This window comes from Sarcophilus harrisii, chromosome 3, assembly GCF_902635505.1.
Source record: "Sarcophilus harrisii chromosome 3, mSarHar1.11, whole genome shotgun sequence".
NCBI lineage: Eukaryota > Metazoa > Chordata > Mammalia > Dasyuromorphia > Dasyuridae > Sarcophilus > Sarcophilus harrisii.
Window position 1 is genome coordinate 54,619,572 of NC_045428.1, and position 144,179 is coordinate 54,763,750.

Genomic DNA, 144,179 nt, shown 5'->3' on the forward strand with positions numbered 1-144,179 from the left:
GGGCTGAATTCTTCCTTTTGGCTATTCATTAACTGGACTATACACCGGGATTGAACCTTTCATGTTGGCCTAATTAAGTCTATGCTGTAGCTAACTGGCAGCCTCTTTATTTGCCTAAAAAAAAACAAAAAAACAGAAAAACAAAACAAGAGACCTTCTCAGTGTAGTATGACTAGTGAATGACACATCAAACTTTCTTTGGAGACCCTCACCATCTGTGTCTGCCTATCATTTTGACTGGGAGGAGGCGAGAGAGAGAAATTGTATAAGACCCAAGGGAGGAGAGCAACTAATTGTTATCCTCACCTGTTCCCCATACTTAAATCACAGGATCACAGATTAAGCTGGAAGGAACCTTAGAGATCATTTATTCTAGCGGTTCCTAAGCTGGGGTCTGTAAATTTGATTTACAATTTATTTTTGACAACCGTGTTTTGAATAATTGGTTTCCTTTGTTAATTCCCCTGTATTTTTTTTCCCACTTAAAAACATTGCTCTGAGACTTAACCAGTGAACCAAGGGGGTTCATGTTATCCGAATTCACATTCGGTGCCCTTCCCACACCTACAAACCCACTGTGAATTGGCTGATCTTACTGCGCTACTGTTATTCATCTTTGTTATGCCCTTCCTCCCTCCTCATTCTCGATCTTGAGAGAGACTGAGCTTCCTTTTAAAGAGTCACCGCCAAAGTCCCCCCTCTTTGGTACTGCACCATACATACCCTTTCGCATCCGCCCAGGACCTGCATACAGAATAGACTGCAGTATGTCTCCTCCAAACCTTGCCATTTTCAAAAATTTAAAGAAACCCTTCCCTGCCACACACAACACACACACACACACACACACACACAGAAAAAAAAGAAAAAGAGGCTTCCTTTGAACAATCTATGACAATTTCTCTGAAATCAAAGCCCGATTTTTAATACACCAAGAGTTTGTGAAGATCTGCATAGATAATAATAGCTCACATTCATATAGAGCTTAGTATGGGCCGGGCACTGTGATAAATGTTTTACAATTATTATCTCATTTGAGATATGTAGGTAAGAGATTAATCTGTTAGTCACTCAATAAACATTAATGAATACCTACTAGGTGCCAAACGTGTTTACTGCTTTCCAGGCATTTCTTTTGAGATGAGATTGAACTGTCAGACACTCAATCAACATTACTAAAACACTTATTACTGTCCAGGCGCTGCTAGGTGCTTTACAGTTGTTATCTCGTTGGAATTGAGGCTGGACTGTTAGACACTTAATAAATATGTATGAAACACCTACTATGTGCCAGACACTGTGCTTAAGTGTTTTATAGGTTATCTCCTTTGGGATGAGACTGAACTGTCAGTCACTCAATAAACAGTAATGAAGCCCCTACTATGTGCCAGACACTGGGCTTAGAGTTTTTCAGATATCTCCTTTGTGGTGAGACTGAACTGTCAGTCACTCAATCAACATTAATAAAGCGCTTATTATAAGCTAGGCACGGCGCTAAGTGCTTTACAGTTATTATCTCATTGAAGATAAGACTGGGTTGTCAGCCACTTAATAAACACTTGTGAAGCACCTACTACGTGCTAACCACGACAGGCTACCTAGTTCTTGGTGGGGTCTTGTCCGTGTCCCCACCCTTTTACCCCCGGTTTTTCAGCCCCAGTTTCCCCGAGCAGCAGGGGGCGGGAGGTGGCTGTCAGTTGGTGCACCTACGCCCCAAGGCTGGACCACTCCCCTCCTCGGTGCCTCCTTCTAGGTCAAAGCTGAAATAAACAAACAAGGCCGGCCGGGGCCGGGCATGCTCAGTTGGACCGGGGCAGGTTTGGGTCGGGGAAGTCGGAGGCTTTATTTTGTGTGTGCGTGTATGTGTGTGTTCGCGCGCGTGTGAGGGTGAGTGTGCACTCCCGGGCCCAGCCGCCGCTCCGGGGCGCTGCCTGAGCGCAGCGCGGGGCGGGGGGAGGAGGAGGAGGAGGAGGAGGAGGAGGGCGGGCGCGGGTCGGATCGGAATGTAGCAACCTCGGCTGGAGCCTCTCGGCGGCGGCGGCGGCGGTGGCAGCTCCCTCCGTCACGTGTCGCGGTCCTGGGAGGGAGACGCGGCGGCGGCACAGGCAGGGGGGCCCCGGCGCAGGCGGGCCCCGACGCTTGTTTGGGTTCTGCAACTCTCCGAGGAGGAGGAGGAAGGAGGAGGGAGGAGGGAGGAGGGAGGAGGGACTGCCCCGGCTCCTCCCTCCCAGGGAGAAGGCGACTCTGCCTGGGACTCCTCTCCCCAACCCCCCCCCCCCCCCCCACCCGCCCCAGCTCCCCGCCAGCCCTCGGGGGCCGCCCCGGCGGCAGATTGCAGCGAGGGTGCCGCGGGAACCCCTACCTCCCGCCCGACCCGGCTGCATTTCGCGTGGAAATGGCTCTTTCTCCTCGAGTGGATGGGGCTAGCCTCGGGATCCGTGGCGGGCGGCGGCAGCAGCGCGAGCGGCGGCGGCAACAGCCCCGCGGCCGGCTCTGAGATCCGATCCCGGTATTTCTGGGCAGAGGAGGAGGAGTGGGGGGTGGGGCCGCTAGTGCTAAGGCTCAGGCTGCTGCTGGTGGCGGCGGTGGGAGGGTGAGGGTGGGAGGAGAGGGAGGAGAAGAAGGAAGAGGAGGGGGAAAGGGGGGAGGAGGAGGGAGAGCCCTGTGCAACGTTGGGACTTGGCAACACGCCTCCCCCGGCCCAAGGATATTTAATTTGCCTCGGGAATCGCGGCTTCCAGTGGAGGACTCAGAAACCGGAGGAGAGTGTGTGTGTGCGTGTGTGTGTGTGTGTGTGTGTGCGCGCGCGCGTGTGTGTGTGTGTGTGTGTGCAGGAGAGGGAGAGACAGAGGAGAAAGGGGAAAAGCAGGGACCCCCCCCCCCCCCTTTCCAGCCCCCCAGCTCCTCCTCCCTGTGCAGGAATCCAGCCCATGCAATGAAAGATGCATCTTTGCTTCTTCCCAGCGGTGGCTGAGAGGAGACTTTGCTCTCTATGGATTGGGACTGGCCTCGTCCTGGACTGATTTTCACCCCCAAGGGCATGAAACACCCATAAACTCTCTCGCTGGGGATCCTGACTTCTCGAGCAGCTGCTTTTCTTCTGAGCGCCGGCGGGGGAGAAGAATCACGAGAGATTTGGATCAAGGACAAGGGGGAGGTTGTATTTTTTTTTTTTAAGCCGTTTCCCCCCCTCTCTCCTCGGGCTGACTTGTTTGCATGTGCTGTGTTTGGGGGAGGTGCCCGCTCTCCCACCCACCCGCTTGTATTTTCCTGGCTCGGCGGCCGGGGCTACGGCAGCAGCGGCAGCATGGCGAGCCCACCGGAGGGGGACGGCTGCTTCTCCGACGTGCGGAAGGTGGGCTACCTCCGCAAACCCAAGAGCATGCACAAACGCTTCTTCGTCCTGCGGGCGGCCAGTGAGGCCGGGGGGCCGGCCCGCCTGGAGTACTATGAGAACGAGAAGAAGTGGAGGCACAAATCCGGTGCCCCCAAGCGCTCTATCCCGCTGGAGAGCTGTTTCAACATCAACAAGCGGGCTGACTCCAAAAACAAACACCTGGTAGCCCTCTACACCCGGGACGAGCATTTCGCCATTGCCGCGGATAGCGAGTCGGAGCAGGAGAGCTGGTACCAGGCGCTCCTGCAGCTCCACAACCGGGCCAAGGGACATCACTTGCACCATTCCCACCACGAGGCTGCAGCTTTTGGAGTGGGAGGGGGAGGAGGCGGAGGGGGGAGCTGCAGCGGCAGCTCTGGCCTGGGAGAAGCCGGGGAGGACAGTAGCTATGGGGAAATGGCCCCAGGACCAGCATTCAAGGAGGTTTGGCAAGTGATCCTGAAGCCTAAGGGCTTGGGGCAGACAAAGAACCTGATTGGCATCTACCGGCTCTGCCTGACCAGTAAGACCATCAGCTTTGTGAAGCTGAACTCGGAGGCTGCCGCAGTGGTCCTCCAACTGATGAACATTCGCAGGTGTGGTCACTCCGAAAACTTCTTTTTTATTGAGGTGGGGCGCTCTGCGGTGACTGGACCTGGGGAGTTCTGGATGCAAGTGGATGATTCCGTGGTTGCCCAGAATATGCACGAGACCATCCTGGAAGCTATGCGGGCCATGAGTGAGGAATTCCGGCCTCGGAGCAAGAGCCAGTCGTCCTCCAACTGCTCCAACCCCATCAGCGTACCCTTACGCAGGCATCACCTCAATAATCCACCCCCCAGCCAGGTGGGGCTCACCCGCAGATCCCGGACTGAGAGCGTCACCGCCACATCACCCGCTAGTGTCGTGGGTGGGAAGCCCTGCTCTTTCCGAGTCCGGGCATCCAGTGATGGAGAAGGCACCATGTCCCGACCGGCCTCGGTGGATGGGAGTCCCGTAAGCCCCAGTACCAACCGGACTCATTCACACCGGCATCGGGGCAGCTCCCGCTTGCACCCGCCCCTCAACCACAGCCGCTCCATCCCGATGCCTTCCTCCCGATGTTCCCCTTCGGCCACGAGTCCGGTCAGCTTATCGTCCAGCAGCACCAGTGGCCACGGGTCGACCTCTGACTGTCTCTTCCCAAGGAGGTCCAGTGCTTCCGTGTCCGGCTCACCCAGCGATGGGGGTTTCATCTCTTCCGATGAATACGGCTCTAGCCCGTGTGACTTCCGAAGTTCCTTCCGCAGCGTCACTCCGGATTCCCTGGGTCACACCCCACCGGCCAGGGGGGAAGAAGATCTGAGCAACTATATCTGCATGGGAGGCAAAAACCCGCCTAACTTGACTGCCCCCAATGGCCACTATAACCTATCCAGAAGTGGCATCGTGCACCGCTATACCCCGGGAGCTGGCCCGAGTCCTGCCACTGTGGGAGATGAGGTAGCCACTGCTGCAGAGCTGGAGAAGAGTTTCCGCAAGAGAACACACTCAGCAGGTACTTCTCCTACTATTTCCCACCAGAAGACACCTTCTCAGTCCTCCGTAGCATCCATTGAAGAGTACACAGAGATGATGCCTTCCTACCCGCCCTGTTCAGCGGCTGGCAGTGGGAACCGGGGCCAAGCCTACCGCCACTCAGCCTTTGTGCCCACCCACTCCTATCCTGAGGAGTGTCTGGAGATCCATCCCTTGGAGGATCGGGGAGGCCACCACCATCACCGGGTGGATACTCCGGTGCTACATACAGACGACGGCTACATGCCCATGTCTCCTGGGGTGGCTCCGGTGCCCAGTGGCCGAAAGAGCGGTGGAGATTACATGCCCATGAGCCCCAAGAGCGTATCTGCTCCCCAGCAGATCATTAACCCCAGCAGGCGCCATTCGCAGAGGGTAGACCCCAATGGCTACATGATGATGTCTCCCAGTGGCAGCTGTTCCCCAGACAGTGCAGGTGGCTCTGGCAGCAGCAACACGGTCACTTCTGGGAACAGTTACGGCAAGTTATGGACAAACGGGGTGGGTGGCCACCACCACCACCACGTTCACCCGAAGTTCTCTGTGGAGAGCAGTGACGGCAAGCTACCTTGCAGCAGCGATTACATCAACATGTCCCCTGCTGGGGACTCTGTGACCAGCAGCCCCTCAGACGGTTACTATGGCCCAGATGATCCACAAAACAAGGCCATCTACTCTTACTACTCATTGCCAAGATCCTTCAAACACACTCAGCAGCAGCAGCAGCAACAGCAGCAGCAACAGCAGCAGCAGCAGCAGCAGCAGCAGCAGCAGCAACAGCAACAGCAGCAGCAGCAGCAGCAGCAGCAGCAGCAACAGCAGCAGCAGCAGCAGCGCAGGGGAGAGCCTGAAGATGGTGGCCGGCTCCCTCACCTGCGCCTCTCGGTCAGCTCCGGTCGCCTCCTGTACGCCACTGCAGCCGAGGACTCTTCCTCTTCTGCCAGCAGTGATAGCCTGGGAGGAGGTGGAGGCACACAGGAGGGGGCCCATGGCCATCTCCATCATCAGGCCCTGCCACAGCACCTGCCCCGGAAAGCAGACATGGTTGCCCAGACCAAGAATCGCCTAACCCGGCCCACCAGGCTGTCTCTGGATGGCCCCAAGGCCAGCACCTTGCCTAGGGCTAGGGAGCAGCCACAGCAGCCTCTTCTGCCCCCAGAGCCCAAGAGCCCCGGAGAATATGTGAACATTGAGTTTGTAGGGGACCAGCCGGGCTACTCCCACGGCTCGGCCATCTCCCTCTGCTCGCCCACAGTCAGGTGCCCATCCCAGCGACAGCCGGCCCCCAGAGAAGATGAGGCTGGCTCAGAGGAATACATGAACATGGACTTGAGGCCTCCTCGGAGGCCTGTCTGTCAGGAAAGCTTTGTGGCAAAGGCTGGCAGAGCATGCCCCCTGCCCACCGGGGCGGGTGGGGTGTGTAGGCCCAGTCGCGTGGTGCCAAACAGCCAGGATTACGTGACCATGCAGGTGGGTGGGCCCTGTCCTGGCTGTGCAGATGCCTCCCTCAGCTATGTGGTCATGCAGGCAAGCAAGGCTTCGGAGGAGCCCAGTGTCCCAGCTGCTGCGGCTCCTGCCCCTTCCCTTCCTTTTACCGCAGCGCCCCCCTCTCTCCCCCAGCACCAAGGACAGGCAGAGCTGGCTAGCCGCCCATCCCTGTTAGGAGGTCCGAAGGGACCCGGAGGGATTAGCGCCTTTACCAGAGTGAACCTCAGTCCCAGCCGCAACCAGAGTGCCAAAGTGATCCGGGCTGACCCCCAAGGGTGCCGGAGGCGGCACAGCTCGGAGACCTTTTCCTCCACCCCTAGTGCTTCTCGAGGCAGTAACGTCGCGGTGCCCTTTGGGGCCGCTGCCGCAGGTGGCTCTGGGGCCACTGGCAGCAGCGAAGATGTTAAACGCCACAGTTCTGCCTCCTTTGAAAATGTCTGGCTAAAGCCTGGGGATGTCGGGGGCCCACCCAGCAGGAAGGAGACATCCCAGATGAGCGGGGCTGCAGCGGGTTTAGAAAATGGACTCAACTACATTGACCTGGATTTGGTCAAGGATTTTAATCACCGGCCCCAGGAGTGTCCCCCTCTGCTGCAGCCTCCTCATCAGCCCTGTGGCAGCGGCGGAGCCAGTGGGAACGGCTGCTCCAGTGAGGATCTAAGCGCCTATGCGAGCATTAGCTTTCAGAAGCAGCCCGAGGACCTTCCATAGCTCCTCCTGAAAAATCACAGCAGGTGAGTTTCCCAGTGATTTAGGCCGGCTGCAGAAGCTTGTCCCAGATTGCTACCTCCTTCCCTCTCTTCCTCTCCCTCCCTCTCTCCCTCCCTCCCTCATGTCTTCATCCCCTACCTTGCCAGGCCTGCAAGGATCCGAGGGACACACACTCAATTCTCACCCAGTGATTTAGGGGCAAAGCTTGGTACCTTGTGCAGTCCAAACTGCATTGGAAAAACAATTTGTCATTGTTTATAGGAGGATAAGTAAGAGAAACGTATATAAGTATTACCGTACACTGTGTCAGAGGTATCTGGGTCTGTAGATCTCCATAGTGCAAATATATAGCATATGTGTGAAAATGTGTGTACATGTGTATTTATACACATGGATGTTTGCACATACCATTTCTAGGGCTTGTATAAGAGAAAGAAGCCTAGTCTGTTCTTTTAGTAAATTGCAACAGTATTTAAGAAGAAAAACAAAACAAAAAATCAACAGACTGGCCCCCTGGATTGGAGTGGGGAGGGGGAGGAGGGTGGAAATCTTGCTACAAAATAATCTTTACTTGAATTTTTAAAGAAGTGGCTAATCACCCCATCTGAGGCTGGTTTAACTTAAAATCAAGGGCGCCTTGTCTAACTTGGGACTTTGGGTCTGTTATTTCAGAATGCTAAGACATCCTAAAACACACATAGGAAGCCATATTCAAAATGCCCTGAAAAGCTTTTATCACTAATCTAGTTAAAAAAAAAATATTGAGAATGAAGTCAAAATGGGTAAAGAAATAAGATCTCTCTTTGTTCCTGAATCAATATTCCAACAATATTATTCACACGTAGACACATCATCTCTAAGGCATGACTGTTTTTCAGACAGGATATGCAGTAATCCTCTGCATGCAACTGGGACCCATTATTAGTGAAGAGTTATGGAGGTTCATTACAGTGTGTCTGTATTACAGTAGTCTGCTTTTGGAAATGTCTGCTCTGAGACTGAAATATCTGTTGGGGGCTACTGTCCGGTTTATTTAAAATTATTTAAGCTGTTTCTGTTTGTGGAAAGAAGAAGTAAGTCAGGAAACATGGGGGATCTTTTAAAAAATTTTTTTTATTTTACATAGCGCATAAATGAACTATATTAAATGTCATCTTCTGTAGATATCATTTGTTGTCCATCTCTAAGCTTGAGAATAGACATTTCAATAGTAATTGTTGAAAGTTGACTTTGGAAAAACTATGGCTAAGGTGTGTTGAGGATGAACATAGCTGCTGTTTACCCACACTTTTCTTCCATTGAACATCTTGCCTGACTGGTGATCATAGCCATGGATTGAGCTGTGGAGTACTTTTGCACATAATGTGATGAGTTGTCTACTAGGAAGTTTCTACCATTTGGAAACAATTTATTCTAGTGAACTTGTTATTTTGTGACCCTTGTTTCTGTATCAAGGATGAGGGTTTTTTTTATTAAAGTGTTTCTTTAAGTATATGTGTTCATTCATAAAATATTGATTTTTTACTGACCTTTCAGGAAGCCAGTTAATTTCTACAGAGACAGTTTCCTTGATTCTAGTAACTTTGACCCACATCAACCATTGTTTTGTCTTAAGTGTATGAAAACACAGTGACAGAAGGGCAATGACATCAAATCAAGAGTTTAGATTCTAGGATGTGTCAGCAGCATGATGCTTACTTGTTTATCTTAAGTGTGCTTGTTTGACCCAGATGGGCTATGGTGTGTTGGGTGTAAATATTTGTAATTAAATTTATCAATGAAGAACTGTCTTGTTTCTTTGAAATTATATTCCTTGGAGTATGAATCATTGGTAGAGTAGTCAGAAGTAAAAAAAAAAAAAATGTTGTTTCATCATATTTATTCATAGCTGCTCTATAATTAAGCCAAAAAAAGTGAGCAAGAAAAGTAGATCTTTAATAATATTCTTCCCAAAGAGAAATGTATTCACCTTATGTGGGAAGGATTACCCCAAGTATATTCATTCATAAAATAATGCTTTTTTTTTTTTTTTTTTTTTGCCTTAAGCTTCCAGTTCTAGGCAAGTGTGTTAATTTCCACTGTGACCCTTTCTTTGCTTCCCAATAGAAGAGATATTCTTCTTAAAATTGGTATTTGTGTCCTTTCAGGAAAAATAATACTTTGGGATAATCAAATTCTCATAATCACAAAATAAGGAGTTGGGGGGGGGGCAATCCCTTAATATTTATTAGTCAGATGGAAATGTGGAGCAGGTATCTCTGTGTGAATTGGGTATTGTAGGAGCTGATTTGGGTTATCAAAACAAAATTGGGATATATTGTTCAGTAATACCCACCACCTTAGGCCTGTTTTCAGTTGTTCAGTTAAGAGATATTTTGCTTATCTTGATAGAGATATGAATCATCTCATTCACTAGCCAGACTGAAGCTCCTAGAGCTAAGTTTTGCATTTGTGAAAAAACCTTGTAACTTCCTGGGCTTTTATTTTTCCTTCCATTCAGGTGGGCTTGGATCTTTAGGTAGAAGAAAGGGGACTATGGAGCTATGAGAAGCTTAAAGTGCTAGTTAAGTGTTTACTTCTGTTTTTTTCCCCCCCTTTCATTCTGCACATTTTGGATTCCTGTTTCCTTGTCTGTTTATCCATGCTAAGTTTGCCCTTTCTAGACCCCTAGTTTCTTCTTTTCAGTTCAGCAAATAAGATTAAGTCCTTGCACTAGGGGGAGGGAAGGGTGCGAAAACAAAAAAAAGAAAAATGTTTCCTGCCCTTGGAGAGTTTATAATCAACCTAGTAGAGGGCTAGAGATCACTCAGATTAATACAAATTAGAATATGAGGTATGTTTCACACTGGTCTGGTAGGACTAGAGATTAGAGGGGGAGGATCACTACTAGTTTAGGGAAGGCGGAGGGTTTATATTCTGGTCCCCCGAAGTTGATTAATGTTGACCCTCACCTCATCCTCCACCCCCTCCCCACCCCCCACTCCACCCTTCAGATTTCCTTGGCAGGGTTTGTCCAAGCTGATCACCTTCTGCAGGAGGAGGAGTTGAGAGCTGGGCTAGGGCGGGGAAAGAGAGATGGGCGTGGATTGGAGTGGAGGAAAACAGAAAATCTGGGGAGCCGGGAAATCTGGGTTTGAGGGGTAGACCTGGGCTTTCCCCATAGCCTTTGCGTTTAGTTGCCTGTGGCTAGGCGGCTGGCGTTGGGTTTAGGCTATTTTATTTTGGAAAAAGTGGCTAGCCTGTAGTGGGAATCCCAGTGCCCACCCCGACTCCCAATCTCCATTCCCATTCCACCCTCCACCTCCATTTTCGGGAAAGCCACGTGGATTCTTGTTTTGTCCTCTACAGCTCCTTTTTGTCCTTTGTTTTGGCTAAGGGCGCTACCTTTTTTTTTCTTTGTGATTTTAAGGTGCCGTTCTGCATCCCAGCGACTTTTCCTGAGTGATCTTTCCCTTCTCCCACACCCCAACTTCTTACTTTGCTCCCTTTCTTTTGATCCCCTGCTTTTCTGTTCACCCCTGTCCTCAGGGGACCTTCCCCCCCCCCCCCCCCCTTTTTAGCGCCCCCTGCCGGGTCTTGTATCTAGCTTGGCATTTCTGCCTGGGCGCTCAGCTGCCTATTTGGACGTGGTGGGTGTGGCCGAGACCCCCGGGGTCTGGAGGAGCGGGGAGGTGGGGGTGACAGCGGAGCCCAGAGCCTGGCTGCGGCTGTGGTTTGGCTCGGCCGGGCACAGTGGTCCTGACGCCTGGCAAGGGCCAAGCTAGGAAGGACTGGGGTGGGAAGGGGCGGAGGCGGGGCTGCAGCTGGGGCTCTGCCGCAGCTTTGGCCAGCACGGACTCCTTCTCCAGGCCCCCCCATTCCCAGCCCCTAGTGGCCTCGGTGGCCAGCCAGGCGGTGCCAGCCTGCAGCCAGTTAGCATGCTGATTGAAATATTACACTCGCCCTTAGACCCCCAACCCAAGTTTTGCATGGCCTGGCTTATTTTTGTCATCGACATCAGATTGTGAACTTGGGAAGGAAAATAGATCAGACCATCCTGATGGGCCACTTTTATTTTAAAAAATAAAGACCACAGATGATTGTCATCGTTTCCCCCCCCCCCCCCCCCCCCCCGCCCTCTTTTTGGGCACTCCCAGCGTGGTTTCCCACGTGTAGTAGTCATTTAATAAATACTTTTTATTTCAAGTAGGCACTTAATAAATGCTTGTTGTTATTGTTGCTAATGATAATGAACCTTCTGGTTTTGTTTGTTCTTTTTTTTTTTTTTTGGCAGTCCCATCTTTTCCTCTGGATGATGACTTCGTCCTTTTCCCTTGCTTGGAGGTCTCCTAACTCCATGTGCTGGGGAGGTTTCATCCAGTGCTGGGGCTGGGCTGGCAGTTTCCAAGGGAATCTTGGGTTTAAAATCTTTCTAATGAAAAGAAAGAGATTAAATTAAGAGAAATGCAGATACAGTAATTCAGGCCTTTTGTAACATTCTTCTCCAATGACTCATCTTTCAGAAAGCCAACATCTAATTCCAAAAGTTAAAAAAAAAAATTCTAACCAGTAAACTGCTTGAATTTAGAAAACTTAAAGAGTAATAAATAGGAGCACTTAAATTTACTAGATACCCCCGGAAGTAGGAAATTAAGCTTTATTTAGTATTTTAGGTCATTATAAAATTTAAATCAGTCTAGCACAATTTTAAGCAAATAATATAGGACAAAAGAATCCAGTTTTGAAAGTTGGTTACATTTTGTTTCACATCCATCTCAATTGCATTTGTAATGTGAAATACAGACATAAGTTATATATGTATATAAATTATATATCCAACGTGAAACTTGCCATCTTCATATATATTCAACTCTATTTTGTTCCGATTTTCTTCTCTCTAAAAAAAAGAAAAAGGAAAGATGAAAGAGAGAGATGGTAGGAAGAAGCACCTTTCCTCTGGATTGACTCGTATGGCCTTTGTTCTCTTACTGCCTTCAACCAGCTCAGCCCAAAGTTCCCTTCCCTCATTGAATCGTATGTGCTGAAGGCAGTGCTTTTCCTTAGGTGCTGATTGAAATATCACAAGGGAAAAGTGTGTGATTTGGCATGCTATGTAAAAAAATGTCCTAGAGCAACTTCCAAGCAGAATGTGAAGTTCTTTGACTTCAATATAACTTTAATAACAGAGTTCAAATCACACGAAAAATACTGCTCCAACCTGTTTAGACTAATTCTTAAGGTTTAAAAACAAAATCGATAAACTGACAATTTTTTAAATTTTTACCCTCCTTTTCCCCTAAACCAGTTTTTAAGTTTACATACTACTTTTGAATGATTAATTTGGAACTCCTGTCACTATTATTATCCAAAAAATAAATAAATGCTGTCCATGGTATTGACTTTAAAAGCCTGGATTTAGAATGATCCAGGTCGTTTTTTCTCTTTATAGATCACCCCTTTTGGGTAACTCCTAAAATAAGATCCCTGTCCTCAGGAAGCAACTGCTAGCACTCTTTATTGGGTCAGATTTAAAGACATTCATGGTTAAAAGGTATTGCATGTTCACAGATGGGGTTAGCTTAGAAGACATCAGGAAACCTTGGTACAGCTAGTTGCAGGTTTTTGAGGTACAGATACTTTATTGTCCAGCTATAGACCCTGAAGGAAGATCTTCAGCTTGATTCCAGCTTGATCCCAATTGGCTAGGGAATATTTGAGTACCTTTCATGTTTGGAAATAAATTGTCCAGATTCTAGCAGGTAAATCTTAGGACTGAGTGACTGTCAATAACCTTGAGGACTAGATTGAATTGCTTGAGAACTCTCCAAAGTGAATTGGATTATCTTATTCTGACCACCTGAAAAGAAGTCTAGTTTGCCAGTCATGAGGCTCTTGGTGGCATCTTGGATCCTACCACATAGAATGTGCCTTGCTTCAACCATTTTATGCAACCATGAATACACCCTATCATGAATCATACTTGTTCATTTCATTTTTGTACTAAGTATCCATAAGAATTTAACTAGACATTCTGGCAAATAGAAAACATCTGAAAAGCTTGTATAAAAGGTGGAGAAGAGCTTTGCTTTTACATTTACTTTGTTGTTCAGAGATGTCCAACTTTCCACGACCTCATTTGCAGTTTTCTTGGCAAAGATACTGGAGTGGTTTGCCATTTTCCTTTTCCAGCTCATTTGACAGATGAGGAAACTGAGGTAAACAGAGTTAAGTGACTTTGCCAGGGTCATGTAGCTGGTAAGTGTCTGAGGTTTTATGACACCCTATCCAGCACACCATCCAGCTGCCTTCACTATGTCTTTGTACTTTCATGTCTACATGATTTGGGAAATTGAAAGGCAGCCTTAGAGCCCAAAAGAACTGGAATCCAGTCCTGCCTTTGATACATGCTTGCTATGTGACCCTGGATCAGTATCCTGGTGGTTGTTTTTTGTGCTTGAAGAGGACCCAATTGTGCTCACTATGTTAGTCTTAGTGTGTCCAATTGTGGCTGATCAGACCGTTGAGCTTGGAAGGCTCTGTCACATGTTGGACACAAGTAGTCCATGTGTCTAAGTTACAGAAAAAGTGATATATTAGTAGAAGGGATTTTCTAATTCAGAAATTCCCTATATCATTTAATTCACAGGTCTAGTCCTTATCTCTGTTGTGAAATCCTGTGGTCTAGTTTTTCTGTTTAGGCAAATGTAAAAGATTTAAATATTTGTTGTGGTGATTAAATTAGTTTGGTTTTAAATTTTCTTCTTTAGATTTTTGAGCACTTTGCATTGGATTATGCATGGTGTTTACAATTTTCTTCTGAGGATTGAGTTTTTGCTGTATTCTGGAACTCTAAGCTTTCTATACTTACTCCCTTGCAGATTTCATAAATCATTAGAATAATCCATTGACTTTTTTCATTCATTGCTTCACTGATTTAGCCTTTTCCAATCCTTTTCTAACTGTGGTAACAATCAGATAAATTTCTTAGCTCTATAATATATAAATGTTACCTTTTCAGCTTTAATGGTTATTCAGTATAATAGTACTCTTAACAATCTGAAAAAGTGTCACTTTCTTCCTCACTCTCTTTGTCTCCCTTTCCGGAAGTGAAATATTGCTTGAGGTAGCGGTTTACTTTATAGGGGTTTTGGTAATTGCATTCAAAAAGAGTCATTCTCTTATAATAAGCTACTAGAGGTCAATTATTTCTATAAGTGGTTTCATAAAGAAGTAAGAGTATTGTAGATTCTTTTTTGATGAAGATATTTTATCTTTTAAAATACTATAGGTCTTATTCTTCATCTAGTTATATAAGCTATGGTTTCAGTATCTTTTGATTCCTAGGTATGCCCAATTTTAAGAAACAATCGTAATAATTTTATTTTTTTCATTTTGTATTCATATAAACTCTGAATCAGAAAGCACTTTTATTTGTTTCTATTGTGTTTTGTTTTAATATTGGGCAGTGGATAGAACATCAGACCTGGGGCTATCATGTGAATAATGTGAAATATAGACACAAATTACACACACACACACACACACACACACATACACACACACACACTTCTGTACAAAGTCAACTTCAGATATTGACTAGCTGTGTGACCCTGAATAGTTCACTTAACTTTGTCTTAATTTCTTCATCTGTCAAATAAACTGGAGAAGGAAATGGCAAAACACTCCGTTATCTTTGCCAAGAAAACCCCAAATGGGGTCACAAAGAGTTGGATGTGACTGAATAATAACAACAACAATTTTAATATTAGTAAAATCTCTACTAAAAAGGCAGAAGAGCTGACTATAGAGCCCCAGAGGTCTACCTAGAATATATATTAACCTTAAGGCCTTGCCAAGACATTTAACTTCTTAGACCTAGAACTAGACTATAGTTTACAGATGAATTGTCAGTCTGTATTGATGGGTATACTTAATATATCATGGGTTCCCTAAATAAATGAAATCATAGTTTGGAATCTACCCTCTCCAAAAAAAGCAGCCTTTTTGAAAATGATACGGAATTGTTTTTGCAGATCAAAGAAAAGTAAGCTTGTAATAGTTGTTATTTCTTGACTTTTCCTTTCTCCTATAGAAAGGAAACCACTTGAGGGCAGACACTTTCATTTATGACTTCCTACCTCCAGTGATTAGCATAGTGCCTGGCAAACTGTAAGCAATGAATAAATGGTTTTTTGATTGATTATTCACATAGAAATGATTACATTTGTCCTCAACTCAATTGACAATGATAGGAAGACTTTTTATGAAGTTTGCTAAGGTAATTTAAAATTCCTCAGAAAAAGGTAGCTTTGGTAGAGTTGTATCATGATCTCTCTTAAAAGATATATTTTTTGTTTGATAAATATATTATGTGCTTGTTAGTGATTCAGTCATTTAAAAATAACATAATTTGATGCTGCCTTTGGAGTTTCAAAGGTGTGTCTACTCACCTAGGCACTCATTCTTACAAGAATATAAAAATAAATCTTTCTTGTATTCAAATTTAAAAAAATATAATTTGAAATAGTTAAGTTAAATGTATCTATAAAGGGTTATTTTATGTGTGGGTTTTACATCTCATTTTCTGTTTTTAATTTAAGATGATATTTGTAATACCAAAGTCTTGTCCCTGTATCCATGGATGCATCTAAAACAGTCATAACTCAGTGGATGAGTCTCATCATTTACTCTCTTATCTTCAGTGCCTTATTGCATTGGACCAAACTGTTTCATTAGTGTTTTAGTATGTGCTGAGATGCCCTAGTAAATAATAAATTGTTTAGATCTGTTTATTGTTAGCATGGGAAGTGAACCTAAAATCTTATAAGTTGTGGTGAGTAAAAGAGTCTTTCATCAACTCTCCATTTGTTTTGTTTTGTTAACTCAAAGGCAGTGATGGCCATCCTCTGATCTTCTTTGACACATCTGGGTCACACCATTGAAGCATCACTTAATCCTAAGTAGCTGCTAGTTGTGTTGTCTGGGTTGGAGTGATCAAAGAGGTGCTTGCTGTTCATCATTGCTCCTCATTGTTTTCACTTAAATATTTTTAAACACATCTTTTGTAGCTGGCATTTTCTGCATTGCACCAGAATTTGGACTTCTTGCTTTCATGTAATGGAAAACATTAGACTGCCTTTAAGCGATCATAGATTCACTCAGAACTGGAAGGAACCATAAAGGTATAACTCAGATAGAATAGGGTTGTATATTGACTCAGAAAACTACAAATTAACATTATCTATGATATATTGTATTTTTAATTATTTTATTAAATATTTCCAAATTATATTTTAATCTGGTCCTACCCTCACTGGCAAGTCTGGTAGTTGTGTTTGATGTCTCTGATATAGTCCAGCTCTTTAATTTTACACATGAAAAAACAGAGACCCAGGGAGATTATAATTTGCTACAAGTCACAGAGATAGTGTGTGTGTGTGTGTGTGTGTGTGTGAGAGAGAGAGAGAGAGAGAGAGAGAGAGAGAGAGAGAGAGAGAGAGAGAGAAAGAGCGCCAGCGAGTGCTGAGGTACTCAGATTTTTCCCATTGATATACAAAAAGAGAAAGATTTTCACATAAAGCTGGGTCCCCCTCAGGTGGCAGAGTGGATAAAGTATCTGAATTGGAATCAAGAGATAAGCTCTGAGTTTGAATCCTGCTTCATACACTTAATTGTTGTGTGCTCCTGGCAAATCACTTAACTTTCCTTAACTTCCACATCTGTGTAAGGAGGATAATAAAAGAGCTTATCTCAGGGACTACCTGGGAGGATACATACAAGTAGAGAGAAGGAGAGAGAATCAGAGACAGAGACAGACAGAGAGACACACAGTCTGAGACAGAAAGACAGACACATACATATATATATGTATTATATATACACACACATATATAGACATACAGAGATAGCTAAATAGCTAACTAGCTGGAGATGATAGATGTTAAATATAAAGATAGGTAAGATGTTAGATGTAGGTAAAAAATAAGAGAGCCAGATGGAAGATAAGAGAGAAGATAGAAGACAGGTAGATAGTTGATAGGTACATGGTAGATAAAATGATTGATGATAGATTGACATTAAATACTTTGCAAGTCTTAAAATTCATAAAGGTTAGCTATTATTAGAATTTATTTTATATAGACTTTGGCATATATGTACACATTGGCTCTTTGAGGGCAGGAACTATTTAATTTTTACCTTCTTGTCCCCAGTGCGCCAAGCACACTGCCCCACATGAGGAATGGTGCTTGGATGCTGTTGATTGATTGAATTGGAGCAACTGGTGTGCCTTATTTACTGTTCACCTTCCACTTCTTAATCACTTCTCTCTCCATTATAAAATTCCCTGTTCTTCTTTGGAGGAGAAAACCAAAGTTTTATTTTTTTAGTGGAGAAAGTGTTAATGATAATCAGATAAATAAAAGCCTTTTATTTGGTGCCTGCTGGTTGGTGATCACTATCTGGGTTTCTGTAAAATCACCAAAAGGATGAAAATGACATGATAACTTGCTTCTTACTTTTTGAAAAAAACTCAGTAGTTTTTCAGGTGTGTGTGTGTGTGTGTGTGTGTGTGTGTGTGTGTGTGTGTGTGTGAAGGGTAAGAGGCACTGGACTTCAGATCACAATGATAAGTTCTGTCATACCACCTGCAGACTAGGTGACTTTGGACAAATACCTGAATCTCATTTTCTTTATTTATGCTACCAATCTCACGGACTAGTTGTGACAGCCAAATGAGAGAATGCTGTTTAAAGTGTTTTTTAAACCATCAATGCATATACATATGAATTACTGCTTTATTTATTTATTTATAATTTTTTTTTTTTTTTTTTTTTTTTTAATCTTCCTTATCCCTACTTGACACTGTGATTGGATCACCTGGAAATGTTATAAAGTCAGAGATGTGAATTTGCTCAAATGTTTGAATTGTTGCTCATTCTTTTTGTTTGTTTGTTTGTTTGGTGAATTTTCTCATGCTCAAATGAAGCCCTTGAATCTAAAGTTAGCATATTCAAGAGCTTTTTTGTCTGTAGGTGGCTGATTTTTATTTTAAGTAGAAAAAGATACTAATACCATGAACTCTAGCTCTTGCCCTAGAACCCTGCAAGTCTAGCTATCTCTAAAGTCTGTGTTGCTGCTCTCTCTCCCTCTTTCTCTCTTCCTCCCTTCCTCCCTCCCTTCTTCCTTCCCCCTTCTCCTCCTCCTTCTTCTTCTCCTTCTCTCTCTCTCTCTCTCTCCCTCTCTCTCTCTCTCTCTCTCTCGCTCTCGCTCTCTTTCTCTCTCTCCCTCTCTCTTTTTCTCCCTTTCCTCCTCTTTGTCTCTCCCCTTTTCTCTCTTCTTTCTCTGTCTTTCTCTCTGTGTCTGTCTCTCTTCTTTTTCTCTCCCTTTCTCCCTTCATGCCTTCCTTCTCTGTCTCTTCCTCCCTCCCTCTCTCTTTCTGTCGCTATCTTCATCTCTCTTTTTCTCTCTTCCCTCTCTTTCTCCCTCCCCCTTACTCTCTTTCTCTCCCCTTTTTTCTCTCCCTCTTTTTCTCTTTCTCTCTGTCTCCCTTTCTTTCTCTTTCTTTCTGTCTCATTTGTGAATGGGTAGACAACATGCAGGAGATCTTGTATTTTGACAAAAAATACAGCATACCTTCTCAAGAAATTACTAGCAGCCTTTCACAGAGTTATAAATAGGAGTCTTTCTTGCCTTCAGTAAGGTTTATGTCGCACTATTATTTTTCAGACTTTGAAGCTTAATAAACAAATACAGCAAATGTAGTTAAATATTCAACTGTTCAGTAATTCTGAAAACTCATGGAGATTCTCCTCATCTCAGTTTTCCCACCCTTGTTTGTACTTAGGAAAGCAGCCAACAGCATACTTTCTTGATAATGTCGATGATTTCATTTTTTTTAAAATCTTTTTATTTTACTTCCTTGCCCTGATAGCAAGAACTTAATTGACATTGACACAGGAACCTGCAGCTAGTACAATTGACAAAGAAAGGTTTCTCTCCATCACAGGGGACCAGATTTCCAACAAAGCAAAGATGAGATTAAATGGCTGATGAGATTAAATGGCTGAGCTCAACACCTCTTTCCCTTCTCTCCCTCTCTCCACCTTCCCAAATAGAAAATAGTATTCAAAACTAATAAAATAGATCAGGACCCAGAACTTTCTAACAAGCAGCTTTGATAAATGAATACAGAACCAGGGAGTTGAATTTATCACTTATGTTGTTGAATAATAATACACTTATGTATGCATGGAAGCAAGAATGCTAGATAGGAGCTTATTTTTCTCTTTGCCCCCCTATTTTTCCTCTAGCACTCAGAATGGTAGGGTTTAGGAGTGATAGGGAAGGTTCCGACCTATAATTAGATTTTTGAAGGTTCCTTAAATCCAGGACAGATACATCTTCTTGTAATGTATTTAAAAGTACCCAGAGAGAAAGAGGCCCCATAAATTAGTTTAGTGATAAAGCCTGCCTACCCTCCTTTCCACAGAATTCAGAACCACATTCAGTTGCTAATTTCACAGTCCCTGGGACATTTTTTGAGACAATAGAATGAAAGTTAGACAGGAAAGTATAGAAAGGAGGGGTTATATTTTAATGTCCTGAAGCCTAACAAGTTTCTGCTTTGATCCCCTGGCCTGGCCCTTAATTTAGAAGAACAAGAAGGGAATTTCAAGTGAAATAGAGATACAAGATCCTGGCCCAACACCCGTAGAGAAAACACATAGAGGAGGAGCCAATCCTTTCCCTTTATCCTCCATACTTCATGTCTTTCTGTAAAGCCTAATGAGGCTGACACTCCTGGTTCTAGTTCTAGGGCCATATTTCCCTCAGAGAATGAATGATATGTAGGGATATCAGGGGAAGATAAAATTCACGGTTATCCTATTGGAGAGATATCACTAAAGAGGGATGATAAAAACAAGTTTGGTCAAATACTGGGATAGTCACAGAGTGTTCCCCCCCCACTCACATCACTGAAGACCATATAGCGAAAATTATCTTCCTCATGGTCAGTCTCAAATTGTTGTTCAATATAGCAGTACCAATTCCACAGTGCATTAAGAGTTCCTGTTTTCCCACAGCCCCTCCAGCATTTGTCATTTTCCCTTTATTGTTCACTTTTGCCATGCTGTTGAGTTTGAGATGATATAATTTCCATTTCTCTATTAGTAATTTGAATCACTTTTTCATATGATAGTTATAGCATGGATTTCTTACCTTGAAAAATTACCCATTAATATTTTTTGATCAATTGTTGAATGTTTCTTGAGGCTTCAAAATATATATTTTTCCTTTTTGCAGTTAGAAAGGACATTAGACATCATTTAGCTCATAACACTTACATAATAGATAAGCTGCCTATAACGGAGAGGAGTTAAATTCCCATAAATAAGGAATAACAACTCCAGATTTCAAATTCAGAACCTCTGACTAAAAGAGCATTGTTGGTGTCACACAGTCTTCCCAAATGGCTGTAATGGAAAGAAAAATGGGGTACCAAGAGGAGACTATTTTCTGTTCTTGCGCTCTTTTTTTCTTTCCATTTCCCCTTACTCAATTTTTATATCCATGAGTAACATAACTTAATTCCCCTAGGTCTTAGTTACTACCAGAACTGTCTGGAGGTAGAAAGAATACTGAATTTAGATCAACAAGCCCTGAAGTTCAAGTCTTTCACTTAATCTCTACTTGGGCTAATCACTTAACCTTGTTTGGATTTCAGTTTCTCCATCTGTAAAATGAAAGGGGTTGAATTAGATCATAGCATCTTAGCTTTAGAAGCTGGAAGGATTGAATAAACCTTACAAGGCTTGAATTAGTTGGGAGGTTCCTTTCAGCTTTAAGTTAATGAATGATTCTGTGATCTCTTAAGATTGTTTCCCAGCTCTGAGATTTGAGATTCTAAGTATAGTGAAAGAAGGTACAAGTAGCAAGGTCATTTGAGTTAGAGACCTTTGTAAGGTTTGAAGGAGGTGATTTCTTTTTTCAGTGGAAGTCCAGATTTTGATAAGACATATTTATTTTTTTAAAAACAAATAGGTGTGTGTGTGTATGTATGTGTGTGTGGGGGGGGTGTATTGCTTTTAATCTCTGATCTAGTTAACATTCACATTTTTCTCTTATCACTGTCACATACCTTGAATGTTTCTATCAACTAATTTCAAGGAAGAGACTTTCTGGTTAAAGGAAAGCATGAATCTTTAGGTTTCTTGTGACAAAATTGGAGGGCTTCTACTTGAAGTCCTCTCCCTCCCAACCAACACAAGGTATTCACCTTTACTTTATCCAGAGCATCCTTTTATAGTCAGCCCATTCTCTCTTGCTAGATTTTTGCCGCGAAAATATCGTGCCTTTAAACATAGATAACAACTGTTGCTTTTTGACAATATTTCATTCCCATTTTACAATAACCTAGAAATTGTTGGAAATGGATTTAAATATTGTTCATTCATTGATGAACCACAATTTTACAGAGCTATGTATGAAAGAATTATACTCAGAAATATGGGAAATAATTTCCTTTTGGGAATTTAGCATTCCTATAGCCCTACCTTTACTTCCCCCCCCCCCCCCAACATAAGCCTTTGTCCCCCATAGGTTAGTACAAGGGAAGATCTTCGGAAGGTGTGCAGACTTGCAATTAGTTCTTTGAATAGTAGGAATTTGTCTCTAGATGGAAAAATGAATGGTTTTTTGGGGCTGTTTAGCTTCTGGGATACAAGCTCACTGGAGGAATGTTATTGTGTCTTCCAAGCCTGTCTCACATAGGCTTTGTTGGACAATATCTCATGTCTTTGCATTACCAAATACACAACAAAAACACTGAGTCACTCAGTCTGATCTAATTGAATGGGACAGCTTAGATATCCTTGAGCCTGCAAAGTAGTATGTTTTCAGATCACTTGCTTTCAATAAATTAACTTTTTTCTCCTATTAATAGAAAAACTACTGAGAGCCCTATTTGTCTTGTTGACTATTTTTGTGATAGGTCCATAGTGTTGGCAATTTAAAGCCACTTTTTTTAGGGGGATGAGTGGTATAGTAAGGAGGTGATAAACTTAATAATTAACATCTATAGAATGTTTCTGTTTGTCTGTCTGTCTGTCTGTCTACCTGTTAATCAAACACTGTACTAAGATCTCTGCCATCTCATTTGATCCTCACAACAACCCTGGAAGGTAGGTGCTATCATTATCTCCATTTTACAGATGAAAAAACTCAGATAGAGATTTAAGTGAACTGCCTAAGGTCACACAGCTTGTAAGTATCTTAGGTCATATTTGAATTCAAGTTTTCATTGTACCATTTTGCTGACAAATTGGAAGTATTAAAGATGCAAAATATTTCTTAATTCTGGCCCTCTGATGGAGCCATTATTTCATCACTGTGAGTACTTCTTTTCCCAATGCAAGGTCATCATCCCTCTCTGCCTCCTTCTGCTGATTTTGTTTATGTTTAATCCTCCCTGAGAGGTTCTACTTTAAAATAACAACTTGTGTTTATGTAATACTTCAAGGTTCACAAAGAAAGTTCTTTCCTCACAATAGCCCTATGAGGTAAAAAGTAATCTCTGAATCTTTGAGATATTAAGTGACTGACCCATGATCTCACATTTATTAAATGTCTGCAGTGGGATTTAAACTCAGGTTTGGAGACCTTTCTCTATTACTTTCAATATGATTCTGAAGTTCTGTTCCACCTGTGGTCTTTCAGTTGGTGTCTGGCTCATTTCTTTTTCTGTTCAACAATAACAAAAAATGACATGTTTCAAGATCATGGTCAGAGGAAGGCAAGAAGATTATAGCACATGATTCAAGAGGATCAGTTCAGAGAATTAAAGATTTTGGTCTGAAGAAAAGAAGAGAGAAATGTGTTGATTATCTTAAGATATTTAAAGAATTTCTTCATGGGACCAAGTTCTTCATTTATTCATTAAAGGACCAGTGGGTTTACAGAGAGGCAGATTTGGGCCCACTACAAGGAAAACCTAACCTTTATGGATATTTACTGCTATCCATAAATAGAACTGATTATCTTAGAGGAAATTATAGTAAAGTGTTCCATTACTTGAGATTTTCATGAAAGTTGGATAATAGGGCATTGGAAATATCATAGAGGCATTTAGACTAGGGAGTCTTTGAGATCCTTGTCACATTAATGAATTTTGATTCTGTGAAAATGAATATGATTATTGAACTGTCCAATTAAAATCCATCTCTGCATTAGAGGTATTAAAACTTTTCCTGATGGTTTTCAAAACTTAATGGAAAAACTTTATTTTTTTTTGAAATCAGGAAATATATAGGAAAAAAAAATCATGGCTATAAAAATAACCACAACTAAGAAAAAGGTTATTTTCCATTGTCATTTCTGAGTACCTTAATCGGATCCCTTTTCCCTATGCAATATTTTTATTTTACTCGTTTGGAATTAGTGATTTGGGGAGTGACAGTGAGCTACCTGTTGAGTCCTTATAATCTTCAACCAAATGTGAAATCTTGGTTAAAATTAATTAGAACTTAATTATTTGTGGACCTGAATAAATGATCAATTATTCTGTGTCTGGTTTATCTCAAAGCCTTTCTCCTTCTTATTTTCCACAAAGAAACTGTCTCTTGAAGATGGACACATCTTTTGCTTTGTTTTGATGGAGTTTGCTTATTTCTCTGCTTGAAATAGCACCTCATCAGCTTTTATTCTGCTAGCATTATTCTTATGATGTTAATTGCATTTTACAGATTCAGGTCACAGTTTAGCATTTGCATTTGGGTTTAAGAAAATCAGAAATCGAAAGCAGTAAGAAAATTACTAAAAATAATTGTTTTACTCTAGTGATCTCAGTTATTCAGAAGCTAGTTATTAAGCTCCTGGATAGTGTGGACCCCTTGGGTCCCCATTTTCTTACTCTGGTTCTCTTGTCTTCCTCTTGGGCATTTCACTGCTCATTAGCACCTCTGCCACCAGCATGGGTAGGTCTGGAGAGAGGAGGTAAAATTCAAATCAGTCAATTTTGTTAACAACTCTTCTAAAAAATGAACTGAGCAAGAGAAGTTAAAAGTGAATTGTTAAACTCAGATTTGGGGATTACAGCATATATTTAGGCTTTCCCCCCATCCCTCATTTCCATAGATAATTGAGAAGGTGGACTTTAGTCTTAAGACAAAAGTCATGGAATTCCTATTGTTAGAATTCACTACACTAGCTGCAGTCAAAATCCATTTGAATATGACTTGTTATGAGAAGGATAGGCTATACCCTGAGTCTGGTTGTATTCTGGGAAATATAACTGCATTCAGTCAAATATCTTTAACCTTTAGCACATATCCCCTAAGACTACTGTATTTTAATTCAGAAATTTATCACTTTACTGAACTACTCTTTGGACTTTATTCTATTCCTCAAAACTTTAGAATGTCTACAGTTTGGTGGGCAGTAGAAGCATCAGGTGATAGAGCCTTCTTGGACTTGTAATAATGAAGAAATGCCTCACATATAAACTGGGTGATTTTTCAATCTCTTTCTGTTTTGTTGCCTTCTCCCTCACAGGATTGTTGTGAACTGTGAAATAAATGTATGTCAAGCAACTTAGAGATGGAAAAGACTGTCTGAATGTGAGTCATTATTAATTAGAATCAACTCCAGCTTTTAGAGAAATTAATAAATTAATTCAATTTTAAAAATTAATAATTGGCTACCATATACCAGACATCCGAGGATAAGTTAAGGGACAATTTACTCCTTTTTACTATTTATTTATTTTTGTGAGGCAGTTGGCGTTAAGGGTCACATGGCTAGAAAGTATTAAGTATCTAAGGTCTAATTTGGGTCCTCCTCACTTCAGGACTGGTGCTGTATCCACTGCTCCATCTAACTGCCCTGACAATTTAGTTTTTATACATTTTATACGATTTAGTTTTATACACTTGTACACATACAAGTATACATTTTATACATTTACCCTCATCTGCCCCTTATTCTTCTAAAGATAGTACTACATCACTGATTTGTATTTTACTTGGGGTCCACTGGGATCCCTGAATTGTTCTAAGTTGTGGTTGGTTAATTATTCAATCATTCAATTTTATACAATTTAGTATTTTATACAATTAGTTTTATACATTTTATACATGAGGATTTATTTCCTCAATACTTGGCACATGATAGTTAATTAATAAAATTTGAAATTGTTAATCCACTAACATTATATGTGTAACAATGTATATGCCATATGTAAATTACATTTATGCAATAAATAAATATACACATGCAATATGTAGAAGATAATATATTCAAATACCACATTTGAATGATTACCTAGTATATTTATATGTGTATGTGTGACTATATATACATATATAAATTAATGCATATATGTATATGTAAATGTATACATATATACACATATGTGTACACATTTAATAGATAGCACAGTGGACAGAGCACTGGCCTTGGAATGTGGAAGTTTCATCTTCTGGAGTTCAAATCTGGTTTCAGATATTTACTAGCTGTGTGACTCTGGGCAAGTCTCTTAATCAGCATTTGCCTCAGTTCCTCATTTGTAAAATGAGGAGGAGAAGGAAATAGCAAACAACTCCAGTATTTTTACCAATAAAATCCCAAATGATATCACAAGTAAAAATGACTCAACTAGATAGATAGACACACACACACATGTGAACATATATGTATGTTTCTCAATCTCTGTATCTGCAACAACCTTTATGAATGACTAGATATCTTTTTAAGTTTTCAAGTAAAATTTTTATGCAATTGTTTTTAAGAAAATAGGTTAATGAAACTTAAAAATAGGACTTTCCTCCCCTAATTAAGAGAGGAAATCAAAACTTAATACAAATAAGGAAATTTCTCTGAAATTGTGACTTTAATTCAGCAAATAGTCAAAATCTATTGTAATATCCTTTGTGTTTTTTTATTCTTTATTTTTTTTTGTAAAGATTGGGCTAATGATATGGCTCGTATCATTTTGTGAAGCTAAAAACAGCAGTCTTTATTCTTCGATCTCAGGGCCCATTTTCTTTGTATTGTAGTATTTGAAAGAATTCAGATAATTGTATCATTATTAATGGCTTTAGAGGAATATTTTACAGAACCCTATGTGACCCTTTTTTGACACTAAATTTCAAATCGTTGTCTAAACTATTTCTTAAATGAGTGAAGGAAGTTACATTTCAGTAGCTACACTTTAAGCACTTCTTGGAGCAGTAACATAATAGGGATTTGTTGGTTGATCAGTTGATTGATTAAAGGTAAAATATTTACAAAATATTTATGATAGTATGAATGTACCTCCTTATACCAACCAGCTGCAAATGAACAAAAAGAGGTTGACATGAGTGACTCTTTTCAAGAAAATGAGGAAGGGGGCCTCCTTTAGGATCAATACCCATTCATCCCTTTTTTTGTTTTGTTTTGTGTCATCCCTTCTTCACAGGTGTGGCTACTATTGCTGCTCTAGTAACATCCCAGTACAATAACTTAAGTTTATAGTAAGGAATATGAGTCATGAGTAAGTAAGCTGCTGGCCCCTGCAATATTTGAAGATAAGCCCTAAACTTTCTCTTAATAATAATAAGTTCTGTGGCTTCTACTTATAGGCTTTATTTCCATACCCTTTAATCAATTTTGTGGCTTTCTGCAGAGCCTTCATAAAGTTTTCCACGTTTTCTTCCAGCTGTGGAGTTCATAATTGAACATGACTCTAGTAGAAGAATATCCAAAAAGTACTGATTGTATAATAGAAAATGGGCCTGATGGTCTCTATACATGATGCTCATTTTTTTTTACCCTCATCTGCCCCTTATTCTTCTAAAGATAGTACTACATCACTGATTTGTATTTTACTTGGGGTCCACTGGGATCCCTGAATTGTTCTAAGTTGTGGTTGGTTAATTATTCAATCAGTACATACCTGTTAAGTACCTACTATGTGGAGCATTGTAAAGGCAAAAGACAAGCTTTATTCTCAAGGAGTTTACAGTCTATTTCCTAGCTTCTAATCGTATAATATGTGTTTTTCTCCCTCTCAACTGTGTTTTTGTTTGTGTTAGGTGCATTTAAAAATTTTTTTTATTTCTCCAATTTATCAAAGGCTATCATCCAAGTTGATCATGTCTTTCTTTAGAACTATGGATATTATTTAAGTCTCCAGTCAAACAAAATAACACTATTGGAAACATCCTCATTTATTTACTTTTTTCAACTTGTAAAGTTGCTTCAGTCGTCATAGCATTTATTAAAAACTATAGAAAATAGGACACATTTGATCTTTCATTGTCATTATTAGTTTTTTCTTCTGTTTTAGGAGGAAACAGAGCTGTTATTTATAAAAAGGACCTTATAGATTAAGGTTTTTTAATTTTATTTTTGTGTGTGTGTGCATATTAGATCCCTTTGGCAGCCTATAGCATCACTCAGAATAATGTTTTTAAATGTACAAACCAAAATACATAGGCTACATAGGAAATCATTCATATTGAAATAGAGTGATCAAGAGATTAGAAAATTAAGAAGCCTTCCAAAGACCATTTAGTCCAATGCCTTTATATCACAGGTAAGGAAACTGAGTTTCAGTGAGATGAGGACTTTACCAAAGGTCAAATGGCAAAACCAGGATTGGAAGCATGGTCTCTTGAGTGCTCTTTGCAGAGCATCATCACTTCCTTAGATTGCCTGACCTGTATATAGATTGTGCATGGCTCTCTGGGGACTGACTTGGTCCATGTTTGCATGCCCCGAACAGATTCTAGTTTTGAAAATGTGGCTTGTGGGGAATTTCTATCCTTAGGGCATGGTGAATAAACCCCTCCCCTCAATGGCATGGATACTTGTCTGTACTATGGAGAGGTAACTGTCCACTGGGGAGGAAAAAGAAAAAAAGAAAGGAAAAGAAAGTATTCAACATTCATGTACCCAACATTTAAGGTGCCCTTAAACACATACCATGTATATTGATGACATCCTGCCTCTATCCACCAGAGTAAAACCCTCCTGGGGCTACATATTGCTCTTTTGTTACTCATTTTCTTCTTCAAGGCTAGCATGTGCATTTATTTTTAATCATATTTTGTCTGTGTGAAGATTAAGGGGGATGCCGTTTGATTCTTTCCCCCTTTTTCCTTCTGGGACAGCCCTTGCTCACCTCTATAACTTGCATGTCCCAATTCTCATTAATCATACGGAACATGTGAGTGTTAGAAATGGAAGATCTCTCTCTTTCATTTTACAGATGAGGACATTGCGTTCATAGAGCTTAAATAACTTGTCTCAGGTCACATAGCTACTTAATGAGAGCTATAGCCTTGCACCAGAAGCCCTGTCTCCTAAGGCTTGGGGCCCCCAGGGCTCTTTTTTTTTTTTTTTTTTTTTTTTTTTTTTTTTTTTTTTTTTTTTTTAACACCAGCTGTCTCCTTTGCCCTTTTCCTGGACTTATAAAAATGAAGCTGTTTTTTGGGGTGGTGATGATGGGGATAAAGAGGAAGGGAGCTCATTCTATATCATCAAAGTGTCTGGGTAGAAAACAAAGCTACACAGCATCCTAAGGTTTCAAAAACTGTATACATCCCATGTCATTTCCCTTCCCTTCAAAAGAGCCAGACGCTCATTTTAAAAAAAATACATTTTTTTTTGTCTCTCTTAGAACTGTCTCAGCTTGTCCTGTAGAACTGGCAGTAAGATTCTTTACAGCCTAGATCATAAAAGATTACAACCAGGGATGGGTTTTACCTCCGTGTGCTTTCTCTATATATTTAACTTTGGATTACATCGGTAATTTTTCAAGCACATTCCCTTATAATCTCTCTTGTTGTCTGTACTTGTTGATTGAGAAGGCTACTGGGAAATAAGCTCAGAATAGAAAACCCAAGACGAGTTGTTGTGCATTATTTTCACCAAAATGAGTCTCTAGGTAAAAATGTTATTATTATTCATAGGTCACAGTTTTTAGCTCTGAAAACATAGATTCAAAATATTTCTTTATAACAACCTTTTGAAGTAGGTTAGGAATAGGAGCTGGACCTGTATTTGCATTAGTTTAGGGAACTCTATGGTGAGGAAAGTCCCTTCTGCCTCTGTAAGTTGGTACCTTCTCTCCAAACTCAGCTCTTAGGTTCCCAGCATGCTGAGAAATTGTGACCTACCAAAGGCCCTTAATAGGCAGTAAATATTTACTAAGTACCTTTTGTGTGCAATGCATTCTACTAAGCTGTGGAGATATTAATGCAAAAGAAAAGAAGGAAAAAAGGAGGGAGGAGACAAGGAAGAAAGGCAGGAAAGAGAGAGGGAAAGAAGGAGGGAGAAAGGAAGGAAGGAAAGGAAAAAGGAAGGAAAGCAGGGAGTAAGAAAGGAAGGAAGGAGGGAGGGAGGGAACGAGAAAGATAGGAAGGAAAAGAGAGGAGAAAAGGGAGGGAGGGAGTAGGAAAAGAAGAAATTGAGGAAGGGAGGAAGGAGGGGAGGAAGAAAGGAATGGAAAAAGGAAGGAAAGGAATGGAGGAAAGAAGGCCATAGGGAGAAGGGAGAAAAAAAGGGAGGAGGGAGGGAGGAGGAAAGGAAGAAATGGAGGGAAAGAGAAAGGAAGGGAAGAAGAAGGGACTGGAGAAAGGAAAAAAGGAATGGAGGAAAGACGGGAGAGAAGAAAAGAGGGAAGTATGAGGGAGAAGGGAGGGAGGGAATAGGGGAAAATTGAGGGAGAGAGGAAGGAAGGAAAGAAGGGAGGAAGAAGGAATGGAGAAAGGAAAAAAAGGAAGAAAGGAAGGTGCACAGGAGGGACGGAGGGAAAGAGGGAGGTAGGAGGGAGAAGGGAGAAAAAAGGGAAGGAGAGAGGAAGGGATAAATGGAGGGAGAGAGGAAGGAGGGAAGGATGGGAGGAAGAAAGTAATGGAGAAAGGAAGGAAGAAGGGAATGAAGGAAGAAAAAAGAAGGTAGGGAGGTAGTAGGGAAGGAAGAAATGGAGGGAGAGAAAAAGGAGAGAAAGAAGGGAGAAAGGAAAGAAGAAGGGAATGGAAGAAGGAAGGGAAAGAAGAAAGGAAGGAGAAGAGAGGAAAAAGAAGGGAGGTAGGGGGTAAAAAAGGAAAAAGGGAGGGAGGGAGGAAGGAGGGAAGAAGGACATTTGTCCCTTCCTTCAAAGAGTTTGCAATCTAAGAGGAAAAGACATTATACAAAAAACAAAGCTAAAAATGAAGAGATTGTCCTACAGCTAGTCAGTCAGTAATGTAGCTAGACTTCCTTTGCCCTTTCCACTACATTATGGCATCTCCTGGTATCCTCGGGAACTTACAAAATGTCTAATAGCTTGTAATACTTCATGTCTCGTGTTCATTTGCAAACCACACGCCATTGTGGGATTCATTGAGTGCAGACGTGGATGGTATCCTCTGTAGACATTGTGTGATGTTTTAATTAGGTACTATCTGTTCTCCAGTCATTGACATCCAAGGGGAATTGACAGTTGGACTATATTTGCATTAAGAGTGTTGGCAGCCCCCTGGAGTACATATATTTGGCTATTTATGAAACAGTCTTGTCTGAGAACTAAAGACCTGAAAGCTTTTATTTTGGAAATCCCTCACGCGTCAGGTTAGGTGGGCAGTGATGGCTTTTAGCCTTTCTGAGGAGACCCCATTCATAGGAAGTTGAGGGTTAATATTCCTCTTCAGTTTGATAAATGCTAGATTATATTTTAAGTAGCCTGATCGTCTTATGAGCTTATGCACGTACACTCACATACACACACACACCTTTTTATTTAGAATCAGCCTTACTGAGTGTTTCCAAAAAATCTTTGAGTCTGCAAAATATTTTCATTGGCACCTTGGTGCCATCTTTTCCTTCTCCTACCAAGATTTCCTCCCTCCCACTGCTCTCAGCTTGGTTAGACTTTGGAGCAGAAGTGTCTGCAGCTGATACATTCCTACTCCCAATTCCCCCACCTCCCGTAAGCATAGTTTAATCTCTATGTAATGCAGCATAAACCTAAGGAAATTTAAGAATTTGGAGGTTCATAGTTGTTTGAATTCTTCATCTTCTTCTCCCACACCCGCCGGGATGTAAAAATACATTTGATTGGACTTTTTTTTGCATCTGATTGAAAATCTTTTTCAGCTAGTTCTTCTCTCCTTAAATTTCTAATTTTTGTTGTAACTGTAATGTGAAAAGATGCATGAAGTTCACTATTGGAGGGAGACATTCTTGTCATGAAGAATGAATAGGTTTTACTATCAAAGCCTGGAGATCTGGGTTGCATTTATAGCCTTGGCAAGGGAATCTCCCTCTACCCCCAAAGCATTTCACTTGGATCGAATGATTTTTTAAGCAGAAAGCACAAATTAGACATATACCGTTTAAAGCATATTTATATTTTGTTATGTTTTGATGGGGTATGTGAGTAGTTTTCTGCATTTAATTATCTTTGAAATATGGAAAATAAAAGTATCCTTCATTTGTCAGTTGGCATTTGCTGGGATATTTTCTGCTAGCATAGGTCTTACTGTTTAAGCCCTTCTAAAATTTAAGTCCAGACATTAATAGTGGCCGGTGGTCTTTGTGCTAGCCTGTGCCAGGGTCCTGATGTGGACTTGTGCCACTGCAGGAAATAGGTGAAAAGCAGATCACATTCCAGAGCAATGCTGATTTCCTCTGGCTAGCTGGGTCAGCTGTTTGAATTTGGTCATAGAAATCTGAGCTGCACAGCTGACCGGCCCCACAGAGAAAGGAAGGGTGTGAGAAGAGAACGGAGAGAGGGGAGAAGTTGGCCAGATATTGTTTCTTCTTGCATGTTCACTGTAATTAGAGTAACTTTGATAGTGTTGGCTGCTGTTTGTGTTTTCGTGTTTGTTCATATGTTTCTATCCTGAGGAAAGGAAAAAAAAAATCCTTAAATATGGGCTGCTGTTGGTTGTTCCTGATTTAAATTTGTCAATGTCAAAACAGAGAGGCTGCCATTCAGGGATGGTACAACGTGGCTGCCCCCAAAATTTAGAGCTGGATCTAGAGTTCATTGAGTTAGCTCTCCAAAATTGTGACTCCTGTGGCTTAATCGGTTCGTGTTTATGTCAAAATTTACCCAAAATGCTTGATTACAGAACCAGAAGGAAGGACAGAGTTGGGTAAAGTTAAAGGAAACAAGGGAGGTGGGGAAAGGGCCATTTCCAGATGGGCAGCTATTCAAGATCATTGATCTAGTGGCAAAGGATAAGTAATTATATAGTTATTTTTGATTTTGATGTAGGATAGACCTGTTGGATTGACACATGGGTCATCACTTTGGTGGGTGGATATATTGGTGAGGGTGCATTATAACTGTGTCTTATTGTATCTAATATTGTATTGTATCTAAACTGTATCTTACTGTATCTAATACAACACACATAGACAATTGATCATGTGCTGATGGGATTTTTCAGAGATTAAAGCAATTTTTTAAAGGGTATAGGATGCTTGTGAGGTCAAAACTAACCAGTAACCTGTTAAAGAGTGTAGAATGATTGTGGGGTCAGGAATGTGTCCAAAACTAACCAGTTCATGACACGAACATGAACTAACTGGGCCATAGGAGTTACAGTTCTGGAGAGCTAATTGAATGAACTGTGGATCCAACTCTAAATTTTGGAGACAGCCACATTGTACCATGCTGTGAATGGCAGTCTCTGTGTTTTGACACTGACAAATTTAAATCAGGAACAATCAACATAATTTTTTTTTAATTTTAAAAATTATTATTATTATTATTTTTTACAAAAATGGATTCTACTCAATAATAGAATTCCCATTGTGTGCAGGATCATATCAGCTGCATTTGTCATGTATGTATATAATTTTAGAACTGAGAAAGAATTCTTCATTTTATAGATGAGTAAACTGATTTACAGAGATTTCAGATTGTTTAAGGTCCAGTTGAATTGGTGGCAAAAATAGAATTAGGTTTCTTATATTCTTTCTACCATTCCACAGTATCTCAAATAGAGTTAATCTTAAGCATGTTTACTCCCCAAAAGACACTCAAAAATATAGCTGGCGCAAAGGGGAAGGAACTCAGAGAGAGCCCTTGGACTTAGAGACAGAAGACCCCTTTGGGTGAAAGGCCTTGGGATACCATGAAGCTATGGTAGGGAGACAACTGTTGTATGTGAAGTTATTTTCATTTATTATTCTTGCTAACTGAGCCCTAAGTTCAATTGTTTATTTCTGATGAAGTAGTGAAAATACCTCCTAAATTACTGTACCCCAAGGCATAGCTCTAGTCACCTTACCCTAGTTAAAGATATTTATATATCAAATTATATTTAGTTATGTACAATGACTTCCATGTTTAGCATTCTCACATGAATATTTTGTTAAAGATATGTAGTAATAATGCTCTTATCAAGAAAAGCAAACATTGATACTTAAATATTACAATTTTAGGCTTAAACTCTCTACTTTCATAAGAAGTAAGACTGAAAAATTGTATTTTTTTCTTAATCTAATAGGAATGTGTGCTATTTGTTAATTACCCAGACTTACTCACCTATCAGAAGAGGAGTCAGACTCCTCTCTTTTGATTAACCTGGCACTTGTTCTTAGAATTACCTGTTTTCTTGGAATCTTAATTTGAAGTAGCCTAGAGATAATGACTAGGGTGATTTTTTTTCCCCATTTAGCGATGGTGTTACCACTTAAATGATAACCTTGTTAAAGTACCTGAGTTTCATCATGATAGGTTGATGGGCTGGAGATGTGTACTGTCTCTAGTATGTTCACACTGTCCTATATCTGTGTTTATGAAATTCCAAAGAATTTCAATATGGCATCTATCACAAGCATATCTAGGTTCTTCACATGTATATGGTTCTGGTTAGGTACTACCATAGATCAGTAAGTTCTGTACATTGGGTATGATTCTGATCTCAAAGAGGATTCTGGGTTACCTGGGCTACATTTCCCTTGATTTGTCAGTTCCCCAGTTCAAGTGGATTGTGAACTTCCCAAATAGGATGCTCTGAGTGACAGTATTCAATTTTGCATTCCTAGCGATCACCTTTCTCTGGGTATTGATTCATAAACAATCCTAAGTATCTCAAGAATTTTTGCTAGTCTGCAGTTTGGTGCCAGCTCTGTTAAGTGCCATATTATTATGTAGGACTATTGTAAGAGTGTAATTACCCAAATATAGCAATTCCTGAATGAAGATCTCAATGGCTTATGATAATATTGAGGTAAGTATTCATATTCTCAGCCAGCTTTCTAGCATAGTTGCATAAAAGAGATTAAGAATGACCCTGATATTATACCTGTTATTGATTATAATATAAATACCTGATATTGTAATCTGATTTTAGTAGTAGTGGAGGAATGGGTCAAGGTAGGGATGCTAAGTTCTGGTGATAGTTCTGCTGACTTGAAGTAGTCTTAGGATCTGAGTTAGTTTCTCAAGACACCCAAGCTCCTTTAGTAATTGTCAGAGAGACATCTTCTAGTGATTTTAATATTTCTTAAGGTCACTAAATGGTTTAGAAGTCTAAAGAGTCCTCCCAAACAATTCATCATGATAGAGAAAAACTTCAATTACTTAGTTCATTCATTGGCTGCACTTTTCCCTATGGACTTCATAAATGATTTTGTGTTTATTACTTTTTAGTTTCATATAGAATAATAAAATTGATCGGAAAGGTGTGACTAAATAATACTTGTTGAAAAGATTACTCTGTGTGCCAAGACCTCCCAAAATGCCCGCTGCTAGATAGTTGAGAACCCAACATCTTTTCCAGTTGTGGAGTTCCACAATTCATTCTAGAAATCATTTTGCATGTGTGGAAGGTAGGGAAGGAAAAGCCTTCTCATTACAAACTTTTGGGCCATACCTTTTTTGGTGATGCATTAATAAACTAAACCACAGAGTCACATAGTTGGATGTGAACCAACCAACCACATCTGGACTGAATCTTCATAGTTAGAGTTCCTTATATCCCTTAATTAGAGCCTTACTTGGGTTGGTAAGGGGGTTACTATGAGATGGCTTCATCTCTAGCCGTGCCCCATTATGTCATCCTAGCCCCTGAGATGCATGCCTGAGAAACCAGTCCATCTAGGTACTGGGTGTGGACTTCTTGGGACTCAGTCTGTAAAGCTTCATCCCAGTCTTGTCTGACTTTTGATGAGCTAATAGCCTAAATCCTAGGCTACCCTGGTCTGCACTTTAGTTAGCTTAACTGACTCTTCTACTTTGGTTTCTATTATGAATGAATCAGATCTTTTTTTTTTCCCCCCTAAAACTCCTAATACAAGTAGTCTTCTAGCTATTGAATTAAAATTAGGATTTAGCAAGAAGATTTTGTTTAGTTCTTTCTCCTTCCCTTCCATGTCACCTGAAATAACCTATTACTCTCCTGGCCCTTATTTTTAGATTAGCATTTATTTTTGAACTCTTATATTGAGTGGTTTTTAGGGTATGAAATCTAAATTTAGATTTGCTGATAACACTTAGCTGCCAGGGGACTGGCACCTTGTGGAAGCTTGTATGTTTTAGGAACCAAAGTTTTATTTTACTTTATTTCTTTAATCCTCCCTATATTATACCATTTAGCTTTGGTTTAATTCTACAAACCACATTTCAGAGCACTGGTTAGCCATCATTTTTAAGTATAGGAAAATCCTATATGAGAGATGTGGTATCCAAAAATAGGCATAACTCTTTCTTTAAAAAAAAAAGTTTATTTCTCCCCACTTCACCAAAAATAGTAATAGATGAATTAGATTTTAATAGTATTCTGTGTTCATTGTTTGCTTTTATGGGAGGTGACAGGGTAACCTATATGGGTTCCAATTCAAAGCCTTCTGCAGTATTTTTTCCAGTCATGGAGGTGAGCTGAGGGTATCTAATCTTGTAAGAAATCTTATAATTCTCTGATGCTACTTTCAAAATAAAAAGGAAAAAATAGAGAAGGGTCTTTCCTTTCCTTTCAAAGATAAGAATTTCTTATGTACTGCAGAGAGTGAGAACTGGAATTCCCCACAGCTTTGAAGCATTTGGATATGTCTCATTTAGGTCACTAAACTTGCCTCAGAAAGGTCTCTCTTTGAGGTGTCTCCTTTGGTAAAAACTGCGACCTTGGAGCTTTTGGAACTGCCTCAGAATTTGGCGAACTCAGTGGAAAACAGATTGATTTAGGTTGATTTCAGGTAGAGACCTTAAGGGAATCCTTAGATAAATCCGGTTTTCCCTTGCCTCTTCCATTTCCTTGGATCTCTTGGTATGGATCAATCCTTAAAAAATGTCACAGTGACTAAACCTTAGAACAAGTTTCCAGTTACTTCTCATGTGTGAAAGTATAGGAACATCAGAGTTGTTTTAGCATACTAACAACCTGTGTCCTCCATCCTCCATTGGATCGATGCACTCCCCATGGGTATCTGAATGTTTACAGTATCATCTTTACTCAGTCTTGAGGGACAAGTAAGATTGTCCATCAACATTCCTGTTAAATGATAGAGTGCCAGGTGACTAATCTTTTTATGCAATGGAAATAAAACATGAATTTTTACCAGGGGTTGCTGCCATCATTCATACTAACTTGTTTAGTATTGTTTTTAAAAGTAAATATATTTGAAGCCTGCAATATTAACATTTCATCTTAACATTTCCTACTACTGTGATTCCATGAGAGAGACAATGTAGAGGAATGGATTCCATGTTGAACTTGAGCTCAGATTTTCCTTCTGACACTGGCTGACCAGGGGGTAAAACTCTCTCAACCCTCCCATAACCCCTAAAATTTAAAAGTTATGGAAGGATTGAAGTCTTCATAGGTGGAAGAAGTTCCTCATTTCAGTGAAATCTGACAGGTCCTTGGCATTTGGAATAACAAGAAATAAGGTGGGTAGATAAGGGTTTCCTTATGATAGCATCCCATACTCAGTGCTTTAAAACTGATGATAGAATCTGTACTACTTTACATCCCCAGGGAATAGTTAATTTGTGTCTCTTACTGTACCTAATTTTATAGAAAAATCAATTAGATGGCTAATAGTTTCCTGTTCTGCACACTGATTGATATATGTGGGTCAATATCTGATTCTTGATTTTGGAATAAATTGTATGATTGTTATTATGATCAGTTGCTTTGGGATGCACTTATGAAAATAATGTCACTGACCCCCATCAATTCAGTAATTTCTGTTTACTGAGCACTTTTTGTGTTTCAGCTCCTGGACCAGGTATGCGAAAGCAACTATATCTCATCTCAAGGAGCTTTACTCCTTGAAGTATTATGTAGTGAGATAATATTTGTATAATGCTTACCACAGTGCCTGGCACATAGTAGGTGCTATGTAAATGCCTATTCCTTTCCCCTATATTCCTTGAAATAATTTATACATAAGTGAGAATAGTACAAATTAATAGACCACATGCCTGTACTTTAAGTAGGTTTTCCAATGGTGATGTGAGAGTAACTTTGAGTTATGTATCACATTATCTTTCCATTATCCCTCATTAGATTGGCTGGAATTAGAAGGCTTAACCAGTGATCTTGGTAAATTATTTTTCTCTGGAAAGCCAATTAGCTGATTTGAGATTAATTGTATATTCTTTGCTTCCTTAGTTCATGCTACAAACTACTAAGTTATTTTTTTAATTGATCGTTTTGCACTAAATATTGTCTGAAACATACCTCCCAGTTTCCCACATAAGATATTCACCAGATTTCTGTAGAGTCAGCTGTTGTTTGAGTCAGCTGCAAATATTTTTTTCTACTGGATGGATTGTCTACAGAGAGCTGGGGTTCTCATTCTCCTGTTGCCTCATTTATTGTCCACTTGGATGTAAATGATAGAGCCAAGCAGAAAAGAAGTTTTAGGGAGAAAGAGAGTAGGGTTAGGGGATTGGGCTTACATGGCTCTTGCGCTGACCACAGTCTAATCTCCGATCTTTGTCCATACACTAAAAGTGATTTTCACTTTTTTGATCATATTCCAAATGTAAATGAATATTTTATTATCTTTTTTTAATGTTGTGCATCTTTCCTTAGTCTTCAATGACATTCATATTCCAGTATTCAGTACAATTCAAATTCTGCCCGAATAATTTTTGTGTACTGATAGTTTTTTGTATTGAATATTTCTCAAAATAAGTAGGCTTATGAGGCTGGAATTTGGAAATCATTTTGTTGTCTCAACTCTAAGATATGATAGTTCTAAAATATATTTTTTTGAATGCTTTTATGGGAATCCACTTTTTGGGGTATTTTTAAATGAAGTTTCACTCTTCATTTTTAAGCATAGTACATGGCCACCCTTCCTCACATCAGCTGCTGTATATGTGCTGAGGACATTGTAAGCTGATTTCAATGTTAGCTTAAACAAAACCCTTCCATAAATCTCCTGTAAACCAAACAGATATGGTGGTTGGATTATCAGTTCTTCAGGGTTACTCATGCCACTATTTCCTCTTTTACTATGAAGGAGACTTAGAATCTTAATTCTAATACTATTTGGGCAGTTAAGTGACAAGTAGTGGATAGAGCACCAGCCCTAAAATCAGGAGGACCCGAGTTCAAATCTGATCTCAAAACACTTCCTACTCATGGGACCTTAGGCAAGTCACTTAATCCCAATTGCCTCAGGGGGAAAAAAAATATTTAGCCCTCATTCTCCAGATACAAGCAACTTAAAGGTCAATTGTTGATTTTTTTTTTTTTGACAGGAAGAAAAACACTATATTAAAAAGCACAGCAATTTCAAGAATAATATTAGGAATTAGAATTTATGGCAGATATTCCTCACATTTGTGAAGGGCTTAAGATACTGTTTTAGAGAGACTTAGTTTTAAACTTGAAGTAATGTGTGGGAGAAAAATGTGTGTGTGTGTAATTTAAGAGCTTAAAATTTTTTATGTAATTTCTAAAAGAACAAGATAATAGTTACTTTTATGTGGATGAGAAAAATGGACTCAAATGAAGAAAGAGTTGGTTGATATCCTAAGAACCCAAGAGTTAGAGAAGACCACAAAGGCTTTGATAAAATTTTATTTTGTTGGATTGAGCAATTCTGATGAAGGATGTATGGCTATTAAAGCTTTCATTGTGTTATTTGGAAGAAAGATGTCTTCCTTTGGAAAAAATCCATTCAAACTTAAGATTTGTGTGTTGGTAAGTTCATTCTCCTTTCTAGTGGCTTTCTGAGGGGTAACCACCAAAATTTGAGATGTGGCATCCATGGCATTTTTTGTGGGTTTTGTTTGTTATATTTTTGGCACAAATTTGGGCAGTAGCCTTCTCTGAGAGACTTAATACAGTACTTTCAGAGTTTTGCATAATTTTAGGACTGCAGAAGCCACAAGATGATATAAAAAGAAAACCCCAAAAATGTAGTAATTTGAATAAAAAGAAACTAAAAATAGACCAGTATGGGAAATGTTTAGAAAATGGTAAGTGGAAACTAACTAGAAACTCAGGAATACATTTCCCCCCAATTCTGCTTTTCTTGATCAGCTTAGTGAGTTTTGCCCCTTTAAAGCTTTTTCCTCCTCTTTTTATCTTTTCATTCAGAAAATTACTTGCTTTGTTCTAAAAGCATTTGAAGGAAGATAATGATAACAGAATACAATTGCTCTCTAATTTTATTCTTTCCTTGTGAAGTTCATTCTTGGGAGAGACTGCTTTGTAAAATTAACATTTCATGGTTCTTTTTGGCAACAAGCTATCTGTTAAAAGTGCATTTTGGGTGTGGAAGTGTTCTTTCTTTGCATTTTTAGGGTTTGCCTAGAATTCACTTTCTAAAGTAGTCCAAATATTTCAGCACTTTCCCTGTAAAGTATGGAAAAGTTTTTTTTTTTTTTTTTTTTTTTTTTTTTTTGGGGTAAACTTTAAGGCGTTTTTCATTTACTTTAACATTTTTTGCACTATCGCTATTATTGTTATTGCTATTAAAATTGTGTCACCGGTACTCTAAAGAAATAATTTGCGTGATTTAGGGAATGTACCTTTGACCTTTTGTCCTTTGGACTATTCTTTCAGAGTTGAAGCTTTTAGGTTGGTGCTTGTATTTCATTGACAGTATCATTTCATCTTTGATAATTTCAGCTTTGCCTGATGATGCTATCAGGTCAGAATGCTGTATTCTAATAGGGGTGGGGTGAATCAGTATTCATAAAAGAAAACATTAAAATTACTTAATTGAATTCACAAATTAAAGCAGATAAAAATCTAGATTTTTTTTTCCCTAGGGAAAAGAATGCAATGACAGTTGTTGCAACCAAATGGAAACTTTTGAAAGCTATAATTTATATTTAAAAAATACTTCTCAGTAAGCACAAACTGTATCGATAGTGTTGCCTTTGTCTTATTCCTTAGCACCCCTTCTCTGAATGGTAGTGGATCTTAGAGAAACTCTGCTTCCCTTTAAAAATGAATTTTTTAAACAAAATGAAATTCAGAAAATCAGTCAGAAATCATTACAGAACCCATATAACTAATCTAACCCATACCTAATGAAGAATTCCATCTACATCAAACCTATCAGGTGGATAGCCAATCTTTGCCAAGACTTTCAGTGAGCAAAAATTCACTAACTCCCAAGGTTAGTACTTTTGAGTAGTTTGAAGAGTTTTTCCTTTTACTAAGTCTAATTTTACTTTGTTGTTCCTATCTAGAGAGATAACATACATAGTAGGGGCTTAATAAATGTTTATTAGTTGATTAGTTGGAGTCAGAGTACCAAGGTTTGAGTTCAGGCTTTGCCTTTGATGTTATTTGAGCTCTCAACTTTAGATTTTCTTGTTTACAGAATGAGAGGTTTCGAGAGAAACTTTGGAGGTCTTCTCTAGGTCTAAAAACGTGATCCTATCATTAGCCTTTCTCCTTTATTGATGGTAGTTCTTATTTATTTGCTTTTGATTAGGTACACACTGCTCATGTAATACAGTAAGGTGTGATTTTGGTTAAAAATAATTAGAAATATGAAGTTCAACAAAAGTGAGAATTAAAATATCATTGGCAGTCAGTGTTAATATTATTATAATATAGTATTGTTATATTATTAATATTCTATACTTTTTTCATGTTTCCTAAATTTTTTCTTTAATTCTGGCTAATCTTAGATATAATCCACACTTGATTGGCAGAGTATAAACAGTGAGTCTTGGAAGTTTGAGACATTTCCTCTTCCTGTATAGAATAGAAATTCCTTTAGAGGCAAAGTTTGTTTTTTTCTGGGAGGAATGGGGAGCAAGAGGCTAAAAGCACATAATACAGTTGGTGTTTAATAAATGCTCGTTGATTGATTGACTTGTTGACATTGTACTTTGTATGCTGGAGGCCTTTGCTCAGTTAAAGTTTAAGAATATGACTGTAGTCTGATGCCAGTATTGAGCAAACTGTTGGGAGAAGTTAGATAATTTGGGGTAAATTAGGTAATGTTGGGGTAAAAGGGGAAACAAGGTGGACTATTTGCCAACTTTATCTGATATTGGCTATAGTTTGAAATGAATTACCAATATAGCAATATATCTCTATTAAAATTTAAATCTCCCAAAACACATTTACTATATTATTTAACCAAATGTAAATGATTTTTTGATAGCCAGTACTTTGAATCCACACCTGTCCCTGTCCTTTAGCATTAAGTAACCAAGGGTTGATATATATTCATATTCTTGATGACATGTCATAAATAATGTCTCCCATGTATATGTTACATTGCCTTGTAATGCAGAGAGTTGAAGCATTGTCATCTACATTAATTTAGGGGATTTTTCTTGATTGTAATTAATTTGGTTTCTAAGTTTATTTGCACATTGATAACCCAATGTCACAACAGGAAAGGATCAGTTTTCATTGAAGCGCTGTGGAAAACCTTAGTAATTGCTGGGTCTTGTTGAGGATGCACAGGTATACTTGGGCTGTTGTGGTATATTAGGTTTCAGCATCAGTTTACATGGACTAGTTTGCAAAGATTTCCTTCCTCAGTATATATATCTTCCAAGATTCTGGTAAATGACATCTTAGATTTTGGGAGGCATTTCGGATGGCAAGTTACTTTCCATCTTGTATCACAGTTCCTGACAAATAATATATGCTTAATGATTGCTTGTTGACTTGACTTTTGAGAAAGTGTTATGTAACATAGTTAGGGAAAGAGGGTTAAATCTGGATTCAGAAAAAAAATTGAGTTCAGATCCCCAGATCAGCAAAGGTATAAATAGATGATAGGTTATATTTTTAAGGACCAAGGAAATTTTTTTTTAAAAAGGTATGTTCTTATGTATTTGTAATCAGATATAAAGTAGGGTGCTATTCTACTTGTCAATCATAGAATATTTTTCAAGGTGCCATTTTTCAAATAATTTATTTTAAAATATTTTCACCTTCATAAGGAATAGGAAAAAGCTTCCAATGAAAAATCTTATCAAAGCAAAATGAAGGTTTTCATTTATTTTTAAATGGTTTCATTTAGTAAAACCATGCTTATGGTTTTTGAGGGTTTTAATTCAATTTCCAAATTTACTTAAGTAAAAAAAAAAGTATCAAGTTTTCATCAAGCCTGAGCAGTGTTAATTGTATATAACATGGATCATTTTGCTTCTTTGCATGACTATATGCAGATGTTCCAATATAGTTATATTAGCCAAAGAATTTCAACATATTTTCTTGGTTTGGTGACACATGGCACTCCTTAAGTACTGACATTTTATAATGACTTCTGATATCCAGTATTGTTCTTCAATCCCAAGAAAAACACCATCACTAGTGGCAGGATTGGTCTTGATCCTCCCTCTGTGCATGCTTTTTAGAGATTGGTTTTCTGGAGGCTTTAATGGGTTTGGAAAGATGTTCTGCTTTGGCCATAACCATTCTTCTCCACTCATGTGACCTTCATTCAGTTTCAGTGCAGAAATAAATGTCAATGCATACCAAAATATAGGAGGTGCTACAGGGTTTCCGAATTTGATTTGCTACAGCTGCTGTTCAGCGGTTATTGTTTCAGGACGCTTACCAGCTGCCATAGTTAATAGTATGTATGTTTAAAGTCTTGTTGTAGCTCTAGGCTGAAGAACTTCAAGCTGATGAAAGAATGTGCTTTTAGAGCACAATAGATTTGGACCCCACAAAAATTTTTTTGTCTTTGGGCATTGTTTGCTTCAAAGGAAACTGTATTTACCAAAATCCAGTCTGGGTTTTTTTCCCCCCAGGCTTATAAAGTCATATTTTTTGGGAATATGTTTTAAAAGCCACATGGATGCTCAATATGAACCATTTGTTGATGGTGCTGATTCTTGGTTTGTCTTTGAGTCATGGTGTAATGCTTTTTTCCTTATACTATGCAATTTTAGATACTGGAAGCATATTTTTTCCCCTTGTCCTCTGGAGGGCCTTTCTGGGTTATCTTCCGGACCCAAACAGAAAAGAAATTTATAATTTCAATAGCTTCTCTTATTCCATAATCATTGGCTAAAGTTACATGGAATCCAAATGTCTCCAGAAATGTTTTTAAGTTGTATGACTTGAGTATAACTTCAAAATTATTCCCACTTAAAAGTAACAGTTTTAGACTGCATTTTCTATCCTATGAATTTTTATTTATATATTAATTAGAGACATTTTCTCTGTTTTCTCCAATTCTATTCCTTATATATAGAAAAATATATGCATATATATAATGTATATCCCTTTGTATTTCTTTTTCTTAACTATGGGTTAAACAATGTCTTGCACAGGAAGGTATTTTAAAAGGACATTATCGGTCATCATAGTTTTTTAGAAGTAAAAGGAAGAGTAAGCCCAATATTATATTTTTTATTAAAGCTTTTTTATTTTCCAAACATATGCATGGATAATTTTTGAACATTGACCCTTGCAAAACCTTGTATTCCAAATTTCCCTCCCTTCCCGTTCCTCTCCCCCAGATGACACATGATCCAATCCAATATTATATTTTAGTGTATGTGTTTTTGGCATTCCCAGTTGCCAAATCCAAGTTTAATCCCCATTAAGTAAATGTTTCAGATAAAGCAAAATATATATTCATCTAGACAAGGGCTTCTTGACTTATTGTATATGCATGATGGACCCCTGTGACCGTCAGGTGAAGCCTATGAAGTCTACATAATAATGCTTTTAAATGCATAAAATAAAATACAAGGAATTACAAAAGAAACTAACCATAATGAAAAAAAAATTCAAAATATTTTTTAAAAAGTTCTTGAACTCCAAGTTAAGAACTCCTGATTTAATCTTTAAGTGCCTCCTGTGTGCCAGGCTCTGTGCTGGTTGTTAGGAATACAAAGGAGAATGCAAAGTCCTTGCCCTCATAGAGCTTACATTCTGCCTCTTGCCCATTCCACTCCCCCCATTTTAAGAAAAATGTCATTAGTGTCTAGATAATTTCGTTAGCTTTTCCATTACAGTGTATGTTTGTTATTATGTTAATGTTAGTAGAAGACCAAGTAGAAGAAGTTAATTTATTGGTAAGGGTTCAAAAGAGTTCCTTCAAATGAAAATCCTGTTGAAAGAGAAATATCTATATTAAATGTACTTCCAACACATTTTACACGATTCTACTCACCCAAGATATGTGATTTATGTTAACTTGAATTCTGCAATATTGAAGTCAAGCATATGGCATTCTGAGATTGGCTGTGTGTTAATGGCCTTGTAATTGCTTTGCATAATTTTCTTATTTCTAAAATCAGTTCTTTGGGTTGCCTTATGCTGAACTGATAAATTGTTTTCTGTAGCTTTCGTGATAGAATAACAAGAAAGCTATACTAAGATTTTAATATTTTAATCCATTAAAGAATAACTTTAGATTTAGTATTGTGATACATTCTTATCAACCCCACTTGGACCCAGAAGCTAGAATTGGAGCTATAGAAAGTTGTTTTGCTTTTTTTTTTTTTTTTTTTTTTAAGGTTATTGATATCTTCTCACCAGCAGATATGTAGAAGTACTTAAATTTAGAGGTACTTTTGTAGTTTTAAGGTTATCTGCATTTAATTTTAGTTATAGAGGATCCAGGAATCCCTTTTGTGACATCATGCCAAATGAGCAATCCCAAGACACCAACTTGGAAGTATTCTGATATATAACATTCTTATTCATCAATTTCAGAGTCTTGTTGGCAAGTTCTGGTATATCTGCTTGCCTTCCTCTGAACATCCTACATCCAAAATCACTACCCTTCCATCCTTCTTCCCTCCCTCCTTCCCTCCCTCCCCTTTCCTTCCCTCCTTCCCTATCTCCCCCTTTCCTTCCTTCCTTCCTTCCTTCCTTTCTTCCTTCCTTCCTTCCTTCCTTCCTTCCTTCCTTCCTTCCTTCCTCCCTTCCTCCCTCCCACCTTTCCTCCCTCCCACCTTTCCTCCCTCCCTCCTTTCCTCCCCCCTTATTCCTTCCTTCCTCCTTCCCTCCCTTCCTCCCTTCTTCCCTTCCTTCCTTCCTTCCTCCCTTCCTCCCTTTCTTCCTTTCTTCCTTCCTTCCTTTTCTTCCCTCTTTCTTTTCTTCCCTCCTTCCTTCTTTTTCTTTCTTTCTTGAGGCAATTGAGGTTAAGTGATTTGCCCAGGGTCACACAATCACTACTCTTTCTTAAAGATTCCTATACAACATTTCAGATGTTGTCTGATCAAGGTAGAGTGCGTTGGACCTATCACTAACCTAAGTCATGGACTCTTTGCCTCTCTTAACAGTATTAGCTGTTTTGCTGACTTACAGCCATGACACATCCACAGTTCACTGCCATGGATTAGAAAAACTGTTTTATTTCAGATATTGCTGGCAACTTTAGTTGAGCAGTTGGGAAGTTGCTTTGGGCCCAACCTTTATTGAATTAAATTGTAAGGCAAGATAAAATAGACAATGGAATGATCAGTATCTTAGCTGGAAAGAATCTAAGGAAAGAATGTCATGCTGATCAGAAAGGAATGAAGTAAGGAATCATTCCTAGGAAAAGAGTGTGTAAGGGCAGTTAAGGTTAGAAGAATTTCAATAGAACACAGATCCTCCCAATTCAAACCTCAGTGAGTGGTTCTTATAATCAGAAAATTGTGTCATATGTGGCAGTTAAGAGTAGGCCACATGGTTAAAAAAAATCACCTTCCCTCATCTTTGAGACCCTTCTTCTAGATTGTTTAAGTAGTTGTGTAATAACTCAGGGTTTTGTGTCCTTAGTATCCATCAAACATAGTTTAATTTCTTTTGAATACTCTAAGTTGTCATTATGAACATAATTTAATACTGGCCTTGGATCCATCAAAGAATATATAGGTCGTTATCCTATACTTAATTCTTTTTGAATTTTGTGATTTCTTTTGTAGCTTTTATGTTTTTTTTCTTCACAATATGACAATTTCACTTTTTGTTCCTGTTCTTTTGTCTGCCTCTAATAGCTCTGTTCTCCTTGGAACATATATAGGTACTTAATAATGCTTGTTGATTAATTGATCAATTAATTTCTGTCTTGCTATTTTTTTTTGTCTCTCTGGGCTAGGAAACAGATCACCAAGCTTATTAGAATTGTGTATAGACTAAAGATAAACTCTGAATGAAAATCCAAAGGATTTTCCCATGAGTAAAGTACCTGAGTCTTCTGGCATTTGTCCTGGCTGCCTAGATGCTATTTTTGCTTACTTCTCATTTTTAATTAATATGAAGTGATTTCCCTAAAAGTGAGGTATTGCTTCTGTTAGGTTTGGTAGAAAAGAAATTAATGAGTAGTTTGTTAGAGACTTATTGTGTGCCAGATACTAGAGTAGATAATGATAAATAAGCAAAGGAACCTCGGCCTTACTAGAGCTTACATCCTAAATCAGAAACCAAGTAATTATGCTCAAAAAGAATTACATATCAACAGAGCAAAAAACATGAAATAAGATACCCAAAATACAGAAGTGAGCTGGAGATTGAAAATAAAAGAATAATTGTAGTGGGATGTCATTAATCAGAGAAATTTTCCAGAGGGAAGTCAGTTTTGAAAGATTGGATTGGCAAAAACCAAATGGAAAGATGCTTTCCTTCCTTTTTAAATAACGTAACTTTTTATATTGAATGGACTTTTGGTTTTTTAAATATAAAACAAGCATTCCAGCAAGATTAAAAGACAGAGGATCATATGAAACTGTAATTTTCCTTACTCTAGGATGTTTTAATTTTTTTTTTTTTTAGACCTTCCATCGGTTCCAGAAATCCATGTCTATATAAATATGTATATATTTTATTTGGGTTTAGTACCCTAGATATTGGTTTGATGTTTTGATATATCAAAACAATAACCACAGATAGTTCTGTTAAAGGTATCTTCTATTGTGAGACAGGGAATTACAATCTCTTAAGTAGTGGGGCTCACAATCCATGAGTGCCATGAAGAAAAGGAGAAAAGAGACATACAGAGAAGAAGAGTCTAGATTAACTTGGAAAAAGAATGTGACTTGCATTTTGTTTGTGTTTTGCCTAAGCTAATTTTGCCTAGATTACATACCATCTCAAGTATATAGGAAAGCACATACTTTTCAAGATAGATTTTTTTTTGTTTTTAATAAGGTGAGAGTTGTTAGATATTTCTGTAGATGATGATAATTAACATTCTTAATTATAGAGCCATCCTTTTGAGCACTTTCAGATTAGTTACTCCTACCAACTGGGGTAATATGCATAAGCTGAATTCTGTTTATATGTAAACTGTATAATATTTTAAAACTCACATCATTCTTTTACCCTTCTCAAAGTACAGATTGTTTTCGTCTACATAGAGAATATTTTTTAAGAGTGGATGCCTAAGAAATGTAAACAACTGGTAGGGGAAATGCAGCTGTTTATGATTTGCTTTTTAATTTTCTGTTCCTTTGTGGCCTCTGATGTTAAAGGGCTTTTGTTTACCTATTATAGTGTATGGCTTATGATTTTATAAGTATACTTCTTATGGTTTTGTTTTGGCTTTCCATGTAAAGGGAAGGGAGGCTGAAGGGAAAGTCACATGTTATAAATATCCCCACATTTACCAGACCTTGGATTTGAAGCAACAAGCCAGTATAAGCTGCCATCTAGAGTAGAAAAGGTTTTATATTTTATAAGGTCAATAAATAGCAGCCTTCCTGCTTTACTTTTAGGCTGTATTTATGTTTTTATGTCAGTATCTATTCATCACAGTCAGTTACTTTTGTCCTCTGCTGGTAATACTCTTTAAATCAGAGCTTATATATTTAGTTATATTGCAGGAAGATATTTTAATTTCTTAGTACCTTACCTTTATGTTTTTGACGGCAATCTGTCCTATAAATGTTATTACTGGTGAAAGTTAAACTTCAATTCAGATACTAGTTAAGTATAAGGCTCCATGCTACTGCATTCTGAGATGAAAAACTAAATAATCTTTAGCCTCAAGAAGTTTTTATTTTACTGAGGAGGACAGAACTGTTCCAAAGGAGATAAACACACAATATATGCAAAGTGATTTCACAAGAGTACGAACCAGGGAAGGAGGTGGGGAACTGATTACTATAGGAGGTGGTATTGAAGGAGGCTGGGGATTTTGTGAGGCAGAGGTGAGTGTGCTTTTGCAATACTCTGGCTGATCATATTGACTGTAATCTGGCCACTGCGGGAATAGAGAAAATGGATGAGATATGAGCCATCTTGTAAAAGTGGAATCAACAGAATTTGGCAATTGATTAAATATGTGAGGTGAAGGTCAAAGAAGAAACTATGAGAAACCCAGAGTTTCAGATGTTGAGTAAGTATTCCATAAATGATAACGGCATAGCAGAACTAGTGAAGTCAAAGGGAAAAATAGATTTAGAAAGAAATTTCAAAATTGATTTTGGACCCTTAGACTTTCAGGTGTCATTGGGGCATATAGGTAGAAATTTCCTGATAGAAGTTGAAGATGTGAGTCTGGAGGTTCCAAGTAATTCTCTAAAACTCTTGAGCTGCTGAGCCCTTCCAGTCTGCATTGATAGGAGGCGTTTCTTCATCTAGAATACTTGATACTAATGAAATCAGTGGGCTGTCTGAAAGGACTGAACAATACAATTCCCTCATGGAGTAGTGGATTTTAAGTTCCTTGAGGCAAAGACTTTTATTCTTGTCTTTGTGTTTTCTATGCCTAGTGTGGTACCTTGAATGTAAAAGGAACTCAATAAAGGTTTTGAACAATTGTGGGAATTCAGTTACATTTGGGCAACTTGAGTGCTGCATTGGTTCCCATAAAATGTCCAGAGCTTCCAGGGAAGACTTCGACACATTGGGTTCAAGGCCATGTGGGATTGATCTGAAGATATGGACAAAATGGACTCAGTGGTAACATTGAAGAGATGATATAATATATTGAGGTATTTTAAATATGAACGGCAAGAAATAAGGACATCAGTAATGTGGGATTTCTCTTTTTAAGGGTTCTAGTATTCATCTTATCATGATTTGAGAACTTTGATTTTTTTTTTTTTTTTGTCTCTGGATTTCTCGATTTGGGTGGTCAGGTTAGGAAATCAAATAGTTAAAAATCTAAAAGTCCAAGGTTAGTTAATTTTTGTATTTATGTGCATTCTTTATGAAACAGCTAAGAAGGCCTAAGGTAGGCAAATTCATTTTGTCCAGTTGCAAAACTGAGGTGAAAAACACTTTCTCTATTCTATATAAGTTATTTTGAGCCTTTACTTATTTTTTAAAACCTTATCTTGAACTTTTCTACCTTATTATTAAGTGCTGCAATAACTTATTATTTGTGCATAAAAGCAGAATATTTGAAAGCTCATTCATGGTTATGGTGCTTTAAAAATATCTTTTTAGTTAAGGATAATTCATTCCAATTAAGTAGTCAGATATTAAATTTTAATTCAAAGAAAAATTGAAAAAAAAAGCCTTTTTAATGGCAAGTTACTGAATAATAAAATGGTGATAACATACAGTATTTCCAAGTTAAGTCATGCCGACATATCAAATGATTTTAAGTGCTATGTTTTCTCTTGATTTTACCTCTCTGAGATGTTTTTCTCTAAATATTACTTGGCCTGAGGCAAAATTGGGAAGGGGGATAGTTTATTTAATAATCTCCTTCAGTTTCCTTTCAGTGACTTTTCTAAAACTTCCAATTTTTTGTAGCTCATTCCCACTATACTCACCACTTATTCCTTTATCTTAATGACTTCTAAAGATGAGCTATATATGGCATTCCATATAGATCTGCTCTCCCTGAAATATAGCATCCTATATTCCAGACCTTACTCATTACTCTATTCTATTAAACCTGGCCTGCATCCTATTCCAACAGGGGAATGGCAGGTACCTAGCTTCTTTGTTACTTAATCTGATAAATTAATTTGTGGTTAAGATATTAATGGTCGATACTGACTTAATTATAAAGAAACATTTGTTAAGCACAATATATGGTTCTTGGCTTCCAGGTAGCCATTTCTGTTTTTGACAGGTACTTTTTATATTTTAAGAAGTGACTAACATGGGAATTTAATGTACTTGACATTCCAGTCTAGTACGGATTTTGGGGTCAGGTGAGTTTTTTTTTTTTTTTTTTTTTGACACACCTCAATTTCCATTGTGTAGGCAGTTACCAACCCTACTTACACATGTAGTGCTAGTACAGGTATATTATTCTTTTGTTTCATATATATACCTAAAAAATCCCAGCTTTTAAATGGGTAGCAGAGGCCCTATAGTATAACACATATCTTAACAAGAATACTCAGTAATGGTTATCCAACCTTTGCATAAGAATCACTAGTGGTGATGGAGGGAAAGAGGGGAAATATTAACTTTCAATGTTAATTATTATATTTTTGGATAACCTTAATAATTAAAAAGTTGTTTTTTTTATTACATCAAACCTAAATCTGCTTTATTTCCCCACAGTTTTTATCCATTATTATTAGTTCTTCCCTTTGAGATGGGGGATGACAAAGATCCCCCTTTCTTTTCTTCTTTTTTTTTCTTTTTGTTGAGGCAGTTGGGATTAAGTGACTTGCCCAGGGTCACACAGCAGATTATCCCCTTTTCACATGACAACCCATTAGATATTTCTAGGCAACTCCCATGACACCCCCATCAATCTTCTACAGATTAATCTATAGGTTATTCCTAGCTTTTGGTTTTCTTCCTCTGGATACTCTCCCGAGTATACCATCTATGCCCTACTTAAGATGTAACATTTTAGAACCAAACATTATACTCCAAACTTGATCTGATCAAGATAGAGTACAGTGAACTTTTTACTTTCCTCTCTAATTTTAGATGTCATTTTCTCTAAATTCAACCTAAAATTGCAATAGCTTTTTATTGGCTCCATGTCACACCATTGGCCTACATATTGAGCTTTCAATACACTAATATTTCTCTGTTTTTCTAGACAAGCTGTCTAGATTAGCTAGACTAGCCACATTTTCCTCATCTTGTAGGTGTGAAGTTAATTTTCTGAACTCAAGTGTAAGATTTTATATCCCTCCCCATTTAATTAAGTTTTGGCACAGTGTTCTAGTCAGCTGAAGTATTTTGGGATCTTGAATGTCATTCACTATATTGGCTTTGCCCCCCATCTTTTGATTCATCTGTAGATTTGATAAGTACTTAAAAGAGTTCATAGATAGGCTCAAGAGATAGAAGGAATATAGTAAAGATGATGGCTTCAGTATATAGATGAGGAAATGAGGCTTTGTAGGAAGGGAAGAGACATATACAACCCCATAAAGTGAGTAGAACTGAGATTTTAATTCAGATTATCTGAATCAAAATTCAGTATGTTTTCCAGTACCCCACATTTCCTCTTTATTTGAGCCTTCATCTAATTCCCTGATGCAGATGCATGCCCATATACACACACACACACACACACACACACACACACACACACACATAGTAAATAGTATAGATCAAACATATATTCCACTAGAAATCTCTCAAGTTGACATCAAATTGTTAATGACCCAACTATTCAACACTTTCTGAATTCAATCACCTAATACTGCTGTCTAACCTACATCTCTTCATCTCATCTACAAAAATAATATGCGATATCTTGTTAAATGTTTTCCTAAAATCTAAATTCCCCAAATATACCAATCTAAGGACTTTGTCAAAAATGGGAATAAAGTTACTTAGCCTGACATGATCTATTCTTGATGAAACTTGGGGCAAGCTGTTTCACCTTTGGATTTGGTTTCCTAATCTTAAAAAAGAGAAATTGGATTAGATAGTCTCTAAGGTCCCTTATGATGTATAATTCTATGCCACATTCTAATGGAGGAATAGAAAACATAAAAGAGAATTGAAAAGGGGATGGGTATTTATCTATTGGTTAGTCTCTATCCATCCCTCTTTTCCTTAACCTATATCTATCTGTCCATCCAGCTGCCTGTCTCTATCCATTTATCATGTTTTATTGTTTTATCATCTGTTATCTATCAATCTATCATTTATCTTACCTATCCACCTATATCTGTTCATTATTATCTCTCTTTTTCCCCTTCCCTCTTTATCTCTTCCTTCCTTACTGTTTAGTTTTCAGATATGTCCTATTCTTCAGGATCCCATTTGGGGTTTTCTTGGCAATCATTTACTGTTTCTTTCTCCAGCTCATTTTACAAATCTAGAACTAAGATAAATAGGATTAGGTGACCTGGTCAACGCCACACAGCTAGGAAGTTTCTAGGGCCATTTTTGAACTCACAAAGAATGAGTCTGCTTCTAGACCTGGCACTCTGTCCACTGTGCTACTTATCTACCCTTACGTAAATGTCAGTGTCATTATGTGTATAGTTTTATTATTATATCTAAATAATTTTAGCCAGAGACCCCTAGAGTTAATTTCTTCCAGAAGACCTCTGTCCTAGGGCATTGATTAGCAAAATTTTGATGAGTAGCTTAGAGGCAGGTGAATACAGAATCATTTGCCATTTCAGAGAGTTGTTGTTTCTTGGATTTGTGCTTGGCACAATAATGAAAATCTTCGGTTTAGAAACCTTACCTCTTTACTGCTGGAACCTGATAGTTTTAATTTAATGTTAAAATGAGAAAAAAAATTTAACATTATCTTACTAGGCAAGAAAAGCCTAATAGATGATGGCTCAAAATTAAATTTCCCTGAACCTCCCCAATGAGGAAAGGACTTTCAGCAAATTAGAGTGTTTTTCTTTGGCTTTCTAATCCCAAAACTATCTGTAGAAGTGTTTCTCTCATCATTAAGGGTGTGATCCCATGAAGGTAATACACTCAGCTATGCTTTTCTTCCTTGTATGAAATTCAAGCATTTTCAAGTATAGGCTTTTATTTACAGTAGGTTATAACAATGACAGCTGGCTTTGGAAATACATTACTACATGCCAACTAAATAAACTTGCCAATGATGGTTTTCTCATTAATAATAATCTTTTAGCCAAGATATACATACTCCTAGTCTATAAATCACAAGAACTAAACATCAAGGTAAATTTATTTTTTTCTCTTTCACTGTAATATCACAAGTAATAGGGCTTTCGGTCCACCAACCACAGTTAAGATTTCCAGGACCGCCTTTCTAGTCTCAAGGGAGTCTTAAATTTCTCATCACTTAGAACTCATCTTTTCCCATTAGAGAAATTTATGGCATGGGCCAATAATATTTTGAAATCTTATCATAGAGTTCTGGTGAGTATTACTTCACTGATCCATGCAAGCAAGAAAAGGTCAATTTAGGAGAAACCCTTTGGTACATGTATTTTCCCTAAGTTAAATCCTACTAAATTTCAAAATATATTACCAGGTGCACTATCAAGATATTCCCCCAGAATGAGAGGACATCCTGGTGCAATAGTGTAGTCTGGGGTTAGGATTTGGAGGACTTGGAGTTAGTTAAGTAATTCTTTGTGTCTCATTTTCCTCATCCATAAAGTGAGGCAACTGAGTGACAGAATGAGTAAAACCTGGTTCAAGACTAGCCTTTTGACATTTACTAGCTGTGTGAACCTGAGTGAGTCACTCAGACTTGTCTACCTCAATCTCCTGGATTGTAAAATAATAGTTTCTGCCTTCCAAGGATTCTTATGAGGACAAAATATTTGTAAGTGTTTTGTAAATCACCCTATAAATGCTAGCTGTTCATCAGTCCATTCATTCATTTACCCATCAGACTTTTATTGAGAGTGCTTCCCTTTTTAGTTTTTCTGGAGATGAGCTGGGAAAGGTGGGTCAATATCTAGAGACCCTTGCCTTATAGATGCTTATGTTTTACTGGAGGGAAAGTTAGAGGGAAAATTAATTGGATCCATTTTTCACCAGGTGAAAGACCAGTTACAATACTTGCCAGTTACAAATAGTACCCATTTCAAAATAAGTAAAACACCTTTGTTTTCATAAGAAGTAGAATTGAATTCCAGACTGAAGAGAAACTTCTTTGTAAAGTGCTTTCTTTTTTTATTCTTGGCTTTTATTTATTGACTATAGAAATAAAACACATCATTTTATTTGACTGGCTCTTGTATCCTTTGTTGTGTAGACTTTTGTAACTGTCATGATGTGGAAGAATCATAACTCTTCAGAGCTGAGAAAGATTACCTTTCAAGATAGAATCTTGGGCCAATTAAAAAATTAATAATAGCTTTTTATTTTCAAAATACATGCAAAATAGTTTTTTTAAACATTCACCCTTGCAAAACCTTATGTTCCAAATTTTTTTCTCTCTCCTTTCCCCTCCTCCACCTCTCCTAGATAGCAAGAAATCCAAAATAGATTAAACATGTGCATTTCTTCTAAATGTATTTCCACATTTATCATGGTGCACGAGAATAATCAGATCAAAAGGGGAAAACAACAAAAAAAGAAAAAAAAAGTAAGCAGACAACAAAAAGGATGAAAATACTATGTTGTGATTTACATTGAGGGCCTTCTGTGAGATGTCATCATAATGTAGACTTGACTTTGGGTTCCTAAAGATGATCTTCATGGGGATATATTTCCTGGCAGGTCCTTCCATGCTGGAGAGACTTTGAGTACAGGCTCATGTTATGAACTATCTTGAGAACACCAAGCTAAGTTCAGAAAAGCTTCATTGGCCACTAGATTTCAACACTCACCACCTGATTTGTTTATTTATTTTTTAGATTATAAACTTCAACTTAAATGGGCACTCCTTTTTACCTAGTAGAAAATTTACCACTGTAAATGAAACTACAAATCTGTCATGCAGATTTTCTTCTTCTTTTCAAGTACATAATAAATTTGACACGCTACTTTCAAAGTTAACCTGATTGTTCAGGATTCCTTTTTTTTGGCCTTTTAAAAAATCTTTGGATTTCAAAAATGTGCTTAATGACCCTTTTTTTTTTTCCCTTTTGCCCTTTTACTCCTAGTTTCTTTCTCCATCACTTTTTCTATTCAGTGGAGAAAAAAGATGCATACTTTTTAACAATTTTTAACAACTTAACTTTTAACAAGTATGCATCATCAAGGAAAATAAATTCCTACTTTGCCTGGATCTGAAAATAAATTTTTAGTATTTATTTTTTCATTCTATAATTAATGAAGCCATTCTAAGAACCCTGTCTAAGGCAAGGATTCTTTTTTAAAATAAAGCTTTTTAATTTCAAAACATATGCATAGAGAGTTTTCAAAATTCATCCTTGCAAAACCTTATATTCCAAAAATTTTTCCCTCCTTCTCCCCCATATACTGAACATAATTCAGTATATGTTAAACATGTGCAATTCTTCTATACACTTTTCCACAATTATCATCCTGCACAAGAAAAATAAGATCAAAAAGGAGACAAATGAGAAGGAAAACAAAATGCAAGCAAATAACAAAAAATAAAAATAAAAATACTCTATTGTGATTCATACTCAGTCCCCATAGTCCTTTCTCTGGGTGCAAATAGCTCTCTCCATCACAAGACCATTGGAACTGGTAAGGCAAGAATTCTTAATCTGGGATCTATGAGTAGATTTCAGAAGGTCCATGAACTTAGATGGGAAAAAAGTTTTCTCTAATCTTTAAATGAAATTTAATATTTTTTTGTGATTTAAAAACATTATTCTGAGAAGGATTCCATAGACTACCAAAGGGGTTCTATAAAAAAGGTTAAGAACCCCATTACTAAAGGGGAGAGGTATTTTTTAGCAAATCATTTCCCATCTCCTTCAGAAATCATCAGATCCTTTCCAAGTCTAGTATTCTGTAATTCTCAGGAAAAAAGGAAACCCTGAATAGGTTTGGGGATGCCTGTCAGAGTAGCTGGAGCAGCATCATTGGATGCACTCTGTTCTAGGGATCTGGGAAGAGACTGAGACCAGATGGCTGGTCTCAGTCTGGAGGCCCGAGCTGAGGGACTGCTGTAGCTTCTGCTGCCCAGCAGGTCGAAGTCCTGGAGACTTGCCACTCGAGAGAGCTCTCCAAAAAGCTGACCTGGCCACAGTCCCCTGGTTCTGCTAACTTTCCTCAGTTATCCATTATTGAATTATTAATAATAAAAAAAAGTGGGACTGGATATAGCAATTCCATCCTAATTTTGTCTCTTGGAGGGGTTTCTTGGGAAACAGCTAAAACGCTGCATGTATATCAATATTCATTAGCCAGAAAGGCTGCAGAGGATATTGGAAATTTGCATAATGCAGTAGTTGAAAAGATTTTACATAGTTGCTTGTAATATTCCATACACACATCTGAATGGCACCATTGATTCAATGTCATGCATTCCATACAAGTAAAATTTTATTTAAAAAAAACATTTTATTTATTTCAATTCAACAAACATATATTAATCACCTACTGTGTGTAAGATACTGTAGCTCTGTAAAATAAGGCTATTTCTGGATTCTGGCAGATGGCTCAGAGAAAATTGTTGAGTTTCTTACAAAGAGTTTACCCAGAGCAAGAAATGCTTCGTCAAGTCTATTTAATAATCACTTTATAAAAAACAAACAAACAAACAAACAAAAAAACATGGTCATGTATTGTTTTCAGTGTAGGCAGGGAAAGGAGGACCATAGTTCTGGTCAGTTTTATAAAAGTAATGAATCCTTACCATAAAGGGATGTTAGCTCTCCATTCCCTTCACCACCTCAAATATTCCAACTCCCTCCCACATTTCCAAGCCACCCACTAGAATTAGCCTGGGTACAAAAAAGATTCAAGAGTTTAGGGAGGAATAAAAAGTTTGCATGTATATATCATTCTTACCTGTGACAAGGACCTATGACTTGTGGGGTGGAATCACAACTTTGAGCAATGCCTTCAATTTAATAAGAGTTCCATTAAAATGAAATATGTCAGATTTTTTTATGATGTATTTTATCGGGGATGAATACTATATGATTTTGTGTTATTTTAGACAAGCTGATTCTGATAGTAATTGGGGAGGAGGAAGAAAGGAATCATTTATATAACACTTATTATGTGCCAGGCACTTGGCTGAGGACTTTATAAATATTATCTCTTTTGATTGACAATGAATAATCCATTATGCTTCTAACTTCTTAAGGGCAACATGTAAGAAGTAGATTAGGGGATGAGATTTTAAAAATAAGGTGCACTTTATCCAAAGAATGGATTCTCTAAAAAATGGAGGTGAGGAGGGATGTGTTATTGGCATTGGGGACAGACAGCATTCAAATAAAAAGGTAGATAGAAGTCAATGCTTGAGAATTAGTAAGACTATAAAAGGAAGAAATGTGTAATAAAACTGGAAAGATAGACTTTGAATGACGTTACCTTTAAGCTTCATTTTTTTTCTTTTTCTTAATTAAAAGTTTTTATTTTCAAAAATATACACATGGATAATTTTCAACATTCACCCTTACAAAATTTGTGTTCCAATTTTTTCCCTCGCTTTCTCCCACCCCCTCCCCTAGATGGCAAGTGATCCAATATATGTTAAACATGTGCAGTTCTTCTATACATATTTCTACAAATAATTTGACTTTAAATTCCAAATAGAAGAATTTATTCATTTCTGGAATTTATAATAGAGAACCACCAGAAGTTCATTGATTAGAGGAGTAACATGGTCAGACCTTGCTTTGGGAAAAATCCCATTGATAGTTATTGAGGTAATAAGGGGAAATTTCATATCTCTAGAGGCTTACTTGCATAAAATAGAGAAAGAGAAGGTCAACGAATTGGGCTTGCAACTAAAAATGCTAGAAAAGGAACAAATTAAAAACCCCCAGTCAAACACTAAACTTGAAATTCTAAAAATAAAAGGAGAGATCAATAAAATTGAAAGTAAAAAAACTATTGAATTAATTAATAAAACTAAGAGTTGGTTCTATGAAAAAACCAACAAAATAGACAAACCCTTAGTAAATCTGATTAAAAAAAGGAAAGAGGAAAATCAAATTGTTAGTCTTAAAAATGAAAAGGGAGAACTCGCCACTAATGAAGAGGAAATTAGAGCAATAATTAGGAATTACTTTGCCCAACTTTATGGCAATAAATTCGACAACTTAAATGAAATGGAAGAATACCTTCAAAAATATAGCTTGCCCAGATTAACAGAGGAAGAAGTAGATAGTTATTGAAAGGAACATCAGGATGCTCATGATAAAAGTCTATTATAGGGTGAACTGGAATCAATAACTTTTTCTACCACTGTTCCTCTAAACTGAGAATATCAAAAATTAAAACAAGTAATCTTTTTTTTTTAATTTGCTGAGGCAATTGGGATTAAGTGACTTGCCCAGGGTCACACAGTTAGGAAGTATTAAGTGTCTGAGGCTGGATTTGAACTCGGGTCCTCCTGACTTCAGGGCCAGTGCTCTATCTACTGCATCATCTAGCTGCTCCAACAAATAATCTTTTAAGATCTTCCTGGATTTTTAATTTTCAGGACTAATGTGCATTGTGTTTACCATTTCTAGTTCTTTTTTCTCCACTCCACTCAAACTCTGCACTTTTCCTGTTTTCACCAAAAAGGAAATAATAGGGAATGTTGAAGGTAGTATAGAAATCATTTCAAGTTTGCTAATTGCTTAAAATCATCATATATAAGAAGAAGGGGCAGGGCAGTAGCTGAGGAAAAGAACTTTGTTCTAGGAAGTTATAGCAATTATGAATGGTCATCTTGTGGTATTGATTCATTTTTTGTTTCCTGAGCAAGAAGTTGAAATGAGTTAAAATCTGGAGAGGATCTGAGAAAGATATGGGCAGAGTGCTAGGACAGATGGTGGGATATGTATATTTATTTGGTTTAAGTGTCCTGCTGATGGGTAGTCTGAATAAAGAATGATCAAGTCCTGTTAGTTTTAGGGCTGAGATGAGGGTTGACTTGCCCTATAATTCAGCTCCATAGTGAGTCTCAAAGAATTCGCAGAATGGAAGGGGAGAAAAAGAGAATAACTTCTGGGATTTTGGATTTGGAGGAATTATGTTCTTGATGAAGAGATCTGAGAGGCAAATGGCAGAGCAGGATGGCAAGATGCCCAAGATGACTGAGCCCTGGTGTCTTGGAGAATATCTGTATTTCCCTCCATACCAGTTTCTTTGGAGGGAAGACCTGAGGAGGGGATCCAAGAGATATTGCAGTGAGAGTTAGGCACATATTAATATAAAAGATTCTGCATTTGTGTATTCACCTTATTTACATCATTTATGTTTTGTTAATAAGCCCTTTACCTGGAGGTCAAAGATTATGTCCTAGACTAACATACATAGCATGTGTCAAGACTATCAAATGGAAGTTTGTAGAGGAGGAGGTAAACTGAAAATAGTTCATGGCATCTTTATGGGTACTACAGTCCGGTCTGAATCCTAGCTTTGCTTTTAAAATGGAAACTAACATAGAACACAACTTTTGTTTTCCTAGTAGAAGAAGGCAGAATCAGGTCAAACCGAATAGATTACCCATTTGTGACCTGATTATTCTGAAAAAAAACAAAAACAAAAAAAAAAAAACTTGAGGCATTTTTGAACCTGGTTTAAGCGAAGCTCATCTTAGGGTTGTTAATTAAGTGCTAATTGTAGCCTGTCACTGTTTGATAGTAATGGTGTAATTATGTGGTTAAGTAGTATTTTGAATTCATTTTGTCAGTGTCTGGGGCTATAGTCTGGAGAGAATAGCAGCTATTGTTTTCTTTGTGTGACATAGTTCCAACTGTTCCCATGATTGAGTTTAAAGTTTATCTTTTTTTGCTGGCCATTCCATTGGCACTTACTCTGGGCTATCTTTGAATTAGCCATTTGGAAATCAGTGTTTTCTTTCTGGGGTCAGTTTTTCAATATTTTAAATACTGTAGCACTGTTATTAGCAGAGACTGTATTTATTAGAGGTGGGATAGAGATGAGTGTCAAAAAGTTTGGTGTTAGCTACAGCCTATGATGACTCATTTAGATTTCTACTTCCTCATGTTAGTGTTTATTATAGACAAGAAATTTGTCCCCTTAGGTTTTCCTCTGTATTTAGGTAATGAACCTTGTTGACATTAGTTATGTAATCATCCTCCCTATAGAGGCTTTTTGCCTCATAAAGTGAAGAAGCATCTACCAGGGATATGGTAAAATCTTGTATTCGGGTTCAGAAAATCAACTTCACAAGAACATCATGGGGGAAAGATGATTAGATAGAAGCTTGTGTGAAAGCTATCTTAGTGGATTACAAGGTGAATATAGGATTGTCATGTTCAGTGATCAAAAAAGCTAATAAGATCTTGGGCTGCAGGTAAGAGGGGTTTAAGAGAGTATTGCTGCATTTAACCCCAGTAAAATTATACCTAGACTATTGTGTAAAGTTTTGGGTAAAATGTTATAGGAAAGAGGAATTGGTAAGTTAAAGAGAGTGCAGAGGGGGGCAACCTGAAATAATGAAGGACCTTAAATTCTTACCATGTCAGAGATTATTTGAATGGAAAAAGGGCATTTATCCTGGAAAACTGAAGATTCATCAGGGATATAAGATACTTCTTACCCATGTAGGGTATGAACTGCCAGGCATTTCAATTTACTGCAGAAAGCACAACTCTGTTGGATTGGCCACATTGTTTGAATGTCAAATGTACGCTTGCCAAGAAAATTGTTTTATGGAGGGTGGTCAGAAAAAGCGATACAAAATCACTCTCAAGATATCTCTTAGGAACTTTAGAATCGATTGCATGATATGGGAGACACTGGCACAGGACCACCCAGCATGGCGTGCCTTTGTCAGAGAAGATTGTGCTCCATGAGCAAAGCAAAACTGAATTAGCCTAAAGGAAATGCGATTTGTGGGAAATTAGAGAATCCACCCCAAATGTTCATATGGACTATTTGTGCCTGTCCTATGGCAGAGCACTCCGAACTTATATTGGTCTGATCAACCACAGCTGGACATACTATAACTTGACTCTAACACAGTGACTTCATTTTGGTTCTCTTTGAGAATGAAGGACACCAACCAAAACCAAAAATAATCTAACAGCAGCCTCCCTTTTCAAATTTATTATGCATTATTCTCTTCCATCCATGAGTTTGGATTACTTGCTAATTTCTTATCACCTGTCTTCGTGGCCTTTGCAAAGGCTGCCTCATGCTTGGAATACATTCTTATGACTGCCATCTCTTAGAATCTCAAATGCTAATTTAAGGGACAGTTTTTACTGTCCCTTAAAGGTCATGGGACCTTTCCTAATCTCTCCATCTATTCCTGGACCTGAATTAATTTTGTTTACATGTTTTAATACTTCTTTCTTTACTTATTTGTTCCTCCTTACAGTGAATTTCTTGAGTTTTAGAATTTTTTTTTTTTTTTGGCTTATTATCTCTATTTCCTGCCCTATTAGCAGGCCCTAATTAAATGCTTATTGATTGATTAACATGATAGCTGGCTTCAACTGTTTCATAGGTTATCATGTAAACACTCAAATTTGCTTAGCATTTAGGCAATAAATGGAAGTTGAGAAATGGCAAATGACTCTCTGTAAGGAAAGACAAAAATATCCCCTTTGAAATCATCTGTCAGAGTCTGAATGTCCCCTTGTGGGGTATACTGTAATGGGAGTGTCTTTTCAGGTATGAGTTGGACTCCATTGCATCTGAGGTTGCATCAGACTCAAATTCTGTAAGTCTCCCAGTTGATGCTTTCATTTAGTCAGGATCACTAGAAGAGGAAAGAATTGGCATTATTTCCCTAACTACTTACTTACTGGAATGAGGACACTTAGAATCTAACCTTTAACTTTCTTTACTGTTGAGTAATTAAGTATGGGGAGTTCACAGTGTCCTAGCTGTAACATTGGAAGGGTATTTTGTCCAACTCCCTTGTTTTATTTTATTTTTTACTTGCTTTTAAAACATATATTGCCTTTTCTATTTTAAGTTTATAAAACCCTTAACTAAATCAATATTTTGAAGTACAAAATAGAATAGAAAAGGGATTTTATGTGAAAACTTTGAGTTTTTCTTACATCTAGCTGGCCTTTCATTTTAAGTATATAATATACATTTTTGTATGATTTTCTCACTTTACTTTTCTTGCATTTTGTGATATAACTTATATAGAAATTTTTTTAGTTTATTTTCAACATTCACCTTTGCAAAACCTTGTGTTCCCAATTCCCCCCAACCCCGCTCTTAGACAGCAAGTAATCCAATATATGTTAAACATGTGCAACATAATTACATTTTAAATCTATAACATCAACATGTAACTTTCACAGCTGTCCTGCTTGCTTGTGTTTGCTTCTGGTTTTCTTTTTGTTCTCTTTGGTGCATTAAAAAAAAAGTTTTGATGACCCTCAGTGTGTGTGTGTGTGTGTGTGTGTGTGTGTATGTGTGTGTGTGTGAATCTATTATTAGTTCCTCCTTCATATTGGGGAAAAAAGCAACCACCAAAAAAGGAAAAAAAAAACATACAAAAAATAACTAAATAAATTACTATCATCATATTAAGTAAGGCAAAAATATAAAGTCCAGCAAACTCATCCTTCTTTCTCACTTCATAGCCTTCCATGAAGTTTCAAATGCCCTCAAATAGGTGTTCCTCTAAGTATAGTGCTCTCTCTCGCGCGTTCTCTCTCTCTCTCTCTCTCTCTCTCTCATTCTCTCTCTTGCGTTCTCTCTCTCTCTCTCGTGTGTTCTCTCTCTCTCTCTCTCTCTCTCTCTCAGTCTCTCTCCATCTCTCTCTGTCTCTTTCTGTCTTTCTCTACCTCTGTCATTATCTCTCTTCTGTTTCTGTCTTTCTCTGTCTCTGTCTTTCTTCTGTCTTTATCTTTCTCTCTGTCTCTGTGTCTTTCTCTGTCTCTATCTCTCTGTCTCTCTCTCTCTTTGTCTCTCTCTGTCTCTTTCTCCCCCTCTTTCCCTCCTTTCTTCCTCCCTTTTCCTTCTTTCCATCTGTCTCATATATATATATATATATATATATATGTACATACTTGATTGTATCTATTTGTATACACATATTTGTATGTGTATGTGTGTGTTACATATATACTTATGTATGTATAGACAGAATCCTAAGATCTCTTACACTGAGATGAGTGCTTCTACTAGCTCTTACATATTTAGACATTTTCTGTTCTATGAAAAGGTAAGATTTCTTTATTTAATTCAAAAACCAAATTTTCAGTTTCTGCTATGTGAAAATCAAGTTTTAGCCTGTTTCTGTGGCTGATCACTCTGGGAGCAACCTGATGACAAAGAAGCCTCTTTGACCTTTGGTGCTCTGATCTCCCTCCCCTCTCACCTCTGACACTTACCAGTTTTATGTCCATGGGAAAATCCTACAAGTTACTTAATGTCTTTCTGAACTTCAGTTTTCTCATCTATAAAATGACTGTACCATCCACTTATCTTATGAGGTGAAGCCCAAGTGAGATAACATATTTAAGGCACTATATAAATCTGAAAGCTCTATAAAAATTCCAGGTCCCACCATTGTCATTGTTTACTACCGTTATCTGTCCAGTTCAGTGACATTGCTATTTTCAATAAGTTGCATTTCCACTGCTACCAGAGACCATTGTAAAGAAGGTCTGGCACATCAAAGATCTCCCTCTTAATTGAATTCAAGTCAGCCCGGATGTCAGGACACTTTTGGATGGCACTCTGAGAGGTCTAGAAATGCCTTAGGTGATCATATTCAGGTTGGGATCACCTCAGAGTCATTTCTGAATATTCCTTTAAGAGAAAAATCTAGGGAAGGAAATGCCCTGATCTGGCACCAGTAGCCAGGATGATGTCCTCAGAGTACCTTGAGTCCTGCTAGGCAACCTACTTAGCACTATAAAAGCAGGATAGTGCTTAATTCAGAATGATATTAGGGGACCTTTGAATGAATGCTATTTCTTAGATAAAAGAAGAAAAACCTAGATATCAGCTAATAGAAGGAAAGGATCTTTAAGAGTCTAATGGAATTAAAGCTGAGAGAAGAACTAGAGGCTTTATATGGGCAGAATTACAGGTCAAAGTCTGGTATAAATTGGGTGATCCTTCCCTTCCAACTAGAGTTTTAAAAAAAATAAAGAAAAAGTTTGCAAGCACTTTGATATTTTTAGCCCTTTTCTGCCCAAGAGGACTTAGAGCTGTAAACAATAAGTACATTATCAATGATTTCAGTCCATCTTTCAGATTTGATTTGAACTCCCCCAGCTGAGAGCAATTAGGCCTGCATCTGGCAGCAATTTCAGCCTTTCACAAAGTTAGTCATAAGCATTGGCCATATTAGCCTCTGGTGCAGTTTCTTCGTATGAGAGTTTTGAAAAAAGCCCACCCAAAACACCCAATTCCTCCCAAAATATTATTAGCTCTGCTTGGGAACCTGGAAATAGTGCATGAGTAACTCACTGAACATCCATTTAAGCCTATTCATAAGAAATCTTGGGGAATTCTTTCATGTAGCATTCATTCTTTGCCGAGTTGTGACGTCAACTGCAAAGGGCAGGGTCCCTTAGTTTTTTTTTTTTTTTTTTTTTTTAATTTTTTTTATGTCTTCTGTGAAAGCGATAGAAATGGCCTTTCAAAGGATTTCTGTGGAAAGCATTAATTTTAAGAGTTCTTTAAAGCTGGGCTAATGTTACCTGTCGTAATATTTAACCTATCACCTCATGATATTCCCTTTGCGGGCAAGCAGCTCTTTGTATGAAATTGCACCGTGGTACCATTCGTTTAGTTCTCTTACTTCCAGTTTTCTTTTTCTTTGACATGGCTTTAGAAAAGAATTTCCTCTTTCTTCCTTTGAGATATTCCCCCTCCCCCCATCCAACTTTGGCTTTTGCCCTTACAGTTGAGTTGCTTCCTGCTGATAGATTATTGTAATTGTAAGGACTTCTGGTATCTTTTTTTCCCCCCCTTTTTTCATCATCTTTTTCTCTTTTTGAGACCATTTAAAAGTACCATAAGAAGGCAAGATTTTATAACAATTTCATACTGTGATTCCCCTGAAGCCAGAGAGACTAGGGAAGAGCTGGTAAGAAATTGTGGTTTGGAAATTTATTTTTTCCAAAGGTTTGAATGGAACGTGATTTGGCTCAGATCTGTTTTTGGTGTCCTGTTAGATCATTCTGTTTCCATTTTCATTGTGGATTTTTTTTTGTTTGTTTTATTTTGATTTTTTGATTGTTGCTGAACTCTCCCAATTACTTTTAATAATTTTTTCAAAAGCAACTTAAAAAAAAATGTGGCAGTGATAATACAAAGGCAGTACAAGTTTATAGTAACTACTTCAGTTTACCTCAAATTATAGCTGATCATTAACTTGACCCAATTAGACAAGCCCCACCCACTCAGCCTTTAGTAATAAAAGGATGGGGAAAGTGAAAATTGTTTTTCCAAATTCTTTCTTAAGGTAGTCCAGTTGTGTTTTCCCCACAAGTAATAAATCTTACTTGTACTTTATCTAGAATACTTTGAAAAAAATGAGGATTTTTAGGATGCATACATTTTAAAAATATGTTCCTCTTAGGTATCTTAAAACAAACTTCAGTTGGCTTGAGATAGTATTCTTTTATCGTCTAGACGATCCTGATCTTTAGGATAATTTATATAACATCAAAGAGCCCTGGCTCATATATCCCCTCTGACTTTTCTCCCTTGGTACCCCCCTGAAAACTGGAGGAGAGATGAAGGCTGAAACCTTTAGCTTGTGGTTTTAAAGTTATGTTTTCCAGGAGATGTAAATTAGGTGTGTGCCATGGGTACAGTTTAGTAGTAAGCCTCAAAAATACTGAATCTGCAATCTAGCTATTGTATATTTGGACTTTTCTAATAATCAAAGCCCTTTGAAAAACAAGTCTTGCCAGATGAACCCAATGAATCTGATCTCTGTGGATCCCGGAACAGATGTCAACCAGAGATCACTCGTCAGAGGTACCTTGTAGTAACTTTTAAAGATGCTTATTGGGCTCTCTGCATTTTTCTTGCATTACCCAATTCTTCCATAAAGTCAACCACAAACCATATTCTAGGGGACTCCAGCTAAAGCTTGTGGTGAGTAGGAAATAGATTAAACACAGGTTTCCCCTTTTCTCCGATTGCCAACAGTGATGTCAGTGATGTTAATGATCCTTACCTCAGCTTGCTGCAGCCCTAGCACCCCCTATTAAAACACTTGTCTTGAGAACTGTTTTCATATGTTGTTAAGGAAACACTGAGAATTGTTGGTAAGAAACAATGGGGTATCCAGACGATGACTTAGATGTACAAGGAAGCACTTCTTTTTCCTAGAAGCCACTCCTGAGAGGATTACAGGGAAGGCCAAACAACAGAACTCTCCATTTGCTGTCAGGTAAAGAAAGTAAATGGGATGGAAATAAATTTCATTGATCTTTGGATTCTAAGTCCATGTTCTATCCCTTGTACATGAGGTTGCTCTTTGATTGTAAGTGTGCTATTGCACTACATAGGACTTGTGTGTTGGATGGTGTGCCTTTCTGAAAAGTTAGGAGAAAACTGATGTGAAATGTGCAACAGATAGCTCAGGACTGGGGAAGAAGGACAGCATGAAAAGTAGTAGAAGTAGCCTTGTTGGACACCCACGGGCCATTTGCTTTTATGGCTTTGTAATGTTAACTCAGGTTAGGAGGCTGTTCCCTACCTGTGCAGCATCCAAGGGCCCCACGCTGGACCAAAGAGTCCAGAAATCAGAATTCCCATGTTATCTCCAAGCAGAGCGTATGAGATAATATAGATGAAATATTAATGTCGTTGATGTCATTGTTGTTCTTACTTTGGCTCTGTGATTTAGTCTGTATGAAAACGAAGGAGTAAACTGGGTGTTCCTTTCAGTTAACATTCTATCATTCAGCTTTATTCTCCAAGAGGACATTGACATCAGGAGGGTGATGTCTTGACTTGCAAGTGAGTTAGATCATTCTACATAATAGATTTTGTTTGTACCTATTGAAATGATCTTTCCATTTGTACAATTCGATTTCAAAGCAATAATGAATGTTTCATATGTATGCACACACATACACATATGTGCATATGTATGTGTATGGATAGATAATGTCATGGAAACAATGAATGTGAGCTTGGACAGACTTTGTGAGATAGAAAACAGAAGGGCCTGGTGTGCTACAATTCGTGGGATCATGGAGATTAAGACATGACTGAACGCCACCATCAAAATGTGATCTCTATCTGTCTGTCTGTCTATCTTTATTTATCTATATATTCATCTACCTATCTACTTACATACTGAATTACCTTCTCACCTGTCCTTCCTTTCTTTCTTCCCTTCCTTCCTTCCTTCCTTCCTTCCTTCCTTCCTTCCTTCCTTCCTTCCTTCCTCCCTTCCTCCCTTCCTCCCTTCCTCCCTTCCTCCCTTCCTCCCTTCCGTCTTTCCCTTCCTTCTTTGCTGTCCATCTATCTACCTATTTACTTATATACTGAACTACCTACCTGCCCATTCATTTATCTCTATCTATCCATTTATCTATATATTCATCTACCTACCTATCTGCTTATATGCTGAACTACCTACCTATCTGTTCATCACAAACATGCACATGTTTGTATATACATAATACATGTAAAATCTCTTTTAATTTTGCAACATGCATAATCTTCCTTAAATGTAGCCTAAATAAAGGCAAAGGATGCATGTGTATAGATACATATACATATTATATGTACACATTTTGAAACATCATTTGAAATTTTAAAGTTAAAATTATAAATGGAAATTTATATTTATATTATTTGCATATAAATTATATGTAGACACATATCCTTTGCTTTCATTTAGACTGCACTTGAGGGATTCTATATATTTCATAGAATCAGAAGAGAAAATTTGGGGTGTTGACTTTTGTCATGGAATATTAGATTTGTCAAGAACTAGAGTGGTTATTTGCTGAATCCTATCCAACTGAAATCAGTGCACACTTATTAAAATATAATGTGCAAGGCACTAGAAGTATAAAAACAAAAATTAAACCGTCCCTGCCCTTAAAATAACTTATAATCTCCTAAGAAAGTAAGCATCTAAGAAATGTTTGTTGAATTAAAGTGAATTTTCTAGCCCACTTTAATTTGAAGATGAAGAAACTGAGCCTCAGAGTGGGTAGAGGGACTTTCTTAAGGACATATAGCTGGTGACTGAGTTGACTCCAGGTCTCGGGATGCCCAGACTAGTGTTCTCTGAGGTGAAGGAACAGAAACAGGCCAAACTCAAATCCAAACCTTGCTCTTCATTCACCCTGTACTAAGGACATCCTTAGCACCTCCCCCCACCCCCAACACTGGTCTTCTATATGGAAGTCAGGAAGGTCAGTGTGCTCCCTAACTCCATTGTATCATTATTTTGTATATATTTGACGACGTTGGGGCATTGATTGCCTTTTCCTTTCTTTCCTTTCTTGTATTTCTCACCTCCATCAAGGCATATATTACTGCCATAGTTACCACCTTTTGGTCTTTCTTTATAGTTAACAGAGACCCTCTGTCAGAAAGACTGAGAAACTGGTCAGATTGAATGACCATTAGATACTAGTATCCACTTAATTCAGATACCATTAATTACTACTGTAATCCATGTTTTTTTTTTTTTTTCCTCCTTTCATTTCTTTACAGAACATCTAATCTTTTAAAAATAAATTTTCTGAATCCTTTTTTTTTTAAACAAATGAAAAAGTTTTCCTTGGAGAAGAGCAAGTCAATAATACCAATGTCTCTTCTCCCCTGTGGATTTGCAGGGAACTGACAGATGGCTTGGTCTTGTCCATAGCCATTGGCTCACGTGCGTGCCATTTACATTTACCTTTCTTCTCTGGTGGTCTCGGGAAGGCACCAGTCCTGCCAGAAGGTCTTTCCTTAGGACAAAAGGACAGGAGAGAGGGCCTTCCACACGTTGGCTGCTTTCCCTGCATTTTCTTCCTTGGCAATGCGGTGCACTGAAATGTTGGCCAGTCTCCTTGCCGTGTTTTAGCCCCCACCCATGTGACTTGGATCAGGCAAAAGTGCTATTTAAGCAGCCCCATTAAAGCTTTTGGCTCTGCTAGGAGGTTACCCTTTGCCATCAAAGAGACCAAGTCGCCAAGTAACAGCCCAACTTTAGCCTATTCAAGTGTGTTAAGTTTCTTTTCATTTGCTGAAATGACTTTTTTTCCCCTTTTCAGCTTCAAGTGGCAAATATCCTTAGCTAGCTCTAGCTAGCTTAACTCTGGCTTCATTCTTCATAAGGATACTTACTCTTGTTTCTGTTTTTAATAGATGTATTTTAAGGATGGTTTTGGAAAAGGAAGAACAAGCAAACACAAATCGTATACTGTTGTTAGGGCTTAAATTAGTCTTAGTCAGAATCTCACATTCTCTTTATTTTCTGTGGATGTTAGGAAATAGATCCAAGAAGCATATTCTCAGATCATATGAAAGGGGAATCTTGTACATCCTTTCTATTCATTGGGCTTGCCTAGTCTCCTTTTTAATAGCTGTATTCTAGCTAAGTGGATTCTAAGGTGAATCCTACTTTCCTTAGTGACTTTAGTTATAAAATTGTTTTTTTTATTGCAGCCACTTCCACTCTGCTCTACTCTGCCCTCCAGAGTTACTAAATTGATATTCCTGAAACATAGATCTGTTACCTTCCCACATTCCACTCAAAAATTTCCGGTAGTTCCCTCTTGCCTCCAGCACAAAATTCCGAATTCCATCTCTCTCCTTCATGCTTTTGAACAAATTTCCCCTAACCCCACCAAACCTTACCTTAAGAGTTTCTGGTTTTTCTCAAAGCACATTGCTTCCATGCCTTTTTGTTACATGCATGGAGCTTTTTCTACTTCCCCTAGTTATTAGCATTCTTTCTCACCTGAAATGACTTTGCATGCTTTTCATTTTTTGAATTTATGTACATGTTGTGTCCCTTCTGGAATGTATGCTCCTTGAGAGAAGACTTTTTGCATTTTAGACTTTATATTTCCACCATGGCAAAGTAGGTATTTAGTAAATGGTTTTTAAATGGAATTTCTAGGGTCCCTCCAATAAAATCAAGTGAAAATTTTTGTTGGAAAAAGGGGATAGTATGGAAGTTGATATGTATGTAGTATGTACTGTGCTGCAATGGCTACTTTTATACTGGAAATGCTTTTAATACCTATTTGTAATTTCTATCATCTATCCCACCCCCTATACCTCCTGTATCCCAAATTTGGTTCCTTCTTTCTATGATGAAACCCAAATATCATAGTTGTAGTTTCCAAAACTCCTTTTCCTTTCCTAATTTGTTGTGATCCCTTATAATTGCTAGAAAAATTAGACTACATACCATATTTCTTAGACTTGAATCTAGGTATAATTCTTTTTTTTTTTTAATACCACAAATGAGCATGTTTATTTTTAAAAAACCATTTAATTATTTAAAAAAATTAATTAAAGCCTTTTATTTTTGAAATATATGCATGGCTAAATTTCAACATTCACTCTTACAAAATGTCGTGTTCTTATTTTTTTCCCTTCTCCTAATCCCTCCCCTAGATGGCAAATGATCCAATATATGTTAAATGTATAATTCTTCCATATGTATTTCCACAAATAAAATCAGCATGTTTAAAACAAAAGATACATACATACACACATATACATACATGTATATATTCTTTTTTGCTCTCCATATGTGTTTATACATGTACATATGTGTTTGTATATATAAAGCCTTTAACTTTTGCTCATTATTTCAGAATTGTGAGATTAAAGCATATGTAGAAATCAACATTTTTGCTGGACTTTAAAAATATATATATATACCACAAAAGTTTTGATTTTTTATGTTTTTTTTTTTTTCATTTACTTTGTCATTATGAAGCATAATTTTAAATGAACTTTGCCAGGTCATTGTTTATTCTTTTTAATACCTAGAAGAATTAGCTAGCCCACATTTTCTACACACGTATATATATATATGTGTGTGTGTGTGTGTGTGTGTGTGTGTGTGTGTATCTATGTGTATATCCTAGAAGGGTGGTTATCTATGAATGGGAAGAGGGTAGAACTAAGCAGTATTGGGGAAATTGGTTCAATGTGAAAGACTGGAGAATGCAGGTATGGTGTCTTGATTTTTGATAACATGTATAATTTTTAAATTCTTTTTCATCTGTGGATTGATTTATAGTTTTCTTAGTCTTTTAGCTCAGTGTCCCATTTGATATAATGTATATTAAATAAAAACAATTATTCATGATTTTTGACATATATATTATATATTAATGATATTTATATCAAGATCTATTATTCGTTTTTTTATTCTGTTGAGTGAAGTCTTATCTCTGCATATCAAATCTGCATAACTCAAGTCAATGTTGTGCAAAATTAGATATTAAATAAAATAATAATGATAGGACCTCAGAGTTGAGAGCAAGATAAATGTGGCAAGGAGATTGGTTCTTTTGACAGTAGTGGGCAAGTTGAGAATGGGTGATGAGTTCAGTCTTGGTCCCACATTTTAGGAAAGATGGAGAACCATCAAGTTCAAATGTTTAGAAGTGGGAAAGCAGGCCAGTGAGAGCACTATCACAAATCCATGGATTTGGAGGAAGGAACTGGAGATGTTTAATTTGAAGAAGGGAAGACTCAGGAGAAAATGATCACTCCCTTGAAGAATTTGAAAGTCTATCTTGTTGGAGAAGGCTTAGTTTTGCTCTGCTTCCAAGGACAACCAAACTCAATGACTGGAAGATGGAAGGAGCCAGGCCAATTAGCAGGCATTTTTAAAAATATTTCTGATATGCCAGGCACTGTCATGGGTGCTGGAAATAGAAAGAATAGAACAGTCCCTACTCTCAGGGAGATAGCGTGCCAGCAATGTAAGGAAAAACTCTTCGTAATCATTAGAGCAATCCAAAATTAGAATGAGTAAGGGACCATTGAGGTCATCTGGTTCAATCCCTTCAGATCCAGTTTCCAGATTGGAAAATGGAAAGGGATCCCTTAGGAGAAAGTGGGTTTCCTTATAGTAAATCCTATAACAAAAGCTTTGAAGACCACTTGTTGAGAATTTAGCGACAGGGCTTTGATGATTGTACTAAATGGCTTCTGAGGTTTTATCTAGCTTTTAGATTCTTTAATTAACTTATATATGCTTTATTTTTATTTATTTCTCCAAGGCAATTGGGGTTAAGTGACTATGCTTTCTAGCTGCCCCTAACTTTTAGGTTCTACAGTTGGAGATGGGGGAAAAATAAAGGGGACAGATAGGGAGTACAATAGAAGCACCAGACGTGGAGTCAAGAGGACTTGGGATATTTAATTTGTAGAAGAGAAGACTCAGGAGAAAATGATCACTGCCTTGAAGAATTTGAAAGTCTTATCTTGGAGAAGGCTCAGTTTCAGACCCGGCTTCAGACACTAGCAGTGTGATCCTGGATAGGTCACGTAAGCCCAATTTCCTTCCACCATTCTCCCCTCCTCCCTCCCTTAAAAATAAATAAACCCAAAGAATTATGATTTGAGTACTAAGAGTTAAGTGCTTAGGGCAATGAAGAGATTGCAAGGGAAAAGAATGAAGAGGAAGCTATTGGATTTATCTAAGAGGAGGTCAGTGATGACCCATGAGAAAGTTTCAGTGAACTGGTGAAAATGGAAACCAGATTGTGGAGGTCCAGGAATGGAATCGGCATGGAAATAGAAGCAGCAGCTGTGGACTACCCATTTCAAAAAATTGTGTCTATGAATAGGAACTCAGGGTTGTAATTTGAAGGTATTGAATCATTAAAAAATGCTTGAGGACAGATGGTCAGATGTAGAACATCGAAGCTGTTTAAATTCTGAAAGAAATGATAATTTAAATTATTGAACCGTCAAGTGAATAAAAAGGTATTATTGCCCATATGTGAAGATGATCCCACAGACCCACACTCAGCAGGAAGTGGCCTTTTTTTGTCACTGCATTCTCATTCCCTCACCTGGTTTCCATATGTGATATGCATGTATAAGTTGGCTGGAGGGAGTAGACATGATCTATGGTCATGTAACTGAGCCACATGAGGAGAGAACCTAGGATCATGGACTCAGTAGTCAAATGAGTGAATTACTTCATTCCAGCATATCTATGATCTCATTTATGTGGATACATCTTGTAGTACTTGTGTCCATTTACATCTGTTTAAATTCCTCATAGGGGTCCACCCAATGTGCTAGGGATTTCATTATTTCTCTTGACATTGAAAAGATACCAAATGGAATACCCATTGCTGAGCCCTTTCTCTTGCTTCAAACAGCTCACTACTCAACCCTACCATTTACCTTTTCATTGTCTTTTGGGCAGCCCTAAAATTAAATTCTTTGGAGGCTGTGGGCTTCCATGATTTGAATCTGTAGAGCCATGAATAAATCAATAAACTACATCTTGGGATTTTGATTTTAGTTTTATCAATTCTGTTTTTACATGTTTTGTTGTTGTTTAATTATTTTCAGTCTTGTTTGATTCTTTGTGACCCCATTTGAGGTTTTCTTGGCAAAAATATTGGCGTGATTTGCTATTGCTTCTCCAACTCTTTGTATATTGCCTCAGGAAACAGAGGTAAATAGGATTAAGTGACTTGTCTAAGGTCACACAGTAAGTATCTGAGGTCAGATTCCAACTCAGGAAGATGAGGCTTCCTGATTCCCCCCAGTGTTCTCTGCACTATGGTGCCACTTAGCTGTTCCTTTTACTAAAATCCATATACAAAAAATTTGGAATATTTAACTTTTTTGTTCTTAGAATCTGCTTAGCTTATATTTGCCATTTTCAGCAGCATACTCTTTTCTTCAGTTTAAGTCATTGTTTTATTTTAAATAGTTGAATTTAATTCCTAGGATTATTTTTCTAGTTGAACTGCATGTAAGACTTCAGACAGTGAGCTCCATTGAAGAAAACTAATTAGTGCAATAATTTTAAGTGTAGTTAGAACAGGAAATGTGGTGTTTCTGGCAGTGTTACAGTATATACTGAATATCTTTACCACTCTTTACCTTTATTCTCAGTAAAATAGGAATTGCTAATAATGCTCTCACCAGATGTGTGTGGCTGCATCACACATTGCTAAACAAATTATTAGTAGATTTCAGGGGTTATAAACACACCCTTAAATAAATGGTTTTAAACCCAATCTGGATTACTTTAATGGTGCTTTTTGTACCAGTTTTGTCATCATACATTATGCTAGCTATTTTCATGATTAAAAAAAAAAATCTCATATAATGAAACTTGAAAAGTAGCAAAAATCTTAGACTCCTCTTTTCTTTTAGGAAAATATTGTTGATTTTTTTAATACCTTTGTTATTTTTCAGTGACTCTTTCCCCTGCCTCCTGCCAGCAATGAAATCTCCCCTTGTAATAGACAAGTAGATACTTAAATCAAACCAAGACATTGAGCATGTATAAAACCAGGTGCCTTAGTTTATACCCAGAGTCCACCCTCCCTCTGCCAAAAAGAGGAAGATAATAAGTTTCACTAAATTTCCTCTCAATGGTCCCTGCATTGATAAATGTTCTAATAACTTTCCGTGCCTTTCTTTACTTTATTTCGTTCATTGTTTTCTCATTTATATTTTTTTCTCTATAACAATTCATGTAAGTTTTCTTTCTTGTGGCTTTTCTAAGATGGTTTTATTTTCCAGAAAGTTGAGACTGAGTCATAGCTCCATAGCAATGTATTAATGTGACTGGTTTCCCACTGTCCCTTCAACATGTATCATTTTCCTTGCTTTTCAGCTTTTCCAGGCAGAATAATGTAAGGTGAAACTTCAATTGTTTTAATTTCCATATTACTTTTAGTGATTTGGAACATTTTTTATATAATTGCCAGTAGTTTGCATTTATTCTTTTTAAAATTCCCTGTAAATATTCTTTTACCCTTATCTGTTGGGTAATGACTCTATTTGTATCAGTTTACTATAAATTTTTGATAGCAGATCTTTATCACATATTTTTGGGAATATATTTTCCCCTTCAACTGGCAGCTTTATTTTTGTCTAGTAAAATTGATTTTGTTCCTGCAGATGTTTACATTTTACATAATCAAAATTGTCTGTTTTGAATACCTCTTTGTCCTTCTCCTCTGCTTCCTCTCCTATCTATGGTCTAGTAAAATGTGGATTTCTACTACATGTAATAATTTAATAATCCATAAGTTTCAGTGAGCCTTTTCCAAAGGACTAACCCTTTCTGGAGTGTTGATTCATTTGTTAATTCTCAAAGCTTTTTGTTTATATCATCATTATTGTTATTACTAAGTTGGAATTGTACTAGAAGATGCAAAAGGGAGAGCCTGTGTGATATTGTTTTATTTATTGTATATGTCCCTATGGGGACATGGCAATGTCACAAATAGTTTCCAACCACAAAATCCTGTGACTGTTGGTCACAGCAGTTGGGGGTGTCAAGCTGCTTTGCTCACAAGTTATCACAGGATGATATAACTCATAAGAGTTGATCCCAGGAATGGCAAATGGTCAAAGGCAATTTTCTTTGTGTCCAAAGATTTGGGTATATCATATGATCTTGCAATACTTGTTGCTATCTGTATTTTTAGGTAGTTTTTCTAAATCAGAAATTTAAGAAGGCATCTCCATATAGCATTTGGTAACTTCTTTCCTAATTTGGTTTTGGTTGTATGTGTTCATGTATGCACCTACATGCCATATGTGTGTATAAATAAATAGGTATATTTCTAGATGTGGATGTATGGACATCCACCTGTATGAGATGTTATCCCATAAAAAAATTAATTAATAAGCACAATATCAAATATTTTTTATCCTAACAAAGGAGTCATCTGAAAGACCAAAGATTTAATCCTGCAATGACAGCAAAGGCAAAACTTTAAAGATTGTATTGTCTTGTGCATTATTCCAAATATCCCAAATGGACAGTATATGTTGATGCTGTGATAGTGGATTTCATGTGTAGAACTAGTCCAAGGATTAAATTAAATCAAATTAAGTTTTAAGATAGTCTGTCGGAAGCCAGATGTGTTGAAAAGGAGTAATGATCAAGCTATATTAAAAGGATTTTAGTTAAAAAAAAAAAGAGAGAGGTTAATAACAAAATACTTGGCACATAGTAGGCACTTAATGAATGCTTATTGGCTGACTGGACATATATGTTACATATCTGTATACATATGTGCACACACACACACATGCTCACTCTTACCCATATGGTGAAAAACTCTATTTTATATGTTCATATAATTAGTGCCTTTTAAAGTGACTTGGAGGTCAGCAGCCCCTGCTTTCCTTCTTGCTTTTAGAAAATCCTGGGAGAACCCCAGCTTTCGGCTAGCACGGACCTTCAGGGCCTTCCCGCGAGTATTAGCACAGGCTTTGTCTTAGAATGATCAGAGAAATCACGTGCTTGCTGCTGTTCAGGTGCAGGTAGGTCCACAGCAGCCAGCAGATTGCCTCTCATCTCCCGTGATTTCAGCTTCCGTGCCAGAAATGATTTGAGTGTATTGAAAACAACTCAGAGCAGTAGATTTCAACACATACAGTAAAGCTTTGCCTTACCTCCCCTCCCTGATGGCCCCCCAATCTCGTCTCCCGTACAGCCAGTGCAGGTTGGAGCATGTGCTCACCCAGTACAGTTTGTTCCTTTGCTGAGCTATTCATTCAGCACTTTTGGAAGAGAGCCAGATATGAAATGCAAAGCAAACCATGCACCCTTCACTCTTTCCCTGTTTAAATTAAGCAATTTCTTTGTTTGTCACCAGTCCTGTAATAAAGTACGGCCTTGCTGTCTAATTTTAGGCCCCTCGCTTCGAAGCTCTGTTAAGTAAGCTGGATGGAGATATTCTGGGAGGAACATTCCAGGCGGCTGCTAGAGGGGGGTTCAGGAGAAAGTTGAGAGTAAATAAGAGATCTGTGAGATAATTCTCCAGGGAGTTTCCCAGCATACCACACATCATTTGCAAAGATAGGCTTTCCTTTCACTTGAGGACCACACAAAGTAAATTCTGTTTCTTGGCAATTAATAGCCACAGGACAGGGAGGCCTTTTTAAAGTTTTTACCTTGGTGTTTCTATGGCAAGTCTTTATTTGCAAGTGGGGAAAAATAGACTGTTTGCCTATCTGTTAGTAGCAGCGTTCATATTTTAAAATATACAGAACTTCTCTCATATATAAGCCTATAATCCTAATTTCATGAGTTTGGATTTACCTGAAAGCCAGAATGTAAATATTAGCAAAGCCCCCCTTTAGAAAGAAGATGGGGCAGATAGCAGGGAGGGGGGGAGACCTGGGGCAGTATTGTTAACTTCTTCATTGCCTTTTTTTTTCTCTAGCTTTAGCAACTCCTTATAACCTTCTCTGCAGACTAGGGGTGGTTGATGAGACTTTGTTAAGAGCATTTTTTTTTTTTTTTAAGGGACTCAGATTTAAAAAGGCATCTATCTTACCACCATTCTCTATGAAGGGAAATGAATAACATTTCTGAGCCTCTGTTTCCTCATCTGTAAAATAAATTATCTTTTGAGTCCCCTTCCATCTCTAAATCCTGATATGTCATCATATTTCTTCTTACTGGATAGGAAAGGGAGAGAATTTGAACTGAAAATAAAATATTTAAAAAACAAACAAATAAATCATATGGTTTATTATTGCTGTTTAATTGTTTTTCTATACTTTCTGACTTTTTGTGATCCCATTTGGGATTTCTTGGGAAAGATACTGGAGTGGTTTGCCATTTCCTTCTCATTTGACAGATGAGGAAACTGAGGGAAGTGACTTATCCAGGGATACACAATTAGTAAATTTGAATTCAATTATTCCTGAGTATAGGCCCAGGTCCTCTATCTACTCTGTTCCCCATGTGTCCCTCCCCAAATCCTATGCTACCTTATCATATTTCTTACCTTCTTAATGATGGGAATGGAGGAAGGGAGAAAATTTGGAAATGAAAAATCAAACATTAAAAAAAAAATAAGCTTTGATACTTTTTTGAACCGTTGTTACCCTTAAATACAAAGTTGAATGTTTCCTTTTTAGCTATTTGTTGTTAAACTAAGCAGTTTTTTTTATTCTCCCATCACCCCCCCCCCCCAATCTTCTATTAAGCAGTATTACATTTTTGTGTTTCTCACTTGATTTTTTAACAAAAACTTGTGTCTACGATGTATGCCTCAAAGATAGGTGTTTATGTTTATAATGTCCTTTTTTCATTCTTTCCTCCACCCCCCAAATTTTGCAGGGTTAAGTTTTACTCAGTAGTTGCTCACATTAATATCTCAGTAAGAAATCAAGCCACTCTTTCGTTGTTCTGTTAAATCATACTGATTTATTTTATTTTAGTTTGCTGCCTTTAGCTTGTGATTGCTTTAGATTCTTACATTTTAGTAAAGTCAAAATTCACAGTCCTTTAGTTTATTGTGTCTCGTGCTTTTGATTGCTCATCATATTGCTCTTTGTACATTATAAAATAATTACTTGTCTTGAAAAATTCCTTCTGATCATAATTTTCTTTTTTTTTTCTCAATTGCAGAATGATGACCTATACAACCTCAGCAAATCCTTCTTAACTCATGGGTATTCAGACGCCAAGTGTTTCATGTCTCACAACTAGGACCTCACATCCTCTTCCTCAGTAGATGGTACGATGCACCCAGTTCAGTTTGTTTACTTAACACAAACCTCAGGAGTCTGTTGACTGAACTGCACATTCTCTGTTGTGCCAAGCAAAAAAGCACTGTGACATCAGAACAAGGAGTCTCCATAGCTTCATCGGCAACTGCAAGGACTTAGCTGGCCACCATGAACTGATGTGCCCACCACTATGTCATATGAGACTGGGTTTACTATTAGCACATTTACACAGTACGCTAAATTTCATTTGCTGCTGAAAAACCTGTATGACAGATCATCATTGTAAATTATTACATACCAAACTGTTGATGTTGGTTGGAGAGTATTAAATATTTAACATAGGTTTTGATTTCTATATGTAATTTTTTTTTTAATTAAAATGTAACTTTTTTTTTTCCTACAGCACATCTTTTTTTTGGATGTGGAACTGAGGTACACTATGTTCTGTTGTAAACAGAGTGGGGAAACTGCTTAAAACCAGGCTAATGAGAATAGAGTAGGGTACTATTCTTGTTTGAAGATTGTAATTCAGAAAATAATATAATATTATTCCTAGGTCCGCAGATGACCCTCGATTGTACAGCTATATTTACTGATAATATCTCTTGTAACATAAATCTGATGTTGATCTGAGTTCCTTACAATGAAATCATAATTTTATACTTCTCTTATAAGACAATAGTAGGCCATGTTAACTAAACTGAAGACAAATTTTCTATACGTGGTATTTGCAACTGTCAGCTTGAACTCGGCAAGTGCATAGAAACAAAAATATGATAAAAAGAAATCAAAGTCTTCCATTGTATATATTGTAAAAAGAAGACGAAAAAGAAGAAGAAGAAGAAAGAAACATGGGTGATCCCTTCAAATTCAAATCTCTCCTTGGAATGAACAATGTGGGTGTTTGTAAATTCTGGAAATCTCTTTCTATGCGTAATAAACTAGATGCTGTTTATCTTTTTTTTTTTTTTCCTTTCCCCCTTCTATAAGCTATCTCCATTCTCACAGATTTTTTTTTCTCTGTACACACATACAGATATTTCATTTCCCATGTTGTCTTGAAAATGACGGCAGGACAAGTGAGTGCTTGCTAAACGAAATTAAAATTCCAGAAGGTGTATTATGATAGCTAGGACAACATCTCACTCAACTGAAGACCTTTATCTCATGTTTCCTGAGACCTTTCAGTGTAAAGCTTTTAGGAGAATGTAATTAGACTATTTTACTTAAAGGGCACTAACTGACCTGTTAGTGATTATTTCACAAAATATAATTTAACCAGGAATACCAATATGCTGATGGGGCATCAAAACAGTCCCAAAACACTTTGACCTTTTCTTGTTTGGGAGACAAACATCCTGGGAATTTTTGTGTATGTATGATAAAAAAAAATGGCAATGAATCTACCTTTACAGTAAGAGGCCTGATTACAGATTTTTATATTTTCACTGGTGAACTTTCTAATACTTTAGTGACTTAACTTAGACATCAGGCTCCCTCTGAAATCAGTAACAATTCTGTATCAGGGGACCCCAGCTTTTTTGTGGGGAAAAATATTTTTTATTTCCTTAAAACTTGAAATCACTAGGGAGAAGAGCATGATAGAAGCCACTGCCCAGCCATTAACGATTTGGGAATTTATGCCCTACTCTTTTAAAGAGGGATAGTGATGGAGAAAAGAGATAAGTGACTATTCCATCATGCTGCCAAAGCCTGTCTGAATGTTAAATCAACTGAATGGCATGTGTCTTGCAGGCTGTTGTGCTCTGATTCATTATTGCAGATTCCAATACTTTGCATGCTCAACAGTGGCTGAAATAAATAGGCCTGTAGTTATAAACAATCTAAAATTTTTTAAAGACCTTATTGAATATAATTACTGTTTGTAGAAATTGTCTCTATTAATTTTGAAAAGCCGACTATGAAAAGACTTCTTACTTTTTTTCAATATAAAAAGTAGACTTCCATAATTGAGCTTTACTTTCATTATTCACCTGTTATGACTCATCTTTTTAATAGTATAGAGAACAAAAGCAAGCTTGCTATTTCTCTTCCATTAAGAACTCTCAAATTGTTTTAGAGAAATCAGTGAACCAAGTCACCATCAACTGTTTTCCTCTAAAGACAGTTATTTTTTCTTCAACTCAAGAAAACTAACTTTTTCATAGATATGTTGCCTTAGGCGCCTTTCTTTATGTAATTGACATAATTTATTTATTTTTTTTTTGGGCTGAGCACCCAATAGAACATTATATACATTTCAAAAAAGAAATCCTTTCTCCCCAGGTTATTATGCCTTTGGTTTGTTAATGGGCTAAACAGTTAAGGAATAATAACATTTCCCAGGTTTCTAGACCTGAGATTAGTGAAGGCAAAAGAGTGGCTTGTGTCATTTAATTCATGTAAAATCTAATAGGAATGGCTGTTCAAGGAAGGGATCTGTGCCCCAACTCTATTTGAGTGCCATCTTGAGAACTGCCAGCTGCTTGACTCTTAATTAGGTTTAAGTAAAACCCAGGTTAGTGTTTTTAAAATTAGAATGAAAAGTTGGATCCTTGAATTAAACAAGAAACCAAAAGTAAGGATTTTCATATTTTTTGTTAGCAAAACCAAAGTTGTTTTAAAACCACCTACAACCTTTTGTAGCATTCATTCCTATAGGCTCACTCACAAACTTATTAAAATTATTGGAAATATCAAGTATGTTTCCTTCCTAAGATAATACCCTTCTTGGTTTAAAAAAATATTCTAGAGCCAGATAAAATGAATAATTCCTTTACTGATGAGTCCCCTGACAATGAAAACAAATCAAAAGTGATTTTATATATGTGGCTATTTCTCAATACCTACCTAAAAGATCAAGGACTTTTTCACTGGCCTGGTTTATATATATATATATATATATATATATATATATATATATATATATATATATATGTATATATCTTTTGTTTGCTTTGTTTCCCCACAACAACCTTTATTATTTGAATTGTTCTTATGGAGTTGATTTTTTGAACCCTAGCATAGGACTTTACATTTATCCCAATTTAATTTTATTTTAATAGATTTAAGTTGATTTCAGTATGCATTGATTTAAAATTTTTCTAACAACAGATACAAAAAATCTTTCTTTTCCCCAAATGTTTAAATCTTTGTAATTTTTTGTGAAATACTAAGGAGCCTCTTCAGTGTTTATGCTCAAACTCTATCCTTTTGTCATCATGTCCTAACTATAATGTATGTACCTTATTTAATTACACAGGTGAAAATGGTTATCTACAGTCTCAGTGAAAGGTGAGAAAATAGGATCTAGAGGGTGGCTGTTCACAATCCTCATGACAAGATGCAGTCAAAGCAGGCTCATTTTTCAACTGTTGTGAGGATTGAATGGAATACTATGTGTAAAGCATTTTTCAAAGAATAAAGCACTATATAAATGTTAACTGTCAAATGATAAGATCCTGGAGCCCAAGACTCCATGTGAATTATGACTATGATCTTGGATAGACAAATCTGTTGATTGGGATAGCATATTAAAAAAAAAAAAAAAAAAAAAAGACTATGGCCAAATGTGACCTCCCAGCAAGTTGAAGGAAGGGAGTGCTTGAAGAATACAACAAAACTAGGCTAAGGCAACATTGCTCTTGTGTAGATTGTTAGCAAACTCAAGAGGAAAATGGCTGCCATTTTAGTGGTACAGTAATTACCTTCTCGATATTCAATTAGAAAGTACTAGAGATGAATGTAGTTGGTAAATTAGAGAGGAAGTATTATTTTTGCCACTCCTGTTACTTCCTCAAACATACCAAGTAAAAGCATTGTTTGTTCACAAAGCCAATGGTATTCTCTTAACTTTTAATTGAAGAAACCAGTAGAATATAGTGGATAAAAGCTGGATATGGATTTAAGAAGAAAGACTTAGCTTTATATGCAACCTCTAATATTGGCTATGTGACCAAATGGCAGTCTCTCAATCTCAGGCATCCCTCTGGAAGTATTTCAGTTATCATTTAGAGGCTGTGATCTGTTTTAGTGGAAGGGAGTTTTCACATCAAAATGAAATCATTTTTGATGCATGGATGAAAATTATCAACTGGTAAGACCAACATCCAAAGTGCTATAGGAGATATAAAATTAATATACTTGAGTCCCTATCATTTAAAAAGTTTCTACTACTTAAGGAATTTGTGATCTAATTTTTTAAAGTTAAGATTCCATACCCCAGGGGGAATGTGTATTCATGTGCATGCATGTGTGTATGTGTGTGTGTGATTCTGGATGGAGCAAGCATTGCCTTGTCCAAAGTTGCTGACCTGGCATCTGTGATCTGGAATTACTGATAATTCCAGATGTCACTTGTAGTCATTTCCCAAGGGTTAAGCATCCTCCCAGTGAAAGCATAAATAGAGCAAAATAGGAAAATCAGTCTACACTTGTAGATAACTTTAGGCAAATCTGTCTTCACATGTATACACAAACAACTTGTAGTGTAGCAGTTCTTAGTAATTTATGGTAGGCGCAGACCCTGTTTCCTCAGTACAATGTTACTTGAAGGCACAATTCTTTCTTTACGCCTCAGGGACTGCCTTTAGAATGGGAAGAAAAAAAAAGACATACATGTTTTCACTGAAACTGTTTGTATAATTCAATTCATTAGTTTATGAAGGTGCTGCCCATGGTGCTACTTCATTTGTGTACAAAGAGACCAAGACATGGTCTGTATTGCTACCAAAACATTCTCTTGTATAGATGTGTATTGAAAAATGTATTTTGTGTGTGTGTGTATGTGTGTGTGTGTATGTACATATATATCTATATATGTCATGGGTACCAGGCCAGTTGTATATTTCCATTTAGAAGTGTTTCACTTTTCAAGGTTTTGGTGATTTTAAGTTTTTTTGGTTTGTTTTGTTTTTGTTTTTTTCTTTTTGATTTAGTCTCAAAGATTCTGTCTGGTACTTAGAGCTGTAGTGTCTTTATCCCTGATTAAAGAAAACTGTGGAAATGAATTCACTGATGTTAATTAATGTTAGTGATCCTCAGTATCTTTGCTAAAGGAATACAGAACAAAACCAACTAGTGAAGTTTTTGCTTTAAGACTCACCTGAGCTTTTGGCTTTCCAGGTGCTATAGTCAAGAATCTTTAAAGAAGTTTGAGTACATTTGAAGCTACTAGCATAATTAGATTCGCCTTGCCCTGCCCCTAACCTGCTCCTCTCTCCCTTCCTCCCCTTCCCTCCCACTCAACTTTATTACTCCTAAAACCTCTGAGGATTATTTTAGATGGAAAGGATATCCTCTTAAGTTGCCCATCTTAAAATATCTGGACTCCTAGAAAGGACTTAGAAAGTAAACTATGAGTATAAGAGGAGTTTTGCATATAAATTTACTGTTTCCAGCATAGAATCCAATTCAGTCCAAAAAGCTTTTATTCTAGTTGTGAGCCAATTATATTTAAACATGGGAGATTCCAAAGTAGCACAGAAGCAGCTTAAATATATACTCCATCTTTATTGTTGTTTTTTTAAAAAAGTTTGTTAATTTATCTTAACATGACAGTGGAAAAACCTTTTCCAGAATAGTTTCAAAGAAATCATGCTATTTCTTTCAAGTATGATGCTATCAGGGGAGCTGGAAGCTGAGTTCTAAGTCTTAGAGAATCTTTTAAGGGCTTTAAATAAGAATCGATTATAATTAACATGCTCATTATTTAGCTGTAGCTTTCAAAGTGACTCTATGAGTGCTTAAATCATTTGTTGCCCTTAATTGTTAAGAAGCTTTTCTTTCCTTCTTTGCAATATCTTTGCTTAGTATTTGGCATGAGTTCAAGATCTGATTTATAAAATATTTTTTAAAAATTGTTTTTTTTTTTTCATTCCAAGAAAATCTAATAAACTCAAACTATAGCTAATAAAATGTTGCCAACATTTTGAATGAATAGGACTATTTTTTATTCAGGATATGTTTTTAAAAGTGTTTATTGATATCAAGAAGTTCATAGGATATCCCTTTAGGGCTGGAAGGACTTTTAGAAGTAGGTAATCACCTTCATTTTGTAGATAAGACAGTTCAGAGCAGTTGTCACTTGTCCATGTCACACAGGTGGGAGACCAGTGGCAAAGCCAGCATTTGAACTGAGGCTAAGTCCCAAGGCAGTGCATCTTTCACAGCAGTACACTGATGCCCAGAAACGATGTTGTTCTCTGAAAAAAAAATAAGGTGTTCTCCCCCCCTCCAAAAAAAAAAAAACCTTTCATGAACTTAAATTTTTAAACTTTTTTTCCTACTAAAAGAATAAACTTCATCCCAGTCATAAATATAAAATTATAGAATCTGAATTAAAGAGGGTTTCCTATGGTTATTTCCCTTCTTCACTTTTGTGTTGGGTCTTAGTTCACCTATGCTAAAACCAGTTTTCTAATTCCCTAAGGTTTTTCTGAATAAGTACATCTCCATGCAGCATTGGGACTGAAGTACTCTGCTCTATTTTAGAATTCAGCCCAAGGTGAGCAAGGTAAATTTGAAGGCCACAGTTAATCCTCTTTTCCACCCAGTCTTATTTTTTTTAACCAGCCCCTGCAAATCGTCCTTTTTCATCATTTTAACTCTCAGAACCTCAACCTTCCATTTTTCATCTTTTAATGAGATCACCTATGAACTCAAGAATCCTCCTCTCTTTTCTCTTTTCTCCCCTCCCTTCAACACCAAACTTCAACTCCCTTCTTCTGAAGTGAAGAAAGAAGGAATGAGAACTCATTGATATAAAAGACTACTTGGGATTGAGAAGTGAACAGACTCCCATAATTTTGCTGTTAGATCCATATAGGCCAGCCAACAAGCATTTATTAAGCAGTTCCTAAGTTCCAGGCACTGCTTTGGGGTTTCAAAAAAAAAAAAAAAAAAAGGCAAAAACACAGCCCTGGCTCTTAAGGAACTCCCGTTCCAATTGGGACAAAATGTAAACAACTAACATACAAGATGTAAATAAAGAATAGATAAAAGGTAGTCTCAGAGAGAAAGGGAGATGCTGGAAAGACATGCTTAAAAAAGGATTTAAACTAGTCTTAAAGGAAGCACAAATGAAAAGAATTTATCACTCAGGTCTAGGGGGATATAGTGTATGAGAAAAGGACAATCAGGAAATGGGTATTCTGAATGAAAAAACAGCAAGATCTCACTAAAAGTATGGGGAGAGGAGTAGAGTCTGGAAATGCAGAAAAGAACCAGCTTCTGCAAGGCTTTCAATGCCCAACAGCATTTTGGTAATGAGTAGTAAGATAATGGTAATGGGCATCCCTTGGAAACCACTGAGTACTAACATGTCTATATCAAAAGATCACTTTGGCAGTGGAGGATGGATAAGTATGAGGAATGACCATGGGGATTTGTAGAGTATGGGCTAGCTCCCTGGAGGGCTTTAGGGTCAGTCAGAGTCAAGACAAATTAAAGTCCTTGGTTGTTAGGGGGAGAAGTGCAGGAGGAAGGCAAACTGCCATGCAGCTTGTCAAAGATGTATCCTCGATTCTGGAGTCCTGCGTCATCAGCCTCTCTCTTCCTCCTCCTGCCACCAGGTCTCTCTGACCTCTCTCCCTCCACTCTCCAATCCTTGGCTCTGATTACCTTAACACCAAACATTCAGCAAGCACCAACAGTGAGAAGAGCCATTTATCCAAATATATGGTAATAGAGCCATTATCTCACATCGAATAGATAATTAACCTTAAGTGTTCAGTTGTCTGATTCAAGCACACTTTTTGGAGTTTCAGCCCTCTACATCTCCCGCTTTCTTTTGTTTTAGAACATAGGTGATTACGCCCTCCCTGACTTCTCAAGAAGGTGAGAACTCCCAAAAGGAGGTGATCACAGGGATTGGCATGGGGAATAACCATGGGGATTGGCAGGGCAATGATCATGGGAAATGACCATGAGGATTGGCATGGGGAAGAAACCAACCAGTATCAGGCTATTGCCATGATCTACATATAAGGTGATGAAAACCTGCACCAAAGTTAGGGCTTTATAAATGAGGAAAAGGTCATTTAAAAGAAAGTTGGTATGAAGATAGAATTAATAGGAATTGGTAACACATTGGATTTGTAGAGTGAGTGAAAGATAGCAATCAAGATCTACATTGAGAGTGTGGGACTTAGATTCACCCCTTTTGCCTCAGTGTCTGTTATGCTTAAGAAACAATGTGTACTGTATTCAGTATCAATTCTTAATAATTATCAAAGGTGTGCTATGCACAGTGTACTGAGATTAAAAGATAAAGGTTCAGTTCCAAATCTTAAAGATTTTGTAGATTATAATATAAAGTAAAAAACATTTGAGTGTAAAGAGAGTGCAAACTTTGCAACAAGTGAGGAAGGAGAGTTCATTTCTAGCTGGAGACTCTTCAGAAGAGGCTTCTTGGTTCTTCAATGAATTCTCCAAGAATGGGTGAGGTTTCCACAGAAAGGGATTAAGGGTGGAGTGGAGAATATTGCAGGTGTAAGGATTACTATGAACAGCACAAACTGAAGGCAGAACCTTGCAGGATGGCTACATTAAGGATGTGAAGGGTAGAAAAGAAACTGGAAGAATAATCTGAGAGAAGACTCAAGAGATTGTAGTAGCAGAGAAAGTAAAGGAGAGGGTTAATCAAAATTGTCAAAGCTTGCATAAAGATGGAAGAGAATAAAGAAAAGACTCAGAAGAGTAAGTAGAAGAACAAATACTTCAATGCCTTTGGCCCACGACCATTATAAAAATTGGACAAAGAACAAATAAAAACCAAGTAGTTAAAAGTCAATTAGAAGAAGGCCCAAGATAGGTTTGATTCAGTGCATGTGTTTGTGTTGCATTGATTGAACTACATATAATCTAAGAAGGCTGAAACATTAGTTGCATGCTCAAAAGAGATGGGCATGGAACAAGTCAGTTAAAAGATGACAAAGGTATAAATGACTAGGAAAGAAGGTGGACTTCTCAAAAGCAAGAGTAAATGATGGAAATACCAAGTGGTACACTGGTACTCATGAAGTATTTAGAAACCAATAGGAAAACTTCCTGTGCATTAGATTGGTCTTCTGGAGCATTTGCAAAGAACAAGGACAATAATTAGTCAAGATGAGAAAGTATCAATAGTGATGATAGACAACTAGTTCTAGAGCAGAGGATACCCCCTGTTGATGAGATCATAGAATTTAAAGGCAGTGTTAATGGGGAAAATATGTCTAATGAGAGGTTCAAATGATATTGGGACTATGTGTCATCCCTCATTGTTTATTAAAAATGGCAGTGAGTATATAGAAGGCCCTAGATACTCAAACAAGTCAAGTCCAAAATGATTTATTTATATACACTGGAACCATATGATAGCAGCATTTTTCCTTTCAAGCAGAATCTGAGAGACCTAAACATATAGGTTTCTCAAACTTTTGAGAGAGTTTTAGTCTGAATGGGTGGGGAGAAAAGGTCTCTTTACAATAGTGTCCCCTGCTATGCTATAGCATAACACTCAAAAGATAATACTACAGCAAGATATCAGTGTATGAGAGCTCAGTTATGCATTTCTAACAGAGCAACACAAATTGATCCTTACAATTTTGCATTGCCTCTTAGTTTTGAATGCTCTAGGTGTGCCTCATTAATTTAGAACCAAAAAAATTAGATACCTTGGATTTTCCATTTGTCTCCAAACTCCTTTGAGTTGTTATGATTTGAAGTGCCAGTGCTATCTTCTCAAGATCCAGATCATGTGCAATGAATGCTCTTCAAGAGGCGTGTCTTGCTACCTCCATATACTTGTGCTGCCTTTCAATTACTGTGTATTTATGTTGCACAGAATTATGACTTTTATCTCTATTGTTCCTGTCCAGAAGAATGTAATCTCTTAAAGGCCAGAATTACACAGTGGATAAAGGGCATGATTTCTGGAGTTAGTGGAATTAGGTTCTACTCTTGTCTTTGAGGCTTACCAATAATGTAAATTATTTTGTCTCTGAGTTCCTCAGTTTCCACATCTGTCAAATGAGGAGATTGTACTAGAGACCTCTTCTGAGACCCCTTTCAATTCTAGAGCTAAGATGCCATGACTATTTCATTTTTATATTGGTGCTTGACATATAGTAGATGGGTTTAATAATGCCTTTTCATTTATTGAATGATTCTTCATCTCCCATAGAAGTAGTTGTCAGTATTTCCAGATTCAGAGCATCTCTAGGATTTATTCCCCTTAATATAGGATAGTAAGATTTTTTTTGACTCAGACAAAGCCCCAAGATGTCTGAGGCTGAATGGAAGTTAGTAGGATTTGAACTCTGACTCCAAAGTCTGTGCTCTTTATTATTAATTTTATAAGGATCACAGAGTTCGTAGGATTTATGTCCTTTCAAGGCTGTCTTAACTGTTTTAAAAGTTGGTCAGTGCCTTCCCCAGCCTCATTGCTCCCTGTCTTCCCAAACCATTTCACAATTCCCTCCTCTCAAATTGCCTTCAGTAGTTTGGGCTAATTGCCATCTGTAATTGATGATGTATTTAGAACTTGTGTAATCTTTTGGGAATGGATTTAAAGAATTATTTTATCATGATGTTTGGCTGTTAAACTGTGGCCTGACACTTGGATAAATTCAACTTCTTATTATTTCCTTATGGAAAGGAGTTAACAAAAAAAAACTCAAAACAAAAAAAAAAATCTAAAGCAACCTTATCAATTTGAAAAGCCAGACCTTTTCTATGGACATAATGCTCATCTCTTGATTAGCTGTAAAGACTTTATCCCATTTTACATCTTCATCACCTCTCACTCCGAATTTTAACAAGATCACATCTCATATGCAAAGATAAGTGAAAACGAATTTGTTTTACTTTCCCTACTCACATTTTTTAAAAGTAAGGAAGCACTGGCTGAACTTTCCCCTTCCTAGATGGATTGAATCATCTCTTCGGAAAATTTGACTGCTGGGGATGTATCATGTGGTTATGGTATTCTAAAAGAACTCATAGGAACATTAGCTAAAAGGTGGAAAAGGTCTTCAAGAGTATAGTATCCAACTTTCTCATTTTCTAGATTAGCTAATGGAAGAAGAGAGATTAAATTACTTGATTAGGGTGAAATAGCTAATAAGTGTTTGTGGCAGAATTTGAACGAGGAATCTTTCTGACTCCAGACTCTCTTAAGTTTCTGTGCCATCTAGCTATTTGGCTCAATATGTTATTCAATAGAAAAGAAATAGATTTACTACTTATTCATATGAATGGACATCCTGAAGGAATTTAGTTCAATTAAAGAAGAATTTATTAAGCACTATTTGCCAATCAGAGACAATATGGCATAGTTCATGGAGGGCTGGCTTTGGAATCGAGAAATCTTGGATTCAGGTTGTTTCTCTGATGTGCTAGTGGTGTGTGGCCATGGGCAAACCACAGACAACTCAGTCTAAGTGTATACTGGCAGCATGAGTTGGCATTTTCTATTGAGCATTCCAAATACTGATGAAATCATAAGTATATTCTTCAGGCCAGTTCTCCTCCTCCATCTCTGCTTTGCTTCAACTGTTACCTAGCCTTAATCATTGAATGGGAATTGCCTCAGTTAACTTGAGACCTGTTGAAGACCTTAGCTTAAAAAGCCAAGGTCTCCCATGGCATCCAGGGTCATCTCCAGGGGTCCTGATCTATATCTGGTCATTGGACCCAAATGACTCTAGAGGACAAAGTAAGGCAGATTACCTGGTACAGTCCTCCCTCACTTAAATCCAATTCACTTGCATTTCATGGCATCACATCCTTGATGTCAAGGTCTTTGAGAATGAAAGATGAACAACAATTCCCTGCTTATTTTCCCCAGCTTCCCCAGCCAAGTACTGCAAGTACTGCAAATATTAGAATTGGTCCCTTCTCCCCCCATAATTTTTCAGGGTAATTTAGGTCTCTTCTGAGCTTTCCAGGTAAGGGCTTTTCTCTCTCTTTCTCTTTTTTTCATAATTATAACTTTTTATTGACAGAACCCATGCCTGGGTAATTTTTTACAACATTATCCCTTGCACTCACTTCTGTTCAATTTTTCCCCTCCCTCCCTCCACCCTCTCCCCTAGATGGCAAGCAGTCCTATACATGTTAAATATGTCACAGTATATCCTAGATACAATATATGTGTGCAGAACCAAGCAGTTCTCTTGTTGCACAGGAAGAATTGGATTCAGAAGCTAAAAATAACCTGGAAAGAAAAAAAATGCAAACAGTTTACATTCATTTCCCAGTGTACTTTCTTTGGGTGTAGCTGCTTCTGTCCATCATTGATCAATTAAAACTGAGTTAGATCTTCTCTTTGTCGAAGAAATCCACTTCCATCAGAATACATCCTCATACAGTATCGTTGTTGAAGTATATAATAATCTCTTGGTTCTGCTCATTTCACTCAGCATCAGTTCATGTAAGTCTCTCCAAACCTCTCTGTATTCATCCTGCTGGCCATTTGTAAGGGTTTTTCACAACAAATGCTGTAGCTGAACAATTTTACTTGGGGACTTGAGATGTTAAAAGGTTTGTCTTAGGTCACACAATCAGTGTTAACAGCTTAGGTCCTCCTAAGTACAAGAATGATTTCATTCACTACACCATTAGCTTCTTATTCATCCAGATATTTTTTCAAAACTTTTATTCTGTGAGAACACTTCCTTTTAGTCTATTCCCATAGCAAAACATTGCACTATTTGGTCTGCATATGGAAACCATTCAATTCAAGTATTCAATAGGAAAAACCTTTATTAAGCCCCTACTATATGTCAGGCACTGTGCTATGTGCTGGGGATACAAAAAGAGGTAAAGGGCAGTCTCTGGCCTTTCTTTTTAATTTAATTTCAAGGTTAATAATAATCATAAGAACAATAATGATAAAAATATGAATAGGGAAAGTAAAACAAATTCCTGTTTTCACCTATCTTCGCATATGAGAGATGTGATCTTGTTAAAACGTAGGAGTGGGAGGTGATAAAGATGTAAAATAGGATAAAGTCTTTACAGCTAATCAAGAGAAAAAATGATAAAAAGACCTTTAACTTTGGGGTATTATCCAGGAATCAGAAATCCCAGATCCAATTGTTGACCCCATCAGCTATGTGGCTGAGTAACCTTTACTTCTCAGAACCTCAAGTCCCTCCTATAATAAAAATGTTGCTTTGGATTATCTCTATTGAGATACGATCATATTGAGATTTAACATTCTATGACCTTCAAGCCAAGTCCATGTCATTTTAATCTTATGTATTGATCCCTAGGACCTTTGATACCATAGAACATAGAGATAGAGGAAGGCTGAAGAGGAAGGAGCTGAAGATGTATTTCATGGGAAGATTAACAGAGTATAAGTCATTATCTCCTAAGTGGAGCTTGAAAGATACCTTCCACCAGTCATTCTGCTTCCCTTAATAATTTTATTTCCTTGCCTTTTTTGGTAATTAATTTTTTTTGCTCATCCTTTCATCTTGGGATGGGGCCACAATGTCATAGCAGCATTTACCTCACTGTGGTGAGGATGTGGTCATGAGTTCTCAAAAAGTCTTGCCATTTCTGGTAGATTTTACCAAACTGGAAAGCATTTGAGTGATGGACTGTCTGAGGTCCAGCCTGGCAATTTTCCCAGAAGCTCACCATCAAAAGTTTGGTACCAGGTGATGAATGTTTTGACCACAGCTCAAGAAATCATCTGACGTGGAGCAATTCTAATCTCTATTGGTGGAAGACGTGAACTCCCTCAAGAAGTCATAGCTCTTTTGAGGTGCTGAAATTTGGAACCCCATAATTTTTCTCATGTTATTTATTCTTCCTTTTATTAAAAATGGATGGTCATTTTTCAGCTTGAGAATACTCTTAGCAGGATGTCCACAAGTTTAAACATGTATATTTCCTGTGGATGTTTTGAATAGTTGACAATGTAATTTTGACTCTGTCCAGGTTTGTCCCTTTTAACCAGGCTATAGTTTTTCTGGTACTTGACTAGCTTCTTTTTTTTTTTTTTTTTTTTTTTTTTTGATGGGAAGGATAGACCTGAACTTATTTCTTCTAATGAAAGAGTATTGCACAATTGTTTTGTGAGACCTGAGAGACAAAGCTTTAGAAGTTACACTTAATAAATGTTTATTGAATCAAATACAACTGTGTGTGTTGTGTGACCTTGGGCAAGCCTTTTGGGCTTCTTTCCATGTCAAGGTGGTATGTCCAAAGGAACAGCAGGCTTTTTGGGTTAGAGTCCATAAAATAAAATTTGGCCATTAAAAAATGTGTGATAAAACTGTAATGAGGATGATTTCCTTAAAACACATACATATTAGGCTATATAAAGATATTACTCTTTAGAATAGGTAGAATAGAATCTAAGAAATAGATAAATTTGACCATATGTTTATCTCTCCACAGAAAGGGAGAAAATCATATAGATTCATCAAATTGTGGGGCTATAACATAAGCAGCCTTCTCATGTGTGCCTTTGGGTCTTCTCTGTCAAAAGAGATAGGCTGGATTACATGGACCACACAGAGAAATATGACTTGGCTCTTACTAACTAAACTAAATGACCCTGGACAGTTAATTTACTGAGCCTTAGTTTACTCATCTGTAAAGTGGGAAGGTTAGACTCAATGGCTTCAAAAATTTCTTCCTGCTGCGAAGCCTAGGAACTTTAAGGTCTTTTCTAGCTTCAAATCTATGATTTTAGGTTCTCAAAGTTTTCAGCTCTTTTAAAGATGCAGTCTTTATATCATATTTTGCTCACCTGTGTATTTGTCATACCATCTCCCCCTCCTCCTTTGCCCTCGATCAGGTAGAATGTAGGATGTATACTCCTTTGAAGGTTAGGAGTCAATTATTCTTGTCTTTGTATTCCAGCATCTAACATAGTGCTTTGCATATAGTTGATCCTTAATAAATATTTGTTGAATTTCACTGAATTGATGCTAACCTACTTTCTCTAGGTGAATAATTTATCTCTCCATTATAGATTCTAATAATTAACCATGTAACCTAGCTGGTGGTATCTCTTTGGTAAGATTTCCTATGAACATCATTCATGGGTATCCGTATGATTTTCTTTGAAACATACATGGATTTTAAGTTTCTACCAGAAAAATCTTATCCTGTTGGGGTTTTAAATAACTTTCATATGTGATGGGCATCTTTTGAAATTGGCAAAGTAAAAAAATGAAATTTAAATGAGTTAAAGGATTTTATTTATGAATAATGATGGTCAATTTCAGGCTACTTCACCTTTTAACCTGTCCAGATCTTATCTAACCTTCAATGACTAGCTCACGTCTCACCTCCTCCAGATTACTAATATCTATGTGATCTTAGACAAAACTCTTGAGTCTCATTTTTTCCATGCATAAAAGAAAGGTATCAGACTAGAAGTCTGAGGTTTGTAAAAAGCTTTTTCCAGAGTAGTAAGGTGACATAATGAATATAACCCTGATCCTGCCTCAACTTTTTCTTATTTTGTGATCATAATAAAAGAAACCCATAAATTATTGATTGGGGCAGAATTTTAATGATTGCTATAAAGAAAATGCTAATAGAGAAAACTGGATCCTTAACCAATGGTCTATTTTTGGGTGTTGAAATAACTCTTCACTAAAGAACTAATCTGATGCTTCATGATAGATGGTATGGAGATGACTCCAGATTTTGAAAGGCTATATTTGCAAAAGAAGGTCCTACCAAGCTGGGAATGTTTCAAGAATATACTTAGTAACAGGCTGTCATCCAAGGACTGGCCTAGCTATGACAGAGAGATGCCCTTTACCAGAATGAGAGTGAAGAAGGTCTGAGTGGCTGCAACTCATAAAGAATGTTTACTGAGTAAGGCACCAAAGGATTGAAATTTATATTTTTAGCCAGAGCCTTCACTTACAAAATCATTATTCAGGCAATAATCATGAATTAAAGTATTGGGCACTGTGCTAACCACTAGAGATACAAAGAAAGACAAATATCCTCAAGGAGCATACAGCCTAACTTGCATATTCAAGCAAGCTTCATATAGGAAACTTATTAAATTATCAACAAAGAGATGATATTAGGATTAAGATGGATTAGGAAAGGCTTCCTGTAGAAGGTGGGATTCTAGCTAGGACTTGAAAGTCACCAGAGAGGCTAGGAAGTGGAGATGACAAAAGAAAGTATTCCAGGCATAGGGGATGCCAGTAGTTTGGAGATGAAGTATTTTGTTTGAGGATCAATGCCAATTGGATCAAATAATGGAGTATGAAGTGTGGGAAGGTTAGAAAGTTGGGATTTGAACACCAAACAGAAGATTTTATATTTGTTTCTGAAAGTTAAAGGCCACTGGAGTTTATTGAGTGTGGTCAGACCCATGCTTTAGAAAAATCAAGCTAATGTCTGAATGGAATATGAAATGAGGAGAGACTTATGGCAGGGAGACCAACCAGCAGGTTATTCCAATGACCCAGGCATGATGTAATGAGGGCTTGTATCAGTATGGTGACAATGTCAGAAGAGAAAATGGGGCAAATTTGAGAAATGTTATAATGATTGAAATCCAGAGGCTTTGGCAGTAAATTGGATATAAGAGAGGGGTTGAAAGGTAGTAAACAATCAAAGAGGACATTGAAAGTAATGGCCTTGATAGTACTTGAGAAATTTAGGATAGGGAAATATAAGGAATTCAGTTTTGGACATGTTAATATTCAATTCAGTTGGACACCATATTCAATTCAAAATGTCTAATAAAGAGTTGAAAATTTGAGAGATCAGTGAAGACGTTAAGGTGGTTTAAGTACACTTGAGAATCATCAATATAAAGATGATCATGTAATTTTGGGGGACTGATGAGATTACCAAGTGAAACTGTGATGACCGAGTTAGCACCCTGGATACTTTAAAATCAGCCGGAGTCAGGATAAGCAAAAGTCCTTGATCTTTATTCTTTATCGAAGGGAGAGGAGAGAGAGTGGACACAGGAATCTCCTCTTTCTTCTATCATGGGGAGTCACACCCGCTTGTCCTACAACACCCTTTTCCCCTCTTCTCACTCTCCCTATACACCAACTGATCGAGTCAGCACAGAATGGTGGGGCAGGCCATTTCCCAAGCAAATGCTAATAGAGTATTGTCCAATTGTTAATTAGCCTTAAGTGTTTGCTTGTCCGAACCTCAGTGCATGAACTCAAGAGTTTCAGCCTTTTACATGAAACAATATAATAAGTTTTCTTCAACTTTTTCTACTCCTGACCCCTTTTTACTTGAGAAATTTTTATGTGATATGACCCTGAATATATAGGTATATAAAATAGGTATACAAATAAAACATTTTCTGATAATAAATCATAATTTTGTGACTCCCACATTCAGTTATAAGACCCTGTTTGGGATTTCAACTCATATTTTAAGAACCTGAGGTATAGAGGAAGAAGAAAAGGGGACCCAGCCTAGAACTCTATAGAATGTCAACAGTTACTGGGTACTCTATCATTGGAGAGCCAACAAAGGAGTCTGTGAAGGAGAAGTATGGTAGATAAAAGGATAAATGAATTTCAGAGTTCATGATCATGGAATTGTTATATTTGTGGGAGATGAAAAGAATGTGGCCATCTTTGCATGTGACTGAGATGTGGTGGGTGAGAAAGTTGAGAGAAGTTATGGTGTTTGAGAAATTAAAAATAGGTATTTTGGAAGTCCCCTAGTTTGATGAGAAGGAAACAAAAACTGTGAGCCATTTATTGAGGAAAGAAGGGGTACATCCTGGATGTCTATAAAAGATTTTGATTGAGTGGTAAATATGGATTGCATAAATCTCAGAAAAAGAGAAGTTACTACCAAGTAATATTGAGTCCTTATGCAGACCCTGGAAGTGGCGATAGGAAGGAAATACTATATTCCATGTCTCCCACCTCCTTGACTAGTGAGGCAAGGGGAATGACTTAAAGTGAAGCCAGTGTTGAAATGGTGGCCAAGGGAGATTCTGTTATCAGCAAGAAGTCAAATCTCAGTGAGAATAAGAAAGAAGATGAAGGGAATGGAAAAGGAAAATATTTAAAATGAAACCAAGTTTGTTGCCTATGGAGCAGGCATTCCATAGGGCACAGTGGAAAGATTAGGTAGCTTTTAGTTAGGACTTTGGTGTGATGGTGGATTGAGTACAAGTCAATCATCCAATACACATTTATTAAATGCTTATTATGTTCCAGACATTATGTTAAACTTTGGAACAAAGAAAGGCAAAAGGAAGTTCAGGCCCTCAAGAATCTCATAGTCTAATGGGAGAGACACATGAAAATAATTACATACACTCAAAGCTATTTACAAAATAAACAGAAAGTACTCAACAGAGAGAAGACACTAAAATTACAAAAGATTGAGAAATGTTTTCTGTAGAAGGTAAAGTTTTAGCTGGGATGTGAAGGAAACCAGGAAAGCCAGAAAATGGAGACAAGGAACACCTACATATGGGGACTAGCTAGTGAATATGAAAGAAACTATAAGGAATACAGTGTCACTGGAACAGAAGGATGTGGAAATAATTAAAATAAATATTTGGGTAGGAATGTTAGGAATGTGAGGGTTTTTAATGACATCCCCATGAGCATTCATTCTCTCACTCATTCTATCAGGAAGCTTCAAATCCAATCTTAGCTTGGACACTTGCTGAGTTACAATTGTGATGATGGGTAAGTCACTTAGCCTATTCTGAGTTTCAGTTTCTCTTTCTGGAAAATAGGGCTAATAGCACTTGAACTATTTATCTTCTACTATTTCTACCTATATTTGTAAGGAAAGGGCTGATGTGTTCAATATTATTATTCTTTAATGACATTTTTGCATTTGTTTCTATTGTAAACCCCCCCCCCAAAATGTGATTCCTCATCTGTTAGATAATCAGTTCACACTAGATGATTTCATTTTATAAATAAGGAAGCTGAGGTTGAGAGAGGTAAACTGTCCACAGTCATACAGCTAGTTAGTAGCACAAATGAAACTGGAAACAAGGTTTCTAAACTCTAAGACCAGTGCTTTTTCCTCCATGCCACCAATGGTCCTCTTGTTCTGAAGCCATAAAAGCAAATAATACAGGGTAAACAAACTATTGAAATACTGCTCAGTTTTGTAACATGAACATATATGGACATATTGGAGGAGGGCAATAAACTTTAAGTAGCAGGAGTTGCAATACTTTTGGGAGAACAGATGTTTGCCAAGGACCGAATAATCACTGTGCCGAGAAAGTTCTTACTATTGACAAATTAATGACATAAAGGTGCTGGAAATAATGGATCATAACTAAAGGAAAGGACTAAACATTGAAGTGCAAGTTATATGACCCCAAGCAATTATCTTAAATTCTTTGATCTTTGGTTTCCTCAATTTTAAAATGGGAATCATGATATGTATAGCATGGAGTTCTCACAAGACTTGAGTGACATAGATATTGATAGATAAATATAGAACTACATCAATTTATTCATAAATGTCTTTCTCTATATATTTCTATGCAGTACATCTATCTGTTTGGCAATCCATCCAACCATCTATCTATTTATCCATCCATCTATCTATCTATCTCTCTATCCATCTATCCATCTATCCATCTCTTTCTCCTCCCTCCCTTCTCTTTTCTCTGTCTCTCTCTGTCTCTCTGTGACTGTCTCTTTTCCTATCCACATACACACATATAAATATATAGAAATACATATTCCAATGGGCTGGCCATATTGTTTAAATGCCAAATGTATGCTTGCCTAAGACTATTTTACAGTGAACTAGCACAAAGCAAACACTCACATGGAAGTCAAAAGAAGTGATACGAGGACATTCTCAAAGTCTCTCTGAAGAACTCTGGAATTAATTGCCTGAAGTGTGAAATACTGGCAAAGGCTTATCTTCATCAAAGAAGGAGCTGTGCTGGATGAGCAAAGCAGAATTGGAGTAGCTCAAAAGAAATGCTAGAAGTGCAAAGTTAGAAAATCCACTAAATGTTCATATGGGTTGTTTGTTCCTGGCCTGAGGTACAAACTTCCAAGCTTTGTATTGGTCTGATCAGCCAATCCAACATGTAATTTGACTCTAAATAGTGATGTCCTTTTGGTCATCTTTGAAATTGAAGGATAACATCCAACCTCTGTGTGTGTACACTCACAGTGTACAAAGCAATTTGCAAATTGTGAAGCCTTGTATCAGTGATTATTATTATTGCTAATAATAATAATAACCTAGCAGAAAAAAATTCAGAACCATGTGGGAATGTGTGTATGTGAGTATACACACACACACACACACACACATACACACACACACATATATATATATATATATATATATATATATATACACATACACAGATATCTGAGCATACAAAGCAATTTGTAAACTCTGAAGCACTGTATCAGTTATTATTATTATAATAACAGTAATAATAATCTAACAGAATAAAATTCAGAACCATGTGGGAACATGTTGATGGTACTTATCAATCTTAACAGTCTACCTGTTAATTAAAGATGCTTCCAGTTAGCATTTGTAAGTTTATCTCCCAATAATTTTATTCAATAACAAAAAGAGTATATTTTATCTACATGTAACCCATAAAATATGAAAGAATGATAGCAGCTGTGGTATTGAATAGAGAGTTAGCTTCAGAGCCTAGAAGACTGGGATTTGTCTTGGCTGAGATATATACTAGCTCAGTGATCTCGGCCTAATCATTTAGTTCTAGGAACCAGTTTTCTCTAAAACTACATTTCAGAGAAGTCACTAATAATAAGTGAAGAGGGAGTTCTTTATGTCTATGGAATCACAGGTCCAGACCTTGTCCTTAACAGCACAATTGTAACTTATGCTAGGTCCCCTTCTCTCTGAATTTCATTCAAGAAGCAGCATGGTTTAGTGGGAAGAACACTAATTCTGGAGTTAGAGGATCAGTGTTTAGATCTCACTTTTGACATTTGCTGCCTGTGTGACATTGGACAAGTCAGTGCTGGATCTTAGCTTCTTTCACTGTAAAATGGGGGTTGGGGTGAGGTTGCACTAGATGGTTCTGAGGTCCCTTCCATTTTCTTTGAGGGGAATGAGATGATTACAATATTAATGAGCAGAATCCTAAGACATAGTACACTATTTGCTAATTTAAGAGTTGTACTTTTATGCTATGTTTTGTCAGCTATTTACGAAATAAAATGTTAATAGGAGGTATCCTCCCTTTGAAAACCAAATCATAAAAAGATAACTTGCTCCAAAAATGATTCCAATTGTAGGAGCAGAAAAAAAAATCTACCTAATAAAGGAACAAATATCTTCATTTTAGTCTTTCAGTATATAATAGCTACCATTTATATAGCATTTTAAAGTTTGCAAAGCATTTTGTTATCTCATTTGATGCTGAGAACCAGTGTACTAGATAGGTGCCAAAATTAGTCTTTTGAGGAACTTGCTAGGTGACATAATGGATGGAATTTTGTAATTGAAGTCAGGGAGAACTGAGTTAGATGTTTAATAACTTGGTGATCCTAGAAAATCACTTAACCTCTCTCTCAATCTCAGTTTCCCCTCACTTGTAAAATGAGTATTATAATAGTACCTTCCTCCCAAGGTTATTATCAGGATTAAATTTATAAGATATGCAAAGTGTGTAGTGGTTGGGGCCCTTGAGGTAGGAGAACCAGAGTTCAAATATGGCCTCACAAACTTACTATGTGACCCTAGACAAGACACTTAACCCAGATTGCTTCTTTCTTTCTCTCTCTCAATACATATAATATATGATTCATATATTATTTTATTATTAACTTATATTAAATTTAAAATATAAATTATTTTATTGTATAATTATATAATTTATTATATTAATCTAATTTAAATTAAATTCATATTAAATTATTAATTTATGTTATATAAAATATATATGTAATATATATCTCTATATAAATATAGATATATATACAAAGTTTTTGCAAATCTTAAAGTGCTATATGTGTACTATTTATTATTATTGTTAAGTTAAAGCGAAACCACTCAGTCCTGTGTAAGTCCAAGTGTTTTCTCTGCTACAATACAGCTGCTTCTCATTTTACAAAGCCTTTTTTTTGGAGGTAATTAATACTTTCCTGGGATTTATGTTCCTTAAAAATAGATGGAACCAGAACTCTAACTCAGATCTCCTGACTCACAATACAGTACTTTATTCTCCTAGGATAGAATAAATGCTCACTGGCCACAAAACAACAGTAAGCATTCATTCTTCTGAATTGCAATAGCCAATTTATAACAGTTAACTGCCAGGGCAGAAGGTGAGATGTTGTGTTAAGGAAATGTTATTTCCCAATGAGACTATAACAAGGAATTCTGGTTCTTAGGACAAATTCAACTCAGTTAAGTAAAGAGGTGGATAGGAATGGAAAATTGAAGGTAGCTCAGAGGATAGTCTTCCCTAGTCAGATGTAGTAGAGCTGGGCAGTTCATTCCTTAGTGAGTCTGGTAGTATCTTTTAGTGTGAGGGATGATAGAGCAACATAAGATACAGGGTCAGTAGCCCCAACAATCTCAAAGAAATGTGTTTCTAGTGGTAGGCACCAATTGCTCAACCTTAAAGGTCTATTCTGATTTTCTGTAAGCAATTGCTACCATTGATCCATGGACTGATCTGATTTTGAGATTTTTATATTTACCAAGCTTTTTTTATTGACTGAAGGTCTCTTGAGTTCCTTCTGCCCACTTCTTCCCACTTAAAATCTTCCCTTCTAAAAGTAAGATTGAGAACAAAAAAACATACCAACCAAGTAAATAATACAAAATTAACAGTCTAATGAATTGTAAATGGATTTTCTTAACAGGTCTATGACTTTAGAAAATATTCATTGAAAAGAGCTTTCTCACCTGTGCTACCAGAGAAAGCTGGTGCTGCATAAATTAATTCCTCTTACAAGCAGTGATCAGCACCTTTCTTTCATCATTTGCTTTCTTTCTGAACTTCTTTATCAGTTTATTTCTGCTGAATTCAGAGTGTGTATCTCGTGAAGTTTTCCCATCCCACTGAAAAGAAAGAAGAGGATATAGATAGAAGTTTGTTCCTTCCTGATGTTTAAGTTGATAACCTATGCAACTAGACACTTAGTTAAAATGAAATAAGGACTGTCCATCATAAAGATAACACTCGTAGGAGCTACAAAATCCTTTTTGGCAGAGCTGTACAAAAATTTCCTTTAAAAACAGCAGTCTGTTTTTAGAATAAAGGATGAAAATGTTGTTCAACACTCATTTAATAGAGAAAAACATAATTTTCCTCAAAGAAACATCAGCTTTTGGGAAACTTAAAAGTTCTATTCTAGAGAAAAGACCTCACAACTCATTTGTAAAATGAAAGGCATGATGTAATTTCATTTTCCTTTGTATTTTCTCAGCTATCCATGAGAGGAATACAGAATGTTAGAACTAGGAAAGACTTCCAACATTATTTAGCCTAAATTTAATAAATTCATAAATTGAGGCTCAAATATATGAGAAACAATACTAGCTGACATCTAGGTGTCTTTTTAAGATACCGAAAATGTTTACATATATTATATAACTTGAATCCCAAATATCCCTAATAGGGAGAGGTCACAACTATCATTAGAAATTTTACAGTCTGAAACAAGTTAAGTGACTTTGTTATGGTCACACAGCTTGTATCCTCCAAAGATATATTTCAAACCTAGGTCTCTCAGTCCAGCAAGTAATTTATTCAAGGTCATAATAACAGGTCTCCTGACTTCTACTCTAATGCTCTTTCTACCACATCAAGCTTTGGCTCCAAAGGCCCTGACATTATCAAAATATTGCCAAATAGTATTTGCTAAGCAAGTCTTGCAACATTTCTCGTGGCTCTTTCTCAAAGTTTGACTTTACCCAAACAGTAGGAATGGCTTAATGTGGCAAAGTCAATTACACCCTTTGACTTCCTTGTCATTATATCGAAGGAGAGTGGGTAGAATACTATAGACCTCCCATTCCTCCATCTGTCCATGTTATAATCTGAGTTCACCTACCTTTGGAGATGAGAAAATAGAGATGAAGAGTTATACATTCTAAATGTTGGCAACTGATGAACTTCTTTCTACCCAAGTACTATCAGGGAACAACAGGACACCTTTTGGGGATTATCAGAAGACATGAAAAACAAATATTCAAATGGGAGTAATAATCATTCATCCTGCCAGCATACAGAAATTTCTGAAGGACCATATAATGGAAGAGCAATGATTTTGTCATGCTTGGATCATGAATTCTTTTCTTCCTTCCTTCCTTCCTTCCTTCCTTCCTTCCTTCCTTCCTTCCTTCCTTCCTTCCTTCCTTCCTTCCTTCCTTCCTTTCTTTTTCTTTCTTTCTTTCTTTGTTTCTTTCTTTGTTTCTTTGTTTCTTTCTTTCTTTTTTACCTTCTTTCTTTCTTTCCTTCTTTTTAAAATTTTTCATTTATTTATTTATTGTTCAGTTATACACATACATTCATTTTTTATATATTTTCATTTGAGTCATGTTGGGAGAGAAAAATCAGAACAAAAGGGAAAAATTGAGTAATGAATTTAGTGTCAGAAGGACCTTAAAACTCATCTAATATAGTCCTTTCATTTTACCCTCTCTGAGGTCTAGAGGGGGAAAAAATGAATTGCTCAGGGTAACATAAACAGTGGGTAATAAAACCTGCATTTGAATCCAAATCTTTTTATTCTGGCTTCAGCCCTCTTTCCATTGAACCAAGAGAAGAGGATTTCTTTATTGTCCAAAATCAAAAATCAAAATTGGTCAGTTCTGATGCCTACTAGTTTTTTGTGAAGCAGGAAACCTGGATTTTGTTTCCTTGTTTAATTATTTTCCTTCTTAGTCATATCATTTATAAATGAAGATGCAAGATTCTATGTGATTTCTTTCAACTTGAAATCCCTCGCTCCTATGTTCTGGCCACGTTGGCTTGTTACTGTCTTACTAGAAGAAGTTGGGAGAGTATTTGAGGTTGGATGCGTGCAGAATACATCAATTTGCTATTTATTAATAATAGTTAAGATATTCCCAAGGTGAGTAAGATACTACTTACATGTAAATTATGTCTACATTAATTCTGTCTAGGTCATGAGAGTACCATTTAGAAAATTACTGACCTAGGCTACTAAGCACAACCTTAGTACCCAAAGGAGTTAATGTACTTTTCAAAATACCTAATCTGTACTCAAGAATGGGGTTGTTAACCTAGTTAGAAGGTATCCATATTTACTACTATTACTGTTCTAAATGCATTCAGCTCTGCTCTCTTGGATGTTTTTCTGGGAGGTGCCAGCATAAACATATGTAGGTCAACAACAACAAGAAGGATACAATTTCAAAAAAGAATTGCACATTATTAATAATCCTATAAAATGTTTCCAATTACTGATAAAAAGAAACATAAATGTAAAAAGGCTTTACTTAATGTGCCACAAAATGGCAAAAATAATAAAAGGTAGAAATAGTCCATGTTGGAGGACTATAGGAAACCAGGCCTACTAATGCACTGATGGAATAGTAAACTGGTCCAATCATTCAGGAAAACAATTTGGAAATTTATGCATATCCTTTGACCCAACAATCTCACTAATAAACATTTACTTTAAGAAAGTCAAAGATAGGAGAAAAAAGGGCTTAATACATGTTAAAATATTCATAACAACATTTTTGTTGTAGTTGTAGCAAATAGTTGGTTTCCATAGGAGAGGGAATGATTAAAAAATATAACATATAATATAAAATATTATTGTAAGAAAAATGAATCTGAGAAATTCAGAGAATCTTGGTTTCATAGAATTTCAGAATTCAAAAGTACCTCAATAGTCATCGAGCCCAGACCATATCTGAACAAGATTTCCATCTACAGGCTATCTGGCAAGTGACAAATTCTGTCAATATTTTCTGACAGAAGTAATAACAATACTACTAATATTACCATTCATCTATTTCTTTAAAGGGTTACAAAAGATGAAATATAGTATGTCTGAAAATCTTCATAACAGTTCTTTAAAGTAGATACTATTTTCTCCTATTTTACAGATAAGAAAATGGAGGTTGAAAGAATGATTTTCCTATGGTCACAAATGCTAAATAAATGTTGGGCTTTGAACAGGTGCCATATCAATTGCCCTTTCCTAGCCTTCTAGTGGTGAAAAAGTAGCCAACAATTTGCTAAATTGTAATAACAAATTTCAGGGCCAAAAAGCAGATGATGAAACTCACTTCCTTCCTCTTGGTAGATATTGTGAGATAAGGTGAGTGTGTAGGTTGGTTTTTACTTAATTGTTTTCCTTTCTTTCAAAGAAGAGTGCAATGGAGGCTGGACTATATTGAGTAATGATTATTGTGTTGTTTTTATTTATTATGTTGCTTTATTTTTTTAAAAGAAAACATAATAATAAATAAACAATTCACACATGTGAATGTTCTCAGTCCTTTGTACAAAGGGCAAAGTAAAGGGAATAGATGCTTTCACTTTTTCTCCCTTGTGAAAATGGACTTCCGAAGGTAACACTGCCAAACTGCATTGGAACAGAACCAGAGATTTAGAGTCAGAAGGGCTCTTAGAGGCCATGATATTCATTGATCTCACTTTACCCAGAAAAACTGAGACCCAGGAAAGTTGAATCAATTCCTCGAGGTCACAGAGCTAGCATGCTTTAGAGAGAGGATTGGAACTCAGGTCCTTTAACTCTAAATCCTGTGCTTTTCCCCCTACTGTACCACAGAAAACATGGCATGATGAAAATCTCTATGAAAATGGAAAGGGCTTTGGCATAGGAAGAGCACCATTCACCTTCCACATTTACTGACTGTATGATCCCATAACCTCAGGATTCCTCAATTTCCTCATCTGTCAAATTATATTTATTTTACCTGTCTCACAGGGTTGAACTGAGGAAAGCCAATGGTAACCTTGAGATCCTAAGGAACTGTAAGTTATTATTATTTTTTAAGTACGTTTGCCATGTCTTCAGTGCTTCCTTAGCCTGGAGTGCTGTTGGTCGGTATAGACATGAAACAGCACTGGTACAAAATAAGTGCTTAATAAATGCTTGTGGACTTACTAATTATACAATTGGCTGCTTCTTCAGGTCCCACACAGTTGAGTGCCAGGCCAAAGGCATTCTTCTCAGCATTCTCTCTGATAGGAGAACACAGAGGATATCATCTTGAATCCACACAGGAAAAGATGCTTAATTGGCATCCCATCAGGCAATTAAGGGGGACAACTGGCTTTCCTCCTTCTACATTTTGTCTCATACAATACATTACACATAGGAAAGATATAGTTATTTCCTACAGAAAAGTCATGGAGCATGATAGTAGTATAAGGCTAGGAATCCTGTACAAGTTAAAAAACACATGTTCTAGTTCAACTTCTAACTCTCTGACCCTAGCTCACTAGCCTCCATTTCCTCATCATAAAACTCAATTAAACAAATATCAAGTTAAGGCTTTGTGGCATATTGAATAAGAGCTGACCTTGGGGTTGGGAAGGTTCAAATCCCCTCTTGTCATACTTTCTGCCTTTCACTAAAGGTCCTTTTGCTTAAAATTAGTCTTGACTATAGGTTACAGGGAAAGTGATGGTTTCCATTGGTGGAGGGAATTTCCCCATCTGGGATTTCTCTTTACAATGAAATTATAAGTCCAATACCTGCTTCTAACCCGGGATAAGAAATCAAATGGGTGTAGCAATGGCTAAATTGTTAAATATAAGCTATTTATAATTCATGTCAGCCTCTAAGGTTAATAGAGCACTTTTATCAAAGACCCAGCAAGTTAAACTGTGTTCTCAGGGCTAGGTCCACAATAGTTTCCATTATATAACACTTTGCACATATTTTCCTCATTTGATCCTTGTAACTATGTTAAGTGGATGGTAGTAGCCCTATGTTATAAATGGGAAATCTGAACTTAATAAAGTTGCTTAGGGTCCTAGACCAATACCAGAGGCAGGAATAGAACCCATATTTTCTATCTCTGAGAACAATGTTCTATGCCCTAGACCTTACTTCCTCCTAGCATCTAACCCTTGCAAATGGGAAGAAGTTATTTCAGATGGTTCAGGAACCAGGGCATGGTTGCTCTTGCTTGGTCCAAACAAGTCAATTTAGGAATCTAGATCAAAGGTCAGGTAGATCAACCCTGACAAAAGTTCTAATCTCAAATGAGAGAAAACAGTCTTCATGGTCAAAGTGAATTTCATTTTGTAAATATTCCCAATGATTTCTTCGTATCCATGGGAGCTGATTATGAAATCAGTGCATTATGCTAGCATGCATCAAAAAGGTTCAATTGAAGGCACCATAGAGAACTATCCTAAGCAGCAAGAAAATTTGCAAAAGCCTGCTGGGAGGCATGTGTCTCCTGCACCTGCAGAGTAAACGTGGCCCTTATTTTTTTGCTCTATAAGGCTGTTCCTTAATAATAAGTGGGGGAAGGTGTGAGGAAGGAGGATGGGATCCTGGCAGCACAATCTGAAACTGGATGTCTACCGGAGCACATTGTCCTTTGTCAAGGGCTGGGTCATAGTGCAGAGGGGAGAGGGTTTCTTTGCCATCTACGCTTCCTGGCAGTGCAAATAACAAGTTGTAATTATAGTTTTACTACTGGCCAGTCCAGTCTCCTGTTCCAAAGTTCTGGATATCATCAAAGGGCTTGGGGAGAGAGCATTCTGAACTACTCCCAGAGCCTGCCTTTGTAGTCAGTCTATAGTAACGTAAATGCACTCGCTTTGTCCAAACAATCCTAATAACCATGTGGTGCATAAACACCATAGAATAGGTTGGCAGGCAATAAAATCTCCAGGTTATTACCAGGGACCTTGGCATCAATTCCATAAGGAAAAGAGCAGGGTTGACATCTGTTGAAGGTAATTTTACTAGAATCTTTCCAAGAGGATACAGGAGTAGCTTGGTACAGAGGCAAATAACGTAAGCTTCACCACATACTAGGAATGGGAGCCTGAGATATCATTGAACATATTTGTGTTCTCAGTATGTCAGTTGTAAACTGGGTTAATAACATTTGTATAGCCTATTTCCCAGGAAATTATGAGGCAAGTAGAAGTGGCTATTAATTATTTGATTAAAGAGTCTGGAGAAATAAGAGGCTTTATTTGTGTGAGGCTTTATTTGTATTTCAACTTATTGAGGAAACTGAGGCCTGAGAAAGTAAGTGACTTGACCAATGTCATGTGTTTTTCCACCCCACCACTTAATAGTATTTTATTTTTTCCAATTACATGTAAAGATTGTTTTCAACATTTCATTTTGTAAGATTTTGAATTCCAATTTTCCCCTCCCTTTATCCCTTCCCACAATGGCAAACAATCTGATATTGCTTACAAATGTGTAATCATATTAAACATATTTACACATTTGTCATGTTGTGAAAAAATCAGATTAAAAGGAGACCATGAGAAAGAAAAAGTGAAAATAATATGCTTCAATCTGCATTCGGACTCTAGGTTATTATCTTTCTTTCTCTGGATATGGATAGTATTTTCTATCATAATTTTTTGGAATTGTCTTATGAGAAGAACCCCGGGTTATAGAGCTAGTAAAATATCTTTAGACAGACTTGAATTGTACTCTTCCTAACTATGGTCTTCCTGCCTATGATTTGTGCAGGGGCACACTAAGGCAGTATGTGTTACAGAAGAGTCTCAAATCCAGGTCATTACGAGTTTAAAATTGCTCTATTCATTTTGCAATGCTACCTTTAGAGGGGTCAGGATTTTGTAAAACAGAAGGCAGCAAAACTCAAGATTTAGAAACTGATCATGTGATTGGTTGTCTTAAATTGGAAAGTTTCTCTTGTAAGCCTATTATAAAATGAAACTTGAGCACTCACTCTCCACCCAAGCTACCAAAAACTGACTGATATGATGATTAATCACTTTAACGAAAATCAAGGCTCACATTTGCCCACTATGACAGTCAGGGTTTCTGCATGTGTGATTGGTATGGAAAGTTTCTATTTTCATGAACATGAAAATTCTGGAATGGACTTGTGATCCATTCATTATTCAGGAGTTTCTTTCAAAGGTCCTTCATTTAGTCTAACCTCTTGGTTTTACAGATGAAGAAACTGAGAGCTAGAGAGATGAAGTGATTTGCTCAAGATCACATAGGTAGCAATTGGCAAAGTTATGATTTGAACCCAGGTTCTTGCACTCATATACTTCTTTGATAAATCCTTTATGTTGTTCTTCATTGTGTTTACTTGTTTATATTGTGTGGCTCACAAGTACCATGTACCATTCCCACCATATCAAATGAGATAATATTTATAAAGCCCTTAGCACAGTATTTGGCATGTAGTAGGTGCTTAATAAATGTTTGTTTTCTCCCCCTCCTTTTGGATCATTCCCCTGAAACAAAATAGATGTAAAGATGTGAGAAAATTATTTTTAAAAACAAGCCATAGAAGGGTAAGTATGTACATTGAGAAAAAAACTGCTTTAGTGTTTAATTGCAGTAAGTCAATTAAGGGAAAAAAAGCAGATGGCAGTCACTTACAGGGAAATAATCCAAATTGTTGTGAGATAAAGATGATCCAGCCAAGACAGCTGGAATCTTTAGAAAGTAAGAGATGCTGAAACTAATGAGGATGGCATCTAGGGAGAGGTACGGATGTAACACTTGATTTTTTAGGGCTCCAGGGACTATCTACACACAGGAGGCATCCAGTTTTAATGGGGAAAACCAAACAAAAGAGGAAAAGACCCCCGGATTTCTCTCTCAATCAGCACAGAAAGCATATTCCCTGCATTGTAGTATTGTGGACCTGGAAGGGACCTTTGATACCAGCTGGTCCAGCTCTTTCATGTTGTAAATAAGGAAAGGGAAGTCAAGAGGGATTAAGTGACTTGCTTGGAGCCACATGACTAGTTACTGGCAGAAGAAGTTCTTGCTGCCTTAGATGTCATGACTCTTATCTGACATATACAGAAATAGAGTAGATAGTTCCCTCTGTGGGTCAGTTGAAGGGGCCATGGAAAGAACCTCAAACCCAAAATATCTTTTTCCCTCATGTCATGGTGCCTCAAATTGCATCATTAGGAAGTTATCCTATGAGTTTAGTAAAAATAACAACCAACATTTATATAGCACTTTGAAATTTGCAAAGCATTTTGTCAACATGCTAGATTTTTACAGCCAACTTTTTTTTTATTTTCAAAACATATGCATGGATAATTTTTCAACACTGACCCTTACAAAACCTTGTGTTCCAAATTTCCACCTTCTCCCTACCCCCTTCCCTAGATGGCAAGTAATCCATTGTTAAACATGTTAGAAATATATATGTTAAATCCAATATATGGATACATATTTATACAATGATTGTGCTACACAAGAAAATTCAGATTCAAAAGGAAAAAATGAGAAAGAAAACAAAATCCATTGATCTTTCTAAAGGTCTATTTTGATAAATGTTTCTTAACAAGTTAAAGTGAGGAGGGTGAGGGAATAAACATTTATATAGTACCTACTATGTGCCAGGCACTGTGCTAAGCAATTACATATATTATTTTATTTTATTGACATTTTAAGGTGATAAATAATTTAGTGACCAAATTTATCAAATCATTTTCCTCCTAATAAGGTTGTGAGAAAGATTACTTGACTCACTGCAACCATGGATGAGTACATTACTATGGTATTAATATGAAAGCATGCATGCATATATATATATATATATATATATATATATGTATATACATGTGTATATTTGTAAATTCTTATAAGAGATGTCATCTCTCAGCAAAGGGAGCTCCCAGAGAATAACTTTGCCAATGAAGATCAGCATCTTCTCCAAAGTCTATAATCTTAGATACTTACTAGTTATACTTTCTTTACTATGTATCAGTTCATACAAATCTTTTCATGTTTCTCTCAGTTCCTCATATTGATTATTCTTTTAGATAAGTGATGTTGACTTGAATATTAAATAATTGACTTAGAGTTTTTAATAATTTAATATTCTCTCATCTTAATAACTTTAGAGCCAAATTAATACTACTTGTGCTTTTTGAAAATTTCTCTATGGAAACCTTTGTCTTCTTTCCATGTATGATCTGTTCCTCCTTTATTGAACAGTAGGAAGTTTTAAATCTCTTGTTCAACAAGTTCTTTGTGGCCTAAACTAAGTTGTCAAACTAAGTGACAGGGTAGGCTTGCCTTTCTGTTTTAGCAGACAATCAGACCTACATTTCTAAAGAATCTGTCAAGTCCTGAACTTAAGCAAAGTAATCTCTAGGAAAAGACTTTTGGATTTAAATCAAAGTGTTCTAGATATTGTGTCTAGAAGAGAATCCACTAACTTCAATAGGAATTGTAAGTAAAGAAAGCTGCTGGCTAAGATGATCACTTATTGTGGAGATCAAGAACTCATACCAGCCTGAAGATCTATAAGGGATCTTGGAATTATTCCAGATACTCTAAATTAAATAGATGTTCTTTTAAAAATGTCATAAAAATTGGATTTAATTATACAGAAAATTGAAAGAATTTTCTTAGGGGCTAATACATTTGGCTCTGTTCCTTAACTATTAAGAGTTCCAAAGAGAAAATATTACATAGAAATTAGGCTCTAAGACGATCATTTAAAACTTGTGAACCCATAGCTATTTTTGGAATACCTATTGTATTTAAGAGGTAACATGGTATTGTGGCAAAGTCAGGATGTAAAATTAGTAAGAACTAAATTCGAATCCTGCCTCTGACACTTATAGTCTTGTCACCATAGGTAAGTGATTTAATCTTTCTTAGGAACTTTAAAACTATATTATAGACAGGTTGCTATATGCATAGATAGTGGGGAGTCACATCTGGGAGCTGTAATATCAAAGACATTATGTTCAAGTTATTCAGTCAGGAAGTGTTCATTAAATATTTATTATATAAGGCTGGATTTGGAATCAGGAAGACTCAATCTCTTCTGGCCCCAGACACGGAGCAAATCACTTAACCCTGTTTGCCTCAGTTCCTTATCTGTTAAACTGGAAAAGGAAGTGGTAAACTGTAAGCTCTAGAGATACAAAAGAATCCCTGTTCTCAAAGACCTTACAATCTAATGGGGGAGGCAACCTTTAAATAACCAACTATATATAAAATATATGTAGAGTGGATGGAAGGTAATCTCCCAGGGGAAGGGACTAGGAGTTGAAAGGACCATTAATGGTCTCTTTTAAGAGTAAAATTTGAACTGAATTTTGAAGGAAGTGAGCAAAATCTCAAGTGGAGATAAGGAGGAAGAACATTGTAGGTATGGGTTAGAAACAGTAAACAAGCATGGAGACAGACTTAAGTGCTGAATTTGAGGAACAGCAATGGCTTGATCATGGAGTATGTGGTGGAGAGTCCAATCTAAGAAGATTGGAGAGGGAAGAAAGGTCTGGATTATAAAGACCTTCAAAATCCCAAACAGACAACTTTATATCAGATCCCAGAGACCACCAGGAGTCACTGGAGTTTGTTGAGTAGAGCACAATGACAGTTGTAGGGGAATGTGTCATGGAGAAGGTAATAGCAGAGTCTCGGACAAACTGGATATTCCAGATCCCATTTACCTTTCTTCCCCTACCCCACAAATTTCAAGATGTCAGTAATCCCAAAAATTCAAGAAACATGGTACCCATTTAACCCCCAGCAGAGTATAACCTCTTAACCTTTTGGGGGAGGTCACAGACTCCTTTAGGGGTCTGATAAAGCCTATAATTCTTTTCTTAGAATAACATTTTTAATACATTCTAAGTAAATTTAAATTTTAAATTAAATAAAATTTAAATGTATAAAATACAAAGAATTACCATAAAATTAAAAATGTTGAATTATAGTTATCATAATATTAAAAAAAACCAAATTTACACATCCCAATCTGTAAGATTGTTCAATCTGTCCCTGGGATATATCTATACCTCCTAAATAAGACTCAGACCATTTCTAGAATGCATGGCACAGTAAAAAGGGCACTAGACTCAAAAAATAGAAATGTATATCCAATTCTGAACCCTACTTCCTGTGGGACTTAAGGAAGTGATTGGGGGAGTTATAGAGATTATTTCTGTTAATTCCTGAGATATAGCATAAATTGCTTCTATAATGTCTATTATAAGTGATTATATTTGAACTTGGACATCTCCAATGCTGAGAAAGTCATTATTTCCCAAAGTAACTTATTCTATTTCTTGACAGCCTTATATGTTAAGACCCTCACCTTTATATTAAGCTGAGACTTGTCTGTCTTGTCCCTTAATTTCTCTGGGACTCAGTTTCCACATCTATAAAATGAGATAATGTAGGGCTAAATCAGGACTTCTTAAACTTTCCCACTCATGACTCCTTTTCACCTGAGAAATTTTTATGTAACCCCAGGCATATATGTATACAAAATAGGCATATAAATCAAATATTTGTTGATAATAAAACATAATTTCATGACCCCCGATTCAATTATGTGACCCCCATATGGGGTTGCAACCCACAGTTTAAGAATCTTTAAACTAGATGACCTCTAAGATCTCTTTCTTTTCATTGTTAAATTGAAGTTACTGCTTCAGTAGATCCCCATGTTTCTCTTTCCACTCCTATTCTCACCCCATCTTATCTCATCTCACCTGGCAGTGGGGATGGATCTGACCAGAGATCATCAGAAGATTTTGAGCCATTCCCTTAAAAGTCAGCTACTCTTTGTTAATACAAAGATTTTTTTTTTAAAAAGGATTTTTGCTGCTTTTCTGAATTCAATCCAGCACCTGAATTACTTGACTTTGGCTTCTTTTTTCCTTACAAGGCCATGTTGATATTATATCTATATAATCCATTTTTCCTTTAATAACTGGTCTTCTCTATTCCTGACAAGTCTGACCTCTTTGGTGAAAGAGTCCTTGTTCCTTTTCCATCTTTGTTTCATCCTGGCTTTGAACCATCATATTACCTCAGTTCAGATCTCCATATATTGACCTACTTACCCATTGCCTTCCCATCCAGCTTTGCCTGACCAAGTTCTTGTCCAGTCCCCTTCTAAGAAATGAGCTCTCCTCTGCATCTAACTTCCAGTCTCATTTCTAAATGTCCATTAAAAACAGCTGTGGGTTGGGCTTTGCTTACCCTTTCGGACAGAAAGAGTCTCCAGGACAAAGCCAAATTAACCTGAAGTATGGAGCTGAATTTGATTTCAAAATATTTCTAGAATGAACAGTGAGGAGAAATAGGACTTTGGGGAGAGGAATAATAGCTTTGTGCAGGTCTTGACTTAAATCCCAATTCTGATACAATTTTGTGTTGTTGTAACAGAATGATAGCATCCTGAAGATAGGTGAGGAGAATTCTTGCTGTGCTCTGCCCTGGTAGGTGGATCTTTATGAAATCCTCTGTTTGGATCAAGATAATACAATTTAGTATTAACATTAACATGATGGCTCAAAAAAAGAAAGAATTGTAGATGTTTTGAAAAGACTTAAAGGAGGGTAGAGAAAGACATAATCTCTTTCCAATATTTATCGTCAGTATTTTCATTATTGATTGTCACCAATAAGAACAATTGAGATTTAAACTCAGGTGTTCTTGACTCCATGCCTATGATTCTAATCACTGCCCCATCTCATGGCCTCTAAAAGAATTATTTGTTGATTTCTACCTGTGGATTTCTACCTCACTGAAAGTTCTCTACACGGTTGTAGTTAAAAATTTTGACCAAAAAACTTAATATCAGAACTTATAAATCTAATGACAAGAAAAGTACATTTTTCTCCTTCCCATCCAATATCCTCAGTGATTGCAAATTTTCATTCTTTGAGATTAAATCCAGTAAAAGGTAAACTCTTTGAGGGAAAGAACTATTTTCCCTTCTCTTTTAATTCTTAGCCTGTGCACAGTGCCTTGCACATAATAAATGCTTAAAAAAATTGTCAGGTTGGATCAGACTTTTTAGAAACAGGCCAAAGAAGTTTGGAACCAAGTCTGATAAAAATGGTAGGTGAGTGAGCTTGGTCATGTGATTTTGTGATTCAGATAGTGTTATAAAATAGTGGGGCCAGTTTAAAAAATTGGGGCCAGCAATGTCATCCAGCCCAAATGCTTCATTTTTTTAGAGAAGGAACAAATTATGTACAGGTAAAGTGATTTTTCAAAGATTATATAGATTGAAAGTGGCAGAGATAGAATTTGAACCTTGATTCTTTGTTATTAGAGAGTATGTTTACTATACTACAATTCTCCCACTTAATTGATTTTATGGTCTATAAAATGGTTCTGAAGATAGTTCTAAAAATGGCATTCCATGATATAAAAAATTAGTGGTGTCTGTCATTTTTTGGTTATTACTTGTTTTGATGTATATACGTCCCAAAATGTCTGTCTGTCTGTCTCACTTTCATTGTCGTATTCCTTACTTCCCTGCCTTGTGAAGATAAAAACAAATGAACAAAACCAATGGCTACAACGATGGAGCCTGGGAGCACCTGAAACATTCTTCATCCATATTCTTCCACCTCCATATCCAGAACCTAACTGCGCCATTTCTCCTTTCCTCTGGAAACAAGATTGGTCATGACATTGGACTTGATTTCAAATGCCTTTTAATGTTGTTTTCTTTACATCATTATAGTTATTGTGCTTATTATTCTCTTGGTTCTGATTCGAACAGGTTTTGAGCAATGGCATCTTTGTTGGAGGAAGTGTATATTCCTTTCTATGGTTAATCCTTGGAAGGACAAGCTCATGGGATCAGAGTTAAAAGGAGCTTTAGGGGTCATGTAGTCCAGAGGAGAAAACTGAGGCACAGAAAGGTTAAAAGGCAACAAAGCTTTTTATTTTCAAAATATATACATGGATTATTTTCAACATTCACCCTTACAAAATTTTGTATTCTAAAATTTTCCCTCCCTTCCCCTTACCCCCTCCTCTAGATGGTAAGAAATTCAATATATGTTAAACATCTGCAATTCTTCTATACATATTTCCACAAATATCATGCTACAAAAGAAAAATTATATCAAAAAGGAAAAAAAATGAGAAAGAAAACAAAATGCAAGCAAACAACAACAAAAAGAATGAAAATGCTATGTTGTGATCCACACTCAGTTCTCACAGTCCTCTTTCTGGGTGTAGATAGCTCTTTTCATCTCAAGATCATTGGAACTGGCCTGAATCATCTCAGTATTGAGGAGAGCCATGTTCATCAGAACTGATCATTATATAATCTTGTTGTTGCTATGAGTAATGATCTCCTGGTTCTGCTCATTTCACTTAACATCAGTTCATGTAAGTCTCTCCAGACTTCTCTGAAATCATCCTGCTGTTCGTTTCTTATAGAACAATAATATTCCATAACATTCATATACCATAATTTATTTAGCCATTCTCCAATTGATGGGCATCCACACAATTTTTTGCTACTACAAAAAGGGCTGCCACAAATATTTTTGCACATGTGGGTCCCTTTCCTTCCTTTATGATCTCTTTGTGATACAGGCCCAGTAGAAACACTGCTGGATCAAAGGGTATGCACAGTTTGATAACTCTTTGGGAATAGTTCCAAATTACGCTCCAGAATGGTTAGATCAGTTCACAATTCTACCAACAATGTATTAGTGTCCCAGCTTTCCCACATCTCCTCCAACATTTGTCCTTATCTTTTTTCTGTCTATCTTAGCCAATTTGAGAGGTATATAGTGGTACCTCAGAGTTGTTTTAATTTGCATTTCTCTGATCAATAGTGATTTAGAGCACCTTTTCATATGACTAGAAATAGTTTTAATTTCTCCATCTGAAAATTATCTGTTCATATTCTTTGGCCAATTATCAATTTGAGAATGGCTTGAATTCTTATAAATTTAAGTCAATTCTCTATATAGTGTAGAAGTGAGACAAAAGGCCTTTTTTCACTTGTCTATGAGTTCATGTAAGAAACTCCTGGTGGTAGCCTTTCTACATTAATACAGAATAAAACCTTCTCTAACTAATAGCTTTAGAGAATTGATTGGGTTACCAAGAGATTAAGTGGTTTGCCTTCTTACATATGATATGTGTCAGGGACTCACTTCAAACCCAGATTTTTTTGACCCTAACACCCACTTTATACTTACTATATTATGTTACCTCTTTTAAATTCTTATATTTGTTGAAAAATGAGTCTCATTTATTTAGAGTGATATCTTAGAGTCAATACCAAAGTTAGGAATATAGGTTTCTAATTCTACTTTATCAAGAAAATCTTTCTCTGATGGTGTTTCTATTGATTAGGGTTCATCTCATTGCATTAGGCTGGGTAGAGCTCTGTAAAATATCCTATGTGCTTTCAGGAGTGAAGTAGGATCATAAACTGTGACTCAGCCTTCTCAATCTCTTCTTAAGGTAAATGGTCTTAGAATCTGTTTTGTTAATCTTCATTTAATTATTAGATCAGTTTGGTTTGTATGGTCCAACAGAGTCATACTTCAGGCAGGGCAGCTGGGACTGTGCCCCAGGTGTTGACAAGGTGGAACACCCTGTTGCTTTATATGTTGTTATCCCCTTTACATACTGTAGGGCTTTTGGGAAGGATGGGGGAAGGGGCGAAGAAATTTGCACAAGAAGTTGCTACTTCTTTCCTCACCTTTGCTTTGTAAAGCTTCAACTCCAAATCTCTCATTTTACACATGAAGAAGGTGAGCTCATGAGAGGGAAAGTAGATAGTAATTTTGCTTGAAAGGTAGGATATTTGAGAGTGTACTGGTTAATAAGAGAAAAATGAATAAAAATGCTGAGGTTTCATCTCAAACTCAACATATAAACAAAGATGATGAAAAAATGAAAAAGTAAATGTTGAGTGATGGTAGGCAGAAAGACACTAATGGACTTTTAAAGGAGCTATATAGCAAAAAAGTCACTAAGATATACCTAATTCTTGACCCAACTATAACACTCCATATACTCCAGAAGTCAAAGATGGAATGAGGGGTTATATTTAAACTGTACACATACAAACACACACATTTATAATAACTCTTCTTATAGCTAGAAAAACTGGAAATAGTGTCCACTAAATATAGAATAATTGAAAAATTATAATATAAAAATATGATGGTATATTATTACATTCTATAGAGCAATAAGTAAGAAGAATTCAGAGAAATTTGGGAAGACTTATATGGACTATTACATATAGAAGCAAGGAGAAGCAGAAGAATAATTTATGTGATGACTAAAATACTTTCAAGTAAAACAACATAGAAAACATTAGGATTTTGATAAATGCAGTGACTAACTGACTTTAGAGAACAGACAATAAACATGTTTCCCCCAGTTTGAATAGGTGACCTGTAGTTGTGGAATGAAGAATATGTTGCTAGACACAGGTAATTTGTTGGCTTATATTTATTTTACCACATTTCTTTGTAGCAGAGAGGATTCAGTAGAATGGGTAGCTGGCCATTAGCAATGGACACCATTTTAAAATCCATTAAAAAAAAGAATATTAAAATATTCTTTAAAATTCTATTCATTAGTCTTAGAGGACCTGAGTTTGAGTTCTGATACTTATTAGCTGAGGATCATTAGAAAGTCTCTAACTGAGCTTGGATCTCAATTTCTCTGTAGATAAAATGGCAGTATCTACCACAGAGGATTATTTATAAAACTCAAGCATCAGAGAAACAGAATTTAATGAAGTTAGAGAAAGGAAAGGACCTTTTCTTAGACTTCTTTGTCTCTACAAAGCCTGCACGGTGCTGAGCTCAAGGGAGGAGGGTAGAAAAAGATGCTGATTGTCTGATGCATTAGCTATCTCTAGCTGCTTATCAGTTACAGAGTTCTTTGGAGAAAGATGCTGAGGATGGGGAAAAAAGAAGGTTGTGGAATAGCTTGCACAGGACCTAAGACAAATTGACAAGAAGCAAATGATTTTGCTGCCTGACTTTCCTACCTCTCCGTGGCTCCCGCAGCCTTCGCAAGCCACTTAACTGCAGTTTCAGTTTTTATTTGTAAATGTTGTCAGATCTATAATTTTAGAGTCAATCTGCAAAATGATGTTTAAAGAAGGAAAACTAAGGCTGAGGTATTTACCATGACACACAGGAACAGGGGAAAAACATGAACAAGCTGGCACTTTGTAGCTCGTTATTGCGCTCTTTTAATAAAGTAATAGATGCTTCAGAATGGCTTTGAAGTCATTGCCAGCTTCTTCGCCGGGCTGTGAAATCTGATACTTGGGCTTGTAAGCAGTCTGTGAAAAGTACAAACTGGAATGCTTGTGAATTCATTCAGAGACTTCCAAACTCGAGGCTGGCCTGGGAATGGGAATAATGAGGCTAAGAGGGGGAGGGGGGAATGGATCCAGTTAAGAGCGGTGGCTGGTTCTCAATTTTGGCCGCCTTTCAGGGAGACGGTCTTGCACTTTGCAGAGATAAACAGTGGTTTCCCCAAAGGATAGAAGGAGATTTTAAGACGGAAACTTGGTCTTCCCAATAATGTTTTCTTATTTAAGAAGCCTACGGCAGACTAGGGCAAAACCCACATTTAATAACACACATATCGTTGTGGCAGGTGTCACGGTGCAAGCTGGTGCTGGCAGGGTAAAGGCAGGACATAGGAAGACTTCCTCTCTTTCCAGTGGGACCACTGCTGAGAAAACCCGGCTCAGCCAACGGCAAGACTGTTTTCTTTTGCTCTGCCTAATCCTGCCTTGGCCATTTCTCTGGCTGTGTGAGCCTGGAAAAGTGTCTTTACCTCTCTAATCCTCAACTGCCTCATTTGCAAAGTGAACCAATTGAACTAAATGACTTCTGAGGGCCCTTTTGCAGAGGCGATCCCTCCTTTTTGCAGTTATTCCTTGTGCCAAATGCATCTTAAATAAAGTGACATTATGGCTTGTTTTCCTTATCCTGAAAATGTCAGCAAGAGTTTTATAAGTGTCATAAATTATGGATAGTAAACTGGGGAAATGTTGTGCCCAGAGAGGGATTATGGCTTTAGCCGCGCATGTGCCTGGGATCCCCGTTTCTCCACAGCCCACGAAGGCTGGCAGAGGAAGCCCAGACAACTCCTCTTTACAAGTGGCCTTCCATCTCCCACCTCTGCATAAGGGGTCCCCCATGTCCTTGATGCCCTCTCACCTCTGTCCTTGGAAATCCTTAGCTTCTTTTAATGCATCTTTAAAATTGCTTTAAGGTTCAGGTGCCACTTTCTCTCAGAGGCTTTCTCCCATAGCATCGCTAGTAAGTTTTTCTCTCTTTCTGTTTCTGTTTATCTCTCTCCCTGTCTCTCTGTCTCTCTCTTCATCTTTTCTTCTCTCTCTCTCTCTCTCTCTCTATCTCTTTCTCTGTGTGTGTGTCTCTTTCTTTCTGTCTCTCTGTCTCTGTCACTGTCGCTCTCTCCCTCTCCCTCTTTTCCTTCCTCTCCCTCCTCTTTCTCTCTCTCTCTCTCTCACACTCTCTCCTCCATCTGTCTACCCCTCCCTCTCTCTGACAGAAGCAGCTGTCTAGCCCTCCTATACTCTGTATCTGCTTGTTTGTTTGTGTCTCTGTCTCTGTCTCTATTTCTCCATCTTTGTCTCTCTTCTTTTCCCTCCCTCTCTGTCTCTCTATCTCTTTCTGACCCCTCCCTCTCTTTCCCTCTCTTTCTGTCTCTGTCTCTGTTAACTTTCTTCTGTCTTCTCTCTCCTCTCTCTCTCCCCCTTCTCTCTTCTCTGTATCAGTCTCTCTCCTCTTTCCTTTCTCTTTCTTTCTTTCTTTCTCGGTCCGCCTCTCTGTCTCTGTCTCTCCCTCTCTTCTCTCTGTCTCTGTCTTTCTCTCTTTCAGTCTTTCTCCTTGAAACTACTTTGCATTTTTTAGCATATATTTTGCATTTCCTTTTTTGTACGCCTGCATATATCCCCTTCAAATGCCTGGGAAAACATAAGTACCAGTTTTAGTTTTGTTTTTCTTTCTGTAGTGTCTTACCCATAGATTCCAATAATGGTCCTTGCTCTGACTACTCATTGCCACAGTCACTAGAGCAAAGGTTGCCACTTTCATTACTCCTTCTGTGTCAAACAGCACTTTCTGAATTTATTACCTGATCTGCGACATAAGAGATTTCTGAGTTATAAATGCTATATTCAGAAATAGAGACAGTTGCCTTTTGTGAGGATGGTTCAAGAGAGGAAACTTAAATGGAACCTCTCAGTGGTGACACAAAAGGCTTAAGAGCTGGAGTTGGGAGACCTGGTTTCAAATTCTAGTATAGCCACTTACAACCTTTTTTAATAGCTGCCAAAATACCCTTTTAATCTTTCAGTTAAGATACATTTAATCAGGATAAGCATAAACACTCGCATCACTAAGATGATTATTGTCAATACCGATATCATTGAAATGAAAAGCATGGAAATAGACTAAGCTTTAGCATTCCCTGGTCTCTTGCTTTTATTACTCCTGGCAAACCATTTCCTTTTTCCAGGCCTCAGTTTCCTGGGCTGTAAAATAAAGGGGTTGGATCAAAGAAACTCTAAGATCCTTCTAGTTTTAAATCCTTGGTCCTCTATAACAAATTGAGGTTTCTAATAAAAGCATAACCTAGGTAAGGGGCCTGAATAGAAGACAATTTCCAAGAGGGATATCTAAATACAAAGAAACATTGGATTAGGGGCAGTTGTGGTCTTCAGAAGACCTAGTTTGAATTGAGGCTCTGCCACTTCCTAGGCCATAGAGACAGGAGAACCTGAGTTCAAATATAGCCTCAGATACTTTCCTAATTGTGTGGCCCTAAGTAAGTTACTTAACCCTGTGTGCCTCAGTTTTCTCATCTGGTAAATGAGCTGGGCAAGAAAATGGCAAATCACTTCAATATCTTTGCCAAGAGAATCCCCAAAGGGGTTTGAAGAGTAGGGCATGACTAATTGGCCAAACAATAACTAAGCAGTTCATTTTCCTTTCTAATATCAATATCTTTTTCTCTTAAAATTATGATAATCAATATGTCCATTGCTTACCTTACAGAGTAGTTGTGAGAAAAAAGATTTTGAGAATCTCAAAGAAAGGTCTACAGAAACATAAGCCCTGGAAATTTCATGTTTTAGAAGGTAGAGAAAGGAAACAGGCACCTTCAATATTTAGTGTTGTTAAATAAATGTATGAGAAGCAGAAAATAATGAGGACAGGCATTTAAAATTTAATTCGGTTCAACTCAACCGCCTTTGTGTAGAGGCTTAGATTAATAGGGCTGAAATGCTGTGGTAGGTGTTAAGAATACAGAGACAAAAAGGAAACTTATCTTGCCCTCAAGGAACTTCCATTCTCCAAGATGTTACCTCTTGTCCTAGAGCTGCCCAAATTGTAAAATCAAACTTAAAAATGAAAAATTGCCCATGATGATAAAGGATGTTCAACAATATTAAAAAAAGTCAAAAGGAAAGAGATTGAAGAATCAAGAAGCTTGATTTTCTCATGAAAAGACTGTGTTACTTCAATCCCTAACCAAAACTTGACTTTATGGAATAGGTGTCTTAGTGTTTCGAAGCATCCTTCTCTCATTCATTTCTGAAAGTTGAGTACCTACTCTTTCCTTTGGTGCTGGGAGGAAGGTCCAATTCTGTGTTTAAGAAGGTATATCCTTGGAACTGTGGGGTAGGAGAAAAGGCAGAAGGACTGGGATAATATGACAAGTGTGTTAATGTATGTGTGTATAAGTGGCAGCTAAATGGTAAAATGGATAGAGCATTTTTGGAGTTGGGAAAACTCATCTTCTTGAGTTCAAATCCTACCTCAGGAACTAATTAGCTGTGTGATCATGGGCAAATCCTTTATCCCTGTGTGCCTCAGTTTCCTCTTCTGCAAAATGAACTGAAGAGCTGGAGAAGGAATTGGCAAACCAAAACAGTATCTTTGCCAAGAAAACCCCAGAGTCATGAAGAGTTAGACACAACTAAAATGACTGTTCAATAGTGTATGTGTGTTTGGAAGGGATGGTATCGGTAGCATGAAATGCTTAGACTAGAATCAGTCTCCAGCTTACTCACTGTGTTCACTAAGTTCATTTGTAAATCATTTGAAACTTGTTTCCCCACAGCAACTGTTAGAAATGGTGATTAGGTTCCCAGCCCAGACAATAAACTTTATTGAAATTACCTTGTCACTGAAGCTTAGTACACTGGCATGAAAAGTATTAAAAAATAATACTTTTACAATGCAGGCCGTTTAGGAAGCAAACAACTCAAAAAAGGATGCCAGCAGCCAGAAACAAAAACAAATCAAATGAATAAGAAAGAATTCTTCATTTAGAATCTTGTTAATTAAGGAAAAGTAGGTTAAATGAGAAGAGGCTTGAGCCAGGAGAGAGGCAGTGCTGCTTGGGAAGGAACATTGGCCAAGCAATCAGAAAAAACAAGTTTGAATCTTTATTCTGTTACTACATGGGTGTTCTTAAGAAAATTACCTACTCTCCTAGGGGCCCTTTGGCTTTGTAAAATGGAAGAGTTGAACGAGGGACTCATTCAGGTTCTGCCCAATTTGAAATCCAGGAGACTTTTATTATAAAGACATTATAAAGAATATTTCTGGGGCATTTGAAAGGATTTTAGAGGTTTGCCACTCTAGCAATTTATTATGTTTCATCTTCATTTCACATTTTATTGCTTTCTTTTCCATTGATATAAATATGCTACCACCATAACTCGTATTATTAGGATTTGTTTTATAGCTCTCAAACTGAACAAAGCTAGGGTGAAGAATAAGGGAGATAAGAAAAAGAAGAAAGAGAAAGGAGGATTTTCTTAATATTTTGGGGAAGAATTGAGAGAAAGGAAGAAGTTAAAAGGCTATGTTATAGGAAGCTACGTAGTGTAGTGGATAAAGTAAAAAGCCTGGAGTCAGAATACAAAGCCAGTCTCAGATATTTCAGATTTCTTATTTGTAAACTGGCAATAATAATAGCATCTACCATCTATGATTTTTATGAGAATCAAATGAGTTGATGGTAGAGAGCTTAGTACAGTGCCTGGAACATAGGAAGTGCTATATAAATACTATTATCATGTGTGACTTAGAGCAGATGTCTGAGATAGATTAATAGGGCTGAGAATGATGAAAGATAAAGGGCAAGGCGGAAGCATGGTGTATCTATTAAACTGAGGAAAAAGAAAGGCCATGGTAGGGAAGAGGCTGTTAGTCAGATGGTTTCCTGGGATGGTTTGGTTACTAGATGGAATAAGTATGTACTAAGACACTAATGTCCTTTGGAAGGTGGGAATTTGGAAAGTGATGACATGTGCAAACAGCTGTTAGCATGTATAGAATGTTCACAAATCAAGAATGTTTATAATTTGGGGAGCAAATGCTATGCTGCTGAAGGGTTACAGAAAAGAACAAGATGTCTGAAGTGATAAAGTATATAGCTGAATCCGCCATCTTCTTTCTGGAGGGTGGTTGACCATTTGGAGGTTTTTACTATACACCATTTCAAGAAGTTGTCAAGCATATTCTCTGATAAGTTATTGAGAAATAGATAGTTATGTAAAGTTTTATAAATCCTATATTTTGTTACATCATTTGGATGAGTCATTGTACATGTTCTTCAAGCATTGCCTAGTTTCTTATTCATTTGAATGTTTTCTTTTTCCACCCCCTCCACTTCCTTCTTATTGCTTTAAAGTGATGATGAGGGGGCTGCAGCAAGCTATCTTAAAAATATGGGAGCATTTCCTCCTTAAAATTTTTATAGATTCTTCCATATTCCAGACATGACTTGGCCAAGTATGAAACTGGATATAACCCGTATTTGTGGGTTCTCTCCAAAGTCATCATTAGCACTGGTGAAAATCCTCAAAATAGCTGCTTTATAAAGAGACAATTAATTTCTCATCCCTCATTTTTTAAAACTAAAAATAAAGCTCAATCTGACTTACTACACTTCTGGTATAGAAGTAGACCCTTTTAGACACTTAATTTTGACATGAATGGACAGAGAACATAGATATGATTACATTAGGGGATAGGACTGGTGGTATTGGGAGGTGGCTTAGAAAAAGTGTGTTACCCTTAAAAGCCTCTTATGAACATATATTAACTGCATTCTCAAGAGATTATCCTACTTTTAAAGCAAAGCAGATATCAGTTTATAGCTATAGAGTTGGAAGGAAAATTTTTCATATAATCAATTTTTAGGATAGAGTCAAAAATTCAAAAAGTAAGATCTGCAGCTTCATGTACAATCATCTTTTTCCCCCCTTATATCATGTTATGGAAATGCTTGTTTTAGTCCCTAAAATAAAAAAAAAATTAGCTTAATATTTTAAATTGATTTTGGAAAAAAAAAGTTAGGAAAGAAGAAGAAGAAGAAGAAGAAGAAGAAGAAGAAGAAGAAGAAGAAGAAGAAGAAGAAGAAGAAGAAGAAGAAGAAGAAGAAGGAAGGAGGAGGAGGAGGAGGAGGAGGAGAAGGAGGAGGAGGAGAAGAAGGAGGAGGAAGAGGAGAAGGAGGAGGAGGAGGAGGAGGAGGGAGGAAGAGGAGGAAGGAGGAAGGAGAAGAAAGAAAGAAAGAAAGCTTTTAGTTAGAGATTTATTACCTAGAACCAAAATCATATACATATCTTGATATATATGACAAATAATTTACTTTTTAAAAATTCAGTCAGTCAGGAGAAGCATTTCTGTATCTTTGCTACGTCCCCTTTGCTTTTTTGGTATTGCTGATAACAACATTTCTCTTTCTCACTCCTGCCTAACTTCTTTCAAGGCTCAATGCCGTAGCAGTTTTTTCCTTATTTTCATAATTGTTTGTAGCTTGCTCTATTCCTCCCTCTCCCTTTCCCTCTCCTCTTTCTCCCTCTCCCTCTCCCTTTCCCTTTCCCTCTCTCTCTCCCTCTCCTTCTCCTTCTCCTTCTCCCTCTCTCTTTTTTGAAATTACTATGAATTTACTTATTTTAAAATGTATTTTTATTTATTTCATTAAATATTTCCCAATTGCATGTAAAATTTGATATTCATTTCTAAAATTTTGAATTCTATTTTTTCTTCCTCTGTCCCTGTTTTCCCTGTTCTAGAGAAGGCAAGCAATGTATCAATTATATATGTGAAGTCATGAAAAAAGTTTTCTATGTTAACTGTGTTGCAAAAGAAAACACACAGAGAGACAAACAAACAAGAAAAAAAAAGAATCCTCAATCTGCACATGGAGTTGATCAGTTCTCTCCCTGGAGATGGATAGCAATTTTCATCATTGCTCCTCTGGAATTTTTCTGGATCATTGACTTGATCAGAATATCCAAGTCTCTAAATTTACTTATCTAAAATCATAGACTTTAGGTCTGGAAAGGCTATTGAACCTAATTCCTTCTCATTTTGCTTTTGAAGAAATTAAGGCAGAAAGAAATCAAATGAATTAATAAATGGCAGACAGCCAGTGGTAAAGGGCTGGATTTGAATGCCCTATCTTTTCTGCCTCTCTTCTGATGTTTCTATCTTATCTCCCTATTAGAATGTGAATTTCTTGAGGTCAATAACTATTTCAGTTTTGTTTTTGCATCACCAGTATCTGAGTGCCCTGCATCTATTAGACATTTTAAAAATATTAAGCTTAGCTGCATTGTTTTTGTTTGTTTGTTTGAAATAGGCTAATTGAGCTTCCTGAAATAAGGGTGATGGACTGAAGATGCAGAATTGTATACACTATTATTATCTTTTGAAAATAGAAAATATATAGATTTCTTTTGCTTGATTGTGTTTATTAATTTCAAAGATTTTAAGAGAAGAAAATGGCAAGTATCTTTGCAAGAAAATCTCAAATGGGGTCAGGAAGAGTCAGATGTGACCAAACAACATAAAAAGAGAGGGCTGCTTAAAAGAGACAAGCTAGAAAAAAAGACCATTGAAATAGTCTTTAAAAACACAGAGAAGACAGCAGAAGGAAATTCAGAAGGAATCACAGACAAGTAGGACAGCTTTGGAAAAAAAATGTTGAATTTATTATATACTTATAAACAAAACAAGTTGTACAAAAGATTGGTGTTTTGAATATAATATTTTCTATTCTATGTTGTTTATGAAAATATCATTTTCCCCTATTGTTTCCAGTTCTTTGTTGCTCCAAAAAGTTCTATTATAAATATTTTAATGTATGTGGGATCATCCTTTTGACATTCATTCCCTTAGGGTAAATTCAGAATAAAAAAATAAAATTTGTTCAGAATAAATAATAAATAATAAAATAGGTTAGGTATTAAGGTATTAAGATAGTGGTATGCTCTGATAATTCATTTGACACATTAAAAATCTTTTCAGAGATATTAGTTTAGCTTATGGTACATTTCATATTTGTCCATCCTTTTATTGAAATCATCTATCCTTATATTACATTTCAAAAACACAACTTGCATCATTGTTGTATGAAGATAAAATAGCAAACCTACTTAAAATTATTCTTATTTATTCCAATTCCCCTTTCTTACCTGGACACAAGAGGAGAACCACTAATCACATAAGTAAGTAAGGACATTTGCTAATAAAATTTACTGCTTTTGACATTTATTCTGTCTTCAAAGGACAATGCATTAGCTTGAGGGATTTCTTATACATCTAGCATTTTCCTATTAAAAGGCAAATTCAAAAGTATTGATTCTATTAAGCATTTATGCCCTTGTGTCAATTCATTCTCTAGCAAGAGAAGGAAGGAGTACTGAAATTTAGCCTATTTCCATCCTTTCAATTCAATAATATTGGTATTGACAATGATAATCATCTTAGTGATGGTGGTATTATACTTATCCTGATTAAATACATTAACTGAAAGCTTAAAAGGGTGCTGGCAGCTATTAAAAAAGTTGTAAGATACTTCTTTCTCCCTCATTATCAGCTTCTCAATGTCAATCTTTCTCTATATTCACATATATATGTAACTTCTCTCTTATATAATAAAGTGTGTTCATACTATATATAGTATGCATAGCATAGCATATATACAATAATGTGTATATACAATATATAGTAAATATAACATATATGCATACATATATAGTATATCTATTTATCTAGATTTGCTATTTCATCATTGTAGGTAATCCTAGTTTAACAGCTCCCTGCACCAATTTAGGTTGATAATTCCTTCTCAATTTATACTTTTAGAAACATTAAGGGATTAAGTGACTCCCAGTTATATAGTTAGCATGTATGAGAGAATGACTTGAATTTAGTTTTCCTGACTTGGAGTTACCATATAATGCTGTTTCTTATATACATTCCATTTATTTGTTACACACCCATGAGATTTCTAGCTCGATAACAGGTTATTGCTCATGTCGCCAGAACATGCAAAGACCAGATAAACTCAAGAAATAAACATTAAAAAAAAAAAACTATAAAGTCTTCCCTCTGAATAATTTCCATGTATTTCATAAAATGAATTCAGTAATTTAACTTATCTCCTGTCTCCTGTCAGGCCCCTCAGCCATTGTTGAGAGCAGTCACTGGAAAAGGAACCCATTTTCCTTATCACCATCAACACCCACTGCTAAACAAATGTCAGCAACTGGCAGGTAAGCCCCAAAGACCTGGTAGTGACAATCTTCCACCGTACCAATGACCCCGTTGTCACAACCCATTTATTTATCGTCCTAGGAATAACTTCCATGCATATGTGATGTGACACCTACTTTTGTGGGTTCTTCAATCACAGTTATTGAGGACTCAGAAAAGAAAGCTCTCATTCATAATTTCTTAAAACACAGTAATATTCCATTACAATCATGCACCACAACTTGTTTGACCTTTCCCCAGTCAATGGGGTAACTAACTACCCTCCCTGCCCAATTCTTTGCTACTACAAAATATGCTATCATAAATATTTTAATGTATGCAGGGTCTTCCTTTTGACATTTGACATGCTTAGAAGTGTTATTTATAGATCAAAGGGTATTTACATTCAATTCCTTTCTTCACATAATTCCAAATTGCTTTCCATAATGGTTAAGCCAATTCACAGGTCCACCAGTAATGAAGGAGCATGTCCATCTTTCTCACAATGCTTGCAAAACTGACCTGCCATCTTTTGTCATCTTTGTCAACTTGCTGGGGGTGAGGTAAGATGTCAGAACTGTTTTGATCTGCATTTCTCTTATAATTAATATTATGGAACATTATTCTATATAGTTGTTAAAAGCTTGCTTTGAGAGTTATTCTTATCCTGTGACCATTTATCTATAATGAATGACTTGTGGTTTTATGTATTTCAGTTAGCTGCTTACAAACCTTGGATATCTGACCCTTAATAAAGCTTTCCCAGTTGTAAGGCACCTCTTTTTTTTTTTTTTATCTTAGTTGCCTTAAAATTGTTCATGCAATATATTTTGCCATTTCATATAAATAAAACTACCTATTTGATCTTTTCTAATTGTCTCTCTTTTTCAAGATTAAGAATTCACTTGTTAGTCAGCCTGATTTTGTATTTTTCTGATTAAAAAAAAAAACTATGATTTTTAATACCCAGGTAATATATTCATTTTGAGTTTATTGAGGCATAATATGGAAAATGCTTGTCAAAACCTATTTTCTGCCAGACTTCTTTCCAGTTTTCCCAGAAGTTCTTGTTAAATTGGAAGTTCTTTCCTATGTAATTTATGTTTGGAGGAATTATTGAACACTGTGTTATTATGTTCAATTATTTCTGATTCTGTCTTGTCTAATCTGTTCCATTCTTTCATACCTTCTATGCTTCATTATCAGAGATTATTAATAGTAACATCTGGATGTACCATCTTAGTTTTAAAATGGAAGGAAAAACATTAAAGGAGTAAAATATATCTGGAGATAGCTATACACACATACATATGTAAATATATATACACATTTACACACATGCATATATATTTTATATGTGTGCATGTATGTATAGATATGTGTATATACATTATGCACACACATATACACATAAATCTAAGGGTTTAAATATGCTCTCAAATTAATTTTTGAAAACAAATTCAGCCAAATTAGGAAGAAACCTCAGGATACTACCCCATGTGGGTAGGCGATAGAGAGCATGAGGCAAGGTCCTCCATCAAATAGCTTCTTACTTTAGCTTCTTATTCTTGCTGATAAGGTGGTTCTTCCTATACTACTAAAGGAGTGGGAGTACTATGGGTATCCTTTAAATTTCAGTAGCACCACACAGATGTCTGACCTTAGTTACATGTTAGAAGAAAGAAAAGAGAAATTCACCATAGATAGCAGTAGACAAGTTAAAACAAGTGAGTAAAATTTGGTTAGTCCAGTTCCATTGTGGGGGAGTCAATGCAATGGGAACAGAGAATTGATTCTTTTATGAATCCACTTTCTTGATGAGTTATATAAGGAAGTCATAGAAAATGATCCTGCTGACCAAATTTCTTGGTTTAATCTTATTTGTCTATATATACATGACTTTGATGAGGAGTGAGGGAAGTTATATGTAAATTTATATATTCAGTCTATCATATAATACTCCTCTTCTAAATTCAGTGATTTAGTCATTGATATTTCTGCATATGACGGTTTATTTTCTATCTTTACACTGGCTGTCTTCCATGCTGGAAAAGCACTCCCTTCTTGCCTTTGCCTTATTGAATCCCTTACTTTCTTCAAGACAAAGCTCAATGTGGATCTTTTACATGAAAACATTCCTGTCCTCTCAGTGTCCAAAGTTGCTCCTCAAGGCAACTAGGTTACAAAGTGGATAGAATTCTGGCCTTAGAATCAAGAAAATCTGAGTGCAATTTAGACCTCAGTCACTCACCAGCTGTGTGATCTTAGGCAAGTCACTTAATCCTGTTTATGTCAGTTTCCCCATCTGTAAAATAATTTGGAGTAGGAGATGGTAAACCACTTCTATATCCTTTCCAGGAAAACTCCATATGTGGTCACAAAGAGTTGGATATGACTAGAATAAATAACTTAACAACAAAAATATAAATATCATCTCCCCTGAAGGATGGAAGACCTGGAGAGTTTAGACCATTGCACCTTTTAGCTTTTTTCCCCATCATCCAGCACAATGAAAGTGCTTGGTAAATACTTGTTGAATGATTTACCATAGTCTTCAGAATCCTGTTATAAAAGAAGGAAATAACTTGATTTCATAAGCTATTTGAAATCGGAAAGAAATACTTGACCTACAGTTCCAATGATCTTGTGATGAAGAAAGCCATCTACACCCAGAGAGAGGACTGTGGGAACTGAGTGAGGATCACAACATAGCATTCTCACTCTTTTTATTGTGGTTTGCTTGCATTTTATTTTCTTTCTTATTTTTCCCTTTTTTAATTTGATTTTTCTTGTGCATCAAGATAATTGTATAAATATGTATGCATATATTAGATTTAACATATATTTTACCATGTTTAACTTATATTGGATTACTTACCATCTAGGGGAGGGGGTGAAGAGAAGGGGGGAAATTGGAACACAAGGTTTTGCAAGGGTCAATGTTGAAAAATTATCCATGCATATGTTTTGAAAAGAAAAAAAACTTTAAAAAAAGAAATAGTTGGTTTATAAGATTCTGAAAGAGAAAAGGAAGCTCAACAAAAATGCTTGAGGATTTTTAAGGCCATTTGGCTCTTTTTCTAACAAGAAGAATGCCATAAATGAGAAGATTCATCCTTATTGCTCCCCGATCAGCTGAGGTTTGCTTGGTGAGTGACTCCTTATATCAGGTATTGTAAAAGCCATGATTGTCCATTCATTCTGAAGTTCCAAGTCTCTCCTGAAATGCAGAACCAAGACGGGAATGAGGCCTTTGGGAGAGAAAATAAAAATGAGGCAGCTAAGTGATACAGTGGAGAGAGCTTTGGACTTGGAGTCATCAAGACAAGTTCAAATCCTTTCTCAAATGCTTGGTAGTTGTGTGGCCATGAGTAAATAACAACTTTTGGAAACCTCAGTTTCCTCATTTATAAAGTAAGGATAATAATAACACTTAGACCAAAGGCAATAACAAGTGTAAGCCCATCTACAAAGCTTTAAGCACTATATAAATGCTAGCTATTATTATTTGAAAAGATGAAACCCTATGCAATTATTAGTGCAAGGTGAAATAAACTTGTTAAACTGAAATGAGGAAATAAAACATCTGGACAGTGGAGTCCAAACTCTGAGCTTGATTGGAAAGAATTTGCTTGACATGAACATCAAATCCAAATCTAAAACTGGTGTCTAATCTCATCTTTGCGGTTTCCATCTCAATTTCTTCCTGATCTGCCAGTTTTCCATCCTCTTCTTGCAATGCAAAAATACCTCCAGGTTTGGGACAGATGATCTCTTTTTATCTTGTTGCCAGCTAGTGTTGTGCACCTGCCCAAGTCCTCCCTGCCCTGCAGCTCTCCCTACCTTGTGGGTAACATGCTTCTGGACATGCAGGTAGGTAGGACTTTCATGCCTGGGATAATGAGATTAAAAAGTTGCAAGCAGCAACAGATTTAATGTCTATTATCAACCACACAGGGTATACTTTTCAGTATAGTTTAGGTAATTTGTGAAGAGGAAGAGAGAATAGAGATTCTGCATCCTTCTTCCATGTGTTATTCCTATTAGTCAGTAATGGCATATCATATTCATCTCTTCTTGGTGTTGAGTATGATGCATAAAAGCTTCAAATAAACTCCTAGTAGGAAGCTAATAACCAGAACTCCCCCAATTATTTCTGTGGCCAGGAATTTGGCAACAGTGTCATTGAATCATTAGAGTTAGAATAGACCTCAGAAATTAGGTTCAACCTTCTTATTTTATAGAGGAAGAAATTGAGTCTTAGAAGACAAGTAAGTTTTTCACAATTTGTTTAGGTCACTTCATATTTTGGTTCAAGAAATACTTTCTACAGGAGGCTTTTTTCTTCCAGCAAGGCATTTAATTTGTAATACTTAGTATTAAAATGAGGTATCTAGATAGTACAGTGAATATGCTAGTTCTAGAATCAGAAAGACCTTAACTCAAATCTGGCCTCAGAAACTCACAGTGTAACCCTGAGCAAGCTATTTTACTTCTGCTTGCCTCAATTTCCCTATCTGTAAAATGAGGATGATAATAGTACCCACTTTCTAGGGTTGTCATGAGCATCAAATGAGAAATAATTATAAAGTAATTAGTCCAGTGTCTGGCACATAGAAAGAAGTACATAAATGTTATTATTATTATTGTTTTAAATAAATATTTGAAGTGAGTTGAATTGAATTGAAGACAAGTCAAGTACCAGAATCTAGGTCTCCAGTGCTATTTTCATTGCAATCTGGGAGATTGTTCTCTCTAATGAGTGCAATTGGTTTAAAATAGCATGGAACATGAAATAAAAAATCCTCTAATAAGTTAAAAATCAAAACAAATAAACCAAAGATTTTAGGAATCATATTTGATTTATTGATTTATGGGATTTAGTCAATGTAAGAAGGAGGAGGAGGAAGATAGGAAGGAGGTAGAGTAGGTGAGTCTACCAACATACATTATTTTCCCTTTGATGTATTCATTGGGGTAGTTGCCTTGTTCATAGAACCTCTTATATAATGGAGTATACTGATGGCTCAGAGATTCTTAAGACTCTAAACTCAAAGAGGCAATACATTTCTATTACTTCTCAGGATTTTTTAGTCTATGCCATTTCCAGATTTATTGTCTGAAGTTGAGTCAATCCCGACAAAGTGAGCTGGGTAGCTGAAGGGTGTTCAATATTCCAGATCTGTCCTGTTGAGAAGAATCCCTGGCAAGGAGACAAAAGGTTGCCCTGAATTTGCACTCATTTATGTCCCTTGCAAAATGATCTTATAGCTTTTGTCATGGATGTAATTCCTGTCCCTCCAGTTAGACTTCTTGAGGACAAGGATCTGGTTGTCCATGGTTGACTGTCTTGGCACAATTGACATGAGAAGCAGCTCCATTACAGAAATGCTTCAGAACTCAAAAGCACAGCCCCAAGGGCAGGATGTAAACAATCTTGCACATGCCATGCTCACCAATAAGCTAGTGGCAGAGGCCAGGCTATTAGAACTGAGATGCCCCGAGAAAGCACAGGCACAGGCTTATTTTCTGTTGGGAGCAGCTTGGTGTGTGGTATCTCTACACCCACATTATTTATAAGACCCAGAAAGTTTGATCTGTATCAACCACCATCAAGGAAGTGTCTAATGCTGGTGAGATGAGTTCCTCTCCCCTACTTTTCTGATCATTATTATACGGAGGGAACTCTGTGATGCTATAGTTAGGATATTTGAGTAAGACTTTAGTGCCCCAAGGAATTTTACCCCCTCCCCCCCATGCTTGGAGTTTCTTCTTAAATTGGTCCTTTGAGATAATTTGTCTCTCTCCCTATTGTCAGAACCTCTGGTGGAAATGCAATTTATACAAATAGTCTACAGCGAAACAGAAGGTTAGTGAGTTGTTACTCTGTGCCAATCTGTAGCTATGGAGAACAAATAAGAAGGATGACTTGTACTGATCATATTGTGAAGAGCTATAATTACTGAAGGGAATCAACACTTGCTTAGGTTGTCTTTGAATGTGACGTCGATCCTCCTGTTCGCTCTACTCTAGAGGAAAAACACATGGAGAAAAAGACAATACTCTTTCGTGTATCCTCCCCGCCTTTGCAAAGCTTCCTATAGAACTTAGTATATTGTTCTGCATGCACTAAGTGTTCAATAAAGACTTAGTTTTCCTGGTGGTTTATCATGCTACTCTAACTCATTGGATCAAATTCAAGTCCATATTTTAATTCCTGTTCGCTAGATTTCGGTACCTAGTATTTCTAAGACAGGTTAGACTAGAAAAGTGAAAAAAGTATTGTGAGATAGTCATCAAGCAATTCCAGATCCGCCAGTTATCTTTTGATAGATGTATCCAGAACAAAATTTCATCTCTCCCAGTCTCTGAGCAGCCCAGAAAGCTGTCCAAACCCTCCAGCATCTTATCCATAGGAGAGCCTGTCAAGCTGCCACACAGAGTTCATTCCCTCTGAATTTAAACATACTTCTAACTTAGGGAGTATGAGATATTTTAGAGCTGAAAGGAAATTTAATAGCTATCAAGTCTGAGCTCTTTGTTTTTTGTATGAGGAAATGAAGACAGAGAAAAAAATCAAATGATATCTATACTAATAAATAGTTGGCATTAATTTTGTTGTTGTCCAATTGCTTTCCAGTCATGTACAACTCTTCATGACCCCATATAGGGTTTTCTTGACAAAGATACTGGAATGGTTTGCAATTTCCTTCTCTAGCCTATTTGACAGATGAGGAAACTGAGGCAAAAAGGTTAAGAAATTATTCAAATGTCTGAGGTCAGATTTGAACTTGGGAAAATGTCTTTCTGATCATTCAACCCCACAGTGCCATCTAATTGTGTTATGTAGTGCTTTAAGACTTGGAAAGTACTTTACAAATATTGGTTTATTCCCATTTTTGCCACTTTTGAATTTGCTACTTATATGGGTTGCTATTATGGACTTAAAAATCAACTAAATGTGCATAGCAGAGTTGATTCAAATTTAGCCTTAAATACTGATTAGCTGAGTGATTCTTTATTCCCACAATCATTATTAGTGTTATTATTATCCCCAGTTTACAGGGGAGGATACTGAGGCTGAGAGAAATGAAATGACTCAGGATCAGCAACCCATATAAGTAGCAAATTCAAAAGTGGGAGAGAGACTGCTATAGGAAGACATACTAATGGTAATAAAAAATGGCAGTTGACTTATGAAAAGGGCAGAGACAGAGACAGAAAGCCAAGGAATCTGGGGTAATTTTGTATGAGGGCAATAATGATGGATAAACTTCAATGGACCCTGAAAACATTTCTATATCACACATAGTTTAATGATTGATTTCATAATGATGACCCTGAGTCATAAATAATAAGTTAAAAACTCTGAATGACATGATAGATTCAAGAAAGTAAGAGAATATTAAATGCATGTTGGAAATATTTTAACCAAATGGTTAAATTATTTAAAATGTTTCAATAGTAGTCTTACATTGCTAGCTAATCTTAAGGAATTGCCATGTGAAGAGTGTTTTGCATCCACAGCAGAGTGGTGAGAGATTTGGAAATTGCCATTTGAGAATTAGTTTGGAGTTGAGTATGTTTAGCTTGATGAAGAGAAATATTGTAGGAGATGTGAGAGCCGTTTTCATGCTTTTGAAAGGCCATCATGTGAAAAAGGGATAAGACTTACTGGGCTTGGCCCTAGAGGACAGAAGAAGTAATGCCTAGGAATTGCAAAGAGATAGATTTAGCTTAATGTCAGGAAAAAAAAAATCTTCCTACCAATTGGAGGTTCATAAAAAAAAAAAAAAAGGCCTGTTTTTAGTATTAGTGGATTTCCCTTCACTGAAAGTCTTCAACTCATCACTAATGGGAGAATTTTTGATTTGGTATATGTTGGATTGGATGGTCTTTTATTCTTTTATCCTCCCTTCTTCCCTCCCTCTCTCCTTCCCTCCCTCTCTATCTTATTTCCTTCTTTCTTTTGCTCCCTCCTTCTTTCCTTCTTTTCCTCTCCTTTTTTCTTCTTTCCTTCTTTTTTTCCCTTTCTCCCTCCCTCTCTTCTTCCTTCCTTCCTTTCCTATATCCCTCCCTTCTTCCCTTCTACCTCCTTTCCCCCTTCGTCTGTCTGTCTCTGTCCCTCCTTCCTTTTTTCTTCCTTCCGTCTTTCCTTCCTTCCTTTTTTCTTTCCTTCCTTCCTTCCTTCCTTCTTCCTTTCCTCCTTGCCTCCCTCCCTTCCTTCCTTTTTTCTTCTCTCCCTCCTTCTTTCCCATCTTCCTTTCCTCCCTCCTTCTTTTCTTTCTTTTCTTCTTTTTTCTTCTCTCTCTTCCTCTCTCTTCTTCCCTCCTTCTGTTCCTGACTCCCTCCTTTCTTCCTCTCTCTCACCCCTCCCTCTTTCCTCTGTCTGTCTGAATATGTCTCCCCTCCTTCCCTCCCTCCCTTCCTTCCTTCTTATATATTTATAGAGATAATAAGTGATTGTTTTCATTGATTGCAGCTTATAAAGACTGTATATCAAGGTATGGAAGGAGTGTCCATACTAATAAGATCATGGTTCTTTTGAAGTATTGATATTGTTGATAAGAAGTCAATGTCTCTCTTCATCCCTGATTATATAGGATTATCAATGTAGATATAATTATTCCTACATCTATAGACAGTTATCTGTAGATGTTGCTATAGATAAATACAGATTATATCTAGAGATGTATTTATATACATGATGGAAAAGTATTTTATAAGATTTTTAAGTTAATTAACAACTATTTATTGACTACTTGGACAGATGCTGAATGCTTTGAACTTTTTATAAAAAAAATCAGTTGTGATGATGACTTAAAAAACTCCCAACATGAATTCTTCCTTATAACTAATTCCTCTCCTTTCCACACACAGTCTCCCCTCTTGTGACAAAGAAAATCACTTAAGCAAAATCAGCTGATTCATCTTCCATGCCCACCCAATGTATACAGCATTTCTGTATTTCCTCATCAGTTAGACAAAAGAAGAGAAGTGTATCTCATTATCTTTCTTTTGAAATCAAAATGACTTATTGCTTTTAATATGAATTTGGTTACTCTTGAATGTTGTCTTCATTTGTGCCATTGTTTCCTTGTGAGTTGTTCTAGTTTTGCTTTATTCTTTTTGTATTAGTTACTATAGGGCTTTCTCATGTTTCTGTCATATTTGACAATTCTTGGGGCTCAAAAACTCTATTGTATGAATACATATTATCCAACTAAGTGACACAGACTTTCCTTTCATTTCCTTCTTATCACTTAGCCTTGCCTCCTCAATAAATATTGAAGAAACTAGGGCCCTGCTTTCTGGCCCTAATAAGCCTTTCAAAGGTAATGTCTCAGTTACAAGATGAAGCTTTAGGATCTTTTGGCAAAACCTGGGGGATTTAATTCCAGTTCTCACCAGTTCTTTTTATGGACATGGAACAAACTAATAACTATGTTGTCACCTGCTCCTCAAAGTACAACTTTTTTTTAAAGTTGGTCACAAGTGCACGATACCTTCTAAGCAGTTCTGGGAATTTTATATTTTAAGGTGACCCTCCTGGTTCAGTGTGTTCCCTGTCTCTGAGGTGTCAGGCATGTGAGCTTTATAGCCCCAGAAGTATGCCCTGTGCTGAGGAGCATTTGAGCTCACTTATCTTCTGATATTTTTTACAAGACCGACAAGTATTTTATCCTAATGTTATACCAAACTATCACTCAGAGAAAGAGATATTTTTAATCCCTTGGTGAATGGCTATAATGACAACCACTCACCTTTGGGGAGAGAGCTGAATAAATTAAACTTTAAAGTTAAATAAGGTCCAAGAAATGACACCAGTGCTTTGATGGGAGAGTAGAAAGAGGATATGGATCCTTCAGTGAAAGTGAGAAGTATTGAATAGAACTGAAATCAGAGGATTCTGGCTAGAAATTCTAGCTCTTAACATTTATTAACTGTGTAATCTTGGATAAGTCACTTAAATATGCTGAGACTCAATCTTCTCATCTGTAAATAACTAAATAATCTGGAATTAGATCCCCCAAGTTTTGCCAAAGATTCTACAAGTTTCATCTTGCAATTGAGACATTTAGTTAATGTTTTCCCTCCCATCCATGGATTTAAATATCATTGCCAACAGACAGCCTCCCCATTAAGCTATGGAGCAATGAAACAGGGAGAAACATTCTTCAAGCTTAGTCCTTTGGTTCTTAGCCTTTATATGTGAAGAAAGTTCTCTGAATAACTTGGAACAGACATCTTCATTTTCTAACCTACTAATCAAGCAGTCAATCAACAAACATTAAACACCCTCCATATGCCAAGCACTGTGCTAAGTGCTAGGGATACAAAACAAACAAATAAAAACAACAAAAATGTAGAATAAAAAACTTCAACAATAACAATAAATCAGATCCATAACTTCCCAAACCAAAAAAACAATCCCAAATAACCTAACAGCAAAAACAGTCCCTGTCCTCAAGTAGTTTACTTTTGAATGGTGAAATAACACATTTAAAAAAATGGTGTGTACAAGATGCCAACAAAGTAGGTGGAAGTAACCCTAGAAAGGAAGGCGATGGCAGCTGGGGGAAAACCAAAATGACTTAATTGTGGATAGAGTTAATGAAGTGAGAGCCAGAATTTGAATTTTGCTTCAAATTTAGGTGATTACCCCTTGTATCTCCAGAAGAGAAATCTTCAAAAATTTCTACCAGTTAATAAAGAGGGCTGCTTATGTCTGTTCTCTCTTTTCTATGCGACTGCTAATCAGTCCTTACAGCCTCTCCTTAAGGCTCACTAGGACAACCATAGTAGTCTCTTATTAGGTCTTCTTGCTTCTTCTCCCTCCACACTCCAGTGCATATTTTTGTTGGTATAACCCATTTTATAGTCCTTTAATACTCAAACATCTTTAGCCTCCACCTATTGTCAGGAAGATGTGACCAAACAGAAAATGTGTAGGAATTCAAGTCAGAGGTTCTAAGTTCTAGGTTCTATCTTATCCTTTGGCTTACTATTTGTATGACCATAGGCAGATCATCTAATCTCTCTGGGCTTCAATTTCCTATCTTGGAAAATGAAGGGCTGAGACTAGATGACTTATAAAATTCTTTCTTGCCTTAAATGTACAAACAAATGGGTACAGTTCAAATTAGTTTGTTTCACATTTGAGACTCTTCACAATCTGAGAACAATCCATTTTCCCAGTTTAATTCCTCATGACTCCTCTGGATATATTCTATCCTTCTCCAAATTGTACCATATTCTGAACCCCAGCTCTGCAAATGTGACCTGTGCTTCTACCATCTTGGTATTTTGTTTATCCTATTCCAAATGTTTGGAGTATCTGTATGCTCCCCTCCCTTGTCCTCTACTCTCTATACATCTTCACTTGATGAATCTCAACTTTTAAAGCCTAACTCAGAAGCCTTTTCTCTAAAAATTGGTCTAGATTTTGTTTTCCATTCTTCTAATGTATTTATTATAGAATATATAGAATATTATGACAATACTTTTTTCTTATGTGGCCCATGTAAGCCCTGGAGGTACTTTTCTAACCCCCTTTTTGCTTTGGGAGACTGGTCCTTGGAGCACAGTTATATCACCCCTTAGGGTTTTACAGTTAACCCTGAGGGGTTGGGAGATGACTTAATGATGCTATATAGAGTTCATGGGCTGCTACATGTTTGCCAGGTGATATCATTTTGTCAGGAAAACTTAGATAAACTTTTAGAAGTGTATTGATGGGTAGTGAAGTTGTATAGTTAGGAGAATTACTACATCTCTTTGATACCCCTTCCCCCCAAAAGAAGTCTGTGACATGACATAGTTTCTCACAAGTACATATAATGTCCAGGGGAAAGTGGGATCAAGCTTAATGACCATATGTGGAAAAGGAGTAACTTATGACTGCTGGAATTCTTTTGTTGGAGTACCCAAAGTTCTCTTCTTAAGTTAAATGATGGTATTTTCTATTGGGTTCTTTATGTGGCTGTGACTCTGCATCTAGTCTGTCTTTGGTTTTTGATTCAGGCACTGTCATCAATCTGACGATGCTGTTAGGATGACAATGGGAAGATGTGAAGTCCTCTAGAACTCTGAAGGTCAAATAGTTTGAGAAGAGACTAAGCATGAAAAAAGAGGCTGAAAACTCTGTTCCCTCACCACAGTAGATTCCTTATTAGAGGTTTAAGATCAAACAGTCTTCACTCTGCTTGTTCAGATCTCTTGGTTCCATAACACTTGACCCATATTCCTCTTTCTGTCATCAGTTCATCCAAGAACTCCAGTTCATCAAAGAACTTTTCATACTGTACCTAAAACCACAATATTTGTTTGTGAATAGGTCTATTTATACCTTGTTTTAGCTTCTGCCTGATTGATTCAATCTAGACAAGTTCTCACCTGATAAATGTATTAGGGATTAATGGGTGAGGTTGAAAGCACCTCATTTATCCTACTACTAGAACTTGAACTCTAAGAGAACAATGTCTTATCTAAAATCTGTATCTCTCCGTGTGCGGCATAGAGTAGGGACTTAACAGATGTTTATTGAACAAAGGAACACATGGATGTTAAAATTGGTGAATAGTGACATCTCAAAATGTAGGCAGCTCTCCATCCCTTGGCAAACATTATATCTGTAACATAGCTGCTGAACTGGAAAATGATTATTGTTAGTTATACTGTTATACTCTCCACCCTGTTTTGGACTACACCCACTGTGAGCCAGTTAATCAACACTATTTATAGAATAACTTCTTTGTGTACTATCCTGCTAAAAGTGAAGAGGATTGGGGGAATGAGGGAGTGACAGGGATGAAGGTACAATGGGTGGACCAAAGAGATAGAAAGTGTAATCCTGGTCCTTGAGGTACTATTAAGGAACAGAACATATGACATAAAATAAAAGATCACAATTTCTTATTTGGGATTCTTATCTATTTCTGACCCTCTGTACATAGTTGTACTTTAGGATTTTTTCCTAACCCTGACATTAATTCTTTTTATTTCAACTTGTTCATCAGTTCCTATAAATTAAACTATTTTCATTATTCAGAACATTGCTAGATTTATATACTAACCCTTACCTTCTCTTGACCCTCATTCCCACTTTTCCAAGCAATTATTCCTTCACTTGGTTGGCTATAATACATCTGGCCAATTCAGAACCAAGAGATCTGAACAAACAGAATAAAGAGTGTTTGAATTAAACTTCTAATAAGGAACCCACAGCCTCTTTTTCATGCTTAGTCTCTTCCCAAATTACTTGATCTTCAGAGCTCCAGAGGACTTCACATCTTCCCATTGTCATCCTAACAGCATCCTCAGATTGATGATATCACTTTACATAATTTATCCCAATTGATCTTTCCAATAACCTAGTGAGATAGTTACTATTATTATCCCCATTTTCAGATGAGGAGACTGAGGCTGAGAGCAATTTAGTAGTGACTTGCCCAAGAATCGCAAAAATGGTCATATCTGAGGCAGAATTCAAATTCAGGTTTTCCTTTCTCCATACTCCATTCTGACGCCTAGTTGCCTCTCTTGAACATCAATGAACTTATCTTTTATTCTTTGTGTCTCAAGACAAAACTTCTTAAACTGTGCATCGGGTCCCCCTGTGAGACTGCATAATGGAATATGACAACAGTAAAAGGCTAAACACACTATTTCCTGCAATATTAAATATTCTACCAATATTTAATTCTTTATGTAAAAATCAACAAGTCCATCTTATTAGTATGTAAATTTGTTTTCACTTTTAATAAATAGTAAAATTACATGAATACCAAAGAATTGTTTTAAAATAAATTTTGTTGTGATTTATTATCAGTAAATTTTGATTTGTATACTTATTTTATATGCAAAATATACACACTAGGGTGGCATAAAATTTTTTTAGATGAAAAAAAGGTTGTGAGCGGAAAAATTTTCAGAAGCCCCTTTAGGAACATGTTATTCAATGTAGTAGTATGCTCCATTTTTATCATGCCCTGCATCATCATAATTATATCAGCATTTTTCACTGGGCTACAGAGAAGGTTCATGGGAAAGGCAGACTACTTTATGAGGGAGGTACTCGATAAGTAGCTCTATTTATTACATATAACAGGATGTGTTGATATGGAGTGTCCCCAGCTGAAATCGTCAGCAAGCTTGTGTGTAGATAACCCAGGTCAGAAATCCCTAGAGGCACAAAAGATTAGTGAAAAGGCATCCCATTGTAGTCCAACAAAATAGGTTATGATTTCTTTCTTCCTTTGCTATGGGTTTAGGGTCAATGCTATTTTGCTATAGTTCTATCATTAGATTTCTTTGTAAAAGGGGGGAAAAATCCAGAAGAGTAGCAAAAATGTAATTTTTGCAGCATTTTCAGGAAATACATTTTTGTACCTTAATGATTCTGTTGCATTTAAATTTCCATCATAAACAGCTGGTGTTATTAATGAAAGTAATAAAAGTACAGTTTATTAAGTGGGTTCATGTATTATGCATAGTATCTTATCTAGACTTTTATAAGTTATATTCAATCATTCATTTATGAATTTATTTATTTATTTTGGTGGGAAGAAGTTTGCTAGAAGTTTAGAGTTTGGAGAAGGGAAAAAGTTCCTGAGATGAACATACATGAATGCACTCAGATCTGATTAGCAAAATGGTTCTCAAACAAGCAGCTAATAAACAATGCCTTTAATTACTCTGCCATACACCATATCTGAAACTTTCTGCATCCTAACAGATAGCATAAGAGTCTGTCATCAAAACAAATAGGTTTCCACTGAGAGTGCTCTGGTCTTTAGTCAGTGAGGAGAAAAGCACTATCTAGGCAGCATTTTAATAGCATAATATCTGACAGACATTTCAGCGTGTTAGGACACATCTTTGCTTATACGAAAGAGCTTGGTGATGTCTTTAACCTTCAAAGCTAATCAGAAATGTGAAAACTAAATAAAATGCACTTGAATAGCTCACCTCTTTGAACTCAGATGTCTTGAAGGAGAAAACAACTCCAGTACTGAGTGTTAAGATTGATTGTTTATTGTTTTGAATTCTTGATGTGTTTTCACTGAACTAGCTAACTGTGATTACCATCTAATTAGTTTAGTTTCACTTGAGCTTAATAAGAACTTTCATCACTGGAGTTTTCTTGGCCTCTTGAAACAAGATTATTAAGGATTTCTCTATTATTTTAATTTGTTGCATGCTTTAAAATAATTTATTAATCATAATATTGTTCCCGAGTTAAATGGGTGGTAACGACTACATTTTTATTTCCAAGATTCAGAGACACAGGTCAATTAAATTAGTTCACACAAAGGCTCAGTATTAGATAAAAAGTGTTAGGGTCCAGACTCCCAGGGACATAGACTCTTTCAGTTTTGAAATGGGCACTGCCACCATACTTGGTCAAAAATATTTTGCCAACTCCTTACCTTGTCCTTGGAGAATTAATTTGATCAGTGAACCTTAGTTTTGACTTGGATTTCCTTTGGTTTCTGATCTTCATTTCTGTTTCATTCTATTGGTCATCTAAGGTCATTTCCAAGCTTCTGGCTTTATCTGTTGGAGTCTAATACGTAAATAACTTCATTGGATATCTTTTTTTAATGCAGTATTTTGAGTTTTAACATCTTTATCAACTAGTAGCATTTCCAAGCAATGTTAGCCAAAATGACTTTGA

At 37.0% G+C, this 144,179-nt stretch overlaps 1 protein-coding gene across 2 annotated transcripts; it reads left to right on the forward strand.

The window, feature by feature from the left end:
* The first annotated feature begins 2,097 nt into the window (after positions 1-2,097).
* On the forward strand, positions 2,098-79,981 carry IRS1 (insulin receptor substrate 1). Of its 2 annotated transcripts, XM_031957950.1 has the most exons (3): positions 2,098-2,509; positions 2,965-7,155; positions 78,926-79,981. In XM_031957950.1, the coding sequence occupies exon 2, from the start codon at positions 3,308-3,310 to the stop codon at positions 7,130-7,132; it is 3,825 nt and encodes a 1,274-aa protein (XP_031813810.1). In that variant the 5' UTR covers positions 2,098-2,509; positions 2,965-3,307; the 3' UTR covers positions 7,133-7,155; positions 78,926-79,981. The 2 variants fall into 2 exon arrangements, with proteins under 2 accessions (XP_031813810.1, XP_031813809.1); XM_031957949.1 differs by lacking the exon at positions 2,098-2,509 and having other exon boundaries at positions 2,850-7,155.
* Positions 79,982-144,179: the final 64,198 nt, after the last annotated feature.

Coding starts and splice junctions, on each gene's coding strand:
- IRS1 (XM_031957950.1), top strand. CDS start 3,308: ATGGCGAGCCCACCGGAGGGGGACGGCTGCTTCTCCGACGTGCGGAAG.